At 40.8% G+C, this 144179-nt stretch overlaps 3 protein-coding genes across 4 annotated transcripts; 2 read left to right on the plus strand and 1 right to left on the minus strand.

Annotated features, from left to right (window-relative positions):
- Positions 1–10516: 10516 nt before the first annotated feature.
- On the minus strand, positions 10517–18786 carry CMPK2 (cytidine/uridine monophosphate kinase 2). The gene is made up of 5 exons (XM_065679188.1): positions 18507–18786; positions 18299–18413; positions 17260–17461; positions 13818–14051; positions 10517–11899 (listed from the first exon to the last, which is right to left on the minus strand). Exons 1-5 carry the CDS (start codon positions 18600–18602, stop codon positions 11779–11781), a joined length of 768 nt encoding a protein of 255 aa, XP_065535260.1. The 5' UTR covers positions 18603–18786; the 3' UTR covers positions 10517–11778.
- Positions 18787–24530: 5744 nt separating this feature from the next.
- On the plus strand, positions 24531–33239 carry RSAD2 (radical S-adenosyl methionine domain containing 2). Its single transcript, XM_065681578.1, has 6 exons — positions 24531–25127; positions 25292–25453; positions 25947–26176; positions 27878–28027; positions 30080–30112; positions 30665–33239. The coding sequence occupies exons 1-6, from the start codon at positions 24773–24775 to the stop codon at positions 30827–30829; spliced, it is 1095 nt and encodes a 364-aa protein (XP_065537650.1). The 5' UTR covers positions 24531–24772; the 3' UTR covers positions 30830–33239.
- Positions 33240–34493: 1254 nt separating this feature from the next.
- Positions 34494–101563, plus strand: RNF144A (ring finger protein 144A). 2 transcript variants are annotated; one of them, XM_065681580.1, is made up of 9 exons: positions 34494–34640; positions 51992–52081; positions 73129–73274; positions 88937–89041; positions 89197–89257; positions 90336–90543; positions 92282–92429; positions 93717–93806; positions 96865–101563. In XM_065681580.1, exons 3-9 carry the CDS (start codon positions 73140–73142, stop codon positions 96994–96996), a joined length of 879 nt encoding a protein of 292 aa, XP_065537652.1. In that variant the 5' UTR covers positions 34494–34640; positions 51992–52081; positions 73129–73139; the 3' UTR covers positions 96997–101563. The 2 variants fall into 2 exon arrangements, with proteins under 2 accessions (XP_065537652.1, XP_065537651.1); XM_065681579.1 differs by lacking the exon at positions 51992–52081.
- Positions 101564–144179: the final 42616 nt, after the last annotated feature.

Below are 144179 nucleotides of genomic sequence, written 5' to 3' on the forward strand. Positions count from 1 at the left end.
TTTCCTGCATGCCATGGTGGGGAGTCAGTGCACCCTTGTCACAGTGGTTTTCCTGAATGTCTTGGTAGCACTTTTCCAAAAGCATTCACACCGGAGTAAGCATGCTGCAGGGGTAATTTCAACTCCAAAAGTTATGAGAAACTAAAAATGGGTCTTAAAAGGACGTGTTTCAGGCAGCTTTCACCATAAATGCCACTACTTATACTGTTTAGAAGAGGCATGGACTTGCAGAGTACAAGTGATTTTTGAGGCACACCAATTAATTTTTTAGCAGTAAATATTCTCCTGCTTTAAAATCAAAACCTAATACAACCACAGCTGTGGACCTAGCACATTACTTCCACAACAAAATTTCGTAATATCTTTAACACCAGTAATTCATATTACTCCTGCCATTGTCTGTGGCCTGAAAGATATCAGGAGAAGGAGGGGGAGGAATTCCTACTGCCTATTGAAAGAGGTTTTTAGAACCAGCATATTATGGAGTGCAGTCCCCTTTTTCTTAATGACCCAATTTGGTTCAAAGAATGCTTCAAGGCATTCAAAAATGCTTTAAAAGCAGCAGGTTCCCAACTACATATGTCAAGTTGCAGCCAAGAAAGAAATTTTATAGCTCATTGAAAAATAAGATCATATGATGGAAAATCTGACACACCCTTAATTATTGCAGCCTGAACGAAGCCATTACAATAAAGCAAACTGATAAAACTTGGGAGACACAAAATACAGGTCTGTGACCAATGCTGTGTGTGCCTCGCTGCAGAACTCAGGGGGTCTTGGCTTTTTAATCAGAATACCTGGCTTCTAGCCTCAGCAGCATGCCTTCTGCATAGTTGCATGGAAAACCAGCCCAGGATGCACTTGAACAAAACCCAGCATCATTAAAAAAATAAAAGATCCAGTTATTTCATGCTTGCTAAGAATCAAAGCTGCTGAGCCCCAGCTACCTGCAACATATGATCCTCTTACACTCTAGTGTATTGAGCATGTTCAGTTTCTCTGTGAGGGGAAGAAGTTACAATGCATTAATTTCAGACATAAAGAGCAAATGGGGCATAGGAGAAATAGGACTACAGTATTGTTTAGGTACTTCAGTCCTGCAGTTTTTCTGAGTATTGATTGCCTAATTGTCCCTGAGGAGCTGGGTTTGGGTGATTTGCTCACAGCCACAAAAGACAGCAGTGACAGAAAAGACAAACCTTGCTTTAGCAGTGCCGTTTTAAAGATAGAGCATTGTGTTTAAATCCTGTGCAAGTGAAGGTCGTATTAATCACCTTATTTAATATTCCCCTTTTCTCTTAGAAGGGCAGTACAGAGGTACTTGTAAAAGCTGCATCTTTATGCCATTTGGCAGCTTAGCACCTTAGCCAGTGTCTCTATAAAAAGGAGATAAAGAATTGAAAAAAAAATAACACCTAAAAAGTCTCAAAATGGCTTTAAACTATCTTTTGGTTTTCCACCTTCTAATACAACCCTGTACCTTCTCAGTCAACACCCCCACCCTCCACCCCGTTCTTTTAGCTCTTTATGATTTATGCCTTATGCCTTTCTATCACTCTAAAGCTGACTGTGCTTATCCAAACGTATAACCCCCCCTCTTAAATCCCAAACTGCCTTATTCAGTGCTCTCGCTCCCTCTCGTGGTTTGTATAATCTATACAGCGACTCTAAAGGATGGCTTGCAGAACTGCAAACAACTTCAGAAGAGACAACGTTAATCTAATGTGCTGGAGATTTCCCTTTATGTACAAGTGTGCTTGATACACTGGAATAATAGAAGGAGTAAAAGAAAATAAACTTTAAAGAAAAGCAACTGGCATCCCAACAGATTCAGGCACACGAACGGAGCGAGGCAGGTGGGTCTGATCTGCAGCACTTTCCCCTTTGATGGAATTTACAGCAGGGTGCCTGTGCACAGGGGGTACCCAGCCAGGTACAGTCCATTTTAAAGTCAAAATGCTCGCACCAGCTCACACACACACGTGCCAGATCCACTCCCTGTGTGGGGAAATCTGGGCAATAGCAGGAAAGGCTGTGAGGCTTCCAGCAGACTGTTTTGTCAGATGTTGGCCACCCTGCAGATAAAGCCCCGGAGTCTGTAGATCTCTGAGGGAACCTGCCAAAACCCAGAGTCACGTCCCCTGGGTCGCTGGGGTTCTGCCCTCCCTTCCCAGCCCTTTGTGAAGGGGAACCTGGCCTCCTTCATCTCCCTTCAGGCCCCCATGGTCTTGCAAGGGGAGGATTTCACAGTGGAGGAGCCTGCTTCAGGCAAAATTCACTCCCAAACCTCACACTAAAAATCCTTTTTCTGGAGGTCAAGAAAGAGGATCTTAGTGTCAAGAGGCAGTGCTCCTTTCTGCAGAGTCCCTGCGCAGATTCACCAGGGACAACAATAGGTCATGTGTGCAGACAGCCGGTGATAGTAAAAGCATGCAATCTGAGATACCTGCTTCTGTCTGGGCAAACAAAACAAAAGAAAATGTTTGACAAAAGAAATAAGGGGTATTTGTCTAAAAGAAATTATGTTCCTTCCATGCCCTTTCATGCTATAAAACATATTATGAGGACAGGGAGGACTTTTGAAATCCTTTTAAATATTTCCCATACATCTCTCTTGCTTCAAATATTCGATTCTTCTTATTGAAGCACTTGAAACTGAGTGTATCTTGAGGATGTAAACCTTTTCCACTGCCTGAAACAGGGTGAGACACTTTCTCACCCCTGACTAACACACGGGACCCACTAGCCTGAGCCTCAGTGTGTACACCGCTCCTGTTAAAGACCAGGGGCTTAGTACCCAGGGCTCTCCACATCTGAATGTTAGATTCCAAATCCACCAGGTGGATCCTGTTAATTCCACACTGAGAAAGAATATCAGAGCTCGGAGGGATAATCCGTAATGGACCTAACCCAAAATCCCCAGCCAAAGCAGCCATGACCTCTGAAGGAGCTCAGACCCAGCTCCAGACTTCTGGGATTTACCCCAGCTCCAAAGGCTCTATGTGCAACATTAACACAACCCAAATCCCAGGAGACAAAAGCAAACCACAGACTTGTTGATGCCCCAGCTGTGCTTGATATATTGAAACTGGATTCAGGAGTTTCCCTATCAAAACTGGCAATACCACTGTCATGGCTGGAAGCAAGGTGCACGATTCGCTTTTCTGCTTCAGTGTGCTAGTATGTTCCTGCCTATTTTCTCCCAGACATTGCAAATCAAGGTAAAGAAAGATCTGATATTTACTAAAAAGCTATTTCTCTGTAGGGTGGGAACTAGAACAATAAACTTGATTACTGAAATCTTTCAAGTCCTTCCCACTGGTCATCCCATCTTATGTCAATACCTCGAGTTCTATTTTCTGCTCCTTAACCTGTCAATGGGAAATGCTAAAATCACTCACCTCTCTAACTTTTCCTGAGGGATATGAACCAACGCCATCTACAATATATTCATTTGTCTCTCTGTGAGTACAGCTGCTGAGGAAGAGGAAAAAACAAAATCAAGCCCTCAAATAGAGAGGTGAAACAATGGTGAGAACTAGCCTCCCTCAAAGCTTTCAAGCCTGCTGGGGGTTTATTGATTCAGACCCTTCTGAGAGCAGGATTTCTCACTGCTTCAGCATTTATAGTCCTGCGTGAAGTCAAGGGGAGGTATATATGTCAGAGAAGTTAAGCTTCAGAAGCTTCTTGAGCAGTTTCTTGGGCTGGTAGGTTTGGTTTAAGAGTTATAATCATGACCAAAACACTCCTCCCACCTCTACTGCTGATGTTTTCTAAAAATTGATCAACATATTTTTTTGCTGTCTGCCAAAGATGAAGTCAGAATCTGAATGAGGTACCTGCATTTTACACGCAGAGTGTAGGCTTTGATCAAGGAACTCATTACAGCAATAACGCACAGCTTAAAGGTCTCCAAAAGTACCAAAGAGGAAAGGCTGAGCAGAAAGTCCGTATTGAATCCTCCTCCCTGTGAGATGCATTACTCATGCCTACCCAGGACTGCAACCTCACCTTGGTGGTACCTTTCCTGTGAAAAGACCAGCCAGGGCTCACCACTGACTTTGAGAGCGCAGGGACAGAAATGGTCTTCCTTTATACAACAAAATACATTGCAGGAAAACATAACCATGGGTCAGATCCTTGCTCTGCCTTCAGAGGTTCAGTCCCTTGTCTCTTTATTCTGCTAAGAGTCAGGCTAAAATACCTTTGGGAATAAGAGTGTTCTTGCTCCTGTAGCCCTGTGGGGAAAAGATTAGGAAATCACCACCCTTATCTTGCCTTTGTGAGAGAAGTCACTCTACTAAGGAAGCACGGTGCAGACTGAGTACTGTATGTAGTGGGGTTAGAATTGTGCTAAAAGGCATTCACATCTAGGGATGCAAAACAGCCTATGTGGAGCATTGTTCCACCCACGCTGAAGTGTCCCTTACATGTATCAGGTTATGAATGGGTCATTTCTCTCCACTGCTGAGCCTATAAAAACAGCCTGGGTGAACTTCAGGGATCCACTGTTGCCATTCCTTAGGGATGCACATGAAACTTCCATGATTTGAAAAAAAGAAAAAGAAATAAATCTAATCCTGTCATATAACAAAGCCCTGTATTCAAAGCCAGATTTAATTCCATATGCCTTCTCCCTGCATGGATGTGCACCCATGTACACACATGCACACATCCACATATGCATAGTTCAGGATGGTATGCATCAAGTCCAGCATCCTTGCATCTTTGCAATATTGCCATCATACATTAGTGTGATCCTATCGTAGATGATGAATTTTCAAACAGAAATGCCTCTACCTTTTGCATTTTTGCCACTTTTTTTCCCATTGCTGATTTTTTATGGAATATTTGCTGTGCTTTTTGTGGCATGACCTTTCAGGAGGGAAATGCGTGTTCCTCTGAGCCTGCCTTTTATTTGAATATCCCCCATTCTTTCCTGTCTCATTCTTTATTACAGCATGAGCTGAGCACAGCCCCACTGATTCCCGTGACTCAGATCTCCCCTCTGCCCGGTGGGCTGAAAAGCTGGAGCAGCTCTCAGGTTGTTTTGTTTGTGTTGGAAGACTTTTCCTGTTTTCCTTTTGCCCTTTGAAGGGTCTTTCTTCAGCCTCCTGCAATTCTGTTTGATCAGGTTTCTGGGGCACAGGCAGTGTCCCAGGGCTCTGTGATCAGGGACTGTTCTGGGTGGTGAATTTGCATGTACAAGGGGCTGCAGACCATTCTGTTCCTCTTCTCCAGGACAGTTCTGCAGCTTCTCTTTTGTTTTGCCCTGAAAAGAACTGCCCAAAGAACTTCCTTAGAAGAGAACATGAGTGTAGAAACCCCTGTCCCTTCTGAGTATTGTGAAATCATCCTGAAAAAACACCCTGTAGATCAAGCGTCTCTGCAGGCTTAACACGAGCAACAGGTTTTGTCCTTACAGATTCAGGAAAACCACTGTAAAATGCCAGCAATTTCTTCCTAAGATCAAACACTTTGAGAAAGTGAATCTATTTTTGGTGAATGCTGGCAATGTTACATAAAGGTGCTTCCTTTGAATTGCAGTTTCAGATAAATATGTTTTAATTTCCTATGCAGAGCCCACATTCAGATGATTTCCTATCTGTCTGCTCAGTGAAACTACCACACAGAAAAAGGAGATGCTTTTTATGGTACCTTGAGAGCAATTTGTTGCACAGATGATGCATCCATCCTCCAAGGGAGGCAGCTGTAATTGTAAAGTAGATGAACTCTATTGCTGAACCCATTGCTGTGTTACGAGAGTCATATGGGAATGCTGCTAGTAGCTGAGGAGCTGTGCTGTTACAGGGAAGCAGAGTCAGACCCAATTAAAGGCTTCTGATCCCAAATACCACAGCTAAACCCAAACACAGTTCAGAAGCTCGGAACTGCTAAATAAAAGATAACTCTAAGTGCTTTCCCTTCTTTAAAATAGTCTATATCCCATTTGCCAAAACAATCTCTTGTGGAAAATGGAAAAGCAGAGCAAAAGCCATGTTGCTTGGGCAATACACATATGTAGTACACAAAAATAATACACAAACTGCATTCTTAAGGAATGTCTATATAATTCATTTGTGAACAGGCACACTTAGGTAATCAGCTCCAATAAAATATTGTTGCAGAGTGAGAAAGGTCAAATGAAAATATTATACAGACACTTTTGCCAACCCAACAGAAACATTACATCCTATTTTAGAGTGAAAACTAAAAACAGTTTCAAGTTGTTTAATGATTTATTTTCTTGGAGGGACAAAATGGGCATCAAGGTTGTCTGAAGACTGTGTTGCCAGCACTTTAGAATTCAGGAGGGAAAGGGAAGATTCTGAGATCTGCAGTGATGAACAGAAGCGTTGACCCCAAAAGCTTACAGGCTGGGAACAAGGAGCGCATGCAACTGGATATAGGCCAAGCTTCAGAAACAGCAGCAGCACAGTATCTTCTGTGTGTCAGTACACTGAAATCTGCTTGCATCAGCCTGTGAGATTCGTTAGCATGGTGCATTGTTACTTACTGCCCCAACCTCATGCAAATCTGACCGATACCACTAAAGTCAAGGATGATTCTCTACAAGAGTGCCCATATCACCAACAAAAGCCTCAGAGGCACTGTCCCAAAAGACTTACAGCTGTGGGATGTGGTCTACGTCCTCTGCAGAAGCTGTGTCTTCCATCCTCTCAAGAAAAGATGTGCCTGGTGAACTACAGCATCTTTTGCAAAAGAAAACTGGAAGCCCAAGCAAGTACACAGGCTGCACTAACCTTTCACCTGTACAGCTGGCCCCAGGGATGGGGAGAGCAGCGGAGACAGCAAATTACCCCACTGGAGCTCATTCTGTACCTGCCACATGCTTAAAGCAGGGCTTAATCTGACTGGCTTTTTACATAAGTAATCAGTTTGCAGACATGGCATTTTTCGTCATATTTCCCTTGCTTTAGAACACATGATATGCACGGTCTCTACAGTTGAATAAAAGGTCATGACTGACCAGCTGGTAGCACAGAATGCATTTTTACACTAATGGCAGGGTATTCTAGCTTTTGTTTCACATTGCAATAACTGCATATTTACATAAACCCTACATCTGTTTAGTTAAATTAAGCCAGAGGGTGATAATCTTTGTCTTTACAAAAGAGCTGATTTAATTTTATTGAACATAGCTTTCCATTTAAAAGATCAAAGTCAGTGCAGTCCCCTGCAGCAACAATTCAGTCTTATGTGTTTCTTCAAATATTCACATGAAGAAAATAGGGGAACTGGGACTCACAAAGCTAATGAATTTTAACAGACAAGTAGCAATTATTCATTCCTAAAAAAATAAAAAATAAAAAAAAATAAATAAAATGAAAATAAAACCCTTTGGGGCCTTTGTTTTGCTGGTCTTGATGAGAAAGATATTTTTCCTTCCACCAAAGTGTCAAAGTCTCATGGAGTGTCCTGACTCTCCTGCCTCTGAAACTGTCAAGAATTGATACTGGAGGCAGCATGCACATTTTTAGGCAAATTTCTAGAAGCTGGTAAATGCTATGGGGAAAAGACACAAAATAAGTAACAGTGAAGAAAACTGGTGAAGACCTGGCCTATCTAGCTATCATGTGTTAGCTCCAGGCACTCTGCACAGTGAACACCAGTTTGCACATAAAGTTGCTTGTTATCTCTCCTGAAAGTAAAGGTAAAAATCATGACTATGAAACCGTAACGGAGATAGACACTTCCTGTCTTCTGAAAGAGGCTGTATGTCACCTCCGAGCATCTGACTTAGGGGAATTAAGTCTTTGTTTTGCAAACTTTTAATTCCAGGAGAGGAAAGGCTGAACACCAGCCTTATATTTCACCACTGAAGTTTGGTATTTGCTTACAAGTGGTTTCCTCACCTCTCCAGCTGACAGCAGCACTTACTACTCTAACGCTGAGTGAGCACCATGGCTACACCCCATGCTACAGCAGGATAAGGCCAAACATACACTAAAATCCACTCTTCCTGGCTCCCTTCCTGGGGTTAACCCCTGCAGGCAATGTGGGAATATTGACCAAAAGGAGCTGTAGCACATTCCAGGTTAGCCTTCCACCAGGACACTGAGGGAACTGGGTCGAAAGTCTGTTTCAGCTCCATGAAAACATTTCCAAGAGGTACGTATTGCTACTGCATTACCCCTATGTAATACATCCTCATTAGCATTTCAGCTTGGATTAGCAATGCATTTTTGGAGCATTCCTCCTGATCACCCTTTCTCACCACGCTTTGCTTCACGTTATGAAACCGTCCTGACATCTGGGTACTGGACTCCATCCAGACAAAGCTAACCCAAAAGATCTGGTGTAGCATCACGCTTACTGCACTACAGCCACGAACACGAGACCAGTCAATGTGATCAGATTAGAGCTGGTCTGAAGTAAATCTCTGAAGTACACAAAGAGCACACTGGGTACCCTGCGCCAGCTCCTCTGTGCGGCAGATTTGTCTTACTTGTTCCAGGCCACCTGCTAATGTATGCACAGCCCAAAGAGGCTGCACTGCTGCTTTCTAACCCTCTCACTGCTTAAATGGGTGAATAGTGCCATTTTAGGTACCATATGGTATCCCTGCAGGCCTCCAGCTGCCACTCTGCAGATCAACAGCTTAACCAAATGTCTCGTGTCATATCTGGCAGCCCCACGCAGCCATCTCAGATACCTTAGGGACACAAACTGGCTGTGGACGTCTATGTTTAGGCAACTGAATACCATTTTATTGAAATATCTATTCCCTCTAGACAAAAAACAATAGAAGCAAATGAGGTTAAAAATTATAACTAAGGTGCTTGAAATACAGTGGTAAGTAAAATAAAATAAAATAAAATAAAATAAATAAAATAAAATAAAATAAATAAAATAAAATAAAATAAAATAAAATAAAATAAAATAAAATAAAATAAAATAAAATAAAATAAAATAAAATAATTGTAGAAGTCTATCTCTCTAAAATCCGTGGAGACTTTTTTTTAATAACTAAAATGTTCACAAAGCCTAATTTGGGCCAATATGTGTGTTATTTTGTCCTTCAAGAAACACCTGAACTTTCCAAACACCATTTATTGTTCAGTGAGGGCTGGATTCACTGAATTCATCAATGAACAGCTCAGAATTAAGTTTCTGAGTGTGTAGTTTTCCAGTCTTAACACCCCAGATGCTCTGAGGACTACAGTATCAGGATCTTTACAGGATCATGTCCTAAAGCTAAGTTTGTCCTCATAAATCAGTAAGTTACCAAATTACTGAATTTTCTGGGGTCATAATAAAAGAAACAGGCTTTGGCATGTCCTCTGCCCTGAGGATGTCTGACAGAGAGCAGCCTTAGTCTGTGCTAGCAAACGCCTGGCCTCCAGAAGGTGCTGCCCGCAGGTGAGCAGGGATGGATGCTCTAGGGGCTGGCCACGCTCAGGACTGTGTGGAAGAGGCTGATGGACACCAGCCAGCACTGTGTCACGGACTAACCTCCCGGTCTTACACAACAGTCACTCTCCAAAGCCTCAGAAAAATCTACCTAGAAATAGCCCGAGTTTCTGAATCCACGTGGAAATATTTGGAGCTTCACGTCTTCTAAGCGCTGAAACCAAAATCCTGACCTCTTGTGGCCATCAAACTGCCCAGCAAAACAGTTTCTAACAAACACATGAAGCAGGTGATGCTCTTGCTGGGTGTGCAAAGGCCAGCATTCATCTCTTCCTGCTGCTCCCTCCCCAGACCTGCCTGCGTTTCAACAGCCAGTGACAAACCTCACATTTGCTATAAATGTAAATTAAAGTAAGTGCAGTCTTTTTAGATGCTGTGGACAAAAATGGCGCAGAAATGCCTCAGAAAAGGGAAGTAAGGGAGTGATTATGCACATTAACATCCTGCCTGTGACACGCAACCTATTGCAGACCTTTAATTCTTACAAACACATGAGATGGGGGGCATTGTTTTGGTCTGCCTTGCTTTGTCGTTCTGTTAATCTGACTAAGTAGCTTTGGATTAAAGAAAAACAGGGACTGAATATATACTGCCTATTTAATAGTAATTAATAGTGTCGGATGCCACTTGCATATATATCATCAGCACTATTTTAAACATAAAACTAGACTTTTAGGAGCTCAGCATCAAAAAAAAAAAAAACAAAAAAAAAAAAAAAAACAAAACAAACAACAAATCAAACCAACACAAAATCAAAAAACCAAAGAGGCAGTGTGGTTTCATGTGCAAGTTTGCATAAAGAAAAAAGGCATTTAGTGGCATTTCTCAGGCCAAATGATCTCTCATCTAGAAAAGCTAAGGCTACACAGTGTTTAGGGCAGGCACACTGTATCCTCATTGTCCATGTGCAGTGATGCCGTCTATATGTGAATTTCCTATATTAAGGACTGAACACCTGAATGCTTCCTAATTTATAAAATAAGTGAAGCGCCTCCAACTATGTATTTTCAGTCTACATGTATGGCAAATCCCAAAGGTAGTATTATACAAATAATACACAAAATACAACAGCATACATTACTAGTATGTATAAATGTATTCTATTAATAGCATATAATCATAAACATTAAACAGTGCATGAATAAAACATATTTTTTAGAAGTTTTTCTTTCTGTCACCTTGGATCTACAGATTGGGTATAGGAACTGCAGTACTGACTTTTATTTACAGGACTGATTCACTGATAATGGCACTTGTTTAACACAGAAAAATAAGTAAAAATGTTTTAAATAAAATTTACATTTTAGTTATGTTCTTTCCAGATCTGCAGCTAATTTCTGACCCCAGAAAGGCTTATCCATATGTTTAATTTTACACTTAGGAGTAACAATAGTGAAAATAATGCACATAAAAATGAGCCTTTGCAGAGCTGAAGTCATGATAGTAGCCTGCTTTCACATTCAGCATGCACAAAAACCCACCCAAGGAGGAAAAGATGATGTGAAAAGGTATAATCATTCCCACTCTCCCGCATTCTCTGCAGATTTTCATTTCACATTTTCTCAAAATAACACATATCAACATTAACAAACATTAATAGGATAGAGAAAATATTTTGTAGGAAAATAATTCAGAAACCATTTATAATCTTTTTTTTTTAAATTTCAGGTTCTTCTCAGGCCTCTGTTTCTAATATGTCAGCATACATTTCCCTCTGACATAAATTGCTATTTTGGTTGCATGTGTTGACAGGCTTGGACTTTACCACTTAGAGGCCTAGATGCTTACTGGCCCTCACTTAAGGCACATTTTTTTCAGTATGCCCGTCATAGCAACAGCTGCTCATCCTTTATTCCAGTAAGCAACACTGGGCCACTGGATTGTTTCTGAGTGTTATGTTAATTTTATTGTTTATTGATGGATGACATTTCAGCTTCTCCTTGGCACCTAATGCTCCTGCTACAGTCCAGTGAGTTCTGGTATACAATGGATGCAGGAACAGGTTTTCCTGGTGATGAAGATGCAACATGATAGTATCTTGAAATGCCACAGTGTTAAGAGAGCACCCTGAGGTACTTCATACATAACCCTAGTATGTTTACGGCTTTACTAAGAATGATTAATAACATGTGAGTAATATTTTGCCTTTTACAGAAAAGTATAGTAGGAAATGTTGAAAAAGATAATCTGTATAGATTATTGTTGACAGAAGAAAGAGATTTTTCTGTGAGACAAAGCACATCACAGTGCATTTTCAGGTACCAAACCCAGAGGGGTAATACAAAGTATCTCTGAAGTGCAATAAAGAGTTATGTTTTAAGTGCTATTATGCAGAACTTGCTTTCACAAAGCACAGTGTTTCTTAATTAGCTGTAGCACTGTGTTGAGAACCTCTTCCTTGGAAGGACTGGCATCTACCTCTTGGCATGAAGGATTCACCATCCTTCTGTATGACTCTTCAACTCTATTTAAAAAGAAAACAAAAGAAACAAAACTTCAAATTGCAGGGATATGAAATGGCATTAGTCATCAGCCTCAGAAGAAAGTGTTTGCAATGCAGAGAAAAGGGAAACAAAACCTAACATGAAGCTAAGAATGAAATCTACTTCAAAGAGCAATAAATCATTAGTAACTATTACAATGCAAACCTCAATGCACATAGTTTCCTTGATGCTGATTCCCAGAGCTCTATTCATATTCACATGGCATGGCACTGAAGAATTTGTTTCTTTGCAGCTTAACACTGCTGTGTATATATATATATATATATATATATATATATACACTGCTGCGTGTATATATATGTGTATATATATATATATATATATGAGACCCTGGTATAGTAGTGCAGTGGACAGTCTGCTTCTAACACCTGCATCAGTTTATTCAGAGCCCACTCAGGCTCCCCTCTCTTAACTATATGGCATGGCATTATGTGGGTGTGTTCACTGACTGATTTCAGCTTTGAGTCACTGCATTACAGACCTGACACAACATTCAACCCTTTCCTCTGATCAACTTTGCTAACTGGATGAATATCAGGACGAAATACAGGGTGAAAACCTCCTTACTTAGGCTATTCTCATAATGCAGAACTCTCCCACATTTAGCCTATGAGGATGTGAATGAGGATGTGAATATAATTTTCTGTGTTCACACAATCACTAATGCCAAACATTCAGGCCACAAGTCATAAGACGAATCAAGCAAGATTCTGGATGTTCTTACCTCCATACTGACATAACTAATAATCAATAGAAATAATCAAGGGCTTTCTGGGGGGAATAAGAAGTAGCAGAATTAGAATATGAAATATTCTTACATGGCAGCAAGTTTCCTAGCTCACCTATCCCTCTGCAGATCCCATTATATAAACCATGTGTCCTCACAGAGTTTCTGTCAGAATTAAGAAATGGATATTTTTAAGGTACATCATCACCTGAAATTTTAAAATCCTGCAGGCAGACTTCAGCTTTGTTGCTTGTAGATATGGACTCTGGCATTCAGGTGTCTACACTGAGCACTATGTATTTAAGTTTCCACTGCAAGCAATGATGATCTAATAAATAAATTTGGCAGAGCCTAGACAGCAATTCAGCACACCCTGAAATAGGAAACCTAGAGTGCAATTCAGTTGCTTAGGCAAATGTGTCTAGTACTGCTTGAGATGCTCTGGACTATCTCATTTAGCTTGCAGCTGCTGGTCCAGAAAGTGCTCACAGGTTCTGTATCACATCTGCCAGCTTCATGCAGATGTCTCAGGTCTTTTGAAATGGCTCTAGACAGTTATGCTTAGATCACTGGGCTCCAAAAACATCTCAAGTCATATCAAATGGCTCTAGATACTTATGCTTAGACATCTGAACTCCAAGTGGGTGGTAAGCTGAATAACTTTAAAGGCTCCATTGAATGTATTAACTATACTGGGACCTGGGACACTTAGCACAACTAAAGACATCTACAAGAGGAGATCTAAACTTTATTCTTTTAATCTGAAGCTCAATTCCAGACATTTCTGGGGAAGCTGTATGTTTCAGCTTCTTGCCTCACAGTTCTGGAAGTTTTAGGTTGCTCTCCTTCATGACCTCAGTACGAAAGGTGCTGCAATTAAAGCAGCAAGTAGCAAAATACAAGTATTTTAACTCAAAGCTCCTTTGCAGGAAAACGTAGCTCTTCGCCTGCAGCTTTAAAACACTTCTAATCAGAAGTGACAGAATTTACCTTCTTGGCAGCCATGAATCCTTTCCAAAAAAACACAACACCCCAATCAAAAAACTTAGACATTGGAAATCATTGTCCCAGTAATGTGAGTGGGACATTTGCTACTTATCCCACAGGAGCCAAGATTGCCTCTATTGCCTCTATTCCTCCTTAAAGTGTACCTTTGGCGAAACAAGGTGTTAGCTTCTAGTTCAGCTTCCTCCTTTGTTTTCTCCAGGCCCCGGCGCTGAAGCCTCCGGACTCGCTCCTCTGGGTCAACAGTCAGGAGAAGAACAAGATCAGGTTTAAGCAGATCGCCAGGCCACTGGTACACCTCATCATGAGCTGGTGGAAGGTCTTGGACTTTCCCATTTATTTCAGTGGCAATTGTGTAGGCAGCTGTGCTGTGCCAGTACCTGTCAGGAAAATACAGAATGGAAGGAGAAATTTTAGAGAGGACACTAATTCTTCAGCAATATATGAGACAGGTGTCACTATAATGACAACTGCAATAATGATTATAGGTGACACTGTGATTTTGAAGGGAAATGTAAAGAATAGTTCTGTACTATTATTTCTATTATTTCTTATTATTTCTGTACATAATTTCTTAATTAATTAATGGATAATGAGTGATAATACTCAATGCAATTACTGTGAATTACTAAGTAAAACCTATGGCAGAAGCTACGCTTTTTGCAGAGGTGTTCCAGATGCTCCTATCAAAAGAAAGTCTTCTCATATAATGAGAGGTCAAAAGAAGAGCTACAGTATATGTCAAAACTCAATACTCTGAGCCCCCTTTTTGTGGTTTCCATCCTATTTCATGCAACAGAATTGGCAGAGAACATTCAGTCTTCAGCTCCATGTGAATGGAAAGGAAGTGTGGCAGAAGGGCCAGGAGACCTCCTTGGATGGATAAGGAGCTGCTGAGGAAAATTCAAAGGAAAAAAGAGGCTTATAAAAAATGGAAGCAAGGACAGGCAGCCTGGGTAGAGTACAGGGATGTTGTCCGGGAAGCTAGGGAGCAGGTTAGGAAGGCTAAGGCCCAGTTAGAATTAAACCTAGCCAGGGATGTTAAGGATAACAGGAAGGGATTCTACAGGTACATAGCAAACAAAAAACAGACTAGGGACAACATAGGGCCCCTGAGGAAGCTCTCGGGAGAACTGGCTGCACTGGGTTTGGAGAAGGCTGAGGTTCTGAATGACTTCTTTGCCTCAGTCTTCACTGGCAAAGGCTCTGACTGCACCACCCAAGTCTTAGAAGGTAGATGCAGGGGCTGTGAGAATGAAGACCTTGGGCCCACTGTGGGAGAGGATCTGGTTCGAGACCATCTTCAAAATCTGAACGCACACAAGTCCGTGGGACCTGATGGAATCCATCCGCGGGTCCTGAAGGAGCTGGCGAATGAAGTTGCTAAGCCACTGGCCATCGTATTTGAAAAATCATGGCAGTCAGGTGAAGTTCCCGACGACTGGAAAAAGGGAAATATAACCCCCATTTTCAAGAAGGGGAAAATGGAAGACCCGGGGAATTACAGACCAGTCAGTCTCACCTCTGTGCCTGGTAAAATCTTGGAGCACATTCTCCTGGACAGCAAGCTAAGGCACATGAAAAACAACAAGGTGCTTGGTGACAGCCAGCATGGCTTCACTAAGGGGAAATCCTGCCTGACCAATTTGGTGGCCTTCTATGATGGGGCTACAGAACTGATGGAGAAGGGTAAAGCAGATGATGTCATCTACCTGAACTTGTGCAAACCATTTAACACTGTCCCACATGACATCCTTGTCTCTAAATTGGAGAGATATCAAATTGATGGATGGACCACTCGGGGGATAAAGAACTGGCTGGATGGCCACACACAAAGAGTTGTGGTCAATGGCTCGATGTCCGGCTGGAGACTGGTAACAAGTGGTGTCCCTCAGGGATCGGTGTTGGGACCGGTCTTGTTTTAACATCTTCATCTCTGACATGGACAGTGGGATTGAGTGCGCCCTCAGCAAGTTTGCTGATGACACCAAGCTGTGTGGATCAGTTGATATGCTGGAGGGAAGGGATGCCATCCAGAGGGACCTTGACACGCTTGTAAGGTGGGCTGATGCCAGCCTTATGAAGTTCAACCGTGACAAGTGCAAGGTCCTACACCTGGGTCAGAGCAATCCCAGGCACAGCCACAGACTGGGCAAAGAAGAGATTCAGAGCGGCCCTGCAGAGAAGGACTTGGGGGTGCTGGTTGATGAGAAAATGAACATGAGCCGGCAGTGTGCGCTTGCAGCCCAGAAAGCAAACCGTATCCTGGGCTGCATCAAAAGGAGCGTGACCAGCAGGTCCAAGGAGGTGATCCTGCCCCTCTGCTCTGCTCGTGAGACCTCACTTGGAGTATTGTGTGCAGTTCTGGTGTCCTCAACATAAAAAGGACATGGAACTGTTGGAACAAGTCCAGAGGAGGGCCACGAGGATGATCAGGGGACTGGAGCACCTCCCGTATGAAGATAGGCTGAGAAAGTTGGGGCTGTTCAGCCTGGAGAAGAGGCGGCTGCGTGGAGACCTCATAGCAGCCTTCCAGTACCTGAAGGGGGCCTATAGGGATGCTGGGGAGGGTCTCTTCGTCAGGGACTGTAGTGATAGGACAAGGGGTAATGGGTTAAAACTTAAACAGGGGAAGTTTAAATCGGATATAAGGAGGAAATTCTTTCCTGTTAGGGTGGTGAGGCACTGGAATGGGTTGCCCAGGGAGGCTGTGAGTGCTCCATCCCTGGCAGTGTTCAAGGCCAGGTTGGATGAAGCCTTGTGTGGGATGGTTTAGTGTGAGGTGTCCCTGCCCATGGCAGGGGGGTTGGAACTAGATGATCTTGAGGTCCTTTCCAACCCTAACTATTCTATGATTCTATGATTCTATATATTTATTTTTATATTTATATATAAATATTTATATATTTTTTACTAAAACCCACTGAAATTTAACCAAAATTTTGGTTAAAAATAGCGCCCACACAGATGCAAATAGCTTCTATGTACATGTACTGTGGAGGGGCGATACAGTACATCTACTGAAACAAACCAGGAGTGTAAAGGGCATGTGGACTTCATGTATTAAGAGCAATGTCAGAGCTGCCTACACAGTTAGTGAAAACAAGAAATAACATAAACAAAACCAAAAAAGTACAAAGCATATTTCTGGCTCTACATCCTCAAAGAGTAAGTCAACCTAAAACTCCATCATTCTATCCCACCTGTATCTCAGAAGCATCTTAGCGTTAGCAGTGATCAGGAGGCCTCATCCTTCTTGGGCTTGTCACACGGCCCTGGTTTGGCTCAGGCTTCACTCATACCTCCACTATTCCTAACTGAGGATGCAACACTTTTCATTGTGTCCTAGAGCCAGTTATGAGTATTACACTGATGGAAATCCCATTCTTACTGTTATCGTAAGTATTGATCTTTAGAAGATTTAATAATTACCTATATAAAAAGTAGAATCCCACCCCCCCAAAAAAAAAAAAAAAAAAAAAAGAGAAGAAGAAAAGAAAACCAAAGACTTTCATTAACAACTTCTGCCTGTAACACTGAACAACTGTATGATGCACTGATATAAGAGGACTTCTTAAATATACAAACCTGTCTACGATCACAGGTGCCTGAGTGGACGCTTTTGCTATTTCTGAAGCAAGAATGTAGTTGCCTGCAGCATAAAATGCCCTTTTAATGGGTGCTGGCTCATCATCAAATATTGCCCTCCACTGGATGATGCAAGCTGGTGGGGACCTCAGCAGAAAGCCATTCAGGGTGTCCTTAACAGACTGGGTTACACTGGTTTTGCCTGCATTGCATTTACAGAAGGGAACATGTATTATGTTACACATCAGATACAACCGTGCTTTAAAAACTGAGAAATGCTCCTATCTGTTCACTTGAAGCACATGTTCTGACACCCGACTATGTAACCTGAGCATCTTGTGATGAGGTTTTCAGTGGGAAATGATCATGAGTCTGGTTGCAGGAACTATTCCTCCACTTCCTCCTCCCAGGCATTCCACCCCTCCCTCTTATCACCTTTTGGTCTTCACACCCTTAAATGCACTAAATGCGTGGGCACTTCTCTATAGATCCATCTATTTCTATATATACCCATTTACAACATTTTTTCTAGGTCACAGTTCATGTGGATGTTGCCAGCCTGTCACCCAATACTTTCTCCTTAGAGGGGATTTTCAGCTTTCTTTAACTGAAAAGTCAGAAAACAGTTATTCAAAGGCAACAAAACACGCTGCCTGAGACAAACTGCTGCCACCTTCCCAGACTACCAATATTTTACAGCATTTATTTAAAAATCTCTCATGTAAAAGTATGGTTCATCGTTTGCACAAGAAATTTGATTTCCCGTACTCCACTCTTTGTATTCTTTCATTTACATCGATAAGGAATTTATGCTCTGAATGAGAATTAGCATAGACTGTTTGATCTCTCACGAGTATAAGAAGACAGGCTGGTCTTTAATAATTATTTTAATTTAACTTTAATTAGTAATTCTGTCAGATCTGTCACAGGTTTCCAGGATTTTCTGAATTGCTAAACCCTATGCCTGGCTGAAAGCCACAGCGGTCGCTCTTTCCAACAATTTCCTACCTGCGGTACATCAACCACACGTTGCTCCTACCTGTGGCGTCCAGCCCCTCGAAAACCACAACGGGAAAGCTTCCCTTCTGCTGATGCGCAGGGCATTTCTCCAGCAGGTCGAGTACCGCTCCGGCCTCCGGGATCCGCGCCGCGCACTGCAGGGAAAGAGACGCGGCCCTTCACGCCCCTGCCGCCGCGCCGCCCGAGGCAGCGGGCATCCCCGAACCGCGGCACCGGCGGGGGCTCACCTCCCGCAGCCGGTCGCGGACGGCGGAGGCTGCGGGCGGCAGGGCTCGGCGGAGGGGGTGCGGGCCCGGCGAGCCCGGGGCGCAGAGCCGCAGCATCGCAGCCGAGAGCGGGACGGGAGGGACCGGCGGCGTTCGCGAGGCCGGGAAACGAAACTGCCCCGGCGGGCGGGGAAAGCGGCTGGAGAGGCCGGCAGGCAAGAGCTGGCCCTCGGAGGGGCGGGATTTCTGCGGCCCCCTCCCGCTTTACTGGAGGGAACGGGCTCGGTCCCCGGGAGAAACGGCGCCGTGGATGCGTAACTGAAACTGAAAGTGTAAGTCCTAGCCTCTGGATCTGACCCGTCCCACCCCTCAGCCCCGTCCCGAGCAAAAAAAAGGCCACATTCCCACGGTCCGCAGTGGCTGAACCATGGGGTCTCCAAAATAAAACAAGCAATAAAATGCATTAAAATAATAATTAACAAAAGCACAAATACACTCTACTTCTTCAGTCTGGCCTGAAGCGACAAGCAAGTCATGAACCCAATGGAACTGTTTTGCTGTGCTGCAGTGCCCAAGTGGCACTGAGCTGCGAGGAGACATTATTCCTAACTAAACCCCATTATTCTCTCACTCAGTGCTTTAATAGCAAGACCAACGGACTCAAACAATTTTGGAAGTCAAACGGACTTTTACAAGCTTGCGGTGTTTTCATAACTTTGTGACGGCCAGTTTCAGCTTCCATCTGCTCAGGGGCAGGAGCCGGAAGGACTTGCCAATAGCCATAACACTTACTTAGCTTCATGTCAACTGCTACGAATAATGTTGCCCCAAATGTGGATTTTGAGTTTCAAAAATATGTAACTTGAAATGTAGGAGAACCTGCACCTCTTGCAGAATCCTATTTCTGCATTTCAGTAGTTTGGAAACTGCCACTTAAAGATATCTAAAGTTAAAATTCTGATGCATCTTCTGAAAGAATATACTCTACAGACAAGTGCATTCTGCAAGAAATCCCTCAGGAACTTGATGTCTTCCTCTGGGCAGCTGAAACAAATATCTTTTGTTTAGAGTTTCTGCAGGGAGAGGGGAACAACTGGTAGGCAGTATTGGTGAGACAGAGATCAGCTATACTAGTTGGAAACTAGCTGTGCTGAGGAAGATGGAGGAAGGCTGGGCCAGAGCAAGAACTGGAACATAGCCTTGAAGGCTCCTGAATACAGCCTCAGAAGCAGGTACCAAAACTGATGCTTTTTTAAGGCAAAATATGCCCCTTTTTATGCCTGAGAACTCCTATGTCTTTCCACATCACTCAAATGCACGGTTGTGGTAGCTGGGTATGGATTCCAGAAGACACAGTATAAAATACCATTCATTATACAAAACGCCAATAGATGGTAATATTAAGCAGATATTAATATGCATTACTGAATCAGACTAGTGGCCCTTCTCTCCCAATATTTTGTCTGGCAGAATGACATGCTGTGCAAAAGCCTGGCATATCTGTGGTCTCTTCTCCTAGTTCTTATGCTCCTACAGCATCCACAGTCAACAAATTCGGAATGCTCGACAGCACATCTTCATCTCTTCCTTTTAGCACCTTTTTATGGACCCTTGCTCATCCATCTGTTTAAATTTCTTTCTGACTCCACAATACAGTCTAACTCCACAAACCCCCATGGTCTCACATTCCAGCAATGCACCTCTTGCATAAAACCAATTTTCTTTTATAAGCTTGAAACTCATTCTACTTGCTTCAGTAAGTGCCTCTTCTAGTAACATTACTGACTTTGGAGATGAACAGTTCAATACTAGGTCTATTTATCACCTTCATGATTTTGTAAAGCTCATTCAGATTTCCTCTTCAGCTTTTTCATGTCAGAAATGAGAGCGCCTATATCTTGAAGGCAGTTGATTCATCCCTTAAACGTTTATGTGGAAGAAAAACTTCCCTAACTCTGTAAGGTCCTTGATGAGATGTGGAGACCTGAACTGTACCACTAGTTAAGGTAAGGCTACAAATACCGAAGTTTCACAGAACAGTAAAACAATGCCACCTGCCTTGTTCTCAATACCTTTCTGGGCAATACTAAGGTTTTTGTTGACTTTTTTTTTCTGCTGTCTCTCACAGAGCCATTGATTTCAGAGGGGTAGCAACAGTGACTCCAAGATCTTTTTCCCAAGATCCCAGTGCCACTGTCGAGCTCAGCCCCTTGTATACTCAAGGTTTCGATTATTCTTTCCTATGTGCATCGCCTTATCTTTCTCTACACTGAAGCTTATCTGCAGCTTTTCTGTTTATGCCTTTTTTTGAGGTCCAACTGACTTGCAGCCAAGTTTCATTGCAAAAGCATTTAAAAGCTGCCCGTGTTCCTCACTGACCTGTCTGGTCCCTTGCTCTTCGTTTCTAATGTTTTCCTGATGCCACTGTTGCCTTTCCCTGTTGCTGCTGTCTAAATAGAAAGAGCTGACTTTCATTTTCTATTTCCCCTCCCAATGCCTTGATACAATCTGGTTGACAAGCATTCATGAGACAAGCCAGTGGTGCTTCTTTACTTATTTATAATATGCTTATGAGATCATTTATAACAGACATGGGATATCTGTCCTCCTGGCTAATTACTTAAAAGTATCTTCTTGCAAGATTTTAGGTCTTTCCTATCAGATTATACACACAGTTCAGGCAAAAATATAGGAGAAGAGAGCTGCCTTTTATGTCCAAGACAAGTCTTTGTATTTAAAATCAGTATAGGGAGTATGAATGTCTTGAAATTAACTAATGGCAAGCATTTTTCAGTTTCTTCACAAGGACCTTTATAATTTTGTCTTCTCCATAGTATGAAATGATGCTGAAGAGCAAATGTGCAAATTATGTGAAAAACACTGTTCTGGAGCCTCTTCGCATCTCTGAACATTCACTGTGCTTGGACATAGTTACATATGACCACTGGAAACCTTTTTGACCTACCCAAAGTGGAAAAAGAGAGAAAAAAGACCCAAATTAATCAGCCTGTCACTTTAAAAATATATCTAAGTGCATAGCCCTGTAATGTAGATAAACAGCTGAGACACAGGCAGGAATTACTTATGTTTGAAAGCCCATTAAATGCATAGGTACATAAACCAGACACAAATAGAACATAGCTCTTTTCATGCACAAGCTTTCAAGAGCACCAGTAAAGAGCCTTCCAGTAAGGACAAAGGTCTGCGGGTAAAATCATAAGAACGCAGAAGTTAGTACCACATTAGGCCAAGAGACCCTCCTCTTCTGCCCACTGTTGGGGGCCAGTGCCAGATTTTTGGAGAAGAGTATGGAACAAACCCAGAAGGATCCTTCTCCCAACATCTCTTTTTGCCAAGAAAGGTCAGACCAGATGGCCCCTGAAGTCCCTTCCAACCTGGTATTCTATGAGTCTATGATTCTATGGTCTTGGCCCAGATTCTAGGACTCATCTCCTTACATACTCCCTGAGCTGGAGATCACATATACACCACTAAGGGCCCCTGGTGGGCTTCTTTCAAATGTGCCTAATCTGTGTATTTATACTGTGTGTTTCAGAACTTAATTTACATGTGGGTTTTAACTTTGTCTTTGGTAATTTTCCTTGGATTGCATCCCAAGGAGGGGTGAGTCACTGCAAGTACAAGGTCCTTGACAGAATCCCATTTATGGTGTTGCAGGTGCTATAGGGGAAGACATCATTTCCAGCTGGGAGCATGTCGTGGTTTAAACCCAACCACAAACCTCTTTTACTCACTCCCCCCCTTCTTGCCCTCCCCCTGCTTCTGGAGGGACGGAGAGGAGAATCAAAAAGAATGCAACTCCCACAGGTTGAGATAAGAACAGTTTAGTAACTAAGGTATAACACAAATCACTACTGCTACCACCAATAATAATAGTGCTAAAGGAAATAACAAGAGGAAAGAATACAACACCTCAACACCAGCCGACCAATAACTCACCCCACTCCCCCCAGCCAAGCACCGACCGATACCTTCTCCAACCCTGCAGTCCCAACCCTTCCGGGGCACTCCCCGTTACATCCCGGGCATGACGTGCTGTGGTATGGAATACCTCTTTGGTCAGTTTGGGTCAGGTGTCCTGTCTCTGCTTCCTCCCAGCCTCCCCTCCTCCCTGGCAGAGCGTGAGGCTCAGAAAGTCCTTGGCCACACCAAACATTCGAGCAGCAACTGAAAACATCGGCGTTATCACCACTGCTCCAAGGCCAAAAGATCAAAACACAGCACTGTACTAGCTCCTAAGAAGGAGAAAAATGACTGCTGCTGCTCAACCCAGGACAGAGCAGATCAAGAAATAATACATTAATCAAATGCTAAAAACTACATCTGCCATTGCATGACTTCCCTGGTTGTCCTTGGACTACCTGTGCTCGTCAAAGGTGACGTGATAATGGCTCCTCCGTTAACCTTATTTGTGTTACTGGCTCATGTCAGGAATTTGCTTTCCCTAGCAGCTGAGGCACTGTGCAAGGAGATCAGGGCTGAGGCTGCATTAGGTCTAGGTCACTGCCAGCCTCAGTGGATCTTCTGCAATTCCCAGCCTTTCAGAATGCAAGGAAAGTTTCTGAGACAGGGTGAGCCAGAGGAAAATATGGTACCTGCAGTAAGATCTCTATACAGAGCTATATGCAGTGCTCATGAACTTGGTGGCATACATATATGTGCATATATACACACATGTATACACTCAGTCACAACACAGTATTTCTTGAGATCCAATATTTGCAGTGTTGAGATTGTCTTGTAAGTTCTTATGCTTATCTGAAGTATTCCTAGGAAAAGTTTTCCAGTTCATAGGATGGAGAAAGGCTGTAATCCCTACATCTGCATTGGCTAAATTTTATATGAACAAAAGTTAGAAATGAGGTGAGAAAGGAATCTGAATTTGGGCCAAGAAGATACAAAATAGGATAGAGTTCCTAACATAGAGCAGAAGGAATGTATGGAGAGAGGGGGAAATGGAGCATAGCAGTCTTTGTCAAATTAATTAAAACACTGAAACAACCAAGAAGCAACTTCAAGGTCAGGTTTCAGTCTCAGCCTCAAGGAACTTGAAGGGCACATGGATAATTCCTCCCATGGTTACTCACTGCTGACAAGCTCTAAGACAATTCTGGAAAGCCTCAGGAACTGAGATGTTTCCCACCATGTTGCATCATTATACATTTGCAAGGTGGCATTACCGGGGTTAGACACAGCAAAAAGCCTCCCATCCTGCCCTACAGCATGAATGCGTTCCAGTAAGAAACAGCTGGTAGTGATAACAGTATAAACTGGCTGAAGGGAAAAAAACAAGGCAATGTGAGGCTGAAAAGCCGTGGAGGACCTCTGGTGTGTCTAGACCCACTGGGAGTGCTGATAGCAACTGGTGCTATGATGGACGTGCTCTTTCTCCAGCAATGGCTGCCCTTCCACTGAGGAATCGAGGAAGATGGGAATTGGCAGCTTAGTCTCAATCTCTCCCTGTGTTACCAGGAGGGGCAGCCATCTGCCCCACCATGTCAGCTCACAGAGGTGCAAACTTTTCCTGCTTTTAAGGCTAAACCTATTTTCAGCTTGGTGCAGTAGCTTTGCTTGAGGTGCTTTAGGCAGTATTGGAGACCAAGAATTAAAGAACCTTCATGTATGTTCTGTTCATGAATCTGAAGTCATCAGGCTCCCTAACTTGGAGTGCTCTGCAATGCAAACCTTTTTAAACTTAGGAGAGCTTCTGGCTGTCTCTGAGAAAGATGAAGCACAGTTACACAAGCTCAGTTTTCCCCCTGCTTCACAAGTCACACCGGTTGTGACCAGAAGAACTGAAGCCACGCAGTCCACACACATTAAAGGGGGTACTTAGATGCTAGATGTGCTCAAACCAGTCACCAGCCTGGCCACCCGCCGGGTTTCGTGATGGCACTCAGCAGGAGAGATACGGGTCTGGGGCAGAAAAGGGAGGGGGGAATGTGGGTGTAGCACAGCGAGAGAACGAAAACATCGATTCCTGGCCAAGTTTCTCTTCCACGAGAAAGGAAAACGAAACCGGTTGCTTCCCCACGCCCCAGAACTGCGGGATGGGGCGGGAGGGGATGGGGCACCCGCTTTTTAAGCACTAAGCGACTAGCGCTTCGCTGCAGATTGCGCGCCGAGCCGAGCCGGGTCGAGCCTAACAGAGCCGAACCAAGCCAAAGCAAGCCTGGTCGAGTCCAGCCCAGTCGATTCGAGTCGAGGCGAACCCAGGCGGGTCCAAGTGAAGCACAGCGCAGCGCGGAGCGGAGCCGAGCCGAGCCATGCAGCTGGGTGTGCTATACCGCCTGCCGCTGGCGGTAGCCCGGGCGGTGCTGGCGGCGCTGCGCGGGCGGCTCTGCGCTTTGTGCTGGAGCCTGGCGCCCCTCTCTCGGCCCCTCTCCCTGCCCCTCCCCGGCTGGCGGCGGGTCTCGGCCCTCAGCCCCGTCTCCCCTGCGGGACCCCGACTGGAGCGGGACGACGACGACGACGACGCGTCCCTGACGCCCACCAGCGTCAATTACCACTTCACTCGGCAGTGCAACTACAAGTGCGGCTTCTGCTTCCACACGGCCAAGACCTCCTTTGTGCTGCCCCTGGAGGAGGCCAAGAAGGGGCTGGCGATGCTCAAGGAAGCAGGTGAGTTCGGCTGGGTGATGAGCGGCATGCCCAAATGGCGTGGAAAAAGTTATCCCTGGGTGTGCCCCTCTTCATACCGCTGCGGTCAGGTACAGACAGCGAGTGGAAGGAACGAGCAACAGGTAGGCTGAGGTTCATAGCATCTTTCTCTGGTCCTTTTCTAGGAATGGAGAAAATAAACTTCTCGGGAGGAGAACCGTTTCTTCAGGACAGAGGGGAATTTGTAGGCAGACTGGTCCAATTTTGCAAGCAGGACTTGAAGCTACCAAGCGTCAGCATTGTCAGCAACGGCAGTCTGATTAGAGAACGGTGGTTCAAGAAGTATGGTAAGGAAAAACTGCTGTGCAGAGAAGCACTGGCAGGGTTTGGGAGCTTCTCAGGGTTTGAGAGTTCCTTTGGGCAGCCTCAACAAAAGATGGGTTTTGATGCAAGTGGGAGATGGTTTAGTTCATTTATAGTAAATGGTTTAGTTCATTTATAGGTTAATTTATAGTAAATGCAAATCAAACTTAAATACTGGTGAAATATTGTTGAATGTACATTTTCAACACAGGGAGTTTGTACTATTGCCTCTTTGGTATAATAGTATAATAAAGTAATAGCTCAGACTGTCTTCATAGTTGAGAATACGGACACATACACACACGAAATGTCTGTTTTGGTGCTGCAGCTGGGGGTTTTGTGGGTCATGTGGTGACTCCGCAGAATTGTATTTTCAGGAGCTTCGTGACACATCATAAGGAAGTGAAAATGGGCAGAGCCCTGACAGCTTCCAACTGAGGGACTGAGTATTAATCAATTTTTAAAACTTCTTTTCAGGTGAATATTTAGACATCCTGGCAATTTCATGTGATAGTTTTGATGAGAATGTCAACGTTTTAATTGGTCGTGGTCAAGGAAAGAAGAACCATGTGGAAAATCTGCATAAGCTGAGACAATGGTGCCGAGAATATGCTGTTGCTTTCAAAATAAATTCCGTGATCAACAGATTTAATGTTGAGGAAGATATGAATGAGCAGATCAAGGCACTCAACCCCGTGCGCTGGAAGGTAAGAAAGCAATGTATACCATAGGTTTCATGTTCAGAGAAAAGTAATTATGAGGTACTGGAGTTGTCTGAACCTCAAATGACCTCAAGCAGATCTCCAATTCCAGCTTGGGCTGCTTGTTAGTGGATTTCTTCTCTGTGTTACATGGTGTTGAGGCAAGTTCTGTCTCTTTCTGCAGTTGAATGGAGCCCGGTATGTCAATAATATTTTTTGTTGTACTGGAAATTACTATTTCCATGTATGTAGATCTAGGGGGTTTTATGACACTAAAAATAAGATAGAAGGTATTTAACATTTGAAAATGTGTCATGGTGCAGAGAAAATGAGGAAAAGTGTACAATGATACATTAAAGTTAATACATCATTAGCAATATATGTGTACATTAGACATTAATGTTCTGTATTAGTGTATTAGAGTATTAGTGGTTAGTGTGCAAATATTACAACTCCTCCATAAACGGGATGAGTGGCTGATGCCCCAGACTGCTGTACACACTTCCATTCAGAAGGATCTAGACAGGCTGGAGAGATGAGCAGAAAAGAACTTTCTGAAGTTCAACAAAGGTAAGTGCAGGGTCCTGCACCGGGGAGCCAGCAGGCATAAACTAAAACAAAGGAAGTTCCACCTGATCGAAGAATATATTTACTGTGAGGGTGACTGAGCACTGGAATAAGTTGCCCAGAGATGTTGTGGAGTCTCCTTCCTTGGAGATCTTTAAGACCCATCTGGACACAATCCTGAGTAATGTGCTGTAGGTGACCCTGCTTGAGCAGGAAGGTTGGACTAGATGATCTCCAGTGATCCCTTCCAGCCTCAACCATTCTGTGATTCTGAGATTGTTATTTCCTACTAGAAGTGTATAAAATACATTATGTTATCAGTTTGAAAATGGGTAGATCTACTGTGACTTATAAATATGGGGGGACTTGTGGAGCAGTATAACATTATTTGCTTCATGAAAATTGGTATACTCACATGATTTCCCAGAAAAAAAAAAAAAAATCTGTAAGTGAAATATTGTTCCTACTAAAGGGGTGTAAGGAAAATACGATATACAACGTAATATTTTATCAAGCTTCCTGGCCTACTTTCTTGCTGGGGTTACAGGGCACATTGATGACAAAGACACCTTTTTCCCCCCACAAAGTCTATTCTGAATTCCTATGTGAGGACTTGACTTTTAGAAGGAGGCTGTTAAGTAGACAAACTGTTACATTTTGCTTTTGCAGAGTCATCCCTATCTTTCCTATGACCATCTGAAGCTAGTTAGACTTACAGTCACCAATCAGGTTAAAATATTGAAGAATAAAGATTGGGTTGATAGTCTGCACTGTACACGGTACTTACTGGCATTTATAATATAGCCATACTATTTGAGGTTCAATCAGAAGTTTATTTGAGCTTTGATTATCTGTGCCTTTATTAAGACCAGAGCAGTTAAGATTTCTGTGGAAACCTGATCAGGAACCATGACTGTGTAATTACATTTGGGACTATGCAATGTTAATTTGCTACAAACAAATCTTCACTGTACCCTTTGTGTAGTATTCACTTATCACAGTTTCTGAGAGTGTGGTTCCACTGACAGAAAAATTAAAGACATTGCTACTGAGACAACTGAAGGATTTTGCCATGATGACAGTCTCTTACCCTCAAGGCAAGTGGAAACAAAATCTTAACCAGGTGTCTTCTGTCTTCAGGTATTCCAGTGCCTGCTCATTGAAGGGGAGAACAGCGGTGAGGATGCCCTGAGAGAAGCAGAGAGATTTGTTATTAGTGATGAAGAATTTGAACAATTCCTGGATCGCCACAAAGATGTCTCCTGTTTGGTACCTGAATCTAATCAGAAGGTAAAATTGAAACTGTCCTTTTGTAACTTTATTTTCAAATGAAGTTGGAAAGATGGAAAGGAACTAGAAGCTTTCATGGCAGTTAACACTTTCCCCATTAGTGTTGGCTTGAAAGAGGCACTGTCCAACTTTGTCAACAACTGGATTTGTTATGATGGAAGCTGAGTTTTTCAATTTTCTTTAAGGATTTTAATTGAGCACAAAGTTATTAATAGAGGAGTAAAACCTCGTTGATCTCAGTCCTGCGAAACTAGTGGGAGTCCTCTCACAGTGTCGTGTGGGCCTCTTCTCAGTGAGGTAGATGTACACACCGAAACTGAAGAAACTGAGTTTTCCACAGCTCAGAGATGAACTCTAAATAGTACTTAAGCCCTTTGGAATTGAATAATTCTTCCACACCAGGGCACAAGATCCTGAAAAAGATGAATGTTAATGTAAATGCACTTTATATTCCAAGCATAGTTTCCTAATAGAGATTCACCATGATGTTATGCTGACAGTGTCTCTGACCTGCATGAACTAAGATATCCCAGTCAGCATTATATTGGTTACTGAGGAACAAGAACTAGTATTTTTGCCTGATACATCTTACTGGGTACTCCATCCCACAAGAAAATCACCTTTTAAATTTGTCTATCTGAACACCTTTGGACTACACTTTCAGGCTCTTTGTTCACAAGGAGACTTCTGTTGCTATTACAGAGCCCAGCAGTTAATTTGATGAGCTGCCATCCAGCTTGCATTAGCTGCAGTAAAGGACAACAATGCCTAAGGGTGAAACTCATGATATTTTGTAAGATGACCCTACACATGAGGAGAGCTAAAACTCACTGTTAAGGAAGCTTATGAACTGAGTGAGGAATTACTAAGTTGACCCGAGCTCAGGAATTCTTAAATCTCCCATTGAGATGGCTGAGATGTTCCTTTTCCTCCCCAAAGATTATGATTCTCCATTTACAGTTTACTTCTTAATGTATGGAGAACTCAAGTGAGGAGGCCGAGTTGCCTCTACCAGGTAAGACATACAAGTGGGACTGTACAGTCTAGCATTTGAGGCATTTTGTGATCTGGGAGATTACCTTTGTCTGCTGGATAATAATTAAACACCCCAGTTTAAATGGTCACTTTATTTGTTTGGAATATTATATAATCATTCCTGTATGCAAAACAGTGTAAGTTCTGCTGGTATAAAAGTTAGTAGAAAAGTTGGATATTATTTAAAACACTTTTATCCAGTTGTGCACCCATATTTCAATTAGACACTTGAGAGGTAATATTCCAAGAGTTACTGGTTTATTCATGAATTAAATCATGCTAAGTAATCCTGTAGTTTATTTCTATAAACTTGACCCAAGCTCACTGAAATAGTGGTGTCCTGGGTTCAGCAGCAGCAGTCATTTTTCTCCTTCTTAGTAACTAGTGCAGTGCTGTGGTTTCATTTTTTGGCCTGGGAACAGTGCTGATAATGCTGATGTTTTTACTTGCTGCTCAAATGTTTGGTCTGGCCAAGGACTTTCTGAGCCTCATGCTCTACCAGGGAGGAGGGGAAGCTGGGAGGAAGCAGAGACAGGACACCTGACCCAAACTGACCAAAGAGGTATTCCATACCACACCACGTCATGCCCAGGATGTAACGGGGAGTTACCCAGAAGGGCTAGGGACTGCAGGGTTGGACAAGGTATCGGTCGGTACTCGGCTGGGGGGAGTGGGGCGAGTTATCTGGCTGGTGCTGAGGTGTTGTATTCTCTTCCCTTGTTATTTCCTTTAGCATTATTATTATTGGTGGTAGCAGTATTGATTTGTGTTATACCTTAGTTACTGAACTGTTCTTATCTCAACCCGTGGGAGTTGCATTCTTTTCGATTCTCCTCTCCGTCCCTCCAGGAGCAGGGGAGGGCAAGAAGGGAGGGGGGAGTGAGTGAACGAGGTTTGTGGTTGGGTTTAAACCACGACACTACCTGTTTTGAATGATTGTTTGTATTGTCCTTGATGTTTCATGAGAATTGAATTTTGGTTTGTATATATCTTTTTTTTCTTTTTCATCTATTACAGATGAGGGATTCGTACCTCATTCTGGATGAATATGTAAGTTCTTGTTTGATACTTGGTATTTGCAGGCTAATGTGTATATCTATACAACAGTGATGACCAAATCAATTTACTGTGCATTCTATAAAATAACTTACCGTGTAGTACAAGGAACAGATGTAATATCTTCCCATCAAACATATTAAGAACTTAATAGAAGTACGACCTAAGGAGAAATTGCCATCAGGTTTATATATAATCATTGCATCACAGACCTTAAAGTGTAGATATCTGTCTCTGCAGGATGTCTTTGCTGTTTAATTTAAAAATACAGAACTCATCCTGAAAGCTAAGTTTCAAGGAGCCTGCTTAGTTTACGTATAACTGAAGAGGAAACTTTCGATCTTTAGGAATTATGCTAAGGCTTTATTCCTGCTGAGATGTGTTGACGTATCTGACTGAGAGCTTCTGAGCTTTCTAAGGACTAAGTGAAACTGTTCATGCACTTATGTAGGCTTTTGCGGGATTAAAGGGCAACTTGTTTAATTCTGTAGAAAAATTAAGCTTTTACAAACTGACTTTCTAACATCTTATCTATTGATATTCCAGATGCGTTTTCTGAACTGTAGAAATGGACGGAAAGAGCCTTCCAAGTCTATTCTAGATGTTGGTGTAGAAGCAGCTATAAAATTCAGTGGATTTGATGAGAAGATGTTCCTAAAAAGAGGAGGAAAGTATGTGTGGAGTAAAGCAGACATGAAACTGGACTGGTAACTCAATATACTGAGTTAGGGCAGGTGCATTATGTAAAGAAAATGGGGGTGTGTATATGTGCATGTATATATATGTATCTAATGCTTTTAACTACACTAGGTGTATTGCACATATTGCATACACAGTATATTTCTGTATGTGAATGTACTAAATATTTTAGAATGTAGACTATGTTCTTATCCATTGTTTGGTTGAACATTACCAAGTAGCTTGAGAGCTTTTGTATAAACAGATCTCTGAAATCAACTTTCTAGCCCATTGTGTGAAGGACTTAAGGGCATACCATTAATATAATATCACACGGGAAACAATTTTAAGATAATACATAAGTGTGCATGCCATAAAACAAACCAAAACACACCCCAATGTCTAATTCATTACAAATAGCTTTAAGAATGGAAAAGTGGAATTTATTAACGGGGAACGTTAGTCTACTTCGTTCATATGGAAAGGCGGATTGCAGTTCCTCGCTAGATCACAAGAGGGCCAGCTGGTAGTCCTTAGGAAACCGCCCTCGTTCTTGGTTTTCTGACAACTGTTAGGGCTTTATAATTACAGTTTTCCAAACTTAATTAGTTTCCCCCTCCCCATGCTCTGTATGAAGGGTATGGGGATAAGCATTGCACAAAGCAGAAGTGAGTTGGCACTACTCATTCGTCCTGTCCGTTGCACTCAATGCCTGGACTGTCTCATAAATTTAAATGTTTGCAGCAGTTGGGAGCCGGCATGCATTAAATATACCATGTAGAGAAAAATACATCTTCTTTCATTTTTCTGATAGCGCTAGTTCATTTTTTCAGATATTTTTGAGAGGAATGTTTTGCATTCACCTAAACGTAGGGGAATGCGCTTAAATAGAAGCTGCTACTTCTGAGTAAAGGAAGGTGCACCTCTGAACACACTGTGAATTTTTTCCATTTATAATTCCTTCAGTTTCTATTTTTACTATCCTAACTAAATATATTGTCTCTGGTGCTCTTTTGTCTCTTTGTATTTTGCATTTTGCAATCACAACACTTCCTAAGCACTTACAGTTCAGTATTTTTTTTTCTTGCATTAATACTAAGTGACATTTAAAATGTGGCCCACACACATTAACCCCACAGTCTTTTGGCAGCTCTTTCACTGACCTCAGTTGGAGTTCTGCCTGAGTAGCGAGTATGGGCAGCACAAATTTATGTAACTGGGGTTTGATTTCCTCTGCATTTCCATTGCTCAAATGTTAAATCCAGCCTCTTTGTCAGCATCTACACTGCATGATAGAAAAGAGGCATTTTCCTTTGCTACTGGCTCAGTCCCAGCATGGGGAAAGATTTAGTGCATCAATGTACCAGTAAATCTACCAGCTTGCTGCTTCTGCAGAAAATGCCAGCTGTATCACAGCACACAGATGCGAGGCACACAAACTCCCATTCAGAACCAGAAATCCTGCCATTCTTTGCTTTGCATTTTACTCTGTAAAGGGCTATTCTTTTGATGCAAGAGATCCTCTGTGCCTAAAGGAGGAAGCTGTAGAGTAAACAAACTGGAGCTGAAAATGTGATAATCCAGTAAATAATGTAAAGACATTGAAGATGGCTTTTATCAGAATGTTCTAAGTCCTTCTCTTCTTACAATCTTAAGGATTTTACATTGCCTCTTGTTACCAAACAGAATTAAGATAAAGTTGTTGCTCTGTGTGATACTCTTTTCCAAATGAAATGGCAGTCTTGTACATTGGAAATTAAGAACTTGAATAACATTTTTACAGACAATCACCGTAGTTAATGAATAGCTGTCAGTATTTTTTTATATATACAAAATTTTTTTTGTGTGTGTAAAATCTCAAAAATGTTTTTGGCTACAGCTTGGTTAACCTAGTTGTTTTGGGTTTTTTTAATCTATAAACACATTTCACATTGGACCAAAAACGGACTTTAGGCTTTCAGTCTGCAGCGAGGCCTAACTTTCAGCACAGGACTAGAAAATTAATACCGAATTTAGTACAACTACTCCCAGGCTTAGAGATTACATGTACATTGTGACCCTGAAGAGTCATGATTTGAATTTAAGTCCTGTAAACACAGATACGCTTAATTGTATTTTCGTGTGTAATCTCCTGGTACTGCAGCCAAGTGCTTGCTAAAGATGCTGAAGTAGGAAGGAACTTTTACTGTATTTTGCTAACATTACACAGCTGTTCATTTGTAAAATTTGTTATGAATGACTGTTTGGGAGAATAACCTCTGTTACAATTATGAATATATCTTGGGTAATGAGTAAAACTGTCATTTAAGATGCATTTTAAGATGCCCTCTTTTTCAGCATATTTCAATGTCACAAATGATGGAATTTTTAAATGATGGTGTCCCGTAATTAGTGCTAAATATTTCACATTGCACATTTCAATAAATGCATCTATTTTCTTAAATTTGTCCATATTATTACTATAATTTTTTTTATATAACCCAGAACCATACTAGCAGAATGCGTGACTGCATGTACAAGACAGCTGTAATTCTGGGCGCAGTCTGTAGTTAGCACAAGGGGCTGCTTGCACGGTGCCAAGGGCATCTAGGCCGAAAGGGAGAACAATAGTGGTGATTCTCCTTGTGATGAGCAGCATTTGTTACAAGCTTGAGTGGACTGGGCTGTGCTCAGAGAACATGGTTAAAACACCTTGTGCTGTTTGGATGACAGGTGTTACAAAAGCCACAGCTGTCCATAAATATCTGAGGACAAAACCAGATGATCTGCTATAGTAAATAAGAGAGAAAGGCTAGTCAATTTAGCGGCATAAAGACTTCAGAGCTCATCAGTCGCCAGGCTGCAGTATCAACTCTTGTACTAGGCAACCTGAAATTGAGCTTTTCACGGTATTTGGTTGTGTGTGATGGGAGGCTTAGCTTTTCATTCCCCCTTGCTTTTGACTCCTTTTTCCCTGGGTATTGTAGCGAAGTGAAGGTATGCAGGAGCAGAGCTGCAGCCAGATGCGCTACGCCTTCTGCAATCCCCTGACCATAGTGCTCCCCGGAGGCTGCTGTGCGCTGTCAGCCCTGCCATGGGTCAGGCAAGTGCGTAAACCAACCAGACAGCTCCTTACTCATCTCCCCATCTCGGGGTTCTTCCTTTTGTGTCACTGCGTGTTACAGAAGAAAGCCGGTGGTTTCCATACATCAACCAACAACGGGAAAGCAGCTGGTTTTGCTGAGCACCGCTTGCAAAACAGCCATGCCCATCACGGTTTCCTTACGTTTACCTCCTTCCTTTTCTTGCCAGTGAGGCAAACCCTTCTGCCCTCCTTCGTAAAGTCAATCTCCCATTGTTCCTCTCCTGCCGCTGAAAGGCGTGCTGGGCCGGGGGGCGTCACACTAGGGCAACCGGAGATGCGAGTCCTTGAGATAAATCAAAGTAACAAGGGAAAACCGGCGGCTCTGCACGGCTCGGCCCGCCCAGGGAGACCGCTGCTCGGAGCACACAGGCAGGGAACGCGCCCGGCGCTGCCAAGAGGGAAATCCCGGGATCCCCGCGCCTGCCGGGCCGGGAGGCTCCCGCCGCCGCCGCCAGGGGGCGCCGCAGTGCGATGGAGCGGGGCGGCTGCTTCAAAGCGGGCGGCGGCGGCGCGGCGGTTAATGGCGCCCGCCCAGCTGCGGGCGCGCCCGCCCCCGCCCGCCCTCACCACACCTCCTGCTGCCCCGCCGGAGAAAAGCCCGGGAGCGGCGCTGGCCGCGAACACTGCGGCCCCGCGGCGGGGGGACGCCATGCCTGGGGCAGCGGGGTAGCGCGCACCTTCTGCTGGCCGCCCCGCCTCGCCTGGCGCTGCAGCCGCAGGGTAAGGCGAGCCGGGCGCTGAGCGGGCACTGAAGGGTGGCCGGGCGCGGCGGGAGGGGTGCGGCCGGGAGGTGGGGGCACCTCCGCCCGCCCCGCTGAGCCCGAGGGGTGGCGATGTCTCCGCCGCGGCGGTGGGACAGCCGCATCCCCTTACGTAAAGGGCTCTGCCTGCCGCTTGCCGCACACATGGCTGTCGGCGGGCTTCGGGCCTCCCCCGAGCAGTGCTGTGAGGGCACAAACAGCGCGGTTCTCGCTCTGCCGTGCCCCTCTGCCGGCGAGGTGGCATTTCCGTGCGGGGCGGGGTCGCCGGTGTTGGGAGCGGTACCTGGCCAGGAGGGGTCCTGCCGGAGATGCTGCCTGCAGCGGGTGTTGCCGGACGCACGGTGGAAACGGGCGCTTGGGCGCGTGTGATTTCTGCACTGTGATTGCCATAAATGAGCTAAAGCCTCGTCAAACGGTCTAGTGCCTTGGAGTGCGATAGCCGCTCTCGGTGGGGGTGAAGAGAAAGGGGGGCGCGGATTGACATCTACAGCCGCTGAGGTCAGGTGCAAGTGAAGTGCGCAGTTTGAGGGTAGACTGGTTTTCTTCGGTTGCACGGGTGGGAGAAGTAGTAGTAGGACTCGTTTGGGGTTTTGCTTTTTTTTCTTTTGGTGGTTGTGTTTTTCCTTCCTTCACTGCGCTGAAGAGATGCTACCATTCACTTTTTTTATGTGTTGGAAAAAAGCATATGTATGGTAATAAGGTGGTTCCTCTACTCCCTTGATCTCCAGTGCCCTTTTAAACCAAGGGTATCTTGTCCCTGAAAAATCGGGCCCTAGGATCACCTTGGTTTTGTTGCTTCTGTAGAGCTGGAATAGGGAGTGTTAGTGGGGCAGGCTTGTGGAATAAAATAGAAGCTGCTTGAGTTTCCACTCTGTTCTTGGAAATACTGTCATTTTCATCCTGGAACATATTATTCTGTGTTTTACAACAAGCATGAATAATGATTTATATATAGATCCATTTGTTTATGTTGTTCCCTGTGTAGCCAAACAACTGTTTGCATTGTGAAATGGATTGCTTCATTTTACATCAGCTTATCAGTGCTGACCCAGGTGCGGCCGCAGCTGAAGTTAGTGCTCTTGGGCAGAGTACTACTGGAGAGATTACATTGGTACTGTAAACTCCTGGCTGATGGACTTTGCTTGTGTGTGCTCTTACAAAAATGAGATGTACTGAAGGGGGGTGGGAGAAGATACTGTGGATATGCTCTGTGCTGAGGGGCAGCTACTCTGTTTATGCTTAGATTGGACTTTTTAGTATGGACAAATTTAAATTGCTGCATCCTGGTAATGCCAGGGCAAAGTGACCTTATGTGAAGTTTATTAAATACCTGACTGAAGCAAGATCAAGTGAGATAAGAGTGATGGTTGTGGTGAAATCTTTGTGTTTGCTTAGGAGCTATTTGAAAAAGACAGGATTTCCCCTGGCCCCAATGAAGTTTTATTCCTCTACCCCTCTTTTCCCTGGCTATCGTGTTTCATTATCCTCTTGCGCAATCTGTATATTATGAGGGGGAGAAACCATCTGTGATTGAAATAGTAGTACAATGATGGATGCTTCAATCTGATAAAGCTACTCTGAATGAGACCTACTTTAGATAAAACAAAGCGTTGATTTCCCCTCCTTTCTAAATCACCCTTATTCGTATTCTGGGAGCTGCTAGATCAAATCACGTGTTTACCATCTGCAAACAGTTATTGTATATTTTTGCCCTTGAATCACAGTAGTATAAGTTACCTTCACTTAAAACCTGGACTTTGCATATTTCAGTATTTTAAGGCAATAATTTCTGTAATAATAAAAAAACAACCTATATATTTGCTTAACTGCTTTTGCTTGTAACTTTTTTTCAGTACTGCATTCCAAGTCTTTGTTACATTTTCTGTGTGTTTTTTTTTGTTTTTAATAACTTTTTACAACTTTCCTTTCAGTTAAGCCAATGGACAAGGACAAGGCTGCTGTCTTAACCATGAGTTTTGGCTGCAGTACCACACTGGGGGTATGAATGGCTGTAGTGTATCTGCTGTATTTACAAGAATGCTCTCATAGGCTGGCAGAAAACTGTTGTTTGCCTTCCCAGTGCTGATTCAGGGTAAAATAACAACTCTGATCATCCTGCAGCTTGATGTGTGCATGTAGACCTTTTCCCTCCTAGGGACCTGATGTAGCAGGAGAATCGGAACCTGTTGTATTTACCACCAGGTTTCCTGTGGAGTAGTATTAATCATTGGACAGGTGAGTTAGTTTACGGTTTGATAAGGAGATTTGTTTTTAAATATATTCCTATTTGTATCTTGAGTTACAAAAAGGAAATGGAAAACAATAAAAAACCAGCCTACCACTCAGTTTGAATGATTTAGCAGTTCTGCTGTGTCTAACTTAGATCAGCTCTTATTTTTATAAGACAGGATCCTTTTCTATTTTGCTTTACAGAAATGAGCTCATAATATTAATCTTCCCATGACCTTTTGAAGGAGAACAGACAAAAAGATCATAATGATAATTTCTATTTTGCACTTCTGGTGGCTGGGAGGAATTGTTGAAAATACACTTGTTCCTTTGGCTGCCTGCTGCAAAGTGATGGCAATGATTTTTCTATTTCATAATCGGATCAGAAGTGCTTACAGCTCTTCTGTGTATGCAAGCAGTGAATACTGGAGTTGGCATTGCTAGTACAAAATGGGTTTTCAACGAGCTTGATTGTTTGCTGATGGTGCCATTTACGGTGGTGACACCATCAGTGTCCTTTCTTAGAGGCTGAAGGAAAATGATGAAAAGTGAACCAGTGTGTCTGGTGGTGTTATTTATTGTGAAGAAAATATTCTCATCAGATGATTCCAGTCTTGGCAAGACAATGTTATTTCCCTCTTATAGCATCATTTTAATCTTTTCATTCAAGGAGTAGCAAGTGAGTGGTGGTTGTTGCATTACAGTACTTTGCTCTTATATTCCAGGTGTCACTGTGGCAGTTTACAGCTATGTCCTGTTTGTTTAGTAGAAATGACTTATGATTGAAGAAATGGACTAAAGTTTATTTAATATAAGCTTTTTTTACTGTATGATAGCCAAAAGATCATCTGAAATACTTGCAAGTGAAGGTGAGTCTTGCAGGTTGTCCTGAAAATTACAGATTATAATTTATCAGTTTCTGGCATAACTTTTTTTACTACATACAAATGTTCAGCTTGGTTTGCACTGGTCACTGCTTTGCTTGTGAGCAGCAAAGTTCCAAAGCTTTGGAATCTTTATACTCTTCCAATTGGAAATTTTACTGTTGGTTTTGTTTCTGGAGTATTGGGGTTATTTCCTGTTATCGTAAAACTCCACCAGGACTGCAGTCTGTGAAAGCTATCACTGTGGTTCTTGGAAAAAGTTCCAGCTGACCTGCCTTCATCCCAGCTCTAGCCTCTAGTAAATAGGTCATACGCAGCATAAGAATTAGATAATACCTGCAACTGTTGTACACATCCAGCCCTTGTGGAGGACTTATATGAAGCTAGTGAGGAACATGAATTTAAGAGAATATATTAAGACAACAATCTATTATTCGCCCACCATAATCTGTTATGTGATCAGCTTCTGCCTATGCTTATTATCTCTGCTATTGTTGTTTACCATGCAGTCTGCTTCATGTTTTATTCCCAGTGAGGATCCATACAGAGGAGACCATGTGTGGATTTCTTCATCTTGCAGATATTAAACTCCTTTATGTATAGTTATATGTGTGTATATATATGTATTAAACATATTTTATATGTAATGTTTTTATATATATATGAAATATATAATATAAATTAGAAAATCTTTTTACCCTTAAATTTCTCTGTAAGCAATGTCTGCTAGGGGGCAGATGCAATAGAATTGTCAAGAGTGATCACATGCTGTCCCACACACACCGGCTGTCCTGAAGCACTCATGACTTCTGGTGTGTCTTCTCTCAGCACATTGCCCTTGAGCATCCTTTCCAGGTTTGGGTATGCTGATAACAAAGCTTTAATTTTGTCAAGCAGTGCAGTCTCTTCAGTAGCCTCCTGCTGTTGCAGGTAGTTTATATTCACAAGCTCTGTCAAACCTGTGCAGCCTGTTTGTGGTAGGGTAGCAGAAGTGGTGAGGGAGCAAGGTTATCACTGATCATAGACTCACAGAATGGTTTGGGTTGGAAAAGACCTTCAAAGGTCATCTAGTCCAACGCCCATGCCATGGTCTGGGACATCTTTCAGTAGATCAGGTTCCTCAAAGCCCCATCCAGCCTGACCTTGAACACTTTCATTGGCATGGGGATCGAAAAAGATTTTCTTTGAAGGTCCCCTTCCAGGCCATTCTGGTGAATTTGTAACAGTTTTCAGGCAGGGCTGCCTGCCCGCAGTGACTTTGCAGGGTGTTGTTGGTGAGCAAAGCCTGCTCCCTGCCCAAATACCTCCTCCGTGGGGCTTTAGACAATGCTAATGCCCTCTTAGTAGGAAAATGCATGTTGTTTAACTCTGATTTTCTTTTTTTTTTTTTATTTTTATGTTGCTACTTAAAGAAACATTTTCCCCTTCATCACTATGCCCGTATTAAGAAATACATCTATCCAGACGGAATGAGGGCAATGCTCTGTGACTTGTGTGGTCAGGCTTATGTCTCCAGTGCAATCTTGTAATAGTGCAAATTCAAGCTATCAGCAGTTTGTGTATATATTTTTTTAGCTTGTTTTTCTGAGAAAATAGATTATGTGCAGCTTTCTCTGAATGCTTTTTGCTCTTGCTCTTAGTAACTTTTAAACCTCTTGACCAATTCAAGTTGCATTTGTGAGTGGGGTAGAAGCTTATTCCAGTAAACCTACAAGTTTTCTGGCATTAGGAAGCCTAGACAGATGGAAAGATGCCTGCTGAAGGAGAGGTTGCAGTCTGAACTTTTCCTACAACTTTGACACACATTCCTAGGAAACTGGATTTTACTGGCTCAGTTGCTTACGAATCAGCTTATATTGTGCTCTTATTTTTTGACCCTGTTTCAAATTAGACTGTTACTTCCTCTTTGGCTATTTTTGTAAAAAAAAAAAAAAATTGAATATGCAGGAAGAGCAAGTGTTTAGTCTTCAGCCTCAAATAGCTTTGTAATACTGCAGAAAGTGCATGATGAGAAAGGAAAGGCTCATTTGATTTTTGTTATATTCTAATACAGTTCTTCATACAGGATTTGAATGTTCTGATTATGTGAATTTCCGTTTGTTAAAATAAGTATTTAACTCCTTTTTATTTTTATTTTTAACTTTCTTCTTTTGTCTTCTAATAGCAATTCTTTAGACTCCCAGGAACTTTTAGGGTTCTTGTAGTTGTCTCGTACAAAGGTTGTTCCCCAAATGGATCATATGACTTCATAGGGCATAAACTGAAACAGTTCTGCCTTACTTTCATATTTCTCCTCTGTATTTGTTTTACATAAACATGTACTCTGTGACCCTTTCAACTAGCTGATCAATTTTGCACACTGATATCTGTTGAATATGTTTTATGTTCTTCTGTTCATGCTGATTTGATTAATATTGTCCTATTAGCTTTCTTCATGCTTAACATATATGTTGTTGTACATTTGGAGCCTAGAGGGAAAATACCTACACCTACTTTAGATTAATTTTGCATTACTTTTACCTTTGTGTACTGTCTATTTTTACTTTTGTGGAAAAAGTGCTGACCTCATGTACACATTGAAGGTATGTGTAAAATGTGTTAAACTTGTGCAGAGGCAATCCATATTTAAATAATAAAAAAAACCCCACCCCCCCATTTTAAAGCTTTCATTTTTTTCCTGATGCTCTTTTTACTTCTGATACGCATTCACATCTTGGTTTTTTAGACGGTTTGCAGTTGACGTTTCTCTCTGCTTTTTTTTTTTTTACTAGGTTATGCTTGTGTCGGTTATCCTTTGCTAGTGTGTAGCAAAGATGTAGTGACAACATCCACTAGGTTTCACTAACTGTAGCCATAAAGCTGAAAGAGTAGTATAACCATGATCATGGCTGTAGAAGGCATGTGCCTGCTCTGAGTAGCTAGTGGTGCATGTTGCATCTTGAGGTTTAATTTTCAGCTGATCCTCAGGGCCAGCTGGGCTCTGGGCTTGCTCTTAAGACTGAGCTGGGGTCATAGCCTTTGTGTCTTGGGTAAGCTGCATTAAAGCAGTCCAGGCAACTCTTCCTGTTAATCACTGAGAGATGAAATCTGTAAAGGCTGTGAAGCACAACATGGTGGTGAACTTTGTAGTTGCCACACTTGTTGATGCCAACCAGTTCCTAAGGGTGCAGTGTGTATTGTCTCATTTGCAGCTCTGAAGGCAGTTAAAGCCTTAGTTCATGGATTTTCATCCATTCGTACACACCTGCAGAGTATAAGCTTTTTCTCAAGGCTTCAAGCTAGTTTGTTTATCTTTAGATGTGACAGTCCCCAGCCCTGGGAAAGATTATGTTAGGAGCATTTGTACTGTGCAAGGCTTGTGCTAACCTCTGTTGCAGACCCTGGCACCTGTCCATGCTGTTGTTGGCTCAGTATGTCGGTTCGCTTGTCCCCTGTACTTTGCATCCTTGTGGCTCTGAGAGTGCCAGTCTCCTCCGTGTGAGTTAATCCTCCTCTCTGCTGCAGTTTCTCACCTCTGCTTCCTTCCCGAGTGAATGCCACTGGACCTTGGCTTGTATCAAATTGCTGCCCTCATTGGGCATCAGCTGCGGTGGTGGTCAGAATACGTAACCTTTCATATTTACCTCCTTTCCTCCATGATGTGATGTCCCACTGAAGCAGCAGCATCAGCCACATGCTTTGTGTGGATTTATGTCTGAAAATTCTCAAGTCTTTTACCAGTGATTGCTACTGAAGGTGAAACTTACAGTTCTTGCTTATTTTACTGTCCCCTTTGCATCAGCAAAGAGACATTACGAGGGTGATACCCCACTTCTCTCGTATTTTGTTCCAGGTTGACATCACCCTTGAAAAGAATCTCACTTCAGAGGGAGCAGCAATATAGTTCTAACTTCAGTTCACGTTAGCTTAAAATCAAGTTATGCAAATCCTTAAACGACTCATAAATCCAAGGAGTGTGATAGGCTTTTTAGCAAACTGTCAGTTACAGCTAAATATTTTCACCAGTCACTTCACATTTCCATTAGCTCCTTAAACAGCTGAAGATCACAGATTTGAATGAAATATGTTTATGGCTGTGTTACCCACCTTTCAAATTAGACTACTGCTATGAAACTTTATTATAGTGACATTATAGTAAACGTGTGTTCAGGGGCTGCTTTTCCTTGGGAAAATTGCCCTTTTGTTTTCTTTTGCCTGAAAGGTCTGCATGGGTTTTGTTTTCCTTCCCTTCACAGTTCTACTGTACTGGTCTCCAGACTTGTTCTTGTTACTTTCATTAGTAGGAACTGTTGCTTTTGGATGGAATGATACAACATGGCTGCCAATATAAGGAAGAGTCAAACCATCATGTCCCCTCATTGTGCTAATAATAGCAATGTACCATTTTTCTGGCAGGCAACGCTGCTGTTGGTGGCAGCTTCAGGAGGGAGCACTGGAAGGGCAGTAGGGTCATTCAGAATCTTGTTTTTTTTCTCTCACCTTAGTATCTTTTCTCATACAGCCTAATTTCTCACCCCTTGAGGCTGAAACATTATTTTCATTGAAATAACTATTTCTCACTCTGATATCAACTAATTTGGCTCTTGAACTGTGGAAGAAGGATGAAGATGGTGCTATTTTTTGGAAGACAACAGAAACTCCTCACAATTCCCCCACTCCCCCCAAAAAACAACCAACCAACAAACAAACAAAAAACCCCACAAAACAACCAGTCTTTGTGCTGCCTTGGGCAGAGTGTTACTAAAATTACAACTTGGAGAGTGCCAGGGTAAAACAATCCATGGGAAGGCACATCAGAATGTCTTATCAAACTCACCTCAACTAGCATGAAAATCCACTTTTCTCAATACCAAAGGAGCTTTCATATGGTTCCCTGAGCATGGGTGACATGGGAATTGGCCAGCCCTGGTGGTTATTGAGGTTTTGAAGAATTCATAGTATCTGCAGTTTGATATGAGAAAAAAAAAAAAAAGAGGAAAAAATCTTTATGACCAAAGAAATTTAAGGAGAGTAGTCTTAAATGAAAGACAGTAGAAATTGTCAGGTTGTGGTAAGGCCTAGATCTTTTCTAGTTTAGAGACTTCTGATAAATGTTTTATGGACTTTGGGTTTTGTTTCTTTAATGTTTCCTTGAGCTGAGAAGTTAATTGGTGGTGTGTGAGTCTAAAGCAAACAAAGAAAACGACCTGTAAGTAAACTGCAACTTTATTGCTTCAGAAACAGCAACAGCAGCCCTATCTTTACCCTGTGTACCTGCCTGCATTATGGCAAGGACTGTGTAAAACTGCTAGCAAGTCAAAATGGCCCATTTCTTCACATAGGTTGTTCCCCCTTTGGGAGGGAAAGGGGAAAACCAGCACAGAGTAAGGCTGGAGGGAAGTCAGTGTTTGAGGGAACAGAGCAGCTTAAAGAACATATTGATAACTACATGAAGCTGAAAGTGAGCACCTGCTTCTAAAAAGGTATTTGGAGATAGTGATTTGGAAGATGGGATTGGTCTGTGCTCTTGAAGTTGCTTAAAGTCTGTAGGAGGTTAGTGTCTAACCATCAGCAAATAGGTCTTTGAAGAAACGTATGGGAAGTGCTCTTAATGGAAGCTGTAGACCTGAGCTTAGGTGTTTTGTGTTAGGGAAAGTCTTTGTGCCTGCTGTCCGAATGTTGCAGTGCTTGAGTGGGAGGAAATCAGAGGTTCCTTCCTGAGATCCCTCTCAGACATTTGTCAGAGCTTTGATAATTTTCATTCAGTGAAAATATGTATAACTCGGTACTCGAAAATGGTAAGTGCTGTAACATGACAATAAGAAATAATTTGAAAGACTTGTTTTTGTTTGGTATAGAAATCTTATTTTTGAATGCATCAGGTATAAGTGCATACTGCTTTGATGCATTTATAAAAGCTGGAGAGGGCTTCATGATAACAGTATCTTCTGTGTTGCATCGTTATATGGTTACAGAGTCTAAGTGCCAGATTGACTTTAATTGAGGTGGTGCCTGCCATTTAAAACTAATGTATGCCTACAGTGATGGGAAATCTGCAGGGATCAGAAGATATTTTCTGATTTGCCTGAGGACTTTTTCCTGAATATACAATTCTCATTTCTCTAAAACAACTATTATTTTTCATAATAATAGAAAAAAACCCTCAATTTTTTCTTTTTTTCCTTCCTACTCAGCAGTGGTTCAGTACACTGAAACAAGGAATTAGTGATATTTTTAAATAGGGATGCTATGTATAAATTCTTTAAAAGAATTATATGCTGCTTTTGAATATTGATATTTCCAATGATGTTAAAAGTTAAGTAATATAATGGATCTGCAAGGAAAACAAGATCTGAGTTCCTCAGAGAGGGATAATGTAAATATAGTGGTTTTCCTGTAATACAGTATGCTTTAGCAGAAGTCACCTATTCTGGTGAAGTACCACATATGGAAAAAACATGCAAATGCAAAAAGTGACTTCAGGGTAATCTGTCCCAAAACGAACCAGAGCATTGGGCATCTGATGGTACATCTTAAAAGTGTATGAACTCTTAGAATGTAAGGATGTGGTGTGTCTGTAACTGAGTGAGCAGTACTGTATGATGGGAAAGATGTGAGTTATTTCAGAACCCTCTTAGAGGGTTGCCTTGTGTTAGCCATGGAGGCAGCCATGCTGAATGGGGGCCTTTGACTACTGTGGTGTTATGGCATTGCATGCTGTGATATAAATAAACACACAGAGAAGGGGCTGTGTACCCTCCATACAGAGCTGTATTTTTCCTCTGGATAATTCTTGTTTGGATCATTCCTATCTTTTCCATGCTGTCCCTCTATTCTGTGTGTGTTGGGGAGCGTTGGTTGGTCGGCTTGGTTTTAAAGCTACGTTGGAAACTTGAGGCAGAAAACTGAAGATAACTCATATATTTTAATTCCCTTTTCTATCAAAAGACTGTAGTCCTCTCTTAACACATACATACCTTTTGTAAATGTGCTGATACAACACAAGACATGGGAAGAGCATTGACAGTCACTGTACAGCTCTAATCCAACAGGCATAGGGAGAGTACTTCCATAAAGACTGGGGACTATAGGGAGTGTATGCTTTGGGATAATGCCTTTATATCAATTTCTTCTTGCCTCCTATTTACCTTTGTTTTGGCTGTGTAGCTTACTGCCAGTCAGCAGTGATCAAACCATTGCCAAATCTGTCCATCTAGCTGTCGACTACGCAAAATGCATTTGTAACTCTGATATCCTGTGTACCTCTCTTGCATGTTGTGTGGACATTTTGTGCCTGAAAGGAGTTGCTCTGTGTGTTTCTCTTCACCTGGTGAGTCTCGTGTGTGCTCTAGTGCCAAGGGTGAATGAAGGCTGTTTGGGACTGCAGGAATGTGAACCTGGGACATTTAAAATTAAAATTTCATTAATACATATAAAATTTTAATAAACAAACCAAAAAAAAAAAACCCAACCAAAAAAACCCCCCAAAACATAACAAACAAACCCAAACCCACACACTAAACCAAAAGGGGGAAAAAAAGCCCTCAAAAAAACCCAACAAAACCCAAGAAACACAAAAAAAACCTACAACAAACTGAAATCCACCGCCTTTTCTCCAGCGAAATATTTTGTGTTTCGAAGTATCTGAGATGAGCAGCAACTTCTCTGGACCCCTTGTTAAAATGACTGTTAAAATGAGGTCAGGTTAAATCTGTGTGGAATTCTAGGTCATGCTAAACCTGCCATTGGACTCTTGTTTAATTTCTGTAGTACCTCAAGTGAGCAATAGCTTAAAATATTTGCAAAGGGAGGAATGGATTTATGTTCTCATACATGTCTGAGGAATTGATAGAAATTTTCCAAAATTCAGACTTGGTATTGCTTGGCACTTCTATCCAAATCACAGTCAAATTATTTTGATATTTCTCCTTAAAAAACTAGACTAGCAAGCCATATGGAAAAAGCATTTTTTCCCTATGCAGTATTAAGACCATTTAAAGTAGTGTGATATGCCTACATCTCCCTTTTAATAATAATCATACAATATTTTGTCTACTGCATTTGAAGATCATCTGGAAGGATTACAAAACCTTCTTCAGCGAGATAATGAAATCAGCATTTCATATTTATGTTAAAGGTAGGTTTTAAATGTTTTTTATTCATTGAAAGGAAAAATAAATACAGGGAAGACATTTTCCATTCCAACTTTTTAATGAACAGTGTGTGTTCCTTCTCATGAAAGCTTAACTGTGTGTGCTTTCCTATTGCACGCTTTATAGTGAACCTGGTAGTTAAACCCAAAATAAGACCACCTCTTCTTACAAATCCAGAATGACAAGGCTTCTTCTGAAAGTGCATCCAGGAGGTAGTAGAGTAGTAATAGCGGTCAGGTTCAAAGCAAAGCTAATAATTCAGTCTTCTGGCCTACCATATATTTTCCTTTTTTCAGCAAACAGTATCTCCTCTATTAGTATGAGTAATTATATTAAAATACCTTTTATCACTATTCTTTGAGCCTTTCTGTTTTCATGAACTCATGTAGCTGCTTTCTATAAAAAGCCTTTAAAGAGCTTCCCACATCTGATCTGATGTAAAACAACTTACTGTCATGAACCAGCCAGATAAATAACCATTCAGCTGTGGTAGCTTAAGTAACACTTGCCAAGAGAAAATGGTGTGGGATATGTAAACCATAGGGAAGGACTGTGGCAGGTGCATACCTTCAGACTCTGCTCCAGGGAGTCCATCTGAATTTCACCTCCTGGCTTGAATGGCAGCAGAGTTAGGCTGGCAGTGAACAGCAAGGAGCTTTGCCCAAAGCTTGTCCTGTTGCCTCTCTTTTCACTAAATGGTACACTCGAGTTCTGCTTGAGTGTTTCAGGATGTAACCTTGCTGGCACAGGGATCACAGGGCTTCGATTTGGTTGTGGCATGTAAATACCTTGCACAGCAGAATTTTCCTTTGAATGCATTGTGTCCTTGGCTTCTAAGAGCTGTCACTGCTGAAGGATTTCATCTTTCACCCTGCAGCTCCTCTTTCTGTAGAGGTGATGGTGTAGGACTGTATGAAGTGCAGCCCTCAGACAAGGGTGAGGAGGCTGGTGAGGAGATGGTGTTTTGCATAATCACATATTGTCACCACCATAAGTAAAGGTGAGAATCTAAAGCTGGAATTCCTTCTTAGGCATACAGCCTGTCAAACCTCATCCTTGTTCCTATGTGTCCTTTAGCTTTTGTCCTTGGACTCTGTGGCTGTGAGCTGCATCATCGGCTCTGACAGGATGAAGCGGAGAGAGATGAGTTTCATGGCCATTCATGCCTCCTAGCTACTCTTGGCTGACACAAAACGCAGATGAACCATGGGCTGTCACACAAATACACAGCCAATCCCACAGCCTTTCCTTCAGCATCTGTCACTGGTGCTGTGCTCAGCCTGACACAGGTTTGCTAATTCTGCCTGTCAGCTTGTGGCTCTGTACAATAGAGCTTTATTGTTGGGAAATGGTTACAGCACATCAGCAAAAGCATGCCAGGTAAATGGAGCAGCAGCTGACTGCGAAATATAAACAAGCAGATGCCTGTGGGAAATAAACTGGGAATCAAGATGCTCCAGGACTGGGCCTGGACAAGACACCATGTAGCAGGTTCATTTGTAAGACAGAAGCTTAAAAGAAAAAAAAGCTGATTATGCTGTTTACCAGCCTGTCACTCCCAGATTTTAATAAGTAAGCAGTCACAGGGAATTTCTTTTTGATGAGTAAAACCAAAGGTAGGTGTGCAGGGTATGGCTGAATGCAGATTTCTCAGTGACAAGTTTCCTGGGCATCCCTAGGATGGGGGAGATTTTCCATTCTGGAAAGCAGCAACCCTGCATAAATACTAGGGATCAGGCTGGATACAGAACTTAAAAGTTCACTGCTGATGGGAGAAGAGAGGGCTAATTTAATCCTTTGCTGATGGGATTTATAAAAGGAACCTTTTACGCAGCATTAATGACAGTAATACCCAAATATGAGTTTTCATGCCTTTAAAAGGTTTTTTGAACACTTGGAGGAAGTATAAAAAAGAGCCCCAAGAGTTATTAGTGGTGAAAAATTCCTGGTAGTGATTTAATATGGAAAGGGTGGGGTGTGAGCAGATTTTGTTTTCCTGCATTTATTTGTTATTATTGGATCCTTGTCCAGATAATTTTAAGACAGACTTAGTCTCAACCAAAGACGCATGTCTAAAATAGGTCAGATGGACTGATCTGTCAGGTACATCTCTGAGATAGATTGTTCTGTTGGTGATGGAGGGCAAAGTCATAAGCTGATTTCAAGTAGGCAGCTGTTTCTTAAACACTGGTAGAAAATAGTCAAGAGAAAACAGGCTGAGAAGATTATTAAAATTATGGGGAAGGAATTTTTGGTTTTTTTTTCTTAAAGTAACAAAAAAAGGTTAAAATGGCAAGGCAGCATGAGAGATGATCATTGCTTATGCCCCTTCAGAAATACTTGTCACACTTTCTTGGTTGAAACCCAGGGAAAGAAGGGAGATCTTGGGTGCCTGGATAAGCATTTGAGCTGTCTGACAGATCAGAAGGAAAAGACTGAATTTTATGTATATTATGTGTTTGTTCTACAGAACTTAAATGTGTACAGGTTCTGGTTGAATATAATGGTCAGTTTGCAGGCTGGCAGAATGCTGGCTAATCAAGGAAGAGCCCCTTGGGAAAGCCTTGTGTGGGAGAGGAGATAAGAGGTTTGTCTGGCTTTGTGTGGAGTTTAACCTAGTAGCTGGATATCTCCAAGGAAATGTCAGAGAAGAGGATTGAAATTTTCAGTTTAGGTAAAGAGAGAGAGAGAGGCCTGGAATAGGTGATCAATCTGTGAGGTCCCTTTGTAGAGAGGATAACTGGATTTTTGTGGCTTGAAGAGATTGCCCAGGAGTAAACAGGAGAGACAAATGCTGCTGATAAAAAGGGCATTATTTCCTCAGGATCCCTCCTGCCTTGAAAGATAGAAGTGGGAGAGAGGGCCTCAGGAAGGCAGTACTGGTGGAGCAGTTAGTGAAGTGCTCAGTGAAGTGCTGGCAAGGGCAAGTTTTTAAGAGTAAGAAAGAGGTCAGGAGATGCTGGAGTCGGATGGAGCTGATGCAATAACCTGAAGTACTAGCCAGGAGACGTTTCATGCTAAGGAAGAAGGGCTGGCAGAAGAGCTGGAAAACATCAGTGGCAGAGCTGTAGGAAAAGACTTTGCAGGCAGCTTAAACACAAACCATACTCCAACAGTATTAGAAGGGACTCAGCATCTTAGCTGCCTTCACAGCTCTAAACTCTCTTTTACTTTCCATTTGTTTTATTTTCTTCTTTCTCCCATTTAGAGAGGTATAACTGGAGCCACTGGCTGAAGGCCTAAACGAAAAGGTGAATGGCTGCAGCTCTTCAAACCAGTGACTTGCCCGTCTCACCATTAGAGAAAGCAGTGAATCTCTTGGTGTCCAGCCTAAGGCAGGCCATGTGCCCAGGCAGTATTTGTTAGCCATATGCAAGTTACTTGTCTTGCTTTCAGGGTACTTGGGAGATGGGTAGTAACTTGTGGTGTTCAGGCTAACAACCTATTGCATCCAATGGTCCTTCTGATCCTAAGCACCAGAAAGCTGTTTTCTTAGTTTACAAGCAGATACACCATAATGAAAATAGATTTTGTTGGTTACTTTTTTTGCCTTGTAAAATGTAAAGAGAATGTGGGAAGCGGGCAACAGCAACATTTTGTCAGATTTCCTGATTTTCAAGCAGGATTTGTGGCAAAGAAGCAAGTAGGAGGGTAAGGTTAAAAGTGAGCAAGATGCACAAGAGGAGGGAACCTCTTTCTGGTGACAGAACTGTGGTTGATGGGTAGCTGAGAATGTTACACTGCATATATGTCTGAGCTTGTTCAGGTAAAGGTTGCCTGAGTACTGTTTTCTGTTGTTTTTTTTCTTTTTGTCTAGAAGCATGGTAGGTATTTTTTCCTTATCACATCCGTCTCTAAACTAATATCGGAGAGTGTCAGATGACAATATTTCAGGAATTAAATGCTAAATTTTAAAAATTCTAAAGGTTAACGTGTGCATCAATAATTACAAGTATTTTTAAGTAGCATGTTGTTGAAAACTTAGGGTGAATAAGGAAGACCAGAACCTTGTGTGCTTGGCTAGAAACTAATCTCAAACTGCATTTTTTAGATTTGGTGATGAAGGGCGGGTATTATGTTAAAAATTTACATACTCGGTTTGAGGATACAGGTTTTCTGAGTACTCATTGGAAAGGAACTGAGCTGATGATTTCTCTCTCAGAAATAACACTGTCAGATTAATCTGAAAATGGAAAATAGCTTGAAGTCAAAGTAGGACTCTTGCCAATTGCTGTGTTCTGAATTCATAGAATTGTGGAATTTTTTCAGTTGGAAAAGACCTTTAAGATCATAGAGTCCAATCATTAACACTGCCAAGTACACTACTAAATCATATCCCCAAGTTCCATGTCTACATCACCTCCAGGGACGGTGGCTCAATCACTTCCCTGGGCAGCTTGTTCCAATGACAACCTTTTTGGTGAAGAATTTTTTCCTAATATCCAGTCTAAACCTGCCCTGGTACCACTTGAGGTCACTTCATCTTGTCCTATCACTTACTATTTGGGAGAAGAGACTAACACTTCACTACAACCTCTGTTCAGGTAGATGTACGGAACAGTAAGGTCCCCCCAAGCTTCCTTTTCTCCAGACTAAACAACCCCAGTTCCCTCAGACATGCCTCATAAAACTTGTGCTCTAGACCCTTCACCAGCTTCGTTGCTCTTCTCGGGACCCATTCCAGCACCTCAATGTCTCTCTTGTAGTGCAGGGCCCAAAACTGAGCACAGGGTTCAAGGTGGGACCTCACCAGTGCCGAGTACAGGGGGATGATCACTGCCCTGGCCCTGCTGGCTGTGCTATATGTGATACAGGCCAGGATGCTGTTGGGCTTCTTGGCTGCCTGGGCACAAGTTGGGTCATGTTCAGCTGCCATAAGTCAGCATCCCCAGGTCCTTTTCCACCAGCAGCTTTCCAGTCAGTTTTTTACCCAGTGAAGAGTGCACTAGTCTAAGCCATGAGCAGCCAGTTTCTCCAGAAGAATGCTGTGGGAAATGGTGTCAGAGGCTTTACTGACATTTAGGCAGGTAACATCTGCGGCCTTTCCGTCATCCACTAAGTGGGTCACTGTCATAGAAGGAGATCAGGTTAGTCAAGCAGGACCTACCTTTTGTAAACCTGTGCTGACTGAGCCTGATCACCTGGTTGTCCTGTACATGCTGCATTATGGCACTCAAAATAACCCGCTTCATAACCTCCCCTGGCACCGAGATCAGATCGATAGGTCTGTACTTCCCCAGATCCTCCTATTGGCTCTTGCTAGCCTCCAGTCAGCTGGGACCTCCCCAGTTAGACAGAACTGCTGGTAGATGATGGAACGTGGCTCAGTGAACACTTCTGCCAGCTCCCTCAGTAGCCTTGGGTGGATCCTATCTGGACCCATGAACTTGCATTTCTCTAAGTGGTGTAGCAGGTTGCTAATCCCTTCCCCTTGGATTATGTGGGCTTCATTCTTCCCCCTATTGCTGTTTTCCAGCTCAGGGGGCTGGCTACCCAGAGAACAACTGGTATTAAGACTGAGGTAAAGGTGGCATTGAGCACCTCAGCCTTTTACTCATCCTTTGTCACTGTTTACCCCCACATCCAGTAAGGGACAGAGGTTGGTTTTAGCCCTCTCTTTGTTGTTAATGTATTTATAGAAACATTTTTTTTTTATCGTCTGCTATGGCAGTAGCCAGACTAATTTCTAGTTGGGCTTTGGCCCTTCTAATTTTATCTTTTTTTTTTTTTCAGGCTTGGAAATCCATTGCATTAAAAGATAATAATTTAAAAACAAAACACAACAAACAGAAGAGACCCACCAAAAACCACAAACCAACCAACCAAAAAAGCCCCAAACCAAGCAAAACTCAAAACCCTCCCAAAAAACCTCTTGTGTAATAAGTTCAAACTGAGCCAGTAAATGCAGAGAGTACAAAGGGTTAAGAGACAAATTTTGCCCGTCTTCACTAAGACCAGTTGTCACATCATGCAACTTTAAAAGCTCGTTGGCAGAATGGAGCTGTTAGTTCCGGTTTTAAACAGTCAATCTAAATAAAGTCTGACCCTTATTTTTTGTCTTTCAGGCTTGGCTAACACTACCTTGAGCCAAATTCCTAGACTGGTTGGTGGTTTCTCATGGGATCCCTGTGACTGACAAAGGAGAGATTGTTGTGGTAGGAGTTTGCCTTGACTGTCTTAACAACACTTGGCCTGGGCACAGACAGATGTAGTTTCCAAAGCAGCCACTTTTTTGTAGGGCTTTTATGCAAACAGGAGCTGTGGAGAAAAAAGAAAGTGCCTGAGAGATGGCTTTTATAGTCTTTGGAATTACTGTTGTGTTACCCCATAAAAATCTAAACCACATAGCCCAACCTACTACGGAGGAGGGAATTTGTCAGAGTTTGCTTTTAATTATGGGGCTCTAGAATGAAAAGGATTGGTTCATTTACCAGTTAAATGTAGGAAGAAACCCAGAATGTGCATTCTAGTTAACTTTTTAGTGAAATCCAAGGCACAGAGAGAAAGGCTCGTTTGGTTTTGTGTAGTTCAGGTACTGTCTTCAAAGCACAGTTTTATAGTACTACTTAAAATGGGTTCACAAGGCTTTTTATATCTTTATATAAAATAAATATATATATTATATAAAATAAATATATATATTATGTACTTTTATATCTTTATATAATATGTATCTTTAGATCTCTATAACAGGTCTGTTTTGCTTTCATATATGGTCCTTGGTTTGATAGTATAATGTCCTACAATTTGCAATTTTAAACAGCAGTAAATTGATACTTCAGATAAGGGAGATAATAAGAAGGAGATTTCCTTTTTGAGATGGCTACATATCTATATGTACTCTATAGCTAATTGTTGATATATTGGATAGTTGCATTTCCAATCAATCAAAACCAATTAGCACATATTTATCTTGTTTTCTAGAAGGCAGTAAAATTTCTGCTTAAATAATTAAAGTCCTATCAGCTTTTCTATTTGTGGTTTGGAAAAGATCATCCTGTAGATATCACTAGAGCTGGAAGTGCTGCATTATGCTTACGCTAATACATAGCTATATGCAGAAATAATGACATCTTTAGATTCTTTATTTGCTTCAGCTCATAGTTTCCTGTTGGTTGCTTTCCATTTTCCCAACCAGTGCCACTCTTACGTGCATGCTTCTTCTGGAAATAGTATCGAAAACACAGACTGGCAGATTCCTTTTTTGTTTTGTTTTGTTTTTTTAATCTTTCCACTGAAGCTCGCGTTCTTGGCTTAATTATCAAAGTGTAATGATTTTGCTTGACTTTTTCTGATCACAGAAAAAACCTCTTGTGAAGAAAACATGATCATGCCCTCACTGGCTTGAATTTCAGCATTGAGATTTTAATGTAAGAAGCTGTATGCTCAGCTTCAGTAACATGTCTTCCTGTAAAGAAGTACTGTTTAATTGTAAAGCTTGTTAAAATATTTTTTCATGTTTTTTTTTCCTGCTCACTTTTTTAGCACTAAGTGAAAAAAATTTTTTTTGTCACATCTTTTTTTGCTAGGAGAAACACAAAATGGGGAGAAAAGGAAGAGAAGAAATTTAGTACCAAAATATCCAATATTGTTTTCCATATCTCTTGTTTAAAAAGCAAGGTTCAAAAAAACTTACAGTTTCATTGCTTTCTTTTAATTTTGACTAGTTGATTTAAAATTTAGAGAATGGAAAGGATTTCTGGGGTCCCTCACACTTTGGACTGTAGGTAGTATAATTCCTTTAATAAATTTTCAGCATGCAAATAACAGGTATTTCTGCTCCCCCTTCTTTTAGAAAGCTGTAATAGAAACATATAATGCATCTCTGACTCTTAAGAACGACAAAAGTTTCTATATGGCAAATCTATATATCTGTCATTGTGGTCAGTGATGTCTTTTTAGCTTAAAGAATTTTTCTCCCATTGTGTGATGTATATTACCCTGCATCTTGTGCTTTCAGGGAGTGACCATATCTTTTATTGATCTCCATGTCCCTTAGCCTCCTTTGCTAAGATTAGCTCTCCATCCTTCTCCCTGAGAGACCCAAGGCCTTCAGGCGTAGTGGTCTACCTCTGTGCCCATTCCCCACCATGTTATCAGCAGTGCAGCTTATTCTCCTCCCTGTTTAGTTTTCTGGTGAGGTGTTTTTGAAGATCCCAAAACCTCTGCAGGAAACATCTATTTTTCTAAGCACGAGGGGAAATGTGTGCATAAGGGGCTCTGAGGACCTGTGTCCAGTCTCTTGGAAAAGTATGCGCAGCTGGTCATTCTTTTTTCCTTTTCTTGAAGTAGAAGCCTCAGTTAGTGTACTTGCTTTGTCAAATGTGAAACAACTAAGGACTTCTATGATCAACGTGAGAGCAGCTCTGACATACAGTGCTCATAATTAGCTGAAACAGGCCTTATTTCCTTTGAATCTTTCTGCTGCCCATCAACCTTATTTCACTGAAATGTCTCTAAAGGATTACTGAAATGGAGCATATCGTGGCAGACGTCTGTACTGGAAAATATTTGTGGCATACGGATGATCATGAGGTATTTGTGTAACAAACAAGAACATACCATGCATAGTTCAGACTGTTAATACAAAGCAGAGGAGTTTTGCCCTCTGAATTTCCTCTTCTATGATGCAGGAGCCTGCCACTTCTGTCAGTGTGATTGTGAACGTAGTGGCAGAATTCATTGATCTTTTCTAAGCATCTGGAGAAAAGCTTGTGTGTCTCATCATCTTTAGAGATGCTTTCATAGATGTAGCTTGCTCCTGCTCATTAGCAGGGAGAGAAGAGAGCAGATGGGCAAAATCAGAGTTTGCCAGTAAAAGGCAAAATTCTTCTCTAATCATCTAGTGTGGGCTTGAATTTGTGGAGCTTTCTTATGGAGCTGTTCATTTCTGTTTCATTGTTTATAACATTAAAATAGTTATAATGTTTCATTTCACTGTGGAAGGAAGCAATCAAAATATTTTGGCTTTGCTTCAGACAAAGGTAATGTTTTGTAAATAGCTGTCTGTAACCCTAATGACAGCTGAGACCTCTCTAACTAAATCAGTGTAACGTAATTTGGTGACAAGTGTGCAGTGTGGATGATCTATGATGATGACGCATTCATAAGTTGCATTATGATGATGTTATGCCTTGTAGCAGTAGCCAGAGGCACAGCTTGGCCCAGTCCAGCATAAAGACTTGGCTAGCTAAAATGAAATTTAATAAAGATGTAAATAAAAACTGCCTACATCAATCAAGTAGTGGGGTTTGTTTCAGCCTGTGACAAGAACTGCACTGCAGAGGTGACAAACTCATTCTGTGGTGACAGCCACAAGCAGAGTTTGTTTTTACTTACAGCTCATGAAACAGGATGCGAGATTAAACCTATTTGTTTGCTTTAGTCCACAAAAAAGTTTCCCCAATAGCAAAGAAAGGTTTGAAGGTAGGAAATGCCTTTTTTTTTTTGGTGTTTTTTTTTTTTTGTGGGTTTTTTTTTTTTTTGGTGTGTGTGTGTAGGCAAAATTTTAAAAAATAAACTAGGTCAGCTCATTCTAAAGCCCTCTGCATTCCTTTGCTTGCCTGGTGGTTAATATGTGTAGGGTCTGTGGCTTGATCAGAGCAACATGGAGTGGATCTAACCGGGCAAAGGCTTCTCAGTCTTCAAGGTTTTAAATTTTGTTCTTAATGTCTCTGTTACTACAGAGGAACTTAGCATCCTGTTGCAATAAATAACTGGGGTTGCATTTCTGAGGCTTTATTTCAAATACTGGAGGGGGATTTATCTTTGTTTTGTTGTTGTGAGTTTGTTTTTCAAAACACCAAAACCTGATGGAGTTATTTCTCCCCTTCTTTTGCAGTCTGTAGAACTAAAATCTGGCTTCAAATGTTTACTCTTTGAATAGGTGCTGTTTAGATGTGATACTGATCTTCTCGATAGTTTGTTCCAGGTTCTGTAAGTTACTTTCCTGTTAAAAGGGGATTGCAAGAGTCCGTAAAGTTAGTTTCATTTTTTGGAGGGTTGTTTGTTTTAGTGTTTTAGGAGAAAGGTTTTTGGTGGGTTTTTTGTGTGTGTGGTGATTTTTTTTCTTGTTTGTTTGTTTGTTTGGGGTGTTTTTTGTCCTGTCCCGTCCCCCCCCCCGTCCCCCGTCCCCCCCCCCGCCTTCTGTTCAATGAGCTCTCACTAGAGGACACTGACTACTGCAGATGCACAAAGCAACAGGGAAAAGCAGTTGGATTCCAGTGCTTAAATGTGCTGGAATGTCCTGGCAATGTACGAAGTAGGGAAAGAGGCACAAGTCAAGACACTTGTCTGCTGTTGTGTATTTTGACCTTCATAGAGAAGAGTTAGGCAACCACCGCATACCAGTCCTTGTAGCAATCATGTCTTGTGCAAAAAGGTCTTGTTGCTGTTTAACAAAGGCAGTTCCTGAGCTTTCACAAGCAAAACTTTTTCTGTTTCTTTTGAGTTCAGTTTACAGAAATTAGTTACAGTGGTATTTGAGAAATTTTCTTGACCTTTTGTAGGTTCAGACATTAGAGTGGGTCTTGAATTTTATTTTTAATCTGTTTTCTGTTTTCCTGTTAGTATAGTGATTCCAGTAGGGATCGATAGCTCTTTCTGTGTTTCCTGTCACCTCAATGTTACTAAATCTTCCTCCCATCCCCAATAGCTAGAAATTCAGCTCTTCCTTCTTTTTTCTTCAGTTCTGGCTTGCTTTCTCCTTATCTGAATCAAGTTTCATTTTCCTATAAAATTTGCAGGTTGGCTTGAAATCATGCTGCAGGGTAAGAACTGCCAGTGAGAATGAAGCTGCCAAAGAGCTCTGCATCTCTAAGAGGGAACCTGTCAGCTTCATCCTTTTCCTTTGCCACCATGGTAAAAGGCTTATTAATCAGTAGTTCTCTTAACATATCTGCCATAATTTTGAGGTGCTGTTTCCCATTTCTGTAAAGACTAGAGCCCAGGGAGGAGGAGGAGGAGGAAGCAGGTTGGTGGCTGGTCTGTCACAGGCACAAGCTGAGTTGCACAAGCTAAGTAGTTTTCACAGAGGATGTGTGGGGAACTTCTCCAGGAACTTGGAGCCCTCTCAAACCTCACTGCTTGCTGTTCCAAGCACAACACCCACTTTTCAACCACACTTTCTTTAACCAAAATGTAAAGCCAATCTCCCCAGAAGAAAACATTTCATATATTAGTAGAGAAGGCAGGAGTGAGCACAAACTGTCTGTGACACAGGATAATTATATTGCTTTATACACTACATACCACTTTTTCCATCTGCTAAGTCTCTGACCACTGCAGGAGCTCTGGTTATTTCAGGTCAGTGGGAGGTATTGGTGCATCTTCCTCAACCAACTTGGGTGATTCAAACATTTGGCTAGAAGTTAAGCCAGTTTGTCACTTAGTATGAAAGTGTTATGCCTGAGTGCAAAAGACTGTATTGCTGACCAGCTCCTGAGGAAAGAGGTCTGCCCAGCTGCCTGAATTATTGCGCAAGTGCCATTTTTCTGTAGCAGTAACGGGTTCCTTTTATATTGCCTTGTGAATATTTTTTTCCTACTGATTTTTTTTTTGTCATCTTTATCAGGCATTTTTACCAATGTGAGTTACTTTTGTTCATTTGCTAACAACCACATAGAAACCCCATGTGGTCATCTTATGCTTTATATATTTTTAAACCTTGTATTTGGATGTTTCCTGGTCTGCATGTCCTTTTCATTTTCACTGTTTTCCGTAGACCTTCATTAGTGGGTTTTTGGGGTTTTGTGTTTTTGTAAAGTATGGATAGACTACAAATGTGTTGGTAGTTACTGACCTAGTTGCTTTGTCAGCTGTATTCCCAAACTCCCATTAACACAGCTGTGTGACTGCCACTATTAGGCTTCAGAGGCTTAAAGTTTATGTAGCATTGCCTTAGCTTACAGTTGGTGTTGGTTGTAATCTCTGGTGCAGAAACCTTCCTAATCTCTGTTTAGAACAAATATGGTATGGATGAAAAAATCTGAATTTCCCATGACCTGTAGCATTGTGAGGTGTTCCTACACTGCTCTGCTCTGTCCTTTCACACCTAAATGAGTTCTGAAGCACACCAAGCACTTTTGTTCCAGTTGCAATGCTCTTGCTCCCGTTTGTGCTGACTAGTGTAAAGGAGATGCACTGCCCTTGTGTCTCCAATTTTTAAACAAATGGATTTTCTAACTGTCTTGGGGAAGAGCACAGCAGTCAGCTACTGTGCTCCTCCTTCTTGTTTGTTTTTAAAGTAGCCCTGCTTTGCTCTTGAATCTGTTTAATTGGTTTCCTGCTGGAAAGAAACTAAAGGGCTGCTTTTGCCAATTAACTAGGGCAAAATACTGCATTCATAGACAATGTAGGTTAACCAAGGATTTCAGAAAAGAAATGTGGGATACCTTTGATGGTTAAACACTTGTTCTGTGGTGGAGGGTTCTTTCCATTAAATACAACATACGAATTAAGAAACTGCCAGTGTTCAGTTCCTTCATTTGGAAGGTTTCTTCCTGTCTAGTTTTAATAGTGACAAACTATTTCATCTTAAAAGCATGTAGAGCTCTTAATTCCTAGCCAAGCACTTACTGTCCTATGGAAAAAAAAAAAAATCTAGACAATGACTTAAGACCTGTGACACAGCTTACTCATGTAATAGGCTATCTTTAGGAGCATTAATAGCCATATTTTAAGGGAAATTTCTATTACTGGCCTCCTAGATTGCTAGGTGCAATAAAGTCAACCAAGAGGGAGCAATCAGATTGAGCTTGTTACTAGGAATATCTAAAAACAAACCACAAAAGCTAATTTTAAGCAGTGGGTTGCAATCCGTGTTGTTTAGTTTAGGGCCTCGGAACAATTCCTTTCCAAACATCTCTATTTTAAACTGGTATGTCAGACCACTGTGGCTGCTCTTTCATAGTGTCCTTAATATAAAACACTATGGTGACCATTAAAGTAAATAGGAAAAACTAACATTTGCACCAAAAAAAGAGTTAATTTCTTAGTACAGTGGATTCCCTTTAAATAGGGGGGTATGTCTCCAGAGCTGGGTGGGTGGTGTGTGTGTGTACCATGTTACTTGACTGGGACCATAATGAGCAACCACATCTGTGATCTTCCCAGAAGCTGAAAAGAGGGCGGGCTTCTGTGGTTTGTCTTGTTTGGTTTGGGAAAGCACAAGTTCAACTTGGAGAGATTCCTACTATGTTTACCTACCATTTTTTAATTCATCCTTTTTAATAGCTGTTTTCAGTAAAATTTTGGTTTACTAAGCTTTTTCACTTTCTTTTTTTAGCACTAAAATAATGTTAAACAGTTAATGTAATTGCTTCTGCTTTCTCAGGCTGCATACAAAAAGAGGGAGAAAGCTCCAGGAGTCAGAAATGCTCAAACGCTATTTCAAGATACTTTCTGACACCCAAATGGTTCTAGGGAAAATGGTTGCCCACTAAATTCAGCTACTCAATCCATTTTCTGAGCAGAGAGTTTAGTACCAAAGCTATTAATATTAGTTGAATTATTTTATAACTTTGTATTGATATTAACTTCTGAAACCTGTGATTCACTGCAGTGTGCACTGCACAAACATAAAAGGTGAAGTTTTTCCTAATGAGGAGTTCGTAGTCTGAGCGTGATACTGACCCTGTTCTGGGTATGTTACAGTACGGAGCAAGAGCTGAGCTGTTTTTTAAGGCAGTTTGTTTGATTTCTTTTAATAAACTGGCTATGACAGTGCAGAGCAACCATCTGAGTATCTGTCAGGCTCCGGAAAAGCTTCAGAAATACCTGATGTCCAAGGGGAGGGTCTTGACACAGGTGTTTTACACAGGGAGAAGCAGTGTGTCTTCAGAGAGCTGTTGTTTCCTGGGTATTGTTTTAGTCACCTTTTAGATAATGGATTGATCACTTGGACTTGTGGAAGGAGCTCATTTTATGGAGTGGCTTGAGGAATATATTTGATATATCAGTGCTTTAAATGTAAGTGTTGCTGCTTTATTTTGTTTTTCTTTAGCAAGCAGAATGCCTTAATTGTGGTAATGTGAACTTCCTTTAAAACCCATCAAGACTCAGTGAAAGAGGTTTTTCTTTTAACTGTTTTGGTTTTAAAATTCTTCTTTATAAAATCCTAGAATGATGGCCACAAACTTAAGCTGGCCTAGAAATGTGTTCCTCCTCACCAATAAATCTATGCAAATTTTCCTCACTTTATGCTGCATGCCAGATTTCTCTGCTGGGAAACTGTGAAGAATAAGTAGGTGTTTTCTACCCCAGCATGGTCTCTTGTAGTAAGCAGGTCAGAACTGTGCCCCACTAGAAGTGTGCAGCCAGGGCTGTGTTTCAGTATCCTTCCTGCCCATGCTCAAGAGCAGATAGGAGTTATACGTTGAGCAGAGTGCAGGTGGCATTTACAGAGCCACGGGCCAAAGCTGTCCCTATCAATGTGGGATATACCCAACACACCAGAACTGAGTACCTGTTGCACTGCATGTGTTGATTTGGGGAAGGGGTTAATATGGTCTAGGAGTGCTAAGAGGCAAGGCAAAATGTTAGCAGGCAATTACTATCTTGTGAGTAGACTTTTGCTACATATCAAATCCATAGCAAAGTCAAGTACTGTGATAACACTGGGTGTTTTTGCATTGTATCATTGTTACCTGAGGTGTTCCCTCTTTAGCAGGATGAATTATGTGGGTATGTAGGAGGTATAAGGGACAGATCTAAGTACCTTCATTTGACTTTTTCTGACAGTGCAGTGATATCTAGGGTAACAATCCTTTTTTTATTTTAATTCTATTTATATTTTTATTGCAACTGAAATAAACTGTGCTGATACCATGTTAGAAAAGTTTTATTTAAATTATTTTCACTTACTCTATATAAGTTTATATTTTCCTTTCATAATTTTCAAAATTTATGTTCTTTGTGTAGCTCAAAAGCCAGATCTTCTCCCATGAAACTAAAGGTTAAAACCCCAAAATTTTTTATCAGCTCCACACTGTACTTACTAAATGAGTTAATTGGCCATTTACAAATGTAGAGCTGCCAGTAGCTTGTTTTTAAGGCTTTGTTATAGATGAGGAAAGAAAAATTGTAGTTCAAGCTGCAAAAGCATCTTAATTGACTACAATTAGTCAATGAAGAAGAGGAGACATCTAAATGGAAACTAGAAGTAATAAACCAAGGCCCAGCACCTATTGATTTTTTAGGAGCTGTGCTCAAGTGTACAAAGCAGTACAGAGAAAATCCCAATAGCATTCCTCTGCATGTGTTCCCAGAATCAAAGGTCTGTAACTTATCTGTACCTCTTATCTAGACGACTGTAGCATGGGGAGCCCTGAAGGGAGTGTTTCCACTGCAGTCAACTGTACTCTTTCCTTTCTTTGCCTGTTGCTTTCTGCTGTCTCTACATGCCTTTAGCGCTGCAGCCTGTGGTTCCGATCTTTCTGCCTTTGCTGTTGCAGAGGCGTTGTGCACGGTCTCTGCCACGTGCAGTTGCGGTGCTACAGTACTGCTGGTTTCTGCACTAAATCGGTATGTGTGTTATGGGTGCGTGTTTATACTGCAGAGGTCAAACGTGGGGAGAGGGGATTACAAACAATGCAGGAAACATTACTATGCAATAGTAATATTACTGTGAGGGATTAGAATTGGGGTTGATGTTGAGGCTAATACAGTATGCTTCTGAATATACTGCAAATGCTGATTGTCAGTCTGCAGATGGAGAAGGAAAATGTGCCCTTAGGCTGCTAATTCACTGCTCATTCACCCACCAGCCTATGTGGTGTGGTAGGTACCAGCTGATGTGTCTGAGTCACAACTAAGCTGTGTGAGCTGCTCAGTTACACTGTCAGTTTGAAGCAGAAAAAGTTATCAGTACTTTCTTATAACTTGGGTGATGTTCTAATCACTAGATCACCCTTTTTTTTCTTTGGTGTGTTCAATCTGAACAGTTCACGTAAGAGCTTTGTCTTAAATGTGCTTGTTGAAAGTCTTCTAAGGCCTTTGCTAAATGACTTGACTGGACCATCAATAAGAATGGAGGAAGAACCCAGACCAAATTAAATATCTGTCCCTTAGCAAAGTGTTACTGCATACTAGGAATCTGTCTGTAAGTTCCTTAGCACATGGGAGTGTCAGGTCTGTGCCCAGGCATTGCTAGTTGAATATCATATCAGGACATGAAGAAATGTGGTTGTAATGTGTAATTCTGTAAAGTGCAAAGGAAACTTGGGAGGAAGCACCGCTTCATTCACTGAGCTAGCTAGCATGGCTGGGATATTAACATAGATTATAATAAAATTAAACTTCGTAACATTGTGCTTAAAATGTCAAAGTGCTCCTCTCCCAGAGTGAAGAGGAAGATTTGCTCCAAGCCAGTTTCCTGGTAGGACACCCTGAGCTCTCCTGTTTGGCTGACTTGGACTATCCTCCCTTGGATACTGTGCCGTGGAAGTGAGATTGAAGTGCTGGATTATGATGCAGAAGGTGTGATGGGAAGAGGGCAGGGGGAAAGCAGAGCAATAGTGTTATAGGAAATGTGACAGAGATGAAGAAATAAATCTTTTAGGAGGATGCAGGGAAATAATGGTATTTCAACAGCCTGCATGGGGGGATTTGAATTCAGAGTCAAGTTTGTCAGGCCAGAAGTTTGTTGTAGAATGTCCTAGATGACAGGTTTATCTTTTATCATGTGTAGCATTGGGTGATACGAGGGGTTGACTATTTTGTGAGAGATGCAGGTATTCTCAAATCTATTCTGTCACCCATTCTTAAATTAGGTACTACTATTAAGAGAAACAGTGAGTAGCTAGTATTTTTGATGAGACTGGATCCTGTTTGCGGGATGTACAGAGCTGGCTGTATTGGAGTTCTCTCAGTGTTTGAGGTGGGGAAAATCATTTTACTGGTCTATAATTCAGCCCATTGCACAGCTCAAGCCACTGGATTCATTGTCAGGAGATGGAATTCTTCCAGAAGATGTGGTGGGTTGTCTTGTGGGTTTGTGTTTTTTTGGGGGTTTTTTTTGTGTTTTGATTTATTTTTTTTAATGTTGTTGGTTTTTGTTTGGGTGTGTTTGTCTCCTTGGCTGAGGTGCCTAGTATTAGACAGAACCTCCCTCTGAAGGCCTTCAAAATCACTTTCCTTCCTCTCATTGAGTAGGTAGTGCAGGCAGTTATCTTAAAAAATCTGCTTCTTTAGGTGCTAGCAATAGGGTAACTAAGTACTCAAAATCCTGTCATAAGTTCTTTCTTATGCTTAGCCTGATGTGTCACACCAACTTGGAGAATGAGTTTGTATACCATAACATCTAATTTAAACCCAATAGATTTTTCCATCCTTTGAAGTTTAGAAGAGTGGTTCTGGGTCATAGCTGATGTACAATGTGGTACAGTATAATCGGAGCTGTTACCTTTGCAGAGAAGGTGTCCAGCTTCTAGCTAGAGTTGCTGGTTTTAGGCCTAGTTTTGGAAAAAAAGTAAAAGCAATTTTCCAGATGCTGTAATTACTGTACAAAACACTTCTATGAAGTTTTACTTTTTCTACAAAGAGTCTTTCTCTTATACTTCATCAGTATTTTCTTGTCACTCCTATTGACTATATATGCTCTGTTGGTGGTTCTCCATCTTTAAATTGTTAGTGGAAGATAATCCTTCAGAAAAAGGGAGAATTCCGTGCTCATCTCTGAGGGGCAGATCTGGGATGTGAGACCAGGAACTCCCTGTTCACACAGAGTTGTGAAAAATGCTGCCTCTTACAAATATCTGTCTGGAATTTGGTGGTGGTTACTGAGTTACAGGAACAAAGGGAACTGTGGATAAGTAAACCAGACTTAAGCCCATTCTGAATATGTTTTTCAGCTGCCAGCATACCTGATTTGCGGTTCTAGTGTAGTACATGGAGGGATGGTACTTGTGTATGTGTTGCCTTATAACTAGGATGTGAGCTGTTGTTAAAACCTGAGCTCCATCATCAGCATACAGGTGACAGTAAGTGGGTTTGTGGTGTGTTTTTTTGCAATTCCATGTACTTTGTTCCTTCATCTGAGACTTGTAAGGGTGAGTGGAAGTACAGCACTGGGCAGTGTATCAAGCATGCATTTTGCCATAGTTGCAAGGAAAAAGACTATTTCTTTTTGAGTGGTGGAAATGAAAGAATTGCTCAGCTAGTCTCTCTAAGTGTCTCAGTCAGAACTAGGGCTCAACTCCGCTTGCTTATATTCACACAATTTTGCATAGCATTAGATGTAATTCCTAGCTTCAAGCTTCCAAGGCTTTTCTCCCCAGCTCCCCTTCACACACACACACACACACACACACACACACACACACACACACACCCACACACACACCCTGCCCTCAGTTAAAAACCCACAGAACTCTAACTTGGTGTTGTTTGGACTTTGTGTAAACATAGCTCTTATTTTTCTGAGAGAGTTGGCTGAGGAGAAGGAAGAACTTTGTGGTATGTTGAAGTTTCAAACTTCTCCTTAGTGATTTATTGCTATTGTGGAAACATCTCAGAGTGCACTAGTTCATCAGTTCTTTGTAAGCAGAGAGGAGGGAAAGAATAGGAGGAAGCAAGGAAAGGGGTGGAGGGGGAAAGAGTTGGGGAAAAGAATATAAAAACATAAGAAAATGTAAGGGGTAGGAGGAAAGGCATAGCAAAGCATTTTTTTTTTTTTTTAATAGGTGGTTTACAAGTTTCTGGAAAATAGTAAAATAAGATGTTACCCTAAACAGTGGCATCGTCTGTGCCCTTATTATTACTGTGGCCTTCTTAAGCTAGAATATAATTCAGTCATGAGTGACTTCTCACTGCCAGATAGTCTTCAGAGGTTGTTGCAGCTGCAAGTTGTGTGGTCAGGTTACAACTGGCTTTGGTTAAAACCAGTCTCTTTTAGGTTGGCTTCATGTTACCTCACTTTAAGATCTTTTACAAATGTTGAATGTGTCAGCTTTACCCTAGGCTGCTCTCATTGTGGGAGAGTCGGGACCAGCAAAAGGGCAAGATGTATGGTGGAAATCAGCCTAAAGTTTAAGGCAGTTTAAGTGCAGGTGGCTACTGGGTTACATATAGCTAGTAGGAGAATTGTGATCAGTATGGCCAGCAGAACTGCTGGAATAGTCAACACACCCTAAACTAGGTACTTCCAGCCCACAAGTATAACGGGAGCTCATAGATGGAAAACACAAAAGTATTTTCTTGGCCATGTTAATTTGGAGTAGGACTTCCCTGCGTTCTGAGCTGCCTACTTTGGCCAATGAATGCTAGCTGTGTAGCCCTTGGTGTACCTATGGTTTTGAGCATGAATTCTGTTAACAAAGGTGGTGACTACAAGGTTCAGAATTCTCAGTAAATCTCAAAACTTAGTAATCACCTGCTTTCTTGCAGTAGAAGCAAAATCTGAAAACATTCAGCCAAGAAAATTAGTTTGACCATTCCTGATTGTCTTCTCATAATCAAAACAGCCAAGTCAACAGGATGTTGCTCTTTCACTCTGAAAGTCTCGTGGCTATTCAGCACCTGCTGAAATAGTTATTCATATCGCAGCTCCTTTCCAGAAAGGTTACACTGCTTTTGGTGTATTCAGCTGTCAGCGAGAGGGAAGGCTTGTGGTTTTTCTTTTTTCCATGAACTCTTGTTCCTTTGGTCAGGATGCCAAGGGGTTGTTTTAATCTGCTTGATCTCAGTTTCACTGCTATTTCAATCACGTAGTCTTGGTTCTGGTTTGTTGTAACCTGGGGAGAAGAGGAACAATAGAGCGCAGAGCATTATTCTTAATATGTAGAAAATCTTTCTTATTTCCTAGATTCTGCAGCTGACTTTTCTGTCTCTCAAATACGAAGTTTAAACATTTCAACTGCTAATGATTTAATCTGTGGTCTTTCACACTTTTGCACTGGCTTAGCAGTTGCCACAATAATTCATAGATGGTATCCTGGTCTTGTCCCTAGTACTCAAAGGCAGTGGTTCATTGCATTAAGGTTTATGGGAGGTTTTAGTGAGGTTCTAACAGGTTCATGACTCTTAAAGCAAGCAAATTAGATGGGCAGTCATTCTCCCCATGCCAAAATGTGTTGTATTCATGCTGGTTTCAGATCCAAGAGATACAATGTCTGGGCTTTTCCCAAGTCTAATGCAGGTGGAATTTTCCCACTCAGCATGGAGGAGGATGGTTTTAAAATGCTTATCATCTTGGTCTAGCTATTTCAGATTATCTTGAGGCCTTGGCTCTGGCTGTTGAGAGTGCTCAGAGGCGTGCAGAGGGTCTGGGGCTGGAGTGCTGGGAAATGGGATGGCGCAAGCACTTCCCAACTCTCTTGCCTCAGGTACTGTGCTGTTCCAAGACTCGTATAATCTTTCAGATAGCAATCATTTTTAGACATGTGAATTACAAGCAATGTTCATTAATATTACTACATCTCTGTCCTTTTGTTCATGTCATATTTTGAGGATATTAAATGTTTGGGGCATAATGCATTGGAATTCCACGTGAGTTATTGTATTCTGCACAAAAATATACTTCTGAGGAGAACCAGGAAGATATTTTCCCCTATTTTCTCCTCACTTCTCCCCTATCTTTCCTATGTTCTCTGCTGTCTGTCTTCTCATCCTTTTTTTTTGTTTGTTTTTATTAAATTATAGCGGTTTTGTTAATTTTTTTTTTATCTCCATACATCCGAATCTTCCAGTTCTTTCCCTTCTGCCTGGCTGCAGTTTCTGTCATATGGAGTAAAGTAAGTGATTTTATTTTCCTTTGAAATGTTTTCAACCATGCCTGTGGGGTTTGAATAACAGTCACACCCAGTTTATTTCAGGTTGCTGCTGTTTGGCAGTGCTTCGGGAAGCCACAGTGGCACCAGAGCTGGTGACAAACACAGGCAAGATGCAAGGTCAGAAAAGTCTTTGGCTCTCTCACATTTTCTGTCCAGTATTTCTGGGTCTGCTGAGGTACTGCTGCATGAAAGAAGATGAGCCTGTGGCATGTCTATTTTTAGTATTATTTAGATGTTGGAGCTTTAAAAATTGTCTTCTTTGTCTCAGTAGTATCTTTTCCTCCTGTGTATTTGATAAGCAGTATTGTCATATATATCCATAGATCTAGAAGCTGTCCATTACCTTTCTAATTAAAATCTTTTGTGGTCTGGCCTGTAATCAGACTAAGCTCTGTAAATTTTCAGGGTTTTGTTTTTTTTTGGGGTTTTTTTTTTTTTTTTTGGCCTTGGAATGTAATCTCTAGACATGTTTTTATACTATACATACATGTGCATATATATATTGGATATGTATATTTAAAATATGGTGTCTTTTTATTAGTCAGGAAGATAAATTAAAGAAACATAGTGGCTATTCATGGGGTGGACTGAAGTCCCTGGAATAACTGTTTCAACTCAAGAAAGAGCCTGTTTGCTTTGTGCTGCGTTGGCCAGGAGATGGAAGCTGCTGACAGTGCTCTAAGCTTTTACACAGTCTTTTATCTCTTCTGGGCTTGGGCCCTGGAATAGAAGATAAGCACAGAGATAGTGAGCTTGGGGTAGACGGTTAGCCACTGTAAGGACTTAAAGGCCAGGTCTGAAGAGTTCATGATAAGCTGTGTGTTAACATGGCTTTCTGCAGATTTCTATACAAGCTGAAGTTTCCTATGTGTTGAAAAGAGTTATGCTGATAACAGGCTGCTGTTATACTGCTGGAAGACAGAACATGGCTTTACTGGTTGGGGTTGTCTGGAATTTAAAGGATGACAGGTCTGCTGGGCTCATGCAGTTGATTGTGCGTCAGATTTATGAGTGATTCTTAAGAGTCAGTTAGGCATTTGGCAGGATTTGAGAGCCAAAGGCAGGCAGGCCTTCATCTGTAAGTTAGTCATCTGTAAATATTTATGCAAATCCAGTCTTATGTGTGTTAATTTGCCTTATATCTAGCAGAGAGAGTCTGCTTTACCTCGCAAGCAGTTCTGTGAGGATGAAGACTTGGAAACAGTTAATGCAGCAACAGATGCTAGTACCTAGCTGGGATTGATAAGTAAGAGATACTAAGCCTGCCAACTTCTTTAACTACAAAATCTACCTAGTGGGTGAATTCATTCATTAATTTCTTTTATAGAGCTACTTTAAATGACCTTATCAGTCTGTGGTACAGTTGTGTAATAAAAACTGATAACTGACCAGTCAGCAACTATATTTTGTTGGTATTGTCTCATGCAGGCTTCTTTGATATTTCCCTACCCATATAAACTTTCTAAGGATCCTTGGAAGAACATAGGAACAGAAAAATGGCATCCAGGTGCAAACTCTGACAGAGTATTAGCAAACAATCCAAAACTGCAGGACTGTTGCTGAACACCCTGATCATGTAAACTAGTCCCTGCTGACTTGGGGGTCTTGGAGATAGCTGTTGAATAGCATGCAGTGAGCTACAGCTGTGGCTACATAGCAAGGCTCATAATTGTTTAGGCCAGAGTAAAAATATTCACTTAATATATGTGGCAGGCACTGCCAGTTCCAGCATGTAGTATAGTGGCCTTTCTGCAGGCAACTCCGCCTCAGAAATGTACATTTTTTTTTTCTACATAAGTAAAAAATCTGGAAAAACTTTCATAAATTCATGTTTTGATCTATTTATAAAAATGTATAAATACATACTTTATATATTAGATATATAAAATTATATTGTGACAGATATGTTTAACTTCATGTAGGGAGAAGTGTAGCCTGGAGTACATTATATACACACATGCACTTATTTATATGTATAAATATATTATACAAAACTAAAACTGTAGTATAGCAGATGTGTTTGATATCATCAAGTAGCCTGGATTATTATAACTGAAGTTATTTTGATGAAGAAGCATAACAGGAATGAGAATCAATTTTAAATCCTATTTAAATCTCTGACTTTTAAAAGATCTGTTTTCCATCATGTAGGTAAATTCAGATTAAGGTAACTCTGTAAGGCAGATGACTTAAGTGTACCTGATTCACTTGCTGTCTACTGCGAGAGGGACTGAAGCCCCTAATTTAGAAATTAAACTCATCCCTGATCTAAAGGTGAAATTTAGATTCTGTTGAAAGCTCTATTTTAAGTCTGGCTGGATGAAAAAGAGCCAGCATGCTGTGTAAGACTTTTGTTCAACCATATTTTCTAGTCACTTTATTCTGACATAGCTCGTCACCTATCTGTGAAGTGCTGACAGTGTAACTGTAGCTTGACTGTGCAGTGCCATGAAATATTTGACTACAGTGCAGTAAGAAAAATAGTGCTGTTCTATGATTTCTTAAATGACTTACATAGAAGAAAGCTGCATTATTTCCCATTTTCAGTTTTTACAGTTTTCCCAGTATTTCTGTTTCACTGTTTTCTGCAACTTCTTGAAGCCTGGAAAGAAAGAACTGTTCTATTCTTGACTTAGCAGAGATCAAGTCTGCCATTTGTTTTCACTTGAAAATGTAATCTGTGTAGGTGGAGCAAAAAGTAAAGGATTACTGTTCAGAAATCCAGTTTGTATTCACTTAATGAATTATTGTTGTGCAGAAATAATGAAAGTTCCCTTTCCTTTCCATACCCATCTTCCTGAACACACAACAATAATGTTTAAAATATGTTAAAGTGTTGGTACAGCAGCAAAACTTCAGTCCCTTCTCTGTTATTTATGCAGTGGCTCCTTTTTTGCGTGGACATGCACATGGTACCAGAATTAAGTAGTCATTAGTTGGTTGCTGATTATTTATGAAAAGCCTGCTCTGAAAAGCTATTACTAAAGCAATTTTCTGTGCTTCACACTCCCAGCTCATTTTGGGATGCTGCCCTAGAAAATGATGTGCTATATTTTTTTACAAATTTGGTATTACCAGATGTAAACCACAGTCTTCAAAAATATGTAATTGAGACTGACCTTGACTGCAGTGGAGTTTGGAGTCTGAACTGTCAACCGACTTCTCTTCTGGTTTTCTGTGTTTCTGATTTGATGCATCTGTTATAAGGGCCTGTGAAGTATTGATGTTTGTATTGAGTGTGGTAATCAACATTAAATCTTTAATGAACTAAATATTTATTGGGTTAAGACCTGTTCAGTAGGTGGACTGTACATCTTTGTCCTTACTAGCTGCATTTCTTGAGTCCTCCTGGCAGATAGCCAAACCACAAGGCAGTATTTCCTACTGACTAGTGCTGTAACTGGTGGTCTTCAGCATGAGGGCACACCAATGCATGTTTTTCAATACTTTGTTCCTCTAGAGCTCCTTTCAGTTGCCTTTTCTACTTCTTGCTGTTACTTTGTTGTCACTAAATTATTGCATATATCTGGGAAGTCTGAGAATACAATCTGAAGCCATAAGAGACCACAGCTATGGAACAGTAGGAGTCTTAATCTGGTTTTGACAGAGGGTGGTTTTTTTCCTCCGCTCTTTTGTTTGTTGTTTAGTTTTGGTTTGGTTTTAAAAAAAAAAGCTTTCTTGAGCATCATGCTGTAAGCACAAAAGCTTATTATTTAGTTGCAGTAGTGTACCAGGTGGTCGTGAAGCAAGATCTAGTGTGTGCTTTGGAAAGCTTTATTCTCTGTTCCTTCATAAGGATATCCAGCAGAGATTCTCCACTGGGATGTGGTAACTTTCTGTATGTATTTTCCAAGTCTGGGTGGCAAATTTCTTGATCTTTGCTTTAATGCCTCTAGTTACAATAGATACTTCACCCTCCTGCCCCACTGTGAATGCAGGATCTCATTATTAAAAGGAGTTTGGCAAGGAGGGCTGAGCAGGCATGGGTCTGCTGCCATTTGAGGCTGCATTTAGGTTTTACTTTGTTATAACCGTGGCTGAGTTCCTCATGGATTACATGCCAACTGTATGGGGAAGCCAATTTCTCCTGCCTACTGGATGCCAGCTTGAAAGAAATTTCACTTTAATTCACTTTTGTTTTGTAGAAGACAAAGAGGGGAAATATTTCTAAATGAGGTGTTCCTGCATTATAGTTGTACTGCAGAAGAGGAATTGCCATGTAATACTGCTAAGCCTCTGTTGAAAGTCCTTAGCAAACAAGTGTAAGCCTTGGAGCAGAGGGGTTGTTTTCCCCTTTATTCACATCTTCACCATAAAACCTACTAGGATTTTGGTCTGCCCGATGTATGCTAATGCATCCTTAGATTTATCCCTCTTCATTGTTTATCTGCTAATTTAATGTTTGCTGCCATAAGCAACAGATGTGCAATAAACTGGGCAGAGCAAGAAAAGGACACTCAAACTAAACAAACAGTTCAGGTATGTTCAGATTGCTGCTTCTTAAATACTTCATGAGTCTACCTCTAAATAGTCAGATAAACCTAGAAAACTGGTTTTGCTGATATTTTTGTGTTAAATGAAAAAGTAGTGTCAATTGACAGTAAAGCAGCAGTCTAATAGCCTTAAAAATCTTGGGGTTTCATTCATATCACTGTGTCAGAATCTCATGTCTCAGAAGAGACTGCCCAGCACACGTCTGTTTTGTGATGTGAAGCCATTATTCATCTACTGTTCTGCAGACAGTTTCATCTTTTCCTTTTGAAACAGTTTGGAGTTTGTGGGTGGGCTTTCAGGGGAAGTGATCCAGAGCATCCCTGAAAATGGGATGTTTAATCTTTCTAACCTCCTCCTCTCCTCCCTGATGGCTGCACTAGAAATAAGTATGACTGGGCTCTGCTCTTTTGGTGTCCTTTAGGTGCCTTATGAAGGGCATCTTCTGATGATTTAGACTGAATGGAGGGCTAACGTAAAATCTTCACTCTGTTTTGGAAAACTTGGACATGTTGCTGAAATCATGCCCACGATTAATAGATTATCAAAGTTTTAGACTTCACAAACATGCCTTTGAACTGTCCAATTGATTACGCGGGGTGGGGGGGGGGGCACGCGGGGTGGGGGGGGGCACATTTTGCTTAAACACATGCCTAGACCTAGTCTAATAAACATCAATTCGTTGTAGTTCTGGAGTTCATCTCATTACAAGATGGGGTAATATAACTTAGATATAAGCAGTTCATGCAAGTGCTAATGAAGGGGGAAATAAAGAAAAAGAAGGAAAAAAGGAAAAACAACCTACCCACTGAAAAACCTGTGATCATGGTGGAAGTGGTGGAACTGCTGGTGTGGGGAAGGTAAGGAACCTACTGATTTTGAGAATGAGGGAGGTGAGAGTTTTGTGGACTGCCTGGTAACCTCAGGATGTGAATTTTCTCACACTTGGAAAGTCAGTGTCACAATGGCAAAACAATACTAGTAAATATGGTGTTAAGATAATGTAAGTGACTTAAAATATTTGCGGGAACATTTGGTTTCTTGGTTTGTTTAGCTCCAACCCCCACCCCCACCCCACCCCCCAAGTGTGTAACTTGTATATTAGTTTTCCTTTTTGTGGGAATACACTTGTTATGTGTGAGATTTTCTTTCTGCTTAGTCAGTTGACAACTCTCCATCTGGGCCCTGAAACCTATAAAGATGCTTTGCATGGTCCTATCCTATTGCTGTCTTGAAGGTGATATATAGGCATTAAAGCCTCTTTTGATAGCTCACTTTGTGTTCGTATTTGCCCCATTTGATTGTTACTACAACAAAGTTGTGCTTTTGGCATATTGCAAGGCTGGAGGAAAAATGCAGGCTAAAACTGAGTGTACTCAGAGTGTTCATTGTTTCTAAAATTAACTTAGCAAACTGATCAATCTGTCATGCTCTTGGGAACAAAAATATCTGGCTCTGTGAGTTGCAATATCATCAGGCTGGAAAAGGGGCATAATAGATGCTTGGTTTGTGAAAGACCTTGTGTTGCCTGGATAGCTGGAGTTGTGGGAGCTAAGGAATGCATTTTAAGTGATGGGTAATCAATGCTATTGGTTATAATGTAATTTTAACTACTAGTAAAAATGACAGAAATTGGGAATGAGTTTTTGGTATGTATTATGTCGGACAAAAGTCTGTGACCCAAGGTTATATCCTGCTTGCTGTCATGTTTTGTCAGTGTATTATGTGGGCTTTTTTCCCATTTTTGCTTTCAGTATGCATGTTCTACCAGACAGGGGGTATATAGCCTACTGCAAGTGCTGACACTGCCAAATTAGCTGCTGCTGTTTATAGGGTTTTTTTCCTCAAAGGCAGCAGCTGATAATGAGATTACCAATGGCAGAAATGGACTGTATCATTATAAGGAAATGATAGAGTATCTTTACTTCTGTGTTGCTTTTCAGACTCTTCTGCAATGACTACAGCAAGATATAGGCCTACCTGGGACTTGGTACTTGACCCATTAGTGTCCTGTAAGCTCTGCCTTGGTGAATATCCTGTGGAGCAGATGACAACAATAGCACAATGCCAATGCATCTTCTGTACCCTGGTGAGTTTGGTTTTTACTTTTTTATTTGGCATAAGAAACTGCACAATTTTAACTGCAGAAATCATGTGCATTTCTGTTGAGTGGGTTTCACCCTGAAGTACTGATGCTGCAGTGGAAATAAATACTGTTGCTGCATACTTGGCACAAATGCTAGCAAGTAAACTTTTTCAGTTCTCCTGTTTAAAAAGAAAAAAAATTATTCAGTGCTTCAGTATACTGCTGTATACAGTTACCTCCTCAGCAAGGTTATTCACACTTTTTTTTTATCAGTGGCTTGGATTTAGTTTGGTTTGGGTTTTTCTGCCTTTAAACTGGACTAGAATAGAATCCTTTCAGTGGGAGGGGACCCAAAATGTTCATCTGGTCCAACTGCCTGGCCACCTCAGGTCTGACCAGAAGTTAAAGTGTGTTGTTAAGGGCATTGTCCAAATGCCTCTAGAAAAGTGACAGGCGTGGGGCATTGACCACCTCTAGGAAGCCTGTTCCAGTGCTTGACCACCCTATCTGTAAAGAAATGCTTCCTAATGTTAAGTGTAAACCTCCCCTGCAGCAGCTTTGAACCATTCCAATGTGTTCTGTTACTGAACACCAGGGAGACAGATCAGCACCTTCATCTCTACATCTCCTCTTCAGGAAGCTGTGTAGAGCAAAGGGGTCACCCCTCAGCCTGCTTTCCTCCGAATCTGACAAACCCAAGATCCATAGCCGCTCCTCACAGGACATGACTTCCAACCCTGTCACCAGCTTTGTGAAATATTTTAAATAATAGATTACTTTTTTATGATTATTGAGAAGACATGGGGGGTGGGGTGGGGTACAAAACGGCAAAAAGATATAACCTGTCATAGATATTATTTGCCAATAACATGTTCTTAGGATGTGGCGTAAGTAAGTTTACTGTGGTGATGTTATTTATTTGTGTTGAATTATATTCAGGTGGAATCATCAGTCCATTTTTACTCCTTGTATTTAATTGTCTTGAAAGGTTCATTCAGCTTTGACCTGTTTAAGTAAATCAGCATACCTTAGAATCATAGAATAGTTAGGGTTGGAAAGGACCTCAAGATCATCTAATTCCAACCCCCTGCCATGGGCAGGGACACCTCACACTAAACCATCCCACACAAGGCTCTGTCCAACCTGGCCTTGAACACCGCCAGGGATGGAGCATTCACAACTTCCCTGGGCAAGCCATTCCAGTGCCTCACCATCCTTACAGTAAAGAACTTCCTCCTTATATCCAATCTAAACTTCCTCTGTTTAAGTTTTAACCTGTTATGCCTTGTCCTATCACTACAGTCCCTAATGAAGAGTCCCTCCCCAGTATCCTTATAGGCCCCCTTGTCTGACTCTTTATAGGCCCCCTTGTCTGACTTTTGTCTACCATTTATATGAGCTTCACTACAGTGACATCTGAGTGCCCTGAAAAAATTATTTACCCTAGAGTTTTCCTGTGAATTAATAATAGTATTACTCTTGCTTTCATTGAGGGGGGTGGGAAGAAATAAGAATCAGTCCCAGTAACTACAAGCAGCAATAGCTATAAACCTGTTACAGCCCAGGAATTCAGCATGACTGAAACCCATTGCCTCCTTTTCTACCTTGTGGACAGCCTGCTAGTTATTAAATTATGTAAGAAAATACTTCCATAAAGAATCAGGCAGTGGTTAAGGAAGAGTGTGGCAACCATGCACTGATGTTCCTCCAGTCGTGATTTTGAGAAACGTGCTGTTTCTGGGTATCACCATTGCAGTCCTCACTATGAACCGTGTTTTGTGAACAGCCAAATGAGAAGTTACTAAAAAGCAATAGGAGAAAAAAAATATACTCTTGACTCAATATTTGGATGGAGTCTCTATGTACAGTAGATCCAGTACCTTATACTAGGCTAAGTGGAAATATAATTGGAGAAATATTTGACCATCTCTGTTTTGTTCTTGATTGACCAATACACAATTTTTTCCCAGCTTCTTGCTTTTATGTAAGTGATCTGAGGTAACTAATGGCCTCTGCAGTGACATGAGCAAATAAGAAAAAGGTATACGTTCATTACAAGTGTGTGAAACTTTTTGCTGCAGCTCTCGCTCCTAGTTCTAGCTCTTCTGCCTAAATCACAGCAAGCTGAGAAAGAATGAGTATGTATTGCAAAGAGACTTTTCAAGTTCAGTGCTATTGGTGTGTAGGCAAAATTTAGATCAATGTGCAGATTTCTCAGTCCTATAATATTTTTGTCTGCAAGTCTTCACTCTTTGCAACCGTAGAAGTGCTGTGGTAGAGATCTCATGAAGGATTGTCTCTTCCTGACACTTATCCAGGAACGCAACATTGCTATTCAGGAAGATAGAATGGGGACACTGTTTCCTCTTGCTCTCTGGCAGAGCTGCTCATGGATTGAATAGAGCAGACTGCCACTCCTCTGCTGATAAGGCATAGACGCTACAATTTCCCATCGTATTACTTTGCCAGTTGTGGCTATTAGCACAATACTCCATTATGGTTTTTATCGTTATGATCGTTAATGTGCACACAATGCTGTGAGTTCTCAAGTTTTGTATATCTCATCCATTAGGAATGTATCCGTTGTTGGATTGCTTGGGGTATCAGAAGAACAAAAGTCTAGGGAGTAGAAAGGGAAGCAAGCTATCTACTGCTGGCATTTTGTTTGTTTTTTCCATGTATTGTCAAGTGGCAAGCTAGTATCTCTTTTCTCCTGGAATCCTGTTAGGAATAGGATGAATCTTAACTGTGCTCTACAAATTTTGGACCAAGGTCTTGCTTTTATTAATTCAGTTTTCCCTACTTAAATAGCACACAGTACACAGCTAGTAACCCTACATTTCAAGATCATCACTTATCAGTTGCTTGCCTTACCAGAAGTAGTTGATTTTGTGTGTTTTCTTCAGAAAGCTTTCCTTATGAAACTTTTATCTTCTCCAGAAGAAAAGGAGAGTGAAACAAGCAGAGCATCACTTTTCCTTTTTGTTTAATTTGTTTTGCAATAATTAGAGCACCAATTTTTTTCAGTTATTTCAGTCATTTTAATTTTCCAGTTATTATGTCTTTGCTTTTTTTTGGGGGGGGGGGGGCTGGGCAGGGGAGGAGATAGGGAGAGAGCAATTCTAGTCCAATTTCCGCCTGAGATTCTGACCACTTTGCATTCTGTAATGAAATGCTCATGTGTCTTAAAGGACAGGATGTTTCCTTGATGTGTTACCAGTTTTATATGTACTAAAGTTACAACAGGCTTTGTTCCAGTTTATGTTCTTGTATGGAAATCAGCCAGATAGTTGCTTAAATCTGTTCTGGTTCAGGATTAGATGTATGTGTGTACATATCTATTACATAATTTATATATGTATAAATAGATGGATAAAAGTGTCAAATAATGTCTTGCAAGTACAGTACTCCACCCCTAGAGGTGTTCAAGGCCAGGTTGGACAGAGCCTTGGGTAACACGGTTTAGCATGAGGTATCCCTGCCCATGGCAGGGGTGTTGGAGCTAGATGATCTTAAGGTAGTTTCCAACCCTAACTAATCTATGATTCTAATGCCACATTTGCTGAAGACAGGCTAAGCTCCTCTTCACATTAGGTTGTTCAGTTCTTTTCAGGATGTTATGCAGTGCTGATCATTCTGGTACTGGATGCTTTGTTGCTTACCTTTCTCAAATTTAAAATCAGTCAAGTAGGGCAGTTCAGGGAAGCAAATATTTAGAAGAAGTATGAAGCCTGAGAAAGAAATTGTCTTTGATTGGAAAAAATTATTTTGATTATTAAACTGTAACCTCCTTTTTACCAATGGAAGGAAAGACTGCTATTTAGAAATGAGCGAGAGAGAGGTTCTACAATCAGAAAGAAGATAACCAAACTAACCTACCTTCTGCTGCTTGTTTGTGATGTTTTGTTGTCCAGCTGTGTACATGTAGATCAGCTTTGTGGTGTTTGAAACTAACACTGCTATGCCAATTCTTTATCTGTTTAGTAGACAGTTATACTCTGTTTCTTACCCCCAAGCTCTACATTAAGCCCTTGAGACAGCTGGTTAATCTTCCCTGGACATCTAGGTGTCCCTCTGAGTTTGGTAGAACTGGTGATTTAGTTCTCTAAGTGTATTCTTCCTCGAGCAGCATAACAGTAGGATGGTGATAGGCTCTCCTGCTATCAGTAGCCCTCTTTAGGCAAATACAGCAATCCTGGTTATTTATAATTGTTCATATGTCTATTTAATTCTAGTCATTCCTCTAACTGAGCTTCTTCATAGGCTGGAGACCTGAAAGGAGGACCCTGTGATCAGCAAGGAAAATATCCTGCCTGTAACTGGCAGCAGGCATCTTTTTTTTCTTTATTTTCTCTCCCCTGTTGTCATGCTTGACTGGAAACACAGAGCTTTGTTGGCCTCTGAGCTGGATGACAGGAAAAAGTATGATTTACTTAACGTTATCCATCACTCCAAATAAGGCAGAGACATTGGCAGTTTCTCCTTGCCCTTGGGCAAAGCAGACACCAAAAGCAGCATGGATTGGAGCAGGTGGGCTTAGGTGCCTTCCCTATCCCACTTGGTTTGTCCCTGCTTACCAGGGGGAGCCTGCCTCAGCAGGAGAGCATCAGGCTGAGGTGAGGCTGTCCCCTGTCTCTACTGAGAGGAGATGCTCTGCTTGCTTTGGAACAGGAGGGAGGGGGAAGTCTAAAGGCTTGTGGGATTTTGTAGAACTCTAGGTACTTCTTAGTAGCTGTAGTGTTTTCCTGTTTCCCACCGGCTGCTGGCAAAGCTTACCACTTGCCGCTTAGAATCATAGAATAGTTGGAAAGGGTTGGAAAGGACCTTAAGATCATCTAGTTCCAATCCCCCTGCAATGGGCAGGAACACGTCCCTAGTAAGTAAGCACAAGTAAGCTTCTGCTTACTTCCCCCAAACCTTAGCAGAGAACTGGTGCTAATCTTGACATGTGATGTGTCGTAGGGGCTTCACAGTTAGCGGTCACTATGTGTTATTATCACACATCATATAGCTAACTGGGCTGTGGCTTGTCTTGTGGGTGCTGTGATGATGAAAGTTCTTGTTTAAATCATAAACTCACCTATTTACAGTGTAATTAATGTACAGGTGGGAACTGCAGAACCCTGAGTGAAATCTAAACTTGATCCAGAGCCTTCAGCTCTTCCCTCTTCTGTGATGTTACTAAATGAGATTAACATTGCCCATCTTCATTTAGGTGTTGGGAAAACTAGTTCATTTTTTGTTTGCATAATGTTTTGCATGTGAAAATGAAAGGTTCTTTGTGTGCAGGTGCATTGTCCTCCCACTCAAATATTAATTCTGTTCTGAAATAGAATAAATGTTTCTCAAACAGCCATATAAGGGAAGACTTATTTTTTTTTTTTCTTCCTGAATATTTGAGTTGCATCCTGCATATGTTGGCATTTGAAAACAAATTTCTTTCTGTAAAGTTTATTCTGTGTGTTTCTACCAATAGCAGCCCTGAATAAGTGAGAACAAACAGCTTATGCAAGCTAATGGAGGGGTAAAAATCCAACATGAAAACATGTTTACATGTACATCCACTTGAAAGATCTGTTCTAGTATGAAGATATGCATGAACTGCAAGATATTATCTCATTTGGCCATTTCCTTCTATCTATGGATGAGAAAGATTTCTCTGAAGAAAAATTTTTCATCTTCTATATATTTTACAGTACACACTTATATAAATGTGCCTATAAAGTCCCTCAAAAAAAAAAAAAACACAAACCAACAAACAACAAACCCAACAACCCACCATTTTAAAGGGTAGACATAAAGTCTTCATTGCTTTTGCCTTATCTATTAAGACATTCAACTGGAAACACACTCATGTTTTTTCAGTTTAATTTAGTTCCTTTTGCTTGGTCCTGCTTGAATTTCCACAGCCATTCATTGCTGTGTCTCAAAGGGTATTCACCATATTCTATTTCTCAAACTGAAGAAGCCATCAGGGCTTCTCTTTCTGCATCCTTGCTTATACAGACATTTTTTTCTCGCCCTCACTTTCATCATTTGTTGACTAACGGCCTGATGCTGACACTTCCCTATACTCAAATTGGCACAGTTACTCCAATGCAGAAGGCTTGGGGGCTGCACTCAAGAGTGGTGTGGCATCTCATCCCTACTGTGAATATCATGTCAGAGAATCATGTCATAGAATGATTGAGTTGGAAAGCACCTTAAGGTCACTTGGTCTGTGAGTTGTTTGCATCAGTTAAGAAGTGTGTATCAGAGATTGCTGTGATATTTGTCAGAAGTATTTGGGTGGGGATTGAGCCAATAAATCAGCAGATGTCTCTGCACTAACCACAGCGGCATTTTGCACAGAGTGAATCCCTGCTCCTGGCAGGCTGCTGGCCATTTCCCATCCTGAAATTCCACCAGCTGACGGGAGCACAGGTGCTTCTGGACAAGACCAATGCGTAGGACACTCAGATGGTTTATCCCGAGACATGGAAGTGTTTATCTTCCCCAGCCAAGACACTGTTTCATCATCATCTAAAGGCAAGATGATGTGACTAGATTTAGGCTGACAATAGAGGCTGTAGCAGGGCTATAGAACAGCTGGTTCAGTTTGTAAAAACTGGCAGCACGGAGGGAAGAAAAGGCATTTACCCTTGGTGTTTTTGAACAAAAATGAATCTTTGAAAAGAGGCTGAGTGCTGGGCAGGTAGCGGCAGGAAGCCTGCCCAACAGAGCTTTTTTCAAATGACTTGCCACTTTGGGAAAAATGTTTATCACCTGCCATGTTTTATCTATCTCTGATCCTGTCCCAGCTCCCTCTGTTGGTGTGTACCTTCTTCACAGCACACAAGGCTGAATTTGGTCACTAGATGGATATATCCCTATTGCAGAGCTCTGGAGTGCCTTGCAGGTGCTTGCCTTGGAGTCAAGTTTTTTTATGCTTGTGCAATATAATTTTTGAGGAGGGCCACAAGGATGATCAGGGGACTGGAGCACCTCCCGTATGAAGACAGGCTGAGAAAGTTGGAGCTGTTCAGCCTGGAGAAGAGAAGGCTGCATGGAGACCTCATAGCAGCCTTCCAGTATCTGAAGGGGGCCTATAGGGATGCTGGGGAGGGACTCTTCATCAGGGACTGTAGTGACAGGACAAAGGGTAATGGGTTAAAACTTAAACAGGGGAAGTTTAGATTGGATATAAGGAGGAAGTTCTTTCCTGTTAGGGTGGTGAGGCACTGGAATGGGTTGCCCAGGGAGGTTGTGAGTGCTCCATCCCTGGTAGTGTTCAAGGCCAGGTTGGATGAAGCCTTGTGTGGGATGGTTTAGTGTGAGGTGTCCCTGTCCATGGCAGGGGGGTTGGAACTAGATGATCTTAAGGTCCTTTCCAACCCTAACTGTTCTATGATTCTATGATTTTAATATGTCTGAGAAAACGTCTGTAAAGGTGGAAATGATCTATTAAAGTTCAAAGGAGTATCACAAAACTTAAACATCTAATGTACATCTGTCTGAGCTCTGGGTGGTTTGTGAGGTTGAATATAGTTTGTGCTCTTGGATCTGGTCAGTATTGTTGACAGTATATGTAATAACAAATTAAAAAGTGAAAATCACTCCCATGGTCATGTATATGCCTCAGACTGATCTCTGTGGCTAAGTGCATAGGTATTTTCCAGTAAATCACTTGTTAACCAAATTAAGATTAGGGTGATACTAAAAAGCCAGACTGTAGATCTGATGTGGAGAATTGTGCATGCTGTAGCAGCGGTGCAGTAGTATTTAAAAGTTGAGCCTGTGATTAAATAAGAATAGATTTGAGGCAGGATTAAAACTACTACTTTACACAAAAAGGCCATGTAGTAAGTTTGAAAGGACCTTAAAAGGTCTCCAGGGAACCTACCAGTTTTTTTTCTTTCATGTTTTCCTGCATGCTCTAAAGATACCACAAAGTTTGATAAAAATTGTTTTTCCTATGAAACACAGATTAAATGTGGGATGGCTCCTATGACTGGAGTGTTGGAGTGGAAGGAAACAGATTCTACAGGAAGGACAGGCACAGGAGAGAAGGGGGTGTCACCCTCTATGTCAATACCCAACTCAGTTGCATGGAGCTCTGCCTGGGGCTGGATGAGTTGCTGACTGTGAGTGATTATGGAGTCAGGATTAAAGGAAGAGCAGAGACAGCTGACCTTATAGTAGGAGTCTGGTACAGGTGACCCAACCAGGAAGACTGAGTGGATGAGGCCCTCTATAGACAGAAGCAACCTCATGTTCACAAGCCCAGGTCTTCAAGGGGGACTTCGACCACACTGATGTTGTTGGGGTAGCAACACAGCAGGGGCATCTCACCTTGTTTATTGTGTTCAGCACTGTGGCCTCCAACATAAGAATGGTGTGGACCTGTTGGAACAAATCCAGAGGAGGGCCACAAAGATAATCAGATGGCTAGAGCACCTCTCCTGTGACGATAAACTGAGAGAGCTGAGGTGTTGAGCCTGTAGAAGTCTTTGGGGAAACCTTAGAACAGCCTTCCAGTGCCTAAATGGGATCTACAAGAAGGATGGAGAGGCTTTTTACAAGGGCATGTAGGGATGAGAGATAAAGGCTTTAAACTGAAAGGGGGCAGATTTAGATTAGGTACCAGGATTTTTTTTTCTGTGAGGGTGGCAAGGCACTGGCACAGGTTGCCTAGAGAAGCTGTGGCTGCCCCATCCCTGGCAGTGTCCAGGGCCAGGTTGGACGGGGCTTAGAGCAACCTGGTCTAGTGGAAGGTGTCCCTGCTCATTGCAGGGTCATTCAAACTGGGTAATCTTTAAAGTCGCTTCCAATCCAAACCATTCTGTGATTGCTAGATGAGCATCCCTGTCCACCAAAATATTCAAAAAAAAAAAAAAGAGAGAGAACATATGATATATGTCAGCAGGAATCTGTGCTTTTCAGGAATAGAGAAGACTCGGGCTCAAATTTTACTGTCATTCTTCCCTCCTCTTCAAAGAAGACTCCAGCTGTAGGCTGCTTATATTAGGGGATTTTTCCTCTTGTTCAGCTTTGCCTAAATGAAGTCTTTCTATGAAGTGTTGTATTGCTTTCTTCAGGAAAAAGCTCTCTAATCCAGAGTGAATTTGCTGTGTATACAAAGGGAGGGGATCTATAAGTCCCAGAGTATTAACCTCCACCTGAGACATCAACACCCAGATTAATCTTTCCAAATTTTTTGCAGTGGAGACATTCAATCTCACACACACACACACACACTCTCTCCCTCTGCCCTAGTGAGTATTGCACATTACATCACTATGTATGATGTAATATTGCACATTACATCACTGTACTATTCTAATCTGAAGCTAAAAATGAGCGTTACATCACGTTACCTGAAAGATTACAGACAATGTCTCAGTCAGTAGAATTACCTATTCACCAGACTGCCTGCAGAATTAGCTTAGTGGAAATAGCACAGAGCAGTAGAGTTACCTTGGTATTACACTGTCTTGGTGCAAGAAGAGGTACTACCTTCTCAATATTCATTTTTAAATCCTGTAGTGAAAAATACCTGCAGAACATGAAAATACTAAAAAAATTCTATTAAAAGTAGTTGCAGTAGTTGTTCTCATCTAGGTAGCATCATCACATGATTTTTGAGCTTTGACTTATCATCCTTTTAGCACAGAACCTACAAATAGACCAAACTGCCAATGCATAGCTACAAAACACTGTTAAATAAGTTCTCAGTCAATAGCATTTCATATTTTTCATATTACTTCCTAGAATATAAGACCAAAAGGGATCTTTACGTTCATTTACCCTTATGTCATTTGTAATATGAATCATAAAATAACAACCAGCGTTTCCTGACTCTTCTTGTGATTGAATTCAAATTTAGAAAAATACATGCGTGTGTATATGTATGTATGTATTTTTAGAAGTTTATCTAATCCTGGTTTTCAGATGATACAGAATTCATAAGACCAGCGATTTAGTCTACGTGTTAATAATCATCATACTTGGAAACATCTTACTCAGTTTGAGTTTTCTTCCCAGTATTGTTTTCCATTTTTCCTCTATGCTTTGAGACTTAGGCTCATTAATTTTAGAATCAGATTTTGGGGTTCAAAAATATTAAGGAAAAAAATCTCCCTTGTTGAAAAAGCTTGTCAGCTTTTCCTTGTGTTCTTGAAGTGTGGTGCAAAGCTCTTAGTGATTGTCAATCCAAGGCGAAGGGTTATTTATCTGGTCAATGTTTGTCAATCTACACATAACATTCACCTTTACCAAATGCATTGTAAAAAAAATTCATTCCTTTTCTTTTTCAGAACTTGGTAAATGTTAGATTTCTTTCCCTTTTTTTCTTTTTTTTTCCTTTTCAATTTTATCAGTAGGTGTTTGGGGTTTTTTTAAATGTTTCACCAATACTAGCATGTGATGATTTTGTGTGTAGTGCACATTCCGTTTTGGAATGGCTGTGGCCTAGTGCCAGCACTAAAATACACTTAAAGTTTTAAGAAATAAATCAAATGATATGGTGATGATATTCTTGGCTCTGCAGGCCTGTCATGCTTTTTTGGCCTTTCCAAACCCATTGACTTATTTATAAAATTTCCCATATGACTTGGCACTTGCGTCTGCAGCACTACAGTCAGAAATCTGCATTTTGATAAAATACACCTAGAAGCAGTTAAGAAAATAATACAGGACTTTTTTTTACCTTCCTAACTCTCAAAGGTGATATCTTGAAAAGTCATTCCTTGTCTCCTGCAGTAATAGCAACAACACGGTCTTAGAAGTAAATTAGTTGTAACTTTTCAAGAAGTTATGCTCTTACAGTTAAAAAAAGGGAGATGTTGATTAAAAATATCTTCAAGTGTTTTTAGTTACGTGCATTCTGTATTGTAAAAATACCTTAGGCACCAAGTGAACGCATTTTTCTTTCAAAGTAGATGGTAGATAAATATAGCCTCATATGGAAACAATGAAAGTCAGATTCCTTTGTATGAATTATGATGATTTTTATTTGGTTTTGAGTGTCAGGAGAAGTAAGTCAAAGCACTATCATCAGAAATAGGCATAATTGTTAGTCAAATTCTCCTAACTAAAAATTAAAAGCCAGCCATTTCAATTGTTTATATTGAGATTTTGCTGTGGCCTATGCAGATCTGTTAGATTTAAATGCAGCAGAGTAACATTATGAGTTATAGTTTGGAAATTACGAAAAAAAAAAAAGCCTATTTTTATTCTCACAGGGTATTTTGATCTTTATAGTGATAGGAAAAATGATGTGCAGCTCTAAAGCAACAGCCCATCATCAGTGATCATTGAATATACCTTCCTGTGTGGCACAATCCTTGATGTACAGTGGTTTAAAGTACAATACATCTTGCTGAGCTTTAAGTATTAGGCTATGGTTGGCAGCTTCAGAAAGGAAGTCATTCCTTCATTAGCCATCTATCTCTGAGGCCATACCAAAAAACCCTAAGTGTTCCTAGTATATATAGGTAGCTGATAGTAAAACTGCTGCTGAGTTGGGATCTTGGTTGATCTGGGGCGAAACTTCTCAAAGTGGATGTACTCCTGCCCTTTGCAAGCAAAAGATAGTAGGATTCTTGGATTATGAGCTGAAAGAAAAAGTCATCCAGACACCAGAAAGGTCAATAGTGGTTTGCTGGAAGAGAACAGGGTAGGCATGCACAGAGTGTGCATATGCAGGGGAAAAAAAATACAGGTACAGCTCAGGGGAGCTAACCAGTGTCTTCGGACTGATCTTAGCAGTAATTGGAACTTGTGATACATTTTGACCTGCAGTTTATATAATCTTATATTAAGTTTAAAATATAGCTTATATAGTCTTCATATAGTTTATATGTAACGTATATTGTGCAGTGCTTTGCTTTCCTTTGTCTACAGAAAATTACAAGCTATATGGCAGTTTTTGTGGGACTCCCTGTATAACCTTCATATATGGTGGTATATTCCCATATCCTTTTAATTAAAAAATTTATGAAGTTGTAAAATGGATGTTGGTGTATAGATCTGTATAGTTAAAAGAACCAAACAATCTTGGTAGTGTCCTAGGGTTCCATCATATGATAATTGCTCTTCTGCTATCCTGAGTCATTTGATATGCTGAAACTACTGCCATTGCCTGTTCACTTACTGCAACTGCAACATAAACCAGAGTAACTTGCCTAACAGTTGTTATAAAATTATATCTTTCTTATAAACCTCTTTTAGAACTGAAAGGCCACAATAAGGCCTTCCTGGAGTGTTCTCTTCTCCAGGCTGAAGAATCCAAACTCTTTTATCCTTTCCTCATAGGAGAGGTGCTCCATCACTTTAGACAGGTTTTCACTGTTCCAAGTGAAGATTGTTAGACTACAGAGACGAAGTACAAAAACTGAGTGCAAAGGAAATGCTTCCTCTTATGAACTACTCAATTCAGCAAAGAGTTATTTTTTTTGTGCACTGCTAAGTCTTACCCTGGTTTCATCATGTCAAATTAAGCACAGAAGTGGAAATGTACAGAATAACCACCATCAGTTTTTGACAGGTTTAGAGTATATCCAAGTGTGACTTACTTTAAATATCATTTACTTATTTAATTACCGAAATACAATGAGTGTCTGGAGTTTTTTTTATGAAAGGAAGAAGTGGAATTTATCAAAAGTGTTGCTTCAAATGAAAGCAACTTTCTGTTGACACAGGTCCTTTAAAGGAAGCCTAAAGATGCTCCCCAGCATAATGGTTTTATAAAGGGTCAATGTGCAACAAGAAGGGTATCTTGTGACCTTTTCCTACTTCAGACCTTAGGTACCTAATTTCAGCTCCTGTTTTCTCTGAAAAAAACCCCATGTCACACAGTTCATTTTGAAAGTTGTTTGGAGTGACTTACAGTCTCACATTTTTTGTTAGTCCTGTATACTGCTTTATTGCCTTAATGGAAGGGGTATAAAGATATTTTCTTCCAGGATGGGATCAACTATAAGCTGCATAGAAAATTAGCAACAATTCATTTGTCATCTTTTTGTAGCTGTTTTGTAATGAATTTTTCATAGTGTATAACTGAGTGTCTGATCCTACTATATTTTTGCTTGCATGCTGGTGCATTTACAGTACTGCAGTCAGTTTAAAAGTTGGCGCAAGTGGCATATCTCATGTCTGCTCCCAAGAGAAGCCACAGGTACTCTGTGCTTCAGATTCTCCTGCAACCACTTTGGGTTGCTCCTTCTTCACCCAAGAATTCTCTGGAGTGAGAGTCTTAAGTGGACGGGGTATTTTTTTCCTCTGCCTAATTTAGAGTGATAATTCTTGCCCTTGAGATAGCATCTGCATTCCCAGAAAGTGCAGCATAAGAAATGCACTTTGGCCTTTCTGGTTTTGAGGAAGTAGGGGCCAATGGCACATATGCGGAGGGGGAAGGCCTTAGATGGTGCTTATAGCAGGGATGAGCTATGTCATTCCTTGGAAGATGTGAAGAAAGGGAAACAAATCAAATAGGCTCCGGAAGTGGTCCCAAACAGGTTGAAAAGGAGAATTAGCCACATTAATGATTAATGATGGCAAAGCTCATTCAGCTGGAAAAGTACTTTCTGTAAGTGCTAAGTGCTGGCATTAAAAATGTATGCATTTTCATTTTAATCCACACTTGGCGTCTGCAAATGGAAGGGAAAAGGGAAGCTGATACTGTCATTATAGCAACACTAATACTCTACAGCTGAAATCACAGTTTGCCAAGGCATGTGACCTAGGCTCTGGTTCTTGCAGAGCTTAGCCTGCTGCAGTTGCTGCCGCTAGTGGTTCTCTTGAATTGCTCCACTACCTGCCCTGCAGAGCCTTGGAAACCTTCTGCAAGTCAAATATCTAAGTGAATAGTTCTCTTCATTAAATCCCTACTGATAAAAAGGAAGACTATAATCTGTCATGTGGATTTTTTACACACATAATGCTTTTTAAGGTATCTATTCTCAGATATGTTTTTCTAAAAAAAAAAAAAAAAATCATAAAAAAAAATTAAAAAAAAATAGACCTACTATCTCAGCTGAGTAGGAGACACAGGGAAGGGGACTCTGACAGACATGATTTGTTGTGCTGTTAGGGTGGTGGCATGTTGCCACCAGGAAAGCTGTATACTAGAGCACCAGAAACCGTGTGGGTAGGAAGTGAAGTTTTTGCTGCAGTCAAGCTGCAAAGGTAAAATCTAGAATAAAGCATTAATACAGGTAATAAGGGCTCTGAAAGGAGATGAATAGACATCCAAGAGGCAGAACAGAAAGAGAAGAGGCTGAATGAGCAGACTGAAAGTCTGGACCTTACAGCCACAAGCCACATGCAAAGGGTTAAGCTGGAGATGTGCTCATTGATGGACCTGTTTGGTGGTGTGGTTGGAAGGAAGAAGCGGCTTTGTGCTCTGACCTGCAGTCAGGCACGCTGCGCTTGGCAAGGTCGATGTAGCCCTTTGCCTTCTCAGGCTGATGATCTTAAGGTCCTTTCCAACCCTAACTATTCTATGATTCTATGATGGTGAGTTGGCAGCTGCATACCTTTTGCAAGTTCTGTCTGAAAACAGTAATTGAAGTCCCTGGTTTGCCAGCTTGCTGCAGAGTGTGTAATCCTTCTCACCTCCCACCCAGCTGTATCCTGAGCTTGTTTTGTATCTTCAAATCACTCTGCTGTTGGTCTAGCCTCACTTTTTGTTCACATATCTGGTAACAGAGAGTTAGGGGCTTACTTTCTGTAGTTGTCTCTAGTTTGCCACAGGTAGCTGAACTAACAGGCAGGGTGACAGCACCACAGGGTGACCTGTCTGCTGGAAAGCAGATGCTCAGTTGCTCTTTCTGTGTAGCATCAGGCTGGTCTCCCCATCACTCTCTTTGCCTCCCCAGCAGACACTTATGCAGTAGCTCTCACCATGATGTGGGAAATGTGGAGGTGGAAGGGGATGGTTGCTCTATAAGAATAATGAGGTTTGGTATTAATTTGCACTTAGTCTAAAATTTCCACCTTTCTTCTCCATTTTGTTGATGGTCCTGCAGTGCACTACTGTTAGATGCTACATTTTCAGTAATGACTTGGGTAAATTGCTGTGGTTGCTAGGGGAGAAAAGTATTAGTATTACCAATATTTATTATTCGGTCCCCATGGAAACTGTAGTTCTCTGGAAGCCCTAATTCTCACACTTTTCTTTCCTATGGGAAAGATACATCTTTAACCATGAAGTTCAGATAGTTATTTTCTAGAAATAGAAAGCAAGATGCACCACTCCTTTTTGCTCTCTGGTATGCTTGACAGATGTCTGTCTATGGATAGTTACTGCTTACTAAGCTGTGTTGTGGTTTCCAGTCACATAAAGATTTTTTGGAGTGTGGTTAATCTAATTTTATCGTGGTGGTGTTTTATTATTTTTTCCCCTCCTAGCTCCCTGTTTGATTTATCCTTTTCCCCATTACTGTTATTTTTTAGCTTGCTGCATATTTTACATTGAGGAAGAGTTATTTGATGTGGAAATGAACTTGCTGTTTGCTATTTAAAGGCATAACTGTGGCAAAAGCTGTGAGCATGGCCCATGGCTGTGAAAGGGGGACAGTAGTATTTGTATTTTCAAAGATTTCCCATTTCAAATGAAAGCTGTTAAAACAGTGGCTGGTTTATTCTTGGTAGGTCTGTTAACTCAGTCTTTGACTTTCTTACAGTGCCTAAAACAGTATGTGGAGCTTTTGATCAAAGAAGGTCTAGAAACAGCAATCAGTTGCCCTGATGCTGCCTGCCCAAAGCGAGGTCATCTGCAAGAAAATGAGGTATGCTTTTACTGCAAGTGTTACAGCTGCCATTGTTGCCGACATACGTTTTTAATACCCTTTAAATGTCACATATTTTGTCTCTATTTGTTGAAAATGCCTTAGATTATTGCTGTTCCTAATTGGAAATTTGTCCTTTCCTTTTCCTTCAACAGATTGAGTGCATGGTTGCTTCAGAAATCATGCAAAGGTATAAGAAGCTGCAGTTTGAAAGAGGTAACTAACGCATGTAACACTACCCACTGCAAGGCTGTGGGAGTGGTATCGCTCCAGAACGATCTCATAAATCAGAATCTGGCTCTGCACATGTGCATGCAGTAGCATTATGCATTAATCATTTGGTCATCACAAAACAAACCAACAACAAAACAGTGAAAAAACCCACAACCAACCACAACAAAAAAAAAAAACCTAAAATTGATTCTGTTCTTGACTGGATGATTCCCAGAACTGCAGCATTCTGGGAATGAACTAAGGAAAGAAAATTGCTATGTATTGTATTGCTCTATAGGGGGGGAGTGACTTCTTTTTCTAGTTTTGCTGTTTAAGTTGACTACCAGTACTCCAGGGGCTGGGGAAGCAGACCCGACCCCTTTTATGGAGCCGCCATTATACCCTGTGATGCCATCTGGTGCAGAATTGCTAATCACTTCTGTGTGTATAAAATGAACCTTGTTAATTTTTATGAGGATATAAGCTGACTGTGTGCCTGCGGGGATGTGGAGCTGTGTGGCTGTTGAGAACTTGCAGTAAGGGTTGCTGAGGACAGCGCCCCGCCTAGAAACCACTGAAGTTATTGGTAGGTTTTTATTGACATCAGCCGGCTTTGAAACATGCAATGACTTGCCAGAAAGTAGCCTCCAAGAAAGGGCTGAAATTGTAACACTTATGCTATTGTTAATCATATGGTTACATTAGGGCAGAGGCCAACTTGAAATAGAGTCCTAATAGGCAAGGCACTGTAAAAACACTTTCTGATGGGTTATACCTGCGTAGTATATACTCAATTTGACTTGAGATACAACTGAAGAAAAATGCAACATCTCATTCTCAGAGCAAGTTTAGTTCAGTTAATGAAAGCGGGCAATTCAAACTCGGGAAACCCACTTCAGTTTGGTGCCTGTTTGCAAAGCAGGACAGATTTATGTCTTCAATGGGTAGCATAAATTAAAGGGCTTATTTTGAAAATGTGTGTCTTCAGATGCCCTGCCAGTCAACCTCAGCTGGAATATATTGTTACAGAAGGCCGGTCTTGTAACCGTCATTGAATTTGGTCTTTTATGTCCCTTTGCAGAAGTGCTTTTGGATCCATGTCGGACTTGGTGTCCATCCTCTACGTGCCAGGCAGTTTGCCAGCTCCAGGAATCAAGCCCACAGGACCCCCAGCTGGTCCAGTGCAAAGCCTGTGACATTGAGTTCTGCTCTGCTTGCAAATCTAATTGGCATCCAGGTCAAGGCTGTCAAGAGAACATGCCAATCTCTTTTCTTCCAGGAGAAACAAGGTGAAGTATTGCAAAAGATCAATTATTTAGAAATTAGACACTCTATCTTTGAACAAACCAGAATGTGAATAGTGAAGAGGCATTTCCCTGATACTTTGTGTTAAAGCTGCTTCCTCCACTTAGTCATTCCTATTTTAATGCTGTATTCCAAAGCTGGGTAGCTCTTGGCAGCCTCACTCCTTGCCACCATTCCCAGCAAAGCACTAAGTAGGTACTTTAGCCTTTGCCCTTTCGCCCCAGTGAAAAAAATACAACATCCAGGCGGCTCATGAGCATCCCTTCAGAGAAAATCTTGCTGCTGCTGTTCTGGACAGCATGAGGGTTGGTAACACCATGCCAGACAGTGATTTTTTTTTTTTTGGATGCCCTGTCAGTCATCCTAACTGCTGCATATTTGGCTAATGATCTTAAGATCTGTTTCAAGCCATTTCCAGTGGTATGCTGGAGCCAGTGAATAAGAAAGGTCATTGTACATGTGGACCACGTAATGTCTGGGCTTGGCCAGGCTTGGACCTAGGTATTCATAACTTGCCTTCTTCTTTCACACTTTGCTGTAACAGATGACTAACTATGATGATGTCATGATGTGTTCTTGGTCAAATGTAGTAACTTTTGCACATGCTTTTTGTGTGTGCTTGACCAGAACTGCAGCTCACTCAACTTCATGGCAAGGTAAAAAAACTTGATCTGTTTTCCTCAGTGTTTTGGTTGCTTTTAGGTTTTATTTCACACTTCATTTTTTACTCCATTGAAGTTTATTTTACCATTGTTTTAGAGCATAATGTGCCATTAGCTACTGTGTGTTTGGAGTTTCATATATAGTTTATGGTTTCAAAGCATTTTTCTCTAATACGGTTGCTTGTAGTGTGACCAGCGTGTATCCTTTTATCCTGCCACTGGGCAAAGCAATCGATCAAGGGTCAGTCCTGTTTTCCAGCAAATTGTTGCTTCCCCATCAGTCATTCTTGTATCTCCCACTGGCAGTAGCTGCTGGAAGTGTCATTTGTTAAGGTACGATTTGGTTGTTAGTGTGCAAAAATCTGCAAATGGTAAAAAGATACTCAAGGGAAATAAATGTTCTTCCAGTGTTTCCACTTTCCTCTGCCTTGTGCCCACTGTATAAAAGAACATCCTGTGGCTTTGCGCAGTCAGGCAAGATGAGAAGTGGTGCTTACCCTAACTCATGACCAGTGACTGGTTAGGATAGTGCCAGAGATGAAGAGATCAACTCTGAAAGAATAGCATGCTCTCCAAACCTCATGGTTCCGCATATGGAGGGAGATTCCTAGGGAGGATCCTTAAGGAGACAAGCAATCTATCCCTGGTGCCCCAGTCTGAAGGAATGTGGTCTGGACTTCTTGTGTCATTCAGGGATTGCTTCCTCTTCTGAGGAAGAAGGGAGGAAAATGATCTAGACATACAAAGGTGTGAACAGGAGAAAACTATCTAATATCTATTACTATCAATAGATAACAAAACCAGTTGGGAAATTATGTAGTAAAGAAAATGTCCTGAATCTTACATAGGCACTGTAGTCATTAAACATTTTTTTTTTTCCTAGAGATATGTTTGAAAAATGGAGTGTAGCCAGAATATCTGATTAGTAAAAGTGAATTCAATACCTGGATCTCTAGTAATTTATTTTTTTTTAATGAAAAAGTAGGCTCACCTTCTTAGTACATTTCTTACTAAACTGACACAGCCACGCATCTTACTAATTCCTCATTTTGTCCCACAGTTCAGTTTTTAAAATGGAAGAAGATGATGCCCCAATCAAACGCTGTCCAAAGTGTAAAGTTTACATTGAACGAGATGAAGGCTGTGCCCAAATGATGTGTAAGAACTGCAAACATGCTTTTTGCTGGTACTGTCTGGAATCTCTTGATGTGAGTACATGCCATGCACTCTGGTTCTCAGAAACATAGAAGTACATTGCTTTGCCATCCAGCTATTTTGTTAATCAATTAAATAGTACCAAATCAATTAAATAGTGCCAAACTTGGTGGACTGCAGTCTACCAGAGCTGATTCTGGTAATTTGATAGGATTTCTATGCTCTGTTTTACTTGTCTGACCTGTGTGATTTCAGCATTTTGCCTATGTGAGTCAGTAAATAATTATGAAAAAATAAAATTTTATGAAAATATTCTGTTTGCAATCTTTACATGGAAACTAATGTGGGAGAGGTCTTTTGTTTTTTTGCTTTATAATACTTCACTTAATACTGACTTTCCAGGGTTCCCCTCCTTGAAGGAGTTACCGGATGATTATAACAATGCTCTTAGTCTGTGGAAGTTTAACAGACAAACTCTAGATTCAGTGCGTCACCATGCAGGAGACTAGCAGTCAGATTTGTTTACTGTTCATTGTATTCTGTGGGACAAGAAATAGATCTGACATATGAAAAAGAATACAGTGTTCTCCTAGCATCAGGAATTTGTCAGTCTATAACCCACTGCTATCATATGTTATTTTAAAAATCAGCCTGTTATCATGCCCAAGGATCAGAGTATATATAATATACAACATCTGTTTCCATGCCATCTGTTTTATTTTATAACATTGTTAACAATAGCAAAGGAAATGTTTCAGGCTCCTGAAAGCTATTCAGATCCAGTGGTTGTCTGATTTGAATGCTTTACTGTCCTGAAGTCTCAGGCTTCTTATGTGCTCAGTTAAAAACGATGTTCTGTTGGTACTAGGCCTGCTGTTTTGGCTGGTTTGTAAAAGGTCAGATAGGGACATCATTTATCAAAATTCTGTGTTATCCTTTTCTTCTTCAGCTAGTAAAAGGAACCAACTTTGGGAAGTCTGCGATATAAGTATTCGTTTTCCTTTGCTCTTTCTGTGTGTGTGCAAGATATATGCAGTGGTCAGCTTATCTTGGATCCTCTTGCTAAACTCCATGCTAGCATTTAAATACGCAGCTTGAGAGCCTGTGGGAGAAGATTTTATTATAGATATATAACATTTGCTAAACAAAGCTTTTTGTGAAGACATTTTAACTGTAAACAAAGCCTTTTGGAAAGGCTGGACTTGACCATATCCACTTTACTAAGCTTTTATCTTCTTGTGCAATTCCTGGTTATAAGTTCTCAGGAAATAGTACTTTATGACTTGAAAAAGAGTTTGTACCTCTGTTTATTGTCTACTTTTTCATTTAATATTTTGTAGGATGATTTTCTCCTTATACATTATGACAAAGGACCTTGTCGAAACAAGCTGGGCCACTCCAGGGCATCAGTTATTTGGCACAGAACGCAGGTAAAGCTCAGATCTTTAAAAGCTTCTTACAGGTCTATTACTGTCATAGTGCCTGCCTTTGCCGTACTCATTTTAATACCTTAGGATAAATTTCTTGTGCCAAATGGTAACTGATTTTCATAGCAGCTCTAAAGAGGGCAATAGCTTAGAGAGGTTAGCTATCCCAGAGAGGACAGTCCTTGACAGAAAGCCACCGAGAACTAGGAAGGGTATGTTTGCAGAGCCAGTTAAGTGCCAATCCAGATAGGTTATCAGTAAACCTGGAGGATGAGCTAGGTTGACACCATCCATATTATTAACAGGAAGCTCATCATGCAAGGGGTCTTTAGCTCCAGATCCAGAACTGAAAATTAATTAGCCCAAGTATGCTGGGTATCTTGTTATGGACTCCAGTTGACTCATTCATGTGAGTTGGATAGAAGGTAACCCTCTGAGTTTATCAGTAGCTGCAAACACAGATTCAAGCTGACAAAGAGTGTGAGGATACCTCTTGTTGTCTGAATCCAGTTTTGCTGGACCCAGTGTGAATGCTAGTAATGAAAAAGCTCTCTGCATTACTTTCTATGTATACAATGTAAATGCTAGTGTGTGACCTGATCCAATCTAGTGCTTTCATAGTCATTTCAGAGATACAGGGACATCTGGGTACCTGAGTCATCTCTTCCTAAATTAACTGTATGCTTGTGAAAAGCTACCTTAGCTTGAGATGAAGTGCTTTGCTTGAAGTACAGATTTCTTTCCATTTGACTGTATACACCACATCTAGAGAAAAAACTCCAAGCCTGGACAGGCAGCTAAACTGAAATAAAAGGTGAAGGACTGCATTCCTTTCCCTCTGCATATGCCCCTTGGGGCTGAGCAATGGACTGGGTTTTGCTTGGCTTACTCAATGGGATCTTAGGAAGTGTGTGGCTACATAAGCTTTCTTGATATATCTGTAATATGAAGTGATTAATCTTTTACTTGGAATCTGTTAGTAGCCACAGCATTTGGTGCAGATATGTTTGATAGACAGTATACTTGATGTTTTGGTCATTTTTAAGAAAGAAAGTGATAATTCTTTACCAATTAGTATATAGATCTGCTAAACCCACTAAAGCTAAATCAACTTTGCAATTGTTTCCTTATGTTAAGTCTCTTTAGAATATTTATCCAAGGTAAACTGAAGTGAGCATTTGGTTTGTTGTTTGTGGATTTAAAAAAATATTTGTTTTGGCCAGAGGGGATGGCTTGATGCTGAGTAGGGCAACAACTTCTTCAGGAGCAACAAAACTGAGTAGAACATGAGTAAGTAATACTCAACAAGCAGTTTTGTTTAAAAAAGAAATAAAAAAATGCACCAACCCCCCACAAATAAATAAATAAATACACAAACCCAAATAAAATGAAACTTAATGAATTCTTTGATGTATTGAGGCTGGAAGGAAGGTGTAAATAGGTATCTCATAAAAATTACCGGTAGTCAGTCTGGTCCACTTGATTTCTAACTTCCAGCTTCGCACTGTTTGACCAGTGCACTCTTAGCCCAGGCTGCAAAGAGTTAGGCAAAAGCATGCTGTCTCCAAAAAGCAGTATGGCAGTAGTTGCAGCTCACAGCTTGCAAAGGAGATAAGAATTCAGCTCTGATTTATGTCTGCAGTAAAGAAATGCAGAGATTAGTAAATGGAAGTTGCATCAGATTGTCAGCACCTCCAATTAAAAGAATCAACAATGAAACGTGCACACCTCTGAAGCTGAAAAAGAAATTGCTCTTGGCAAGAAAAAACACTTCTAGGGCAAGGAAGTTTGAGCTCCTTATCCCTGGACAGCAAAAAGCCGAGATTGAAAGAATTTGACTAGTAGGAGGCAACAGTGACTGCTGTCCCACAGCGCCATCTCCCGCAACAGGCCTTTCCTTTCAGCCCCTGTCCAAAAATCCCTGGATAGTGGAATTGAGAAAAGGAATACGTAGTAATCAGAACGAGAAATTGTCCGTGGCCGACAAAAATACTAGTAAATCATTCCATCTATACCATGGCTAATTAAATATTTGCCAGTTAATTGAAGCAGCATATCCAGCCGTGGCTCGAAGAATTCTTAATGAGTACTGCACTCTAATTTCATTTTGCTTTCTCTTGTGAGGTTTTGCTGGCGGATTAGCATTCCACTCCTGCCTTCATTATTCAAAATTATTCACAGACACTCTCATGTGAATAAGTCTCAATTATTTTCTCAAACAATCTGTGGGCATATTGTTGCAGTATTACTGTTACAGTTGCCTGTGACGTATGGGAAACTTCCTTAGGCAATGAACCTCAACTTTAATTTAAGTAATTTTCCAAATTTAAACACTGTGGAAACTAATAGAGTTTGGCACTGACAGGGTGGGTGGGTCTGTGGTCCTCTGCCTATGCTGGGAAAAGGGTGATCAATGAATGTCAGTGAAAAAAAGGTGCTTTTAGATGGAGTTAGGTCATATCATCTGAAGCAGCTGCATGAGCTCAGGTCTGACTGCAAAAAGCCATTGCATATGCAGAGTCCTCCTATAGAGTTTGTAACTGGTGGCTGAGATTCCCAAGCTTGTTTTCCTGCTGGTGGGAAACTTGTGAGAGTATTCATGGATCTCTGTGAACAACACGAAAACCTTTGGAGCTTTCACCAGTAAAAAAGGGAACACCTTGAAATGAGAGTCTCTAATTTGCCTGTAGTCTTGATCCTGATATTTAATATTTAGGTTTGATCAAGAAGAAAGTATCTTGTTGGTTACTTCATTAGTTGTTTGAGACATAGCAAAACTCAAAAAGGCAAATAACCATCTGCATCACTTTGTGTGATGGGACTGAGTTGTGCAGCGTGGTTCTGACTGAAGCAAAGAAACATGGGCATTCACTCTGATATCATTCATGGTTACTGATCGCAGGAGCTGACTGTAGCGTACAACTGGGGACCCCAAGTCCTGGCTGTGGTAGGGTCAATGGCATTTGCTGAGATCTTTTTGAAGGGCACTAATGCTGACATGGTGTCATCAGAATTTAGACAACTGCTATCCATAACACAGTGCTATTCCTTTCTCTTGCAGGTGGTAGGAATTTTTGCAGGATTTGGTCTTCTACTTTTGGTGGCCTCTCCTTTCCTTCTTCTTGCTACACCATTTGTTCTGTGCTGCAAGTGCAAATGTAATAAAGGAGATGATGACCCTCTACCTACCTAGACTGAGAAAATTGGACTCATCACAACATGTGTTTTGATCTTATTGTTGCTGTTGATGTTTCCCTCTTGCACTTACACTGCTGTAGCCTTACTTGCCCCATTCTGCTTTTCATTGACACACAGTTTTGGTTCCAGGAACTGTTGTTACTACTGTTGCATAGATCAATCAATAATAGACAAGGAGGATAATGGAAGGCAAAATTGGTGCTAAAGGGAGACCATGGACCTGGGTAGCTATCTGAAATTAAGAGGTGATCATGCTAAAAATAATGCAAAAAGTTTCTGCTGCCCTGTGGTGGACTGGGAAGTGTACTGAATAGTATCAGCGAAACAAGCTGAAAATGCATACAAATCTAATCTTCTGCATATCTGTTCATTTCCAAATTTGGCGTCTTATTCCTGTATGTTTAAGTTGCCGATCATTTAAATCAGTCAACTTATTGTGACTTTTGCTATGTTTACTACACATCTGTTTTTGTTAAAGCCATGGCAATATCCTTTTTAGTACCTATTTTTTCAAGTATAACAAAATCAGTAAGGTGCGTATAGGCCATCCTATGCCTTTCTTCAAATTTGGGGAGGGTTAGAGGGACAAGGTTGGTCCTGTTGCCTTCCAGAAATTTTATGAAGTATTAGAAGAAATTTGTTAGATTGAAAGCTACATTTTAAAAATGAATTGATGAAGCGGTGAGGTTGAGTGGTGACACAAACCTACTGTCTAATCACAGTTCTTTTAAAAATGCATTGATGGTATTGATTACCACTGGACCACTAGTGTTTTTCTGAACTGTTATTTTTTGCTGTTGTTTAGGGTTCTGCTACACTTATAGGGCTACACGACTTCTAATCCAGGTATCTTAATCTTTTTATATATAGAGAGATATATATAATCCTATTTAAACCAAATGTGTAAATAGCTGTGCTATTGAAATATTTTGGAAGTTCAAGGTAGCTTGCTTCTGTCTTTAGGGTAATTATTAAAAAAATACAGGACTAACTTTACTATTTAGACTCTTGGGTTATCAATGAAACTTTCATTTTAAGTATAAAAATGTAGCAGGGTTAACCCTGTAGTTAATAATAAAAATGCCTGGGATGTTTGTGGAAGTTGTACTTTTCCTTTGAAACTATTTAGCCCGTTTTCAGAGTTAACATTGTATGATGTATGGTGTGTGCTGTTAATAACAATACTGTGATGAAACAGCTTTTATTTGAAAAGTAATCACTTGATTTGATAGTTTTGCAGCATTCTCAGTGCTGTGTTTCCAGGGTGGTAAAGCGTGCTAGTCAGCGTTGTATTAATCATCGTTGTTTCTCTTTAGAAATATCTTGTTGAAAACCATTTTTCTCTGATTTCAAAAGCCTACAAGGGTTTGACTAATAACTTCTTGCCATGAAATATGAAGCACCTGAATGTGTGTGTCTGTCTGTGTGTAGTACTGAAGGAAAACATTCTTCTGAATGGCTCGTGGACTGAAGTTTGACTGTGTATTTTTCATCATTATTTATTTCTGTGCATTATTGATGTACTGAGATGGATAAATAGCCAGGATAAACTTGCACTGAAAATATATTAAGACCCTTAAATGCAATTGCTTCTGGCTGCTGCCACAGGCTAGGAATATGTTTTCACAGCTTAAGCATAAGGAAACGATTCCTTTCTTTATTATCTTTTGTTTTGTACTGTCTGTCTGTTAAATAAAAAGACTGCAGGGTACAATTTTGGAAAGGGCCACTGTCTTTTTATAAAGCTACTCTAGAATTTCTTCTCCTCCCCCTTCTGGCAAGTTTAATAGTATCCAAATTCAAACTGTATCTAACCACAGATTTTAGCTTCAGGAGCTGAAGGTTATCTTCAGTTTACTTCTTTGGCTTGGTTTTTAATGACTGAAGAAAAAGCATAGCTGGTTTCCAGCAGGTCTGAACTCCTTGTGATATCTTCAGATTGTTCATGGCAATGCACAGCTCAGACCTTTTGTTATCAGGGTGTTTTTAGTATTTTAGCTATCTTTGTTATTAAAAATTGCTCAGTTGCTCAAAATATCTGTAGGAGGTCTGGGTAGTGCATTCTATCACTGTTTGGCAGCCCCAAAGGAGTGTGTGAAGCACTGCTGAGGTCAGTGGGCAGTGAAGGTGTTATCTGACTCTGATTCTGGCAGCAGCTCAGTCCATGCCCTAGAGGTACCTAAGCTGAGCACCTGGGTTGTCCTGAGTCATAGCTTCAATGTGCAGAAATAATGGAAACCCTTCTGCGAAGGACAGCTTCCTTCAGGTAAGCTTCAACTATGGCCTTTCAGCCTTGGCCCTGTAATTCTGTTTAACTGGAGAAAACCAAAATGGACAACAGGACATAAAAAATTAATGGGTTATTGGTTTTCTAATTGGGAGCACCGAGAGATTTGGCTGTATGTGGCAGTGGTTCTAATGACTGCTTCTATTACTGGGATGATAGTAAACCGCAGAGGCACAGTAGCCTGTTAGCTGTACTGGAGTGTCCTTGTATGAGGTTTATTTTCTCTGTGCCTTTCTTAGAGACAGCCTTTAAGTGGCAGTATAGCAAAATTTGAGTTTTCCATGGTACAGTGTGGCCAGTTAATAATCAATGTCAAAATTAATGCATTTCGAGATTTAAAAAAGAAGAAAAAAAGAAGTCCTTTACAAATACAGACATTTTTAAGTAACAGTTTATAATCAGTGCTCGCAGGTAACATGTATAATCGGAAAACTGTGTAATTCTGTCAATATATCTCTGTCTCTGAGCTCAACATACTTGAATTGCTACTGGAGATTTTTATGACATATCACTTGTTTTACACCCTGGCTGTTGGGATAGACTATATGCCTACATATGTTTACCAAATACCTAGTAATTTCAGGTTTGCTAAATGTCATTCCATCTGTATTCTTCTCGTGGATTTTGTTTTATTATGTTACTTTTGTAATGCTGATTTGTTTCCAAAGTAGCAACTTCTGGTGGTGATGTATTGAGTTCAGGGTGGTTTTATGTTGCAGCTTATGTTGATAGTGTGACATTTAATACCCTGAAACTGAACTGTAAATACTTAAACTCTGACATTTAAACCCCTGCCATGGAAAAGCAAATCTTTGTCTGTGCTGCTTTTCACATGAAATTCTGTTACATCGGCTTTGGCTTTTTAGATTTTCACTAGAAAAGTAAGATTCACTGCATGATTCTGTTGCGATTTTATGGTTAAATTGTTTTTTAGGTTTTTTGCATTTCTTAAATGTTTTTAATGGAGTTTGTAACAGTACATCGTTTGCATGTTCTGTTGGGTTGAAGCGGTGTCATATCTAGCTCGCAAGTGTGGAGTCCAGGCTCCAGAGTTGCCTGTCATTAGCTGGGCTGAAGTCAGACCTGAGAGAGATCAGTAGCACAGCCTGCACAAACTTCAGTAGCCGTAGCATTGAGTTTTCCCCATGCGACATTGGACAAGTCACTTATCTCCTTTTATCTCAGTTTAACCATCTTTTAAATGGATGGGCCAGTGTTTGCCTACCTCACAGGAAGGCTGAGAGGGCAGATTCATTGGTTTTGAGTCTCTTCAAGATTCTGTGATGAAAGATTATACATAAATTCTTACGGCAGTTTTATGTTAATATTTCAATTTTATTCATGTTGGCATTCATCCTGAAACCTCCTACTACTGACTTCAGCATGCCAAGAGTTTAGGATGCTTTCCCCCACATACCAAGCAGCATGATCTTTCCTCAAATACTCTGGCTTATGAATTAGGCAAAATCCCAAATAAGAGCGGACTGGATCAACTTTCAGCATACTGTTGATCTTCTGACATGCAGGAAACACAATCAGAAGTAATGAAAAGCTCTCTTGTTTATGGAGCTGACATGATAAAATATTCATAGATCAGAAAAAGATGAAGTGCTTTTGATTTAAAATTGTTATGGGCAGGAAAATTAAGTTTTGTGCATTTCATCTGTAGGTCTTTTACTGTGTAGGAATTAATATATTTAATACAGGCTATTTTCATCCCAGTGAGGTACGGCATGCATAAAGCTTTGTGCAGGGTTGTATTTTTAAAACCAAAGTTTGTACATTTCACATACATAGTCTAAAATCCTGAGGAAAACAGTTAGAATACAGTTGTTGATGACAGTGATATTAAAGACATCAAAAAAGCCTGCATCAGCGCTTAATTGCTAATGCACTTATACTAAGTAAGGCATGCTGTTTGTGTTTATAGCCCTGTGGTCTCCATTATTGCTTTGATTTGTGTATCTCTTATAAGGGTTCCAGGAACATTAGGTACAGGTGTGTGGTACATAACTGAACCTTTCTTGATCATTTTATCATGGATGTATTTTAAACTTGTATAGGTATAAGCATGAAGGAGTCATGCATATGTATAGATGATGTATCTGACCAGTGTAAAACTAGTTCTGTTGATGTATTTGAAATGTAAGTACATTTTGTGCCACTAACACTGTGATGTATAAAAGAGCTGTTGAATGCCTTTTAATGTTGTGTTTTGTACTTTGAATCATATTGAAGAGTTTAATTTGTAATTTCAATAGATATTTTAAATGAATGTGTCTCCTGTGATTCTTCATAGTGATATTTCAGTGCTTTACATTCACTAAAGAAAAGTGCTTTTGTTATGATAGGACTTCTGTGCTTGCCTGCCTCTCAGTCCTTCAGAGCAAGCACAGCCTGTCAACTGGAGACCTCCTGCCCCCTTCTGAGCATCACTGTGGTTTCTGATTCATCGTCTCCCAGCTTAGCCAAAAGAGCGAATCTGGGTATCTTCAGAGCTAATTTGAGCCGCAGCTGAGTCTTTGGTCCAGCTCCTATTACAGTCCACTGATTACACACTCTAGCAGGGTGGATATGTTGCTCCGAGGATCACTCTGAGATGGGTGTATATTCTTGCATCACGGGTTTAAGTCTGGTGGAAGTGGCTGTGAGCAGCTTGTATTCCCTTTTGTCTGGTCTTTTGGAAGCACAGCTTTTAAAAACAAAGCCCAGTCTCCTGACCAGGAGAGCATACATAACTCTCTTCGACAGTGGGAGCTGGCTCTCATGTTCTTGACTCCATCAATTTGTTCTTTGCGTTTTGCCTGAACTGCATCTGAGGATGCAGTCTTTCCTTCAGTCCCCAGAGTTTCTCACTTGTTAGGATAATTGTCTCTACCCATAAAAAAAGCACAGGCACAATTTCTTCAAAAATGGTATTATGCCTCTATGTGCTTTATACTTGGCAATTTAAGAAAAATCAAGGCCATGTAATAGCTGCTGCTCAGTCATTCCTTCTTTCTTTTATATGGAGCATAATGATTTTTTCTCCGTAAGGGAAAGATCGGTTTAGACATTTTGTTCAATTAATTGGGCAGAAAATGGTCTATAAATGCCACAAGGGGTTTGACCTATTCTAGGAAAAGATATTAACAAAGCAATCTTTCTGCTTTCTTCCTCTGCTCCCATAGTCTGTTGCTTCCAATTAGGTATGTTTTGCTTTGCAGTTTTCTTTTAGAGAGAAGGATCATTGCAGTTAATAGTTTAGTGATATTTAGCTCCTGGGTATTTCTGCTAGGTTCAGAGTACCTTGCCATAGAAGGATTTTCTTACCAGTGCTTTCACCTGCATGAGCGGGTTTCTGCATCACCAGTCTGTAATCAGAGAATCAAGCACTGCAGAAACTCTAAGTAACAAACTTCAGGGCCCCAACTGTCTAAAATTAAATCATTTAAGTTGAATTTTTAAATGGCAAACTTTAAACTTAAATGGCTGGTAAATAGTGTCCAGGATCATCTAGTCACCAGAGGTGACTCACATCCATAATAATAAGTTCTGCTAGGAGGGACCCCAGCCCCAGAATAACTCCTGAACTGTACATGAGCACTGGATGGGAGAGTTCAGGTCAAAATCATGCAGGTTAACTGTCCTGTGAGAATGGATCCATTGAGACAATTGAATCCCACAGCACAAAACCACTGTGCTAGTTCTAGCATTCTGCTAGTTAAAACAGTACTAATAGAGATGTGGCTGTAGAAATTACATACACACAAGTATGGGCATAGTGCTAGAGATTGCCACTGCCAACCTGCAAGCACAGTGCATCCACTGCATTTTTGATGTTTGTTTTACATCATCTAGGATCTTTCTCATAAGAGATTTTGTGCTGTGGCTACTTGCCCATTAAGCAGTGCATCTATAACAAGTGTCTATTTATACAGGATATAAAGACACTGATGGAACTTTTGTTGATTTTGAAAATGAAAAGGCTGTTTTGTACAAAACATTTGCAACCCAGACTCTGGGAACCCAGATTCAGCCTTGAATTGGACCCCATGTCATTATGAGGTTTGTCATAACATTCAGGTGTCTGGCTGACTGGTAGTCAGTGCAAAGGCACATGTCCTGGGTCTTTGGGACATTTTGCTTACCATACTATGATGCTTACTAAGCTGTTTAGACAACTTAGCTTTCTTAGTGTCTCAAGATGCTTCTCTGGTGTGTTTATTTTCCCCACCCACTTTGATGACAGAAGTCTGTGCAGCTGTCTTTGTCCAGGCATAAAACTTTTACATGACTAAAACCGAACGAAAAAAGTCAGCCTACCACAAGTACTCCTTTCAGATAGCAGGGCAGAACTTGCTGGTACAAATTAGAACTATGTTACTCTGCTCCCATACAGTGTTTCCAGATGAATGTGTGTAATGTGTTTATGATGACTATAACTGAATGCATATGTGGCACGGATACAAAATGTTTAGATGCTGTAAGTCATACAAACTAATTCATACATGCAAGCAAAGGAGACGCACTTCAGCGACTGGATAGTCCAGTTCTTTTGTGGTGTGTGTGTGTGTACAGGAGAGAGCAATGGTAATTTATTCCTGGTGTTCCTTAGTCACTTTTTTTTTTTTTTTATAAAAAAGCCCAAAATAAAATGCATGCCACAACTGGTACATAAACTGTAAATTTAAACCTAGCTCTCAAAGGAGAAAGCCCCTGGGAGAAAATTCTGATGTCCACAATGCCATTTTCTAAAATCTGAATGTAAATATGTGTGTCTTGCTGATATGTAGTACTTCATTTATATGCACAGCATGTCCTTAAAGGTCAAATGTGGCTTCTAGTCAGTGTAGGTTATATATGGCTACAGGAAGAAGAAATTCTACTATGCAATTTTGTAGAGCAGGAAATCTGATCCTGGAGCAATGCAGATTGTCCGTATTAAATAGATGGGTGAAGGTTCTGGGATATTTTTTGTAGATTTACGTGGAAGAGAGTGTATTAGGAAAACAGCTAAATCACTTCCTCATTCAAAACACTGCCTTTTTTTCTCCAGGTAGCTGGAGGTGGAAAAGTAAAACCAAATGCCTATAAATTGAGTGAGTGGGACTCCATGTATGCTGTTAATTGGATACTCGGGGCCCGTTATTCTTTCCATTACTTTCTAGTGAGTCTGGATTTGCGTTTTAGGTGAGCAATGAGCTCATCTTGCTGCGTAAGAGCTCACTGTGACAGAGAACTGTGGATTTCTGACAGGGTTTTCGCTGACAGTGATTCACTTCAATTGCCATGATCTATTTTGTGTGACAGAATACAAGAGACTGATTTCAGTGTGGACCTATAAGAGTAGAAAGTTCTATAAGATTAAAAGAGAGTGAATATAATGCACTAATATAGCAGGTTCTGTAGGCCTGACCTGCTCATACCAGTCTAAATTAAAGCCTGCAGGCTCAGCCATTCTTGAGATGTACACTGCTGTGTTTTCTTCTTGAGAATGATTACAAACAAGCAGGGTTTTTTCTCTTTATTCCCTTGAGATGATGTTTTGGATTTTGGTGGGTGGCAGAAATGCTTGAGCTGCTTCAAAATCCTGAGGTTTCATTATATTTTGAGAATGGCACCGTCATTTTGTGGGATTAACCACAGAAGAAATGCATGGGATTGTGCAAGATTTCATTTTAAAGCTGCCTTGGCAGATGAGCAGAATGCAGCATTTCTTTTATTTTCATGCCTCAGTAATTAATAGTGTACTCTTTGAAGCTGCATGTAACTTCTATGATGGGTACAGGTCAAGTGAAGGATGCCCGGGATGTAATATGGATAAACTTTTCTTGATATATTAGAAAAGAACATGGAGAGTGTATTTTAAGCCCTTGCAGGGAGCGGTGGTGCTGTGAGCCAGCAGGGTGCAGCCTCGGAACGCCATCGCAGGCAGCAAGCGCTGGCTTGCTTGGAGAAATCCCTTTTAACAGGGTTTCTCTCTCAAGCTTTTAAAGCCTGTGCTTCCAAACCTCCACAGAGTTAATTGTAATGATATCATGGCTAAAAATAACGATGTTATGATGGGCCTGCACACTCTGCTGGGGCTGTTCTAGTCTCTGAATATTAACATTGCTTCTGTTCTCTGAGAGTATATAAATCTTTTCTGAAAGTGAAAAAGCCAAAGTATTTGAACCTCCAGAAAACTGATATATGCATAGAGATGCCTCAATCTGCAAATGTAAAATGAGAGGTGCAAACCAGAAGTCTCTTTCAAAATGCTGTGTTCAGAGAGCACTGACTAACCACACTGAGAGAAGGGGAGCACTACAAATCAGTTGGCTCAAAACAGATCAAGTATTGGCTAATAACATTGCATCTTCTCTATATTTTATAATTGACGGATGTTGTAACTGGGCCAGATTATTCTCTTCTCCCTTCCTACCCACGCCTGCTGTCGTATCTATGTTCCTCAATACAGATGTTCAGCAGGAACAATGCAACTGTCCAAACAATAACTCTAACCAGAGTCAAGATGTTTGGCAGTGGAGGCAAGCTGATGGGGGGTTGCTGTGAGTCCCTCTGCCTTTACCTCACTCTATATATGTTCCAATGTTCATGTGTCTTCCTTTCCCCCCTCCAAGTGTATCTGACTAAAGCAAAGTGAAAAGTTAGTTTCTTGTGGTTTTTGTGGCCTAGAGTTATGTTTCAGGATCCTGCCAACACTAACATAAACTCTAACTTTTAAAGAAAATATAATGTGCCATTCTGGCTGCCACCACCTCCTGGCTAAACTTCCAGGGACTCCTGGGAAACTTCTGGTTCATGCCAGTTACAGCCTGTTAGGGATGTGTTTGGAGCATGTATTTCAGCCGGATCCATTTTTCCTCTCCAGGACTTTGCAATTATCTTATGCAAAATGGTGCACAGGGTGTCTTACCTGACTGGTACTACTTCGCTCCCACCATACACACTGCACTGCATTCAGCGTATTGCCCTAGCCTTCAGCATTGGTCAGGCAGCTGCAGACTGAGGAACTTCTCAGTGTAGGATGCCTCCAGCCTTTCAGTGCTGCTTGCAACTCTTGTGTCTTCCTAGGAGCAGGGTATGGTTCTGGGTGCAGAGCAGCACTGTGTGTTGAAGAATGGCCCTTGGAAGATGCAAGCCTACAGGGGCTGTCTCCCTGCTTCCCACAGTAGGAAACTCAGAGCAGAGAAATCCAGAGCAGTAGAAGAGAGAGGCACTGAAAAGGAGCAGCTCCACCTGTGCAATGAGACAGAAATGCAAGTCTGCTGCTTAGTGCCATCACCTTTATCAGCAATTTTTATCTTTTCACTTATGATCTTAGAAAGTGCAGCATTGCAGGTTCTGCAGCCAAATACTGGCATCTCCTTACAAGTAAGACTTGGTAACAGAGGCAGAAGGGGTGGTGTAACTGGGTTAAAATGTGAAAGCCTTATGTGAAAGCTGAATCAGCTTTTCCTTTGCGTGAAAACTGAGGAAACCCAGGCATTTTCTCTGCCATTTGTATGTGGAAACAAACTGAACATGAAAAGCTACAGTACCTGCAAGCAGTATCCTTGGCCCTTTTAGAGACATCCCAGGGCTCCCTTGAAACTCCAAGTTCTGTGGGGTTCAACCATTTCCTTTTGATTGCTTTTACCATTGTGCCTGAGAAAACCCCTTCTGAGCCACAGGGTCTGGCCAGAGGCTGTGGCTGCGAGGAAAAGGGAACTGAGAAATGCCTGAGGTTCCAGCAACATCTGCTTTAAGTTACAGGATACTTTAATGACCCTTCAGGACAGTCAGTACTTATGGTCTTTAAACTTCTTGATTGCGACCTCAAATGTATAGCCTGTCAGCACAGTTCTAAAAGGTTATAACACTTCTTCTGGCTGGATGGACTGTGACTTTTCCTATTCCAACTTGAATATAAAGTTTGCAGAGAAGCTCTAGTTGGCTATCCAGTGCCAGCAAAGCAGCTGGGAGCTGCCTGCCTGCCTGCCCCTTTGCTGCACCTCTCAGCACCATGAAGCACTCAGTAGAAATGTTCGTGATTGTCTCTGCTCATAGACAATCATCTCCAAATATCAGTCGTATCTCCAGCAGCCCTACAGAGATGACTGTGGTGTTCCTGGTGTCTTGCTTCAAACAACAGTTATTGGTCTCAGTCGGGAGGCTCAATGGAGTGGGATTTGCCAATAAAACAACTAATGACGGCCCAGTGAAGGGGTTTTGTGATGCTTTATTTTTCTGAGTATTCAACAACCACATGTGAAACACCGTGAACTGTAAAAGCTCCTGGTTACAGGGAGCACTCCACATGTTGGTAGGGGAAGGAAAACCTTTTCTGTTTACAGGAAAATATCACGATCTCTTTAAAACCGTAAAAGCAGTCAGAATACAAGGTCTAAGAAGATTTCCATTACTCTAGAGAGTATCTTGTATGTCCTTAACGTGAAATAGGTATTTCCACCCTGAAGAACTCACCTGCTCCTAGCATCTCTGAAGAGCTACTGAAGACTCAACATAAGGTTTGTGTGATGGATATGTGGGTTGTGTGCTGTGCTCCGGCTAATTGCTGCCCCTGAAGCAGCTGGAGGGGGGTGGCCATGGAGGAATATTAAATTAGGGTAGTCCACAAAGATTAGGAAATGTGATAATCACTTGATGTGCCAGGAGTAGAAGCATCTCTGATTCATTGTTATTTCCATCAACAAGCAAGATTTCAAAAGATACCTGGCATCCATCTCTCTCCCACTCTACAGAAGGAAAGGCCTCTCTGTCAGTTACTATTGACTTTCATTTCACTAAAATGGAATTTTCTTGTTATTTTGAACATAAGAAACAAAATTCAAAATTCCAACCAGCTCTTGAATGCTGCACAATGCCTGGCTTATTTCTTTTCATGTGTGGTGTCATGGCAACAGGAAGAATTCAAAATTAATTATAATTCAGGCAAGATGGCCTCTACTTCTTATGTTAGGTTTAGCCTGGCCTTATGACTTGCTTTTTTGCCATAACATCCCGAGTGCTCTTTGCTACTAAGGGTTTTTCTTTCTTTGGTAAATAAATCTTATGGTGACTAATTTGAATGTGTGGCAAGGTATCACTGAAAATTATGACTTTGGGTTAACATAAGATATGAGACAAACAAGATTCAAAAGGAGAAGCAGAAAAAAGGTAGTAAGAGATTGAAAGAAACAGATCTTGTTAAACTTTAGTAAACCCTATGAGTGAAACAAAGAATGTTCTTAACAGGAACAGTTCAATGAACATTGCTGTTAATGATTTCTCTAAAAAGGCTTGATTTATGGGCTTAGTAATCAGGTGTGAGAATGTGTTTCATCTGAGAAATGTTCAGTACCTGCCTTAATACGATGAGGCTTTAAGGTTAAAGACACTTTGATGGTACACAAAAATAACTCTGTGAGAATTCATTTAGGCTTTCCAGCCTAATTTTGTTTGCTCATTCAAATACAAAGTCCCAAATTCTTTTTTTTTCTCTCTGCTCTGCATTGCTAAATTGTCATGAATTTATGCATTTTCCAATAGAAAGAAATAAATTCGAGTTTTTAACTTTTAACTTTTTTTCTTACACCCAGAAAACCATCTCTGCAAATCTGTACAAGCAAGGCTATTTTGCAGTTCAATCTGCACATGAACTGTGCATCCTGTGAAGGAACCACAGCTGGCAGGAGGTCTTGCAAAGGCTGAGATTTCCCTGCAGTAGATTTCTGCAGCCTCTATCCTGTGCAACAAAGAAAAAACACCCCATATGATGGACGAGCATCCCATTTATGAGTCAGCTTCCCAGAAATCATGAGAGGTGTAAAGGCCTAAATCATAAAGAGAAAGGAAGTTCTGGAGTCTTTAAGTCCATCTATTGGCCTTTGAACTGCAGGCATCCATATCTGCAAGTATTCATTCATTTAAAAGAAACCAAAACAAGCCAAACCAAAACCAAACCTGAGATTCAGCACAAACTCCAAAAGCAGAGTTTCTAAATAAATAATAAATCGAACAAGGTGTTTCTTTTTTGTTCTTTTGTTTGCATGATGTTTTACATGCATCTTTTTTCCTTTGTTCCAAATTAGTCCTGAAATACACGTTCCAGATACCAGGTAGCCGCAAAGAACCTACCGCTGGCTAAACAGGATAGTCTATTTCTTCTTAAACAGAAGGAGAAATGCTAATTTTTATTAGAACAGAAAGCTATATCCTATGCATTTAGTTCTTGACTAAGTGAAGAAGGAAAAGGAAAACCTTGAGCTAAGCTGAGAATCTTTCAGGACTGAAACACTAGACAGTCCTGGAGGCTTGTGAACATCACTGTCGTTCATGTGGTCAAAGCTACTCAGAGGGCACTTTGCTTGTAAATCTCTCCACCCTTATTTGCCTCTGTGGTCTTAACACAATTTCTAGGAGTTTTTGCGCAAGATGTACTGATGACAGTGGAAGTTCCAGAAGATAATGCCAATCCACACTTTGGCATCAGGGATTGGTGGTATTGCATAACTGATCTTTCAATATTGTGACTAATTTCTATGTCAGAACAACAGCTACTCATTGCAACAACTGAGGAAAAACATGTGCGAAAAGTAGCAACAAGCACTGAACAGCACACTGACACGTGTCCTGCAGGCAGTGTTGGAGAATTGATCCACCTACAAAAGGTACGAGAGAAGCCCAGGCACCTTTCCGGATTCTTCTTGTCTCCACATACGGAGCATCAAAGGGATGAACAAAGACTGTTAACCGCATTTTTTGAGGAAAGAATGTTTCTCAGTTGAACAGAAATATCTTCTCCAAGGTGCAGGATGGAGATGTTTTGGTGTGTGATAACACTTTAGGATCAGTTTTCTGAAGAAACCTAAGAGGCTGAAGGAGAGTAAGAGACAAGGAAGCAATCAGATTTACCAGTCTGCAATTACTCTGAGCAGTAGTGCTTTAGCTGTGGCTCTCTTTCCATGTTTTGTATGTGTACTGCCTGTAACTAGCGCTGTTTATAGCCACAGATGATACAAGAGGATTTATAGCGTTTGAATTGCTCTAGTGTGTTTTCAGATAGTTCAGCAATGACTATTGCCATTTACTTTGGATATGATTTTAAGTGACTTTGTTTCTTTTATGCACAGAGATAATGAGACCCAGGCTTTTTCCATATGGACTGGCAAGCAAGCAGTGATCAAGAGCATTGACGTTTACCAGTAACCCCTCTCTCCCAGAAGCATGCTCCTAAATTGTCACTTCTGAAAAATGTGGTCCCAGTTAGAAAAACAGTGAGACCTCGGAAGCAGCTGAAGAGAGCCTGTGTGTTTAATCCACAGTTAACCAGGAGCAGGAAAGCAGTAGGAGCCCAGTAACATCCTGGATACGAGCAATGTTATGTCAGCTGAAAACTTGGCAGAGCTTGGCAAATTCATAGTGGGGGCAAGGAGAAAAGCTCAAAGAGTTAGGGAAGAGGCGTCCAGTAGAGTACAAGAGGACACTGTATTTAATAAAAAAGGGAAACACAGAACAGCGTAATTAAAAAAAAAAAAACAAAACTATGCAAATACAAGTGAAATGAGAAAAAACCCACCAAATGCAAATTAAGCAAGTGTAACATGCCTGTGTGAAAAACTATACATACTTTATTTCATAGAATACCTGTGTAAAAGACTTCTCTTACTGTGTTTGGTAAACTGTCTGTGTAGAAAAGTTCATATTAGGGTTACTTTGCACCCACTTTACAAATCTACTCAAGCTAGAACTGCTGGCAGAACACTTACCCTCATTGGCAGCAGCTTTCCTACCTGGCTGAGCACAAATGCGGTTGCCTTCGTTCAGCACTCCATCCAGCGTCAGGGAAGAGGGAGCACTTCGCATCTTCATACAGGGTAAGTTCGAGAACAAAACCTGTGACACTGTAATTTTATCATCTCATAGCTTAACATTTATTAAAAGTTGAAGAATGATGAAGCAGTTCCAGAGGTGTCCATGGGATCCACCTTCTCAACCCAGGGGATAAAGCTGAATGAAATGAGTCTGCAAACTAAGAAGAATTTGGCCTTGGCAGAAGGTGGACTAAAATCAGGGACTGGCACCCTTTCAAGGGTGTTGTGCCAGTCAGTGTTTTTCCTGCCCAAATTAGAGGTTAAGCATGCTGTTAGGAAGCTGACGGGAGCCAGACACACTGCTTCTCAGCCAAACATGCCATTGATGAGGGGTTCAAACCCCTTAGGAGACAGGGTTGGGAACTGCTGCATCTCATAAGAAAAAAGACCTACAGATCTCAGACTGTGTTGGCCCTGCTGACAAAGCCTGACGTCTTTCCAATAAAATATGTCTGTGTACCACCTTTGCCGCTTCAGTGTGTTGGGACTGGGATAGAGGTAACAACAGTGAAGATGTGTCTAAAAGAAATGGAGATTTGCAAGGCAGCCCTATTTCTTCAAAATCTTTCTCCCTCTCTTTCTTTTATATACATATATACACACAAATTCCCATTCGTACAGTTAGTGTGCTTTGTTTCTATTGCTCTGCAAAGTTATTCTTCATTCCTTTCACAAAGCTGTGGTTAGGAGCCCAAAGCTGAGTTTCCCACTCTGACTCTTGCAGATTTTTATCTCATGTAAACTGGATGTCTACAAATTAGATGGCTAAACAGCAAAGTCTCACATGTAATGGAAAGGAACTGTTACCTCCAGAGGGGGTTTATCTCACAAGTTATGTGAGATTTAGACTCGTCTCTAGGTTTGGCGTCTAAGAGGGTTGAGATGAACTGCTTGCTGTTTCAGTCCATTGGAGTTGAAGAAGCATGGGGTTGGTTTCCTATAACGCAAGCCAGCCTGTCTGAAGGCTGGTAGGGATCTCACATCTAAAAGTCATTTGGTTCTTTCCTTCCCAAGAACCAGCACTGGAGCTTGTGAGATACTTTTCCACATGCTCAATTAGCAGGCTAACAGGAGAATCGCTGAAGTCACTGTAAAGTTGCAGTCTGAGAGTAGTAACTTTAAGTTGCTTCAAGTTCTTGCCTAGTTTTATTTCTGCTTTCTTTTGTGTGTTTGCTTTTCTGGGAATGGTTAGAGGGTTGTAAGGGTTATGTTCCTGGCTGTTTACTACAGAAGTTGGTTCCCATTCTGGTTTCTGAGCTGACAGGATACACTCACTGTTTTCAAGTGTTACTTCTGTGGAGAAAGACAGACAGAAAAAAAGAAAAAATAATGAGAAGAAGAGTCTAGAAACCTTTCTGGGAAATGAAAAGAGAGTGTTGCACACTCTGTGTTTTAGCAGTCGAATTCCTGAGAGAAGCACCTGATACCGGAGAAAGTGGAAACAACGAACTTGATGCAGCCATAGATAGAAATGCAACATGATTTTGACTAAGAGTAAAAATGGCAAATAGTTGAACTTCTGTGTCTTCTGTTCTGAACTCTGATTAGAAACTGTCAGCTGAGCTCTCTGTGAAGCAGACTTGCCTAAACTTTCCTAAAACATGTGGCCAGCTTTACCACTCTTCTATTTATTGTTGTTTATACCCAACAGGTACACAGGTGTGCTTTTCACAGCTAACAGTTCACAATTTCATATATCCAGTTGTAGACCATGTGTAAAGAGGTCCATATCAGGACATTCTCAGTTTAAATCAGTGTCATTTTAGATAATTTTCTTTCTTTCCATTCTCTTCTAGTTCCTGCATCTCTCTTCCAGCATAACCACAAAATGCTGATGCCAGAAGCCATATGTCTTCACTTTGAATATTTATAAGTAGTCTACAGTCCCCTTTGGTTTATTGCTTCTGACTGATCTTTGTTTTCAGAGCTATTCATCAGTTTAAAAATAGATGGGTGTGTTACATTCAAAAATCCCAATGAAGGATGAGTGCTTTGATCTTTTCTTATTCTAAAGTGTGCTAAATAATAATTTTCCGTATGGTGTAACTTTCTAAGACTTGCTTAACGTAAATATTTACCCATTTCTGAGCAGTTTGATATTCCAGTATGTCATTTTGTTAATGAAAATTAAGTTCAAAAAATACAGGTCAAACTAAAATCTCTTGCTGTTGCCATTAACATATTTCTGGCAAGTTTTATCTTTGCTAATGTAGTTTGGCTAAATTCAAGGCTCACACTTACATTTTAGATTAACTTTTTGTTGTTTTTTTCTAAAGAGAATCTCCTGAATCTGAAGGCCATCACCAATAATATTATTTCTGGAGTGGTTAGACCTGACATGAAACAGCTATTATTTTTTATTTTATACTCTAAGTCCCTTTCTAACTCCAAGTGAAAATGTACTGGGGAAGAGAATGAAAATACAGGTAGTTTGTTTTTCAGTCCCTTGAGTGTTTTGGGGATTCTGCAATTAGCAGTCCACAAGGCTGCAGAAGTATATATGGCATTTAGGAAGGTTTATTGCAACTGTCCCCCCCAGAAGCTGACTTAAGCAAATGAGAAGATGTCTTAAGAGGATGTCTCAGCTCACAGCTGTTGGGTGGGCTGTAGCCTGTAATCCCAGCTGCACAGGAGGAGAGGCTATGTTGGCTGTATGACAAAAGCAAGGGTTTTCTTCAGCTCTCTTCAGTTTGAACAGTACTTCTAAAGGCCTGGGAGGTGTTGAGTTTCCACCTGAAAACTGGTCACCCCACCAGCCAATTGCTTGCACCTACAGGTATTCAGCCCTTGGAAAACTAAATTGTAATCTACTGAGTGATGAACCAAGAGTTACGGAATCATTTGAAAATAGGTACTTTCTATGACTAAATCAAAGATTATCCCAAAAATTTTCCTGAGAGGGCTTTGGGGTTTTTTACTATTGCCTTTTCCCACTATAGCATGGTGTCCTGCGATGCTGGAGCTGCTTTGTTTTCCTTGAAGCAAGGTGTTGGATGGTTGAGGCATGTTCTGTCTGTAGTGGATGGGTAAACAGTGGCTTTAGCCTGAAAAACAGGAAAATTAAGCTAGAAACAAAGATTCACTAATGGCTAAGTTAGTGAAGCCCCAGAACAAGGTAAGGATTTTTGGGTTTCCCAGTATTAGAGGTTTTAATAATAGATTGAACAAATATTTCATAGGAAGTATGTTCTGGTGATAGATTGAGACCTCGTGAAACACCTCTGAGCTCTGCTTTCAAAGAACTCTAAATCTATGCCGAGACCTTGTGTTATCAACAACCATTCAAGTAGCACCTGTGTCAAGCCTTCAGAAAAGTTCAGATGTGTTTGGACGCTTGGGCAAGTCGCTATGGCCCCTAGGGCAAGTCATTATGGCCCCTAGGGCAAGTCATTATGGCCCCTAGGGCATTTATAATATAGGAAGGTTCCAAAACCTCATGCCGTGGTAGCAAACACTTAATATAGTATATGCAGGAAACAGTCTGAGTCTGTCCCAACAGCTGCTTCACATGATTACAGGGTTGTAGGTATTTGTATAATTATTAAGTGGCTGTTTGTGAACAAAAGAGATAAAGTCTTGCTTAATAAATGGAAGAGACTTATCCTTGCACTTATAACAGCCCACAATAAAAGCACCAAAAATGAAAAATGAAAAGACAGACACCTTGTGCAATGGGTTCAGTTTTATAGCGGCTTTGAGAAAAGCTAGTATGGGGGGAAAATATCTGGCTTTGAAATAGTTACAGTGAAAGCTTGGGAGTGAAGAGAGTTCAAGAGACAAAACAACACTGAGAAAAGGATATTGAGGTGAAAACACTGGTAAGGGAAAGCCTTGTTTCAAAGACCTATGCCAAATCTGCAAGAGAAGCCAAGTTTGTTTTTCCCAGACAGTAAGTTCTGGTGTAGACACACTCAATAACTTTGTTCTCTTTTTGGTAACCAAACAGTGAGATGGTTTGGAACACCAGCTGTGCCATGCTGGTTAGATTTAAAACCGAACAGAACACTTCTCTGGTTGGAGGCAAGACTTTCTGTCTTTGCAGATATCAGCTGCAATGCTTAAGGAAATTTTTTTTATGAAGGTAAAGAAACAGCAGTTAGTGCTGTTTGCCAAGCTAGACTTACTTGGGAAGTCAATAGATTAAATCCCTACTCTCTTTGTCTTACTGATTTAGCTGAGTGAAATCACCTCTCAAAAGTGTACCATACCGTGGTGTTTCCGGAATCTAGAGACCCTTTCTAAATCTACACATCGACACTGCAAAAACCCCAAATTGCTTCTGCTCTCCCATTGTGTAGATCAAAGTAAGGATAATGTTCCCAAGGACATATTGGCAGCTTACTGTTTTCCAGGTGTGTACTACATTCTTCCTTAGTCCCTTTGGGCTAGCTATGAGCTGGACAATTATACTTTAGAACAATACATGCACTGAGGACCAGTAGTCAGGCTCAGTAGTACTCATGCAAGCTTTACACAGATTGATTCTGCACAATATTGCACGTATTTGATAGGCTCCAGCTGGACCTAAGCTCTCCCTTGCTCCCAATGCAATGGAACAAAATCCTATTAGTGTTTTCCTAAGAGGTGAAAAGCAAGGAGACAACTGCACTTTCATTTTTCCTGCATATTTCTAATGTAAGATAGCTGCAGAATTTACATATGGAGGAGTGGCAGGAAAAGATGTGGCTCATAATTTAACCTCATGGGAAAGAAGGGAGGGTGTTATTCTTCAGGTTGTCACAAATGCAATACTGTATTTCATTTCCATCCTTCTTACCTGTATTGTATTGTACAGAATGAAAAAGGCAATAACAATAGTTGCAAAGAAACAAAACACTACAAAGTATAGCAGTATGAAGTCCGACTGATCATATTGCAAATAATGTTTTACATCTGATTGTATATGTTATGACTTTATCTTGTGAAAAAAAAAAAAAAGAAAAAAAAAGGAAAGAGAAATAAATCAAAGTAGGAAACAGAAAAGAGCCATGGGAAACAGATGAATGATGACATTCAAAGAATGGCATGAAAAGCTGAAGAAATGCTACACAAAGCCAGGAAATTGTCATTTTGCAGCAATGGCATTTATCTGTGATTTTCTCCAGTGCAGTTTCACCGCATCCATCAATGAAGGACACACAGATGTCACCATGAGAAATTCACAATTTGAATCAAGTTCCACAGCAAGCAACGGAAAGACTTTGATTGACTCCAGAGCGCTTTGGATCAGGCTCTTTCCATATCCTGGCTCAGTTTGGCTCAGAACCTGAAATCACTGTTTTTCTTTTTTAATAGCACTTTCCACTTCTGTCGTGAATTACATCCACAGAGCTCAGTGAAAGTTCAGAATATTTCCCCTTATGAGTTCTATTAATACCAAGCAAGATAACAACCTTTCAGCTTGAAATACAGGCCTTCAAACCCAGGTTTTGTCTTGAAGCACAGGTCTTGAAATATAAGTCTACAGAGGGTGGAAACAAGGATGTATAGCTGGGGAGGAATACAGAGAAATTATCCCAGCATTCAGGGATCAAGTTAGGAAACCTAAAGTCCTGATAGAATTAAATATGGTCAAGAAAGTCAAGGGCAACAAAAAAAGGCCTACAAGAAAAATAGAGGGACTTATTACAAGGGCATGTAGGGATAAGACAAGGGATAATGGCTTTAAACGAAGACAGGGTAGATTAGATATTAGGAAGATGTTCTTTCTTGTGAGGGTGATGAGAGACATTGGCACAGGTTGTCCAGAGAAGCTGTGGCTGCCTCATCCCTGGAAGTGTCCAAGGCCAGGCTGGATGGGACTTGGAGTAACCTAGTCTAGTGGGAGGTGTCCCTGCCTGTGGTGGTGGGTTGTAACTGTATGAGCTTTAAGATCCCTTCCAGCCCAAACCATTCTATGATTCCATGATTCCATGATTCCATGATACTAGTTTCTTACCTCTACTAATCTCACCATTCAGAGTCAGCCAAAAATTGTAATTAGTTTTGAATAAGAAATTGTAACATGATGAAATGTTCTCTCATTCTGACTTAGAGCAATGCATTTCTTATGAAACAAATATTCTAAACCACAATAACCTAAGAGGTTATTCAGATTTTGAAATGCAAAGTCAGAGATTATTCTTCAATTTCATATTTTACTTATGAAATGGGTTTTTCTTCTTTTATACATGACAGTCAACATCTATCCTTAATTGCCACCTGAAATACAGACAGTCATTGCCTGTAACGCATCATAACATGATAGAAATATGACTGAAAAATTCACTCTGTGTGTTGGTTGGTTTTTTGGGTTGTTTTTTTTTTTCCAGGATGCAGGGGAGCTGTTCTGTAGTCACATAGTAACAAATAAAATACTTTTTTCCCTCTATTTTTTTCTTTTTTTTTTTTTTTTTTAAATCAGTATCTCTGTTTATGTTAAAATGAATTTTTTTGATCCTTTAAGACAGGACAGCACACTATGAAAACTAAAGACAATCAAGTAAAAAATCCCTCTTGAGCCCCAAAAGTAGAATGAAAGCTGTTCTGCTATATGTTTAAGGAATGGAAAAATTCTTGTGTAGAGCAATATGATAGTGGATTCTTCCGGGAAATATGTCCTGGATTATAAATAAGTAAAAAAAAATACTTTGAATAGACAAGCAGTGACTTACAGACAATGAAGATAAAATATGTTTGCAGAAATATAGACAGCAATGAGCATGCAAGATGCGTGTGTGTGTGTACATGCATGCGGGTTGCCCTTCGCTCCCTGAGAAGGGACTTCCTAACGCCCAAAGGTGAGACCAATAAAAGAAAACAATAGTACTGCTATTTTAACAACAAGAAACAAGAAAAATGCAGCTCCAGCTTGATGCATGAAAAGAGTTTTTATCTCTCCTTCCATCCTGATGTAGCCAAGCATCATGATGAGACTTTCAGTTCCAGTGCAACAGTACTCTCCACTTTTTAAGCCCAAAGCAGATTCCGATGAGGTTGTCTTGATTCATTAAAAATAGCCATGTGCTGAATTGGAAGAGGGCTTGTTCTAAAGCCTGCTGAAGTCAATAGGAGCTGACTTCAATTGCTGTTGGATCTAGGCCATGGTTATGACAGAGGCACCATGAGGTCACAGTTTAACAACTTTGTTCTGAAGGATAAAACCTAAAATGTTCTAGCCCTCATGAGTTCCTTACTTAGCTGAAGAGTTTGCATCATGGATTGAATTCAGTATCCTTTTACTTGAGAGGATGTTACTCAGATCTCAAGTTAGAAAAGATTGTGGTTGCAATGGTTAGGACTGCCTCTAGAACAGTGAGGGCTCTTGGGGAGCTCTGAAGCTTTCTCCATAAATGAGAACAGTGCACCTCAACTCCCTTCTTCAGCTACCACTACAGATGGCCTGGACAGGTTCAGTAGCTGCACGTCACCTTAGCTGTGATTGCAGAGACCATCTTAAGGGCTTACATCAGTAGTTCAGCATTCAGCCCTTCATAGCAACTTTTTTGTAAAAGTTTTTTTTTCTTTTTTAGATTTGCAATAAAGAAATAAACATTATAGATCACATATTGCTGGTGTCCTGCTTTTGCACACTGGCCTTTAGCCATGCAAGGGGAGCTCATACTGCTCTGCTGGATAGTTCCAGGCAGGTAAGATGCTACTTTTGCTTCTGTCCCACAGCCATGTTCTAAGTTATGTGTACTTCAAGGCTGCCCACAAGGGAATGTTTTTCTGAGCCCAAGGATGGGGTTTGTCATTATACTGTGCAATAATGCCACTAAATACAGGGAAGTGCAAGGTGCAAGTTGCTCTCTAGTGATTCTCCCAGAAGGGCAGCTCAGATGTGTGGGAGATTGGTGACAGGTTCAGGATGAAGCAGGTGAAATACGTTAGTGGGCCTTGCTTGAATTTAAGTCTGATTTTGTCCCAGCCTGGACCAACATACAGCCTTGCATACAAACCGTGTAAAACCTATATCTTTTCCCTGAGCTTTCGCATGAAGGTTTGGTTAGTTTAAGTTAAGAGCCTCAAAATGTTCAAAATATTAACATGGTTAAACGTTCAAAATATCAAATGGTGAATTTAAGAGCCTCAAAATACTCAGATGTTAGAAAAATCTATGAAGAACCATTACAAATGAAGCCATGATCAGGAAATGAGTCCCTGTTGCCACTCTAAAAAAAAAAAATACTATGGTGAGTTTCTTTTTATTCTGCAAAGGTTACAAAATCTAAAGCAATAAAATAGAAAGGAAGAAAATGTTGTGGGCTAGATTTGCCTGTACAGAAGTACAATATAATTAATGGTCTAGTCTTGTGGGACTGTGTCTTAGATGGTTTGGCTGAAATAGCATCATCATAATCAGAAATATCTTTAAAAAGTGCTTCTAACAGCATCAGGTTTTGAGAAATACTTAGCACCTTATAAAAACAGATGTAAAATCAAGACAGGTTTATTCCTGGGAAAAGGTAACAAGAAACTTTGGTATGATCAGAGATTTATGAATTTAATCAATATCTCCACAACAGACCCCTCTATCTTAGGCTTATACATTTCCCAGCAGAATTATTTGCTCTCTGTTAGACTTGATAGATACAGTCCTCTGTCTGGTTGCAGTAGTCTGAGCTCTGGCATTTCTGATGAGTTCTGCTGCTAAGGATGCTTGTCAGTTCTTATCCTGGATCAAAGCTTATGTCAGGAAGTATTTTACACCAGTACTATTAAAAAGGTAGCTTGAATTAACTAATATTAGCTAAATAAGTAATACAATTTTTGTTTTCTGTACATGAAGTGAATCTTTCATGGACAGTAAAGTTTTTGTCCATTCTCACTGAATAAACAGTATTTTTAGTCTATTATCTCCCATCGTTATTGTAATGTTACTCAATAAAACTAAATGCTTTATTTGTTCAGCAGGGTGACAGTGTATTTCCTTAACAACACAACATCATTGTGTGCTTTAGGAAACAGCTGCACAAGCCAGTAAAGTGATGACACATACTTGGAATTTTCTCCATCTCTCAACCACATTTTGATGAATATCCCATGAAATGAATAAAAGCTATCTGCTGTAAATGTCAGGCAGGTGCTATGCAGCTGCACACCAAACACGGAAAGACTATTTCATGAGAATCTATCTGCTGTATCTATCTCTTCATGTCTCCATCTCCGCACTGTGTCTACCCATCTACATCTTTTCTGTCTATTCTGCATAAATCTCATCTCTATATCTATTTAGGTTTTATCATCCACTTGCTGCTATATAAACCCAGGTTTTACTTCCTTCAGTGGCTATGTTATTCCACCCCTTTTACTACAGACATTAAATACAGCTATTTTTTTACTTTTGGTGTCGGTTGGAATGTCCTATTCAGGGATATTCAAGAATGTCAGCTCACCAGGAGGTACCATTCAAGTAAAATACTCATCAAAGTGGGACTGACTTCTGAATTTTGAATATCTGACCATGACAGATTATACAGTTCTTGCAGCACAGAGAATTTTTTAAAGAAGTTTTCCCTTCACATTGCACTGGGTAAAGGCAAAGAGGCATTTTAATACCATCATCTCAAAGGTTTCCTGTCAAGGTAGGCATATTTGGTTCAGCTGGTTGACAGACAGCATGTGTTCGCTTCAGTGAACTTTGATGCTTATGTACAGCCATCTCCAGACTTTCGAAAGAACAGATAGGACTAGGAGGGTGCTGGTGTGTGCTGTCCCTGTGGCTCTGCTTGGCACATGCTGGTGATCAGATAGGGGGCAGGGGCTCACTGTCCACAAACTTACTTTTCTCTCCATTGTATCTGGAATATGGAGGGGGCTAACACTTTCTAAAATGTGCTTAAAATGAGATTCATCTAGTAAAAAATCTATTCACATGCCATGAACTTGTCTATTGCACCTAATATATCTATGTGGATATTTGTGTATTACAATATAATATAGTAACATATAATATATAGTATCATACCATATAGAATCAAATGGTGTAGTAGAATAGAATGTAGTATAGTGTGGTGGAATATAATATAGTAGAATTTAATATAATTTAATAGAATAGAATAGAATAGAATAGAATAGAATGTACTATAACAGGACAGGACATGAACAGAATAGAATAGAGTATGAACATGAACATGAACAGAGTATGAATATAATATTTCAGTTGGCAGGGACCTACTATGTTAATTTTTCCAACTGCCTATGCACCTGTTCTGTATATTCTAGTGCATAATATGTATGTTCAGATGTATGTATGTCTGTGTATAAAGCAGAGCCACCAATGTTGCATGTAAATCCATAGTATCAGCTTGTATCCGTGTGTTTGCAAAACTGGGAAGAGTGGCTAATACACCAACTTGTGCAGCAGTTCAGAGGGTTCTTGACTGGCTGGAAAAATGGTCCAAAAAGAATTTATGAAGTTCAACAAAGTGAAATTCCAAGTTCTGCAGCTGAGAAAGAATGACCTCATGTGCCTGTACACACTGGGTGCCAGCACACACTGGGTGCCAGCCAGCTGTAAAGCATCTTTGCAAAGAATGCACTGAGTGTTAGTTGACCATAAGCCAGCAATGTGCACTCATGGCAAAGGTCAACAGTCTGGTCTGCATTAGGGCTACATTACCAGTAGGTCAATAGAAGTGATTCTTCTTCTCTATTCAGCCCCTAATATCACGTCTGGAGTGCTTGGTTCAGTTCTGAGCTCTCCAGGACAAGAGACACATGTACATACTGGAACAGACCCACTGAAGGACCACAAAGATGATGAAGTGGAGCATCCAATATTTGAGGAAAGGTTGATTCAGCCTGGAGAAGAGAAGGCTTAGGGGGAATATCGTCAATTTGTATAAATACCTGTTCAGAAGACACAGCCAGACTCTTCTCAGTAGTACCTAGTGAGAGGAAAGAGGAAATGGTCACAAATAGAAATACTGAAAATTCTGTTGAAACACCAGAAAAATCTTTTTTTAATGTGACTCTGTTTGAACACCAGAACAGGATGCTCAGAGCGGTTGTGATGTCTCCATTCTTGGTGATATTTAAAACCTGACAGGACACAGCCCTGGGAAACCTGCTCTAGCTGATCTTGCTTTGAACAGGGGGTAGGACTAGGCAATCTCCAGAGTGTCTTACATCTTCCACAGTTCTGTGATTCTGTGAATGTGTGATTCAGTGGATGGGGGTGTCCAGAATGTCTTATTTGCCCAGCGTTTTGCCTTTAATCTCTGTCAGTCACATTAGAAGCCTGAAAGAAGAAATCTACCTCAAATGCATTCAGCAGGCTTCTAGAACCACTGACATTGTCAGTTCAGTGCCCAAGAGATGCAGCCACATGGACTGTCTTCCCTGCTGCTCCACTCTGTCTCCAAAGTGCCCCACTAGTACTTATCTTTCTCATCTTTTTGCACAAAGGATTTCATCCAACAGTTATAGAGATTGCATTATCCCCATGCTTTCCTTTCAGTGTTACTGAGCTAATGCAAATCTAATGCAAAATAATTGGTTTCCAATCGAGATTTCAAAGTGCACAAAGTTTATTTAGCAGACTAATTCATGATCTTTACTATTATGATGATCCTATGAGTAAGAAAAATTCAAAGTCATTTTTAAGCTCTCTTAATTTGGTTTTACTGGCATTGATGGTTTGCACTGAAAAACCTTGCCACAGAGAAGAATAGCTGAGGTCTATTTTTCTGTCTTTCCAAAGGAAGAAACAACATTTAGGAGAACCAATGTTCAGTTCTAGTACATACCACTTGAAAAGCAAGCTATTCTTATGTGAAACAAACAATAAAGGTATGGGCCATTTTATCTCTGACAGGTTAAAAGCTGGATGAATATAATCACTGCCTGACTTAACCTAGACTAAGCCTCATGTATGTTAATATTACAGACATATGAGAATCTTTGCCCCCGGATAGATTTCTAAAATCAATTTCTTTAAACTTCCAATGCACATAAAGAAATACATACGTTTTTTGTTATTAGTTCCTAAGTATTAGATTTGCATTAGATAGAATTGATAATAAGGATAGGATTAAGATATGTTTAAAAAAGTAGAGAACTAAAACAGTTCTATAGTAATTAGAGCTGAAATATATAATTTCTATTTATTTGTTATCATAAAGAATACTACCTGTGTTTATTTGCTTCTCACATAAAACAAGAAATCAGCCTCATTAAATCAAGGAACCAGCATGATTTCTTTTAGTCTGTATCACACAATTTGTAGGTAAACATTATGTTGTTCATTAGAGTTTGTGAGACAAAATTCACCAAACTAAGAGCTGAAATTAAATGTTTTCCTGTTATGTCTGGTTTTCCTTTTCTTTTTAACTTTTTTTTTTTATTTTTATTTTTTTTATATATTGAAAACTGAGGGTAGCCGTCTACTTTTATGCTCCCAATGAAAAGGGATTTTGATTTACTTGCAAAGATTTCAAGCAGAAGTGCTTGGTAAAACTTTCAGTCATATTCTGCTAACAAGAGTATTCTACCTGACTAGTAGAGAAAAGGAGAAGTTATTTATGCCTTTTTCACTCCCCAAATGGACTAATTTCATACCATACTCCAGAATATGAGTCTGTCAACAGCACAACTTGTCTTCCAAGCTCTATGCTGGTTCCAAAAGCTTCAAGATATAGAATCATAGAATAATATGCTACAGTTTAAACCAAGCATGTAAAAAAATAACTGCAAATCTAGGCTTATGGATAGCTCTTTAGAATAGCTGCATGCTTTACAGTGAGTCTCATCTGCAAGTGATATGAGTTTCTCAAAGGAGTAGTAGTTATGTCCATCACAGATTTTGCACCTTTCCAGAGCAGATTGTAATCCCAATGTCATGACTATTCTATTCTCTACATTTATCTTTCTCAAAATGGATATCATTTCCAGTAACTGACAACAGCATTGAAGCAACCAAAAGAAATTAAAGTTGCTCTGAATCATTCAAAGGAAAGAATAGTATCCAGTAAAGAGTATGGAATCAAAGAGAGTACGTCGGAAACAGCTTAAAAGAGGTAATACAAACTACCCAAATTTAAGGCAAAATTCTACCTGCCTACTCGTGTATAATAACTGTTTGCCCCACCTGTTAACAGACTTTTAGGATTCTATATCAAAATCGGCAAACTAATCTGGTATTTCCCTCTCATCACAGTCAGAAGACTCCATGCCATTTTTTAGTGCTGCAATTTAAACCCACAGTACTGGTTCTACCCTTCATGTGAATGAAAGAGAAAATTGAAAACAGCTAGCACCACACATTTCTTTCCCTTTTCAGTGAGCTGCTGATTGTTGATATAGTTTAAAACTACTTTTAAGTCTTGCCCTCACTTTTTTATTTGCACTTTCAAAAAAAAAAAAAAAAAAAGAAAACCACAAAAAAAAAAAAAAACAAACACAAAAAAACAAAAACAAAAAAAACCTTGCTAGGTCTTTTATCTTCAAATTCCTGGTCAGAGTTGTCACTGACTTCTGGACCTTCTCTGGAAGTACCCTGTTTCTCAGGAATACACGTACAACTAAGCTCTGGCTAAAGTCACATTTTATTTGAAGTGGAAAGGATTCCATCTCATCTTCCATACAGTACACCTGCTTATTATTACCAGTGTGATGTTATCCCTTTTGTAATGTATGCCATTGTCACCTGAAGTTTAGTGTGTGATTCACTGTAGTTTCAAGAGTTTCTTCTATAACCAGTTTATTTACTTCACCTTTGTTTATTTCTTACAGTGCCATGTTTTTCACACAACCTTGCTGAATTTTGTCCCATTTATTGCATGCCATTATTCAGTTTCTTAATGTCATTCTCAACATTAAGAATATGTTTAATTTATCAAAGTAATTATGAGTTCCAATCCTGCTGTATACTGTATTTGCAATTCCAGATTGTATTTTACATTGATTTCTTTCTTAAGAGTGAAGTACTGAAGAGGTAACCAAAATCTAGCCTCTTGCTGTTAAGTTCATATATTTGTTATTAAGGTGAATTTGAGGTAGAACTTCTAACTAAGATTATTCTTCATTGCAAGTATAGAGAAATTAAGAGGCAAGGCAGAAAGAAACGTGTGAGGGAGTGGAAGGAGTCTCTTCTGTTCTGGTTTGCAAGGCTGCTGAATACATTATTGGATCCCTTAAATTAGAAGGTTAAATCAGTCCCCAGGGTGGGCACTCTTCCTTATACTCCCTTTGCTGTTCATCTTTCTTGTGCCTGAAGACTAAAATTAAATTAAATGTACCCAGCTTTGCATCCTCTGTGTCCTGCTGTATTTCTTTCCAGAAGATGCCCTTTCCTCCTTCTGTTATTACCCTGGAGACTTCCAACAGGTCTGTCTCCCACCAGATTCCACATCTCAGAGTGAACATGTGCATCCTGCATCATATAAGGCAAAATACTTTACACATATCTACAACTGATTTAGTCATTTCCTTCTTGTCCCTCTTATGACCCTATTATGAATACCTCCTCCCCCCTACAGGAAACCCAAGTTCTCTGAGCTGCACCATCTGTATAGCCATATATTTATCTTCAGGATGTGTCTGTCCTTGCTCAGGCTTTTACCCTCTCTGATGGGATTGATAAGAACACCAGCTGAGGTGCCGATTCCCTCGTCACCACTTCAGGAGCCTTGCTGTTTCTTAAGGCTTTCTCCATCTTGTTGCTAGAGTGGTAGCATTAGCTCCCAAGTGAATGAGCCACGTGGAGGAGGTGTCAGATGGCTGAATGAGCCTTGGCAAACTTGTGCAACAGCTCTGGTTTGGGCAGAATCTCTCCGTAAGCATTAGGTCATGAGCACAAATGGATGTTTCTGTTACTGAGAGAAGTGAGTCACCAACAACTACCACCTTTCATTTTCTTTTGTGAGCAGGGGTCATGAACCACTTAGCTGTCAGAGCATGTGGTTTTTCTTCCTTCAGCACTGCAGTTGGTTTCTCACTCATCGCCAAGACAGTTTACTACTTTTTTTAAAGCTTGATAGATCGCCAGCTGAGGCTGAAGCTCCATCTGCCAGCAATAGTAGATCACAGCCAGCTTTCTCCCTGTGGAGAAATGTGTTCCTTTTTCTTCACTGGGGCTTCTGCAGACCTCAGCTTCTTTGTTCTTGGAGTCTCCACATCTAGTATGTCTATGAAGTCTTTGTGTTCCCTTATGCTTCTCAGCTCACCCTCCCTTCCTGTAATTCTGTTTGATTTCTAGAAGATTATACTTCCTGGCTCTCTGGATTCTACTATAAACCACATTGACTGAAAATCCAGACTGTGATCCATATAAAAGCATCTACGGTTGGGATCCTAGTCTGGACATAAGTCCCGTGAGGGCAGGCAGAGGAAGAGCTGGCTGCTGAGTCAGCTCTAGCAAAAAGACATTACTCAGCCTTGTTACCCTATTTTCATAGACCTGTAAACTCCCTGAATCCTGGCTTATTTCAGTTTCCTTATGAAGTATTCTCTTGTTGCCATCTGTTGCTGGTTAAGTGATCCCAACCTTTCTATGGGAAAGGGGGTTTCTAAGTCCTTGATTTAATACTTCAAAGCTGAAACTGAATTTTAAATCAAAATGTGATGCCCTGTCAGCTGATGACCTGAAGAGGATTTTAGTCATGTTTTACTAATCAGCATTTCTCAAGTAGTAGCTAACCCTCAAGAAGGATGCCTCTGAGCCACCACAGTTAAGATCAGATTAACACTGTGGACTAAACCTCTGTGCTTAAGCACAACGGGCTGTCCAGGTCCTCACTCATTTCTGGGATGGACTTCTCCATTGAGCTCAGCAGCAGCCCAGACTAAACCTCTGTGCTTAAGCGCAGTGGGCGTCCAGGTCTCCACTCGCTCCTGGGATGGACTTCTTCATTGAGCTCAGCAGTGCCCCCTCTGCATATCTCCAGGGCTGCACCTAAACTCCCTGTCTGCTCCTTTGCAGCTCCTATGTTGGCATCTTTTATGAGGTAAATAAAGAAAACCAAGGTTAATAGTTTTTGGCAGGGGATGTGAAGAGGAATATAAAGGAAAGAGGCAGTTGATTCTGACCTAGGCTATTGGGTTGGTGGTACTGGGATTTTTTATACTGATTTTGGTAGTCTTTAAAACAGGCTGATTGTTAGTCAACTACTATTACAATCGTGTTCTAAATTAAAAGTCCTTTCAAAGAGACACCTGTGAGCCAGGTGTTACCTATATCTTGATAGAAAAAATTTAATTAAACAGACTTATTCTAGAAAATCTTCTGAGAGTTGCTGCTAAAGAGCTCAGCATAAGGTCATGGCTACTATTATTTCAGTTGGAAACCTCAGCCGAGTACTTTGACAGGTTCTTAAAATCTCAAATTCTTAGAAATCCACCCAGGTCTTTCGTCCATCATCTGAATACTGGAGATGTGATGACAGAGGGAAGTGTGGAGAGACTGCAAGAAAAAGTATGAAAATGGCAAAGCTTATTTTTCCATCTTGTTGTGTGGCTATTTCTCTACATGAAAGCAAAGTTATGTCTATGGAATGACATATTTTCCAGAGCAAGATGCAGTATGCAGTATCCTTTTTTCTCCTGCTGTCATATCTTGATAAGCATTACTATATTTTCATCTGCTTAAGTCTGACACTGTCCCTACCTACTATCCAGCGAAACCACAGCCAAGGGGATGAGCTTGGAGGAATAAGCGGGGAAAGAAAAGTTGTTGCAATAGCAGTCCTGCTCAGAACGAGTGGAACCGCAGGTTCAGACCCCTGGTGCGTGTGTTTGCCTGAGGAGCCACTGGCATGAAGCTACCATCTGCAGGCTTATGAGTGAACGCATCTAAGTCAGAGTCCCGCCTAGACGTAGCGATACCGCAGCGCCGTCACTGCCTCGGTCCAGGTTGGAACTTGATGATCTTGAGGTCCTTTCCAAGCCTAACTATTCTATGACTTTATGATTCTATGAAACATTAAAGACAAAAGGAGGAATGAGAGGAATTAGCTTGAGGATGCATCAATACTTTAAAGTTAAAAAGATATCAAAATGGTAACTATTTTTTATGGAATTAGAATAGAATATTGGGGATTTTTCTGCCTGCTGCCTCTGATGAATAACATTTAGCAAAAGTTATTCTGGTCCTTTGCCTAAATGTATACTGAGACCACTGATAGCTTTGTGGTAACCAGAGCACTTAAAACCCTCTGTCATAGAATCATAGGGTTAGGGTTGGAAAGGACCTCAAGATCATCTAGTTCCAACCCCCTGCCATGGGCAGGGACACCTCACACAAAACCATGTCACCCAAGGCTTCATCCAACCTGGCCTTGAACACCTCCAGGGATGGAGCACTCACAACCCCCCTGGGCAATCCATTCCAGCGTCCCACCACCCTAACAGGAAAGAATTTCCTCGTTATATCCAATCTAAACTTCCCCTGTTTAAGTTTTAACCTGTTACCCCTTGGCCTGTCACTACAGTCCCTGACAAAGAGTCCCTCCCCAGCATCCCTATAGGTCCCCTTCAGGTACTGGAAGGCTGCTACGAGGTCTCCACGCAGCCTTCTCTTCTCCAGGCTGAACAGCCCCAACTTCCTCAGCCTGTCTTCATATGGGAGGTGCTCCAGTCCCCTGATCATCCTCGTGGCCCTCCTCTGGACTTGTTCCAACAGTTCCATGTCCTTTTTATGTTGAGGACACCAGAACTGCACACAATACTCCAAGTGAGGTCTCACAGGAGCAGAGTAGAGGGGCAGGATCACCTCCTTCGACCTGCTGGTCACACTCCTTTTGATGCAGCCCAGGATATGGTTGGCTTTCTGGGCTGCGAGCGCACACTAAAGCAGGCTCATCTACCAACACTCCCAAGTCCTTCTCCACAGGGCTGCTCTGAATCTCTTCTCTGCCCAACCTGTAGCTCTGCCTGGGATTGCTCTGACCCAGGTGTAGGACCTTGCACTTGTCATGGTTAAACTTCATGAGGTTGGCATCAGCCCACCTTACAAGCGTGTCAAGGTCCCTCTGGATGGCATCCCTTCCCTCCAACATATCAACCGGACCACACAGCTTGGTGTCATCGGCAAACTTGTGAGGGCACACTCAATCCCACTGTCCATGTCAGCAACATATAGGTTGAACAAAAATGGTCCCAACACTGATCCCTGAGGGACACCACTCGTTACTGGTCTCCAGACGGACATTGAGCCATTGATCACAACTCTTTGTGTGCGGCAATCCAGCCAGTTCTTTATCCACCGAGTGGTCCATCCATCAAATTGATATCTCTCCAATTTAGAGAGAAGGATGTTGTGTGGGACAGTGTCAAACGCTTTGCACGAGTCCAGGTAGATGACATCAACTGCTCTACCCCTGTCCATCAGTTCCATAGCCCCATCATAGACGGCCACCAGATTGGCCAGGCAGGATTTCCCCTTAGTGAATCCATGCTGGCTGTCACCAAGCACCTTGTTGTTTTTCATGTGCCTTAGCATGCCATCCAGGAGAATGTGCTCCAAGATTTTACCAGGCACAGAGGTGAGACTGACTGGTCTGTAACTCCCCGGGTCTTCCATTTTCCCCTTCTTGAAAATGGGGGTTATATTTCCCTTTTTCCAGTCGTCGGGAACTTCACGTGACTGCCATGATTTTTCAAATACGATGGCCAGTGGCTTAGCAACTTCATTCGCCAGCTCCTTCAGGACCTGTGAATTGATTTCATCAGGTCGCATGGACTTGGTCACGTTCAGGTTCTTAAGATGGTCTCGAACCAGATCCTCTCCCACAGTGGGCCCAAGGTCTTAATTCTCACACTCCCTGCATCTGCCTTCCAAGACTTGGGTGGTGCTATCAGAGCCTTTGCCAGTGAAGGCCAAGGCAAAGAAGTCATTCAGAACCTCAGCCTTCTCCAAATCCTGTGTAGCCAGTTCTCCCGAAAGCTTCCTCAGGGGGCCTACATTATCCCTAGTCTGTCTTCTATTCACTACGTTCCTATAGAATCCCTTCCTGTTATCCTTAATATCCCTGGCCAAGTTTAATTCTAACTGGGCCTTAGCCTTCCTAACCTGGTCCCTAGCTTCCCAGACAACATCCTTGTATTCTTCCCAGGCCGCCTTTCCTTGCTTCCACCTTTTATAAGCCTCTTTTTTCCTCTGAATTTTGCTCAGCAGCTCCTTATCCATCCGAGGAGGTCTCCTAGCCCTGTGTGTACTCTAAAAGCAATTTCTGACACAATCTCACTTTTCTTGCACCTGTCCTACCAGATTCCTGATTTTCAAATGAGGAGAAGAAAGGGAACAGGAGTTTTCTTGGATTTCCCCAAAACTGGTAAACCAGCATTATTTCAGCATTTAAAAGAAACTACTGCATCTACTTGGTTCAGCGACTATTTTTTTTTTCTCTTAAACTTATTCCAAATATTTAATATGCTTTTAATTTAGTATAATCTGTCCTTTTTGTGTTAATGACACTCTTCAGGTTCTCTGAAACTCTCCACAGTCTTAACAAAATGCTGGATTTAGTACAGATGCGCTGTCCTTTTTCGGCATTTTTCTGTTTTGTCCTCTCCGGGTTCACTTCGGTCACTTTGACCCTTAATACATAATTTCCTTTAGCAAGTCCTTCCCCCCCCCCCCAACTTTTCTTGTCATCTGGTTTTACGCAGTTTTCACCTCTATCTTTCCTTGTTTTACTTTCTGTTCCTAAGTGATCCGGTCTGTTCCCCCACATTTCCAGGTCCAGTGAATCAAAACTGACTTTCCTGCTCATTCAGTTTGGATTGAGTCTTATATAAATGGAAACTCCTCTTCCTTACCATTATCTTCACACAATGGGACTAAAAGGCTTTGCCCTCTTCCTCAATCAAACTCTGCTGCTTCATTTTTCTAAGGACAGATCTAATACACTTCCTGCTCACACAGAAGTGTGGTGCTTTGTTTAACTGGCCAGGAGGCGATCGAGAAGGGAAGAGCTAGTATGAGGCATCTGCTCCAGGAGGGTGTGTTTTATAAGGTTTGCCGGCATCTCTGCTCCCTTTGGCACTTGATGGAGGATTAGATACTTAGGCTTTTTCCAAACTCCAGTACTTCATCCTGTATAACATTTCATTTCAGTTCTCTCACCGATGATTTTCATAACCTTTCCTTTCATTAGCTGCAGTGTCCTTTTTACGGCATCCTTTTTCCTTTCCTTCCATCTCCTGATCTCTTAGCTTCATGAGGCAGACTACCCTGTTGGGGAGCAATGCCTGGTGTTGCTATGTACAGCAGTGATCTGTAGCATCACTTCTGTACACAGAAGTAAACCAAGGCCAACATCTCACCATGACACTCAGATGATGTCCAGGTGGTCTGCACGTGGCAGCTGGGGTTTTGGACCTGTTAGTCTACTATATAGTTATATTTCTTACTGAGAGTTTATTGAAAATGCTGTAGCTAAGTGCCATATATCCCTAAATTTGAAGGAGCAAAATACTACTTTCACTTTCTTATACTTCAGTCTCCTGCACACTTAAAATTGATTGATGACCTTCATGAAGGTTATTAGACAGACTTATGCAGTGCTGTTTCAGTTGTCATGAGGTAATGTCAATAGCTGAAGCAACATCTTTCCAGATGCTTTTGATATGTAAAATGTGCAGTGTTTCAACATTCTTTCTCCTGGAATTTCACAAAAATCATAAAAATGTGTAATCTACAGCTGATGACTCTAGTTTAAAAACCATTTGAACCACGTACGAGTGATACAAATACATTTTACCATTTTTCTAAATTGAACCAAATTCTCAGCCCATTTGCTTTTTAACTTTTTGTTAGACTATAACATTAATCACAAAGTCAATCTTTAATATATTTAACATACACTGAGTTTCTGTTTGAAGGACAAGAGTGATTGAACTTTGAAAAGCACACATATAAAATTGAAGACTGGATTTCCATCTGGTGGGTATGCTTTTATCCATTTTGGAATTTTGAATAATTGCAATAAAATACATTGTACAATTGATGACAGAATAACAGAAAAAAGTATAAGGAAGCAGACATCTATTTATCTGGAAAAAAAAAGAAAAGAAAAAAGTCGAGACAGTGTTGTTAACAAATGTCTTTTCTTCTTTGCCCGTAAGGCCAACAGCCTCCTGGCCTGTATCAGAAATAGTGTGGCCAGCAGGGCTAGGACAGTGATCATCCCCCTGTGCTTGGCACTGGGGAGGCCGTACCTTGAATCCTGTGTTCAGTTCTAGACCCCTCAGTACGAGAGTGTTATTGAGGTGCTGGAGAGGGTCCAGAGAAGGGCAACAAAGCTGGTGAAGGTCCTGGAGCACAAGTCTCATGAGGAATGGCTGAGGGAACTGGGTTTGTTTAGTCTGGAGAAGAGAAAGCTCAGGGAGGACATTATTGCTCTCTACAGCTGCCTGAAAGGAGGTTGTGGCAAGGTGAGAGGTCATTCTCTTCTCACAAGTAACAAGTGATAGGACAAGAGAAAATGGCCTCAGCAGGTGCTGGGGAGGTTTAGATTGGATATTTCATATCTAAATGATTTTATGATCCTATTCTATGATTCTATCAAATACTGACATAAATAGTGAAAAGTGAGGGGAGTGCAATCTGAAGAAGAGAAAACTAAAGAAAGGCAAAATAGTAGGCTTCAAATACGTAGCGAGCTGGTGCAGAGAGGAAAAGGAAAATCTGTTTTCACATCCAGTAAGGATATACTGAAAAAAAAAAGGGAATTGAAAAAAAGGAGACGTTCATGGGAGACATTGGGAAAGCTTACTAAAATAAAGTTAGTGAACCAGTGGAAGAGGTTACTTGGAGGTTAGGAGGTATACATATGATATATAGCTGTAATTAAAAGGTATAGTTTGGGTATAATTAGAACTGCTGTATGATCTCATCATACAGCAGTAGGTTTTTGAGGTCCTTTCTCATCCTATTTTTCTATGGTTCTATTTTTTTAAAGGAAACAGGACTTTGGTGTTTGACCATGATTCACTCACTACTGGAATAATTTTGGAATAGCCCTGTGCTAAATTCTATCTTTAAATGTGATTTTTTTCATTATTTGTCTACATAGAAATGCACTATTATATTAACCATCTGTGTGCTCAGTTTGAGTTCCTCTCTTTGTGAAGCTAGCTGGGCTCAAAAACACTCAGAGGAGTAAAATTTGAAGCCCCTGCCTCCTCTGAGGTATCTATCTCATGGTGTCCTGGGTTGAGCAGCAGCAGTCATTTTTCTCCTTCTTAGGAGCTGGTACAGTGCTGTGTTTTGATCTTTTGGCCTGGGAACAGTGCTGATGGCGCCAATGTTTTTCAGTTGCTGCTCGAATGTTTGGTCTGGCTGAGGGCTTTCTGGGCCTCATGCTCTGCCGGGGAGGAGGGGGGGCTGGGGGGGGGCGGAGACAGGACACCTGACCCAAGCTAGCCAAAGAGGTATTCCATACCACAGCACGTCATGCCCAGGAGGTAACGGGGAGTTACCCCGGAAGGGCTGGGACTGCAGGGTTGGACGAGGTATCGGTCAGTGCTTGGCTGGGGGGAGTGGGGCGAGTTATCAGTCAGCTGGTGCTGAGGTGTTGTATTCTTTCCTCTTGTTATTTCCTTTAGCATTATTATTACTGGTGGTAGCAGTAGTGGTTTGTGTTATACCTTAGTTACTAAACTGTTCTTATCTCAACCCGTGGGAGTTGCATTCTTTTCGATTCTTCTCTCCGTCCCTCCAGAAGCAGGGGGAGGGCAAGAAGGGGGGGGAGTGAGCAAAAGAGGTTTGTGGTTGGGTTTAAACCACGACACATGGCATTCGCAGGACTTTCGCTGGCCATAAGGGGATGCATCCAGATGATATTCCAAGTTGGCGCATTAAAGTGAGCCTTATCAGCAAGACGTGCTACAAGAGACACGCTGCAGAGGGAACGTGCAACATGTACAGACAGGGTGCCAATGGCATTAAAGAACACGCGGCGTTGTTCACAGATTTTGCAGGCAGTGTGGATTTTTGCAGCAGTGTGCTGCCACGCGTTATGCCCGGGTGCTGGGGTCTGGCTTGCTGGAGCCCACCCGGTGGGGAGCCTGGAAGCGCTGCTGCAAGTAGCAGTGCTGCCACAGGATGGAGCGATCTGCCCGAAGCTGCGAAACTTGGCTGATACATTTCACACTGTAAATTTAAAACAGAAATCTGAATACGGCAAAAACATAAGCTGTTTCTGGATGTATCTCAACAAGACATGGCTTCTTGCAGAGAGCAGGTGGGAAAGAGGGAAGAATTCAGCATAAAAATACCCAAAATATGCTGCAGCAGTGGTACATGAGGGCAAGTTGTAAAGCCTATTGAGCTGCTGAGTGCCTGTTATGCTCATCAATATTGCTGAACTGAGATGTAGCAAAAGGAAACCCTTTCCAAGGCTCTCTAAATTATTATATCATGCAGAGCAGCACCTAAATTCTACTTCTTAAACTCAGTATTTTCCACTCTATTTTCAAAGTGGTGTCCACCCATTTGCAGGTAAAATGAATCTAGAACAAAACAATAGTAAGAAAAGGTCTTGTCCCAGCACAAAATATTTGAAGTGGAAAACAGAGTTGAACTGCCAAATCCTGTTTGTGAATTGCCTCACTCAGGTCTCTTTAGACTGCAGCTTGTGCTCTGCACCATCCTATATGCTATGAGAGTCAACATTATTTCAGATAGGTATTCCAAAAGTTGCTGGGAGAAGCTATGGGGAATTCACACTGGAGACAGGGCCCAAGCCAGAAAGAGCTAAACAGGACACGTTTAGTTGTCATGTCCTCAGGAGGAGTGGGAAACTGCTTTTGACATGGAGGAAAGCCTTTGATTCCAGGAAAAAACTTGCAGAGACTGATAGTATGATCAGGTGAAAAGTTTGTGTAGGTATCTGGGAGGAAATCATCAAGAATCCTAGTGGGAGAAAAATGTAACACTTGTGTTTTGTTTTTGAAAGACATGTTTCGATGTCAACTGACACATTTTTTTTAAAGGCTAATATACTTTCAGGTTATAAAGATGGTTTCTATGATAACAGACTTGATAATTTTAATTTTCTGAAAACCTCAAAGACTACTTTTAATTTTTGTTTTTCAGAATTAACTGGTTATTGTTATTTATCTCGCCGCTGATAATGAAAACCTAACCAAATTCTTTTATTGAAAGACACTTTCTAACCAACTTTACTGTCAAATTTTATGACTTCCCATTTTCCCATGATTTAGCATCAAATGCTTGAATCATAGAAATAGCTAGGTTAGAAAACACCTTTAAGATCATCAGGTCCAACCATTACTCCAGGACTACCAAGACAGCAACTAAACCATGTCACTGAGAGCCTCATCTACACAGTTTTTGAACACTTTCAAGGGTGGTGATTCCACCCCTTCCCTGGGCAGCCTGTTCCAATGCCTGAGCACCCCCTCTGTGAAGAATTTTTTCCTAATATCCAATCTAAACCTCCTCTGGAGCAGCTTGAGGCCATTACTTCTTGTCCTATATCTTGTAACTTGGGAGAAGAGATCAACCCTCATCTCATTACAACCTCCTTTCAGGCAGTTGTAGAGGGCAATAAGGTCCCTCCTGAGTCTTCTCTTCTCCAGACTAAACAACCCAGTTCCCTCAGCCATTCCTCGTAAGACTTGTGCTCCAGACCCTTCGCCAGCTTTGTTGCCCTTCTCTGGACCCTCTCCAATCACTGCCCTGGCTCTTCTGGCCACACTATTTCTCATCAAAAGTGTAAGTTCCACCCAATGACAATAATATTCTATATGGAAAACAATATTTGCAGATTGTAAGCAATAGGAATCCTTTTTATTAGCTTCATACTTTGTCAGAGCATTTTTGTAAAGAGAAATGTATTAAACTCACCCCAAATTTTGGCTGTCTGTATGGCTGTGTATTAAATTGGTTTTAGAAATTCAGAAATGTTCGACTTCCAGGAGATGGTGCTGTAGCACTTCGGCTGCCTGCTGCCTTCCTACTGGAACGTATGTTCAGGTTTCTGACTCTGGTACAGATTTTCTTTTTCAATGTGATTCCTCAGAAATGCAGGAGCCTCCTATGAAACCCTTGATTTTTTTCTGAAGCCAGAAAACATTAAAATCAAAAGGGAGCACAAAAAACTGCCTTTCCATTAATGTGAGGGTCAACAATGGTGAGTATCAAGTAATGAGAAGTGAGATCAAGTGCTTATTTTGGAGCTTTCTCAAACCAGATTTGAATTCAGTTCTGCTGTTTCGGTTGAGCTGCTTCTGAAGGCTCAGGTCTGTATTTGAAGTTTTTGCCTGAGCTGGTCACAGATCAACAATATTTAAATCCAGATTTTCATTCTCGTCTGTCTTTTCGTCAGCTGTTAATTAAAAGAGTCAGCTCTGAAGGCACGCTAGACTTCTCGCACCAGTGCCTGTTCCAGCAGCTCCCATGGAGTGGAGCTGCTGTTTACTTCACAAAAATAGAGGGGAGAAAAACCCCAACAAACCAACCAAAACATCAGAAAGATTAAAAGGTTGATTGGAATAACACTTTTTAAAGCTCTAGCCTTGGTCTCTCTCCCTTCAGATCTGCCAATGACTTGACCAGGCTGATGTGCATCGAATGGGGTGTAGAGGCCTTCAAGTGAGCTGGTAGGGAGGAAATGGGTTGAGGTGATAGATTCATGTGAAGCTGAGGCTGGGAATGCCCAGCTTTTGCCTCCCCATCTCCAGGGGATAGGCTTGATTTATGGCCTTGCAAACCCAGGCAGTACAGCCTGTGGTAGAGATAGTTTGGGTCTGACAGCTAATTCTATAACTGTGGCATTGCAGGTGTGGAAAGTCTCTCTGTATTGGAAAGGCTCCGTATCTTTTCACAGCATGCTGCCCTAACTTTTGTCTTGTAAGTGTTGGGAATCCTGGACACAATCCAGTATCTACATTTCTGTTTGCTTTATGTAGATAATTTGGAGCTGTGTTTTGGGAGTTTTATTTTCTCTCTCTCTTTTCTTTTTTTTTCTTTTTTAAACATGTGTCTGAAATATTCTAGCATAAATGAAATACGTGCGCAGGTCTGGAAATCAGTACTTCCAGATTCCACTACTGGCACTGACTACAGCTAAAAAGGAAGCAGTATTGTCCACACAAAACACTGGAAAGACATGGAAAATGAAAGGCCTTAAAAAATCACAGTTAAAAATCAAACATTTATTCACACTTTTTATGGAAAAAATGGGGAAAAAGGAAACCATTCTCTGATAAATTTGCATTTTGAAAATAAAAAAAGAAACTCTCTTTTTTTTTTTTTTTTTTTTTTTGTAGGAGGCTTTCAGAGTAATATTTTGTTCACCGAGTTTAGCAGTAACTTTGACAGACTCTGCTTGACCTTGAGTAAACCCTTCATCTGCTAGTTACCTAAGTGACTCCCACCTGTGTTAGAAAAGTGCCTATACAAAGATAATGAAGCTTATCTCAAGTGTTTTTCTGCAGACATGTTTAGTGGAAAGAGGATAGTTTTATCCCCTACAGCTACATTTGCAGTGTTTATCCTTCTGCTTCCTTTTGTGTCTCTTCTAATAGAATCAATGCAGAAGTGCCTTGAATTTCATGTTTTTCCTCCTTTTGCAAAGGCAATACTCAGTAGACTGTGCAATCAGGAGGCATCAGAATGTTTTTCTGCAGTATAGCAATGAATATTTTGCAAGTCATGTTTCTTTCCCTATAGACCATCCAGAACATTTATCAGAGGCTGGTTGGTAGCTGATTAAATGTGTCTATCAACCTCATGAATACTCACAGAAAGACATGTTCCCGGGGAAGAAATACCACCTAGTATTCTCATGCTTTCGAGAGTGTTTGTAAAAGCTGTAAAATGTCAATGAAAAAACTGGGTGTGTGCATCTCAATGCCTGTAGACAGCTATTTATGTAAGTATTTTATAGGGTGCAACTATCACTACTGTAAATCTCTTCCTTGTTGAAAGGAAGGGCAGTTCCATTTCAGAGATAACCACTGAGCTCACAGACAAATAAAATAATGCAAGATATCTGCAAAAGTCTGGGGTAGAGAAAGGGCTTGGGCCAGGACTTCCCTCCATTTTGTGATGCTGACACTTGTGTGGTCTCATCTTAAAAGTAGGCAAAACTGTAGAACAAACTGTAAAAGAATCAGTTAAGCATAGAAAGGTCAACTGGAAACTGAACAAAAAGCGATTTTTAAGGTAGATCATATGTACTAGTTTGTTCACTTCTTTTGAGAAGATATCTGATTTTTGAAACAAAGAAAGTGCAGAAGATCTAATCTTCCTGGCCTTCTGTAAAGTCTCTGTTTCAATGGAAGTATGTGATACCAGAATACAGATATGAAATTTTTCATTAGACTGAGAAAATTGAGTGAAGACAGTAATGATAAGTGACTTATGTATGTGATAGTGAAAATCAGTTGTACTATCTGCCTGGAAATATATTAAATCTGTTCTTGAAGAACTGGGGCTTTTTAACAGGTTAAAAAGATATTTTCAGTGATACAAAAACATCTTACAAACTTCCTTTTAAACCTTTTTTTTTTTTTTTTTTTTTTCTCCTATGCATCATTTCTTCTTTATCTTTGATAATACTTCAGGGTATATTTGTGACTGAAAGTCACATCATTCTGGGGTTTTCTTCAATTGACCTTGCATTTTTGTAAACTCATTGCAACATGGAGAACTACGGACACTGATACAATGATACAAACTGTATTCTTCACTTCAGCCCGTGGCATGGATACAAGAGACATTTTGCTGTAACCATCATTAAGAAAATAATATTTTTGTCACTGGGTGTACGGAATCCAAGCTTAGTCAAAACCTCATATAAATGCTTCCTTTTCATGAAGAAAAACTTGTTAATAGCCACATCCTTTCAAAAATTTGGCCTGGGTGGCTACATTTTGGCTTGGGTTTTGATGTGCTAGATAATGTGAAAACAATAAAACTGCATGTGCTGTGCTGTTAAGTGGTTTAACCAGGAGATTAATCTTGTGGATTACAAAAATTGAAGAACAAAGGAGAAACCGTCATTGAATATGAGTTTGTCATTTTTAGTTCAGCAGAGACAACATGTTTTAGCAGAGCTACTACCCATATTCAAATGCACAGGGGAGTAATTGTAGCCATAATAAGCTCTCTTCCCAGCATGGATACTGAATGGTAGAGAAAAGTGACAATTTAGCTTCTTTCTCATATAGCTATATCAATACAAGTAAGTCTATCTCTTCCACCTGTCAGCAGAGGTAAATTTATTCCAAGCTATATTCATACATGGTGCTTAAGTAGTAAAGAACACTGATTCTTCACTGATTTTTCCACTTCAGTTCAGCTTCACTGAAAGCTCACTTGCCTCACCAGCAGTAGGATGGAGAGAGAAGACTATTCCAATCTGCATTACATGGAGAAAAAAATGAGTAGCTTTTTCAAAGTATGCTTCTTTTTAATTATCCCTTTGTATTGGTGGTTTAAAGGCATTACCTACCATTCTGTGAAGTTACCCACTTAATTTCCAGGGCTGAAAGTAATGTAGCAGTCTGCCTTGCTGCTAGGAACTGTGGTACCGCTAGTATCTGCTAGGAACTGCTGTACAACTCTGTGGTATCTTTGTACTGCTCTGATCTGCACCATATACACACACTAGCTATTCAGAGCTGCTTTCAGTGTGCAATTCAGCTGGAGCTGAGGAAATTGAACCCTTGAAAGGCTTGGCCTTAGTTGCTTCTTTTGAAATAATATCAGTATTAAACTTAGCAAACCAAGAAAATCTTGAAACTTTTTAAAGTTAAGTAAAACATCTACTCAGGACTGAATTCATGTACAAGTACTTCATTCCCCGTTTTTCACAGTCAGCAGCATCTTCTCTGAAACATTTAACTGAGCCAAGAAATGAAACGTTGAATACGACATCCTTGATGCCAGCTAACACCACAGTTGACTTTATACAAAATAAGCAGCAACGTGCTCAGAATCTGAGAACTGTGGCATACAATCCAAAAAAATGTCTTTCTCCAGTAATGACCCTTAGATGCCTCAATCTTTTGCTTCTTGAATGATAAATGATGATTTTTTTTTTCATTTTCTCACCCTCCACTCTTCCACAAGGAAACGTTGAAGACAAATTCACAAAAGACAGAGCCTGGTGTCCTGATATAGCTAAAGCCACTATTCGGTGTCAAAGGCAGATTTCAGAGTTCTAGGGAATGATTTTCCTTTCTGTTATGATTTCAGAGCATTTTGTTTGATTCTCAGTCAACAGCACAAAGATAGTGTAATAGGACATGGAAATGGGTAACTATACTCATGTTGCAGTCTGAAGCCTCTTTATATTGCTAGTCTCGGTAAACGAGCTCTAGGGTGAAGGAGAATGTAGTGCATTATGCCAGGGAGATTACAGCAATGCCACAAGCATGAAAATACATGGGTGCCATATATCACTCTACTGGTTCCTTCTTCCACCTGGGGAAACTACAAACTACTTATCCAGTGACCATTTCTTTAACTTTATATAAAAACTCCAGTGCTGAAGACAGATTGTTCATAATGTTCACATTTTTGTGTTCACCCGTCCCAGCAGCTAAAGAATGTGCAGTTATTCCTTCATTTCTCCATTTTCTTTTGGCCAGAAAAGCTACCCTGACTTGAGAAATATCTTGCTAAAGATTTGTCAAGACTGGAATGTTCTTGGAAAAATACTAATTTTCTACAAACAGACATTTCCAAGAATAAATACTTTGGTGAAATATTCTTGACTAGCTTGACTAAGAATCTGAGATGCTATATTGGTAACTCCTTCTCATCTTTATTAAAAGTGAAGCTAGACCTGGACTCTTCATCTAGAAAAATGCAACTGGAAGGGAACATGACAAGATGTATAAAACCATGGATTGTTTGATTGAATCATATAAGGTGGATTAATTATTATCTCAGAATGGAAGAACTAGAAAGCAGCCAATGGTAGGAAGAGAGACTGTATTTTTCAACTATATCAACTGATATAGCTGGAAAATTGTCACGTTTGTATCTGTGGACCATGGTAAGACAAAGTACAATGAGGGGAAATAGTGAAATTAACTGGCAACAGGTTAAAAACAAGAAAGCAAACAAAACCATGAAAATAAAGTTTTGAATCAAAACAAAATAAAGTTGTATATTTCGTGCAAAAAGATGCAGTACCTCTACATTATCTGAAACTAGAAGTGCATAACAGGGAAGAGAGCACTTTACATGTGGCCTACTCTTATTCTTTCCTAAGTATCCGTTGCTGCTCACTGTAAGAGTCAAGTTACTGAACTGGCTGAACCTTTGATCTGACTCAATAAAAGAAGGGCCAAGATCATGTAGATAGACTTTCCTTGAGAGGAAAGGTGTTGATTTCCTATAGGACAATAAAGAATAGGGTGGAGGTGTGTTTTTTTAATGTAGCTTTTATAGCTATGTCACTAATTTTAGCATATCAATATGACTTTGCTACTTAATATTAGAAATGATAGCAGCAGATGAAGTGCCTCATGAAATCCTGCACTTCTGCAGTAGTGTAACTTACCATCTTCAGCACTGAAGCAAGGTTATGGCAGCTGCTATTCTTACTGCTATTCTTGCCTGTTTGGTGTGGTACCCTTCCTCTCCGCTGGTGACTGGGTCACAGACAGAGAATAAAAGCACTGCTGAAGCCTTGATTGCCAAAAGATAATCAGTTCATTCAGGCTATGAAATTTCTTGTCTTATGAGGAAAAATCTCCTGGGTTAATCATCTGAGTTATATCAGTAAAGAGGCCTCCAATAACTTCTAGGATATCCTAGCAGCTTGTTTTAGTACCATGACAATGCTATCTCTATGGTGACTTGCTCCCTGTGAAAACAGAAGTTTTAGCTTATGCTCCCCTTTTATGCAGCAATCATCCCACCATTTCACATTTACTGTTAGTGCTACGGGTTAAGTACTTGTTCCATTCAGCTGTGAAGGGCTGCCATTCACTCTGAATGGGTCAGAAACTGCTTCTATCTGGACAATTGTTTTCATGGTGGCTTTTTTGTTTCTACAACAGAATGAAATAATTGAAGTGCACAGTGATGGGGTTATATTTATTCTTTTTCACCTTGCTGTGAAATTATGAAGCAAGTGCAATGTTCTTCCTTCTTGTTAAGTGTAAAACTTTTCATATGCCTTCAGGGGATGACTGAGCATGTGAGCAGTTGCATTCTGAGATCTGCAGCACTCAGGTATCCTGCTTTCATTTGCACAGAGGTTATGCTCACTGGCACTTTTGCCAAGGGCTATTGTTTTGCTTTTCCAAATGTACTCTGGGTAATTCTATAACCTGCATTCAAATACATGGATTATGTGGTAAATAACTCTGGTACATAAGGTCTAAACCCAAGAAAGGTCAGACAATAGGATATGAGGATGCATAAGCCTTTTTCATTACACACAGAAAGCAACATCTGTTTTTCTTTATTTCAGTTTTACTTTAACAGATACTGGTCAGTTAATGGTTAGACAGTAATTTACCATTATTAAACAGGTGAGCCACTACAGCACAGAAAGGAATTTTTAGAGCCAGTGGAAAATGATGCTGTACTACAAAAAACGCAGTGCACACACTGCTCAAGAGCTGTGGAAAGGCAGGTTTAGAAATGCTGCAACACTAATAAGCTACTCTGGAGACATTTGCCATTCAAATGCCTCTAAAATAGACTCAAGTCCAAAAGTGCTTCACAGAAAGTGATGCTGAGGAGCTAATAGACCACATTTTGGCCCTTAAAGCATCCCATCTGGCAGCACACAAAAGTCCAGAGAAAAAGTCACAGTGTTTGAGCTAATACTTCAAAACCCAAACAAACAGAAGTATGTTGTGTTTGTGGACAGATGTATGTTGCTCTGCTTGAGAAGAGAGAGACCACAGAGCAGCAAACTCTGAATTTTTGATTATATTTCAGATTTCATTCATATCTTGAGATTAGAAGTGGATGTTAAAAGTGTATTTTTTTGCCCAGCAATTGTTCATGTTGAAAACAAAATTGAATTTCCCAGCTAGTAAGGAAAGGCTTTTTCTGTATCTATGTAGTTTACAAACCTACACAACTACACTGAGTTACCAGCGGTACTTCAGAGATATCAAAGAACATGAGTGCTTAAAAAAACAGATTCTTCCAGCTGTAACTTCCTCTAAAACAAACTTGTTTTGTCTTTAACATGTTGTGTGGAGGACAGGTTGGAGAATGTAATCACCTCATGAGTTATCTGTCTTCTGTCTAGATATGGGTAGCCCAGGCTGGGACAGTTTTAAATCCCTTATGTTTTGCCTGTTACTGCACTGGATAGACCTCACTGTGATGAAGTGTTAATGGAACGAGCAAGGTCAATGAATTCTGTGAGAGTAGGCAAAGATAAAGGAAGGACTTCACTCCAGGCTCTTTTAGGGTAGTGCATACTCTCACTTCCTGCATGATGACAAGTTGGTACCTGGGAAGGTCACAGTTTGGACTTTTGTCCCAAATTCCCTTCAGTCTCTATGTATACAAGCCCCTGCCGTCAAGCATTGCTTAACTAATCAGTTTATATACGGCCATGATTAATTTCTTGTGGGATTACATTCATATAACAACTCTCCAAAAAAAGGGACAAAGTCAATGAGGAGAATTCCTGAGTATGGAAGGGAAAATGTTTCCCCAGGAAAAAGAAAAATAAAGCCAACCAACCAATCAGGTTATCTTATTAAACTCTGAGAGTTCCTCAGTCTAGATTTCATTATTTCCATCATCTTGGCTTTCGGTAATACATTAGCCTTGTTACACGATTCAAATTCCTGTTGGCATTGATACGATCTTGCAAGTTAGAGATGGAAGAAGCCTATCAGATAATGCAGCTATCTCCCTGCTGATGCAAGACAAGTCATTGAATTACTTATGCTCATTGAAGAAGAGAGACCTAAAGGGTTGAACCTGCCCTTTCAAGGGTAATTCATACCAAATAAAATCAGCAACTGTTAGTGTAATATTTTAAAGATATGAGATTAGTGACTGATTTTCCAAGAGAAATTCATAGTAAAACTAGAAATAATACAGGCTGATATTGCATCTGCAGTAACAAACAAATAGTATACAGCTGTAATTATAATTCTTAT

The sequence above is a fragment of the Lathamus discolor genome, chromosome 5, assembly GCF_037157495.1.
Source record: "Lathamus discolor isolate bLatDis1 chromosome 5, bLatDis1.hap1, whole genome shotgun sequence".
In the NCBI taxonomy this organism is placed as follows: Eukaryota; Metazoa; Chordata; class Aves; order Psittaciformes; family Psittacidae; genus Lathamus; species Lathamus discolor.

Excerpts from the sequence above, each read along its gene's own strand:
- CMPK2 (XM_065679188.1), bottom strand. The coding sequence starts at position 18,602 with ATGCTGCGGCTCTGCGCCCCGGGCTCGCCGGGCCCGCACCCCCTCCGC. Across the intron at positions 18,414-18,506 it reads TCCGCGACCGGCTGCGGGAG|TGCGCGGCGCGGATCCCGGA; the intron begins GTGAGCCCCCGC and ends CTTTCCCTGCAG. Across the intron at positions 14,052-17,259 it reads GCACCTGTGATCGTAGACAG|GTACTGGCACAGCACAGCTG; the intron begins GTTTGTATATTT and ends TTTTCCTGACAG.
- RSAD2 (XM_065681578.1), top strand. The coding sequence starts at position 24,773 with ATGCAGCTGGGTGTGCTATACCGCCTGCCGCTGGCGGTAGCCCGGGCG. Across the intron at positions 25,128-25,291 it reads GGCGATGCTCAAGGAAGCAG|GAATGGAGAAAATAAACTTC; the intron begins GTGAGTTCGGCT and ends GTCCTTTTCTAG. Across the intron at positions 30,113-30,664 it reads ACCTCATTCTGGATGAATAT|ATGCGTTTTCTGAACTGTAG; the intron begins GTAAGTTCTTGT and ends TTGATATTCCAG.
- RNF144A (XM_065681580.1), top strand. The coding sequence starts at position 73,140 with ATGACTACAGCAAGATATAGGCCTACCTGGGACTTGGTACTTGACCCA. Across the intron at positions 90,544-92,281 it reads TTTCTTCCAGGAGAAACAAG|TTCAGTTTTTAAAATGGAAG; the intron begins GTGAAGTATTGC and ends TTTGTCCCACAG. Across the intron at positions 92,430-93,716 it reads ACTGTCTGGAATCTCTTGAT|GATGATTTTCTCCTTATACA; the intron begins GTGAGTACATGC and ends AATATTTTGTAG.